Source organism: Eschrichtius robustus, chromosome X (assembly GCF_028021215.1).
Source record: "Eschrichtius robustus isolate mEscRob2 chromosome X, mEscRob2.pri, whole genome shotgun sequence".
NCBI classification, from domain to species: Eukaryota; Metazoa; Chordata; class Mammalia; order Artiodactyla; family Eschrichtiidae; genus Eschrichtius; species Eschrichtius robustus.
Genome location: NC_090845.1, coordinates 37,500,710 through 37,644,888, shown reverse-complemented (window position 1 = coordinate 37,644,888; position 144,179 = coordinate 37,500,710).

Sequence of the window (144,179 nt, the reverse complement as noted above, 5' to 3'; positions counted from 1 at the left end):
ATGACTACATAAACAACTTTCCAGGGGGCCTATTTAAAATGCTCAGGGGAATAAATTGTTTTAAAGCATTTAAAAAACACCATTTACATACAATTAATATGTTGATTGCACAGCGTTCTTATTAGTTCATTATAGCAAGGATATCCACATAGCAAAACAGCTTTTCAGTACTTAGCTTAGTGATATAGCATGAGCTAGGAAATTACATACGTAATCGCTATATATAACCACTATATATAATCACACACACACACACACACACATATAAATGTCTAAATATGTAAAATTTAGAGTCTCTACTAATTCGAATCTCATTTCTCAGCTGCCATACCCTACCTGACACAAACATGCCCTCTGCCACACAGGGTGGGATGCAGGAGATTTTCTTTTACATCCTTACAAGCCTGGAGCCCCGGTTTGTTAACACAGTAAAGGGCCACGAGCGAGTGAAGCACTTGATAATCAAGATTCACTGTGCAAGAAATGTAGATGCTACGGTTTAATAGAAACGCCACTTTTACTGAGCAGGAGAGATGACTATAGCAGAGGGAGAAGGGTGGCAGTTAGTGGGGAGCTAGAGTAGATCAGTGGATGCTAATGACAGATGCTTGGGAACCTTTCATTAGGGATCACCAGGAAATGTGGTCTTGACCTTGAAGCCACTAGAGAATAATAGAATGTTTTGGCTTTTCATTGCAGCATAACTCACGACCCCAGAAGTTGTTTGCTGGGAACAAAAAGAATTTGATTATTTTTCACGATTCTCTGGGTTGACTAGGGCTCAGCTGGGTGGATCTTCTGCTGGTCTTGCTTGTGGTTAAAGTCAGTTGGTGGGTGGGGCTGGCATGTCTGTGATGGCTTCATCCCCATGTCTGGCTCTTTGAGGGGGGGATGGCCAGGAGGTTGAAGCCTCTCTGTCTCCATGTGACTTGGAGAGAGAAGAACTTGGGCTTCTTTCTGTGGTGGCTGGATTCCCAAGAGTGAGTGTTCCAAGAGAACGTGCTCATCCAGCCTCTGCCTGCATCACTCTTGCTAAGGTCCCATTGGCCAAAGCAAGTCACATGGCCAGGCGCAGGGTCAGAGTGCGAGGGGACTAGATGAGGGGGTGAACACTCAGAAGTACAGTTTACAGGGAGCCACCACGTGCCTGTCTATCACAAGGGGGCTGCTGTTTCTGTCCCCTTAGAGGCTGCTATTTTGTATTCCCTATTCTTTCCTCCCTTCTTCCCTCCAGCGCCCTGCTCTTCCCGTCAGAGGCAGATGTGGGGTGGGCGGAAGACAGCAGGGTGGTCAGTGGTGATGGCGGTGGTGTGACCATCCCCCTCACCTCCCCGATCCGCATCTCAGCGTCTTGGGCAAGATGTCCTTACTTTTGAACTTATTCCCTGCCCGCCCCGCCCCCGCCCCCCGAATATGAAGGGTTATACAATATACAGACTGAGCAGGCAGGATGTTGTTTTTTTCGTTTGTTTTTTTTTAAGATTCCAAGTCAGATGTTCTAATATTTCACTGAGCCACTGCAGAAAGCCCTTCATTATGGGATGGAAATGCTTGGAAAATGGCCTTCTAATTAATGTGAAACGAGAGAGTGCCCCTCAGAGCAAGGGAGACTTGGCAGCTGTGAGGGTGATGTCAGCAGGCCAGCACTTCCTGGGCGGGGTGATTGGATGGGGCCCCATCCCAGGATATATTTGCCTCATGGAGGCCATTCAGCATAAATCCTGCCACGGGGCCAGGCTGGAGACAGCAAATTGAGAACCTTCCACAGCTCGCTGAGTTACCGCTTCCCAGAAATTGCTGAAGCCATTGATCTCGATCTTTTTAAATCATTAAATGATTTTGGCGTTCAGGCACGCAGCGGGTCTGTGTTTGGTGACCTGCAGGAAGTGGGAGCAGGTTCAACAGCGGATCCTGGGGCACAGCTTTGGCCTGGCACAGGCTCAGTCACGTGATGGCATGACAGTGACCTTTACACCAGCGTGCAAGACTGCTTCTAAATAAGACACAAAATGGCTCACTCGGCCAGCCCTCCTTCTGTCCTCTGAGAGTCTCGGTAGAGCAGTGCGTTTATGAGAAACCTTAAAAGCAGCTTGCATCCTGCCCTGGGAGCCCCCCACAACCCACACCACCGGCAGACAGTTACTGGGATACGTACATCTCTCTTCTTGGGTGTCTCCCTCACTGGCCGAAGCATATTGGCAGAGCCATCATGGAGTAAAGGGAATTAAGAACCTTGCTTCAAGCTTGGACCATTGGGTGGAAGTAATAACAACAAGAATATTATCTCATACCTATTGAGCACTTACTGTGTGCCAGCCCTATGCTGCCCGTCTTTTTTTGCTTTTGAACCTGACAACAACCCTATGAAATAGGTACTACTACGACTCCCCTTTTATAGACTAAGGATGATAAGGAATATGGCCTAGAGCTCCCTATTGTAAAAAGATTTGCTGCCCCCCCTGGCTGCATGGCTTACTTCTGTGCATCTTATGATATTCGATTTAATCAATATTGATTGAGTGCCGAAATAATGTCAGCGCTGGAGGAAGACAGGCCCTAAAGCACAGAGAAAGACTGTAAAGCTCGAGGGCTTTACAACCCAGGTGGGGCAGGAGAGCCAAGCCGTTTTCAGAGCGGTTCTGAATAGTTGGCCACACTGAAGGCAGCTTTTTCCGCACGTGACTATTGGAGGCGGTAGAGTCTAATGGAAGATTGCAGGTGCTGCTGTCCCCTCAGCCCCGGGGTTCAAATCTCAACTCTGCTGAGTGGCTTGGGACAACTTAACCCTCTGAGATTCAGTTTTCCTCTTCTGTAAAATGGGCATGGCAACACCTACTTAGAAGTACCAGAAAGAGTCAAGAGTCTGGCATAAAGTAGGCTCCCAGTAATTTTCTTAGCAAGTGTGGTCATTAGGGGAAGATCATGAGAGGTGGTGGGTATAGACTCAGGTGGGTATAGAGAGTGGTGGCAGGCTCAGACCCTTTATTGGAACTGGTTGCCCACAAGAAAGAAAGATTCTGTTTCTAGAAGATGAGGGTCCTGGGCAGACCAAAGCCACAGTTACCCATTGAGCTTTCTTAACTATTGGCGGAAACAGTGTTATTAAGGCAGCTCCAGGAGCTTCTTCCGAAAGCAAACTTGCCTTTCAGATTGCCCCGTGGAGGTGCCTGGGGTGGCCGCCAAGAGGGCCTGACCTCCCCCATCCCCATAGCTGCCCCAACTGTGTCCAGCTGCATCCATTTAGCCAGGCTATTTGGACCAGGAACAAGGGCTCTCCTTTCACTGTCTGTGGCATTCAGGACAGCCTCGTGCTCAGCCAAAGGGCTGCTCCTTGTCCAGATGTCCAGAGGGGCTGGTTTCATGTGTCTGACAAGGCCGCCTTTCTGAACAGGAGGATCTGAAGCAGGGAGATGTCTGCAGCCTGGGCACGGGGTGATAAATGCCCCCTCTGGAATGCCGGGATGAATTCTTAAAAAGGAAAAAAAAAATGGCTTTCATCGTTGTTGCAAAGACCCCCATACAAGGGGGTTTTCTCATCCCAAACTGCAGGATGGGGGGCAGAGGAGGGGTGCTGGGGAAACAGGGAGTCGGGGGGAGGCTGACACATACACTTGACTGTGAAACCTCCGGGGATGGGCCCACCAGCAATAACTTCTTTTCCTCTGGAGCAGCGCCTGGGGGCCACGGGTTCCAGCCTGAGCCCTGCCTCCTGCCTACGTGTAGTTGAAGTCTGTTAACCAGCCTGGGAGAATGGGGTTGTGTTTGCCTTGCCTGCTGCCCAACCGCCCCCCACCCCCACCCCCTGGAGCTGCCCCAGCACAAATGGCTTTGTACAACCAGGGACAAAACGGCCGTTCATTCCCCATCCGTGCCTGGGGACAAAAAACTGAGTGTGGCCCGGTTTGCTCTGGTTTGGGAAAGATGGAGCTGGTGGGGACGGAGGGAGAAGGCTGGCAGCCCAGGGGCAAGGCAGGGATGCAAATTGGCTGTGACCACGTGAAGGGACTGTGTGACCCAGATCCACTCAGGAAGGAGGGCCATCCCTTTAGTGCCCCTTGACCTGATGGCACAAGAACAGGTCACCCATGGTTTTCCTTTACTCAGAGAGTATTTATGGCGTCAGAGCACTGTGGTAGTTAGGCATGGGCTTAAAGATCAGACAGACCTGGTTTCAAAATCCGTGTCACAGTCCTAGCTGAGTGACCTTTGGCTTGTCACTTGCCTTCTCTAAGCCTCAGTTTCCCCATCTGTAAAATGGAAATAACTATAGCATCTATAGGATTGTTGGGAGGATCGAATGACATAATCCATGTAGAGTGCTGAGCGTAGAGCCTAGTACATAGGACGTGCTCAATAAGCACAGATAATTAATAAATAATATCAGTAGCTATGTACACAGTGTTAGACATTGGAGGGGGCCGAGGAATGAGAACTCGGGAAGTCCCACTTTATCAATAAATTGGGTCCCAAAGTTAACTTGTAAGTCTGTAATTTGGACCTCAAAACATGGTTCCCATAGAAACACTGCTAAGAAGAGTCGTGAGGCCCCCGGTTAACCCACAAAAGCCGATTCAACTGTCAACGTACCAGAAATAGCTGAGTGGTGGCTTTAAAACATGGCAGAAAATTCTTTCATACTCTTCCCATTGAGAGATGGGGTCTCTGTCCCCTCCCCTTGAGTCCCTTGGGCTTGTGGCTGCTTTAATCAAGAGTGTGACAGAAGTAACGTAATGTGGCTCAGAGGCTGCGTCACAGACCATGCAGCTTCTCCCTTGTTTGCTAGAACACTCGTCCTTACAGCTGCCACGTAAGGTGCCTGGCTACCCTGAGGCCACCATGTTGGGGAGAGAGAGAGAGAGACGAGAGATGCCTGATGAGCCCACAGTCATTTGAGTCATTCTTAACCATTCGAGTCTTGCCAGCTGAGACCCCAGTCATCATGGAGAAGAGACAAGCCACCCCAGGGTGCCCTGTTTGAATTCCTGATGGATGACATCTGTGAGCTTAATACAATGGCTTTTGGGGTTTTTTTTTTGCCACTATATTTTGGGGTAATTTGTTACACAGAAATAGCTGTTCAAAGCACTGTGCAATGAAGACTACGGGCCGGTACTAACTGGCTCACAGTTGTTTAGGGCTTGCTGTATGCCAGGCACTGTGGATTAACTCATTTGTTCCTCTACTAGAAACTAGTAGAAAGTCATCTTAGTCATTAAATACAAATACGACAAACAGTAACTTGAAACGGAGAAAGTTTCTTATAGCTCAATACCGGGACTTGAAGCAAAACAGGCATGAATTAGCTGGGTCTGAGGAGGCACACGGAGACATCGCAGTGATGATGGATGGCACTTCTAGACAATGTCAAGGGTTGTTAGAGATTGATGACATTGACTCTTTATTTTGTCTAATTTCACTTCAAAACGAATAACCCTTCTTTTCCTCCATTCAGTTGTATCTTGCAGAAGTTGGCATGGCCATCGCATGGCTTTTTAGCTCAGGTATGGAATGAAGAAAAAGAAAAAGAGATTTTTTTTTTTTTCCCCCTGTGATTACCAGACAAGATTTGGAAGAGGGGAGTGGAAGAATAGGAGTAAAAGGGAGACAGAAGTAGCCTGTGACTCGTTGACTGAGCAAAGTTGATGAAAGAGAGGTTACAGGAGACATGAACTCTCCTGGGGGTGGTGACCGAAATGGTGGGGGAGATATGACCAGATGGAGGGAGTCGTCCCCTTGTGGTGGATTGAATCACTGGCCCCAATTCTTCCCCCTCCCTGCAGCCACGTCCTTGCCACGGCTTCGTCATGGGTGGGGTGTACACTCCCGCCCTTGACTTTGGGCTTGGCCACGTGATTTGCTTGGCCGAGGGGGTGGCATGGAAGGGACAGCGTTCTGGCCTGAGCCTAAGCTCCAGGAGGCCTCACGAGTCTCTGCTTGTCCTCTTGGGCTTCTGCCATCGCCACTAGAAGAACGCACCCCAGCTTGTACCCATCCTGGGAGGAGGGGGAGAGACTTGTGGAGATGAGCCCCCAGCTGACCCAAGAACTTGTGAGTAAGAAGTAAATGCTCATTGTTGGATGCTGCTATGATTTGGAGATTGTTACACAGCAGTAGTTGGGTGATACACCAATAACCCACCCAGCTTATAAACGATCTGGTGCAAAAGTGAGTGAGTGGAGGGCATTGAGTACACCAGGAAGTAATTTTCCAGTTGACGGCTTTGGGTCCACCTAACGAGACTGAATAATGTGTTCCAGAATTCACTTTCCTCTATGTTTCTGGGTTAAGGTTGGTCACAGGAGAAATGTGCGTGTGATTTGGAAGGTGGGAGTGAAGGGGCAGCCATTTCTGTGGCTCTTGTGAGCGTTGGTCTCTGCAGCGCACGCCAGACCTCCTCCCCCAGCTCCCCTGAGCGCTGGGGCGGGTGGGCGTGCGTGTGGCTTCCGGCTAGAGGCCGCCCGCCTGGCCTGCAGGTCATCCTGTGTCTTTGAGGTTGGATGTGGTGAGAGATAGATGCGAGTCCCCACTTGTCCTGGCAGGTTCAGCCTGCCCTTGGCCTCCCCCACTTCACATCCATCTTTCCTCCCTGACTGCTGGCTTCCGAGCCATTACCAGGCACAGAAGCGGTAGCCGGGGTAGAGACTGCTTAACCGGCTCCCTCCACCGCAGCATCCGGGCTGATCTCTATCATAACTCCCCCTTCTCTAGTCGCTCAGAGTGGTTCTGCTTCCCCGATCGACTCCAGCTGATACAACCAGTTAGACAACTGTACACAGAAAACATTTGCAAGCCTGGGGTCCCTAACCACAAAGGTGCCACATACCTGCATTTAAGGAACTTCCAGTCTTCCTGAGGGGGAAAGACTCAGCTTGGTCAGTGGGTCAGAGACTGGTGGGAGGGTTTAGGCACTGCAGGGCTAGGTTGAAAGGTCCCCAGGTGGGCCACCCACGCCCTACACCCTATGGGCCATTCAGAGGAGGACAAGGCAGGTGATGAAAATGACTGCTTGGAGCGGGGAGAAATTGGAGGTGGATTTTGCCTGTAGCCGCCTTAGGAGAATTGATCTTTCTAGACTTCCAGGCAAGGCTGTGTGTTCCAAAGACAGGGGAGGGCTGGGGATGGGAAAGCAGGAAGGAGAGAGAATGGCTGTCACTGCCCTCTCCTCACCTGTAACCTAGATGTAAAAGCAGTTTTTCTTTTTTACCCTCTAGTGGCCCGGGGACCTGTACCCCACAGCCTATGCCAAGGCCGGGCTGTGAAGCAGGCAGTCAGCGAACACCACTGATCTTGGCCTCCCCTCTTAGAGGGTTTTGCTTCTATTTTTTGTGCTGTCAGTGTTCATGCTGCCTGCCTTTCAAATAGATGCACGTTCAGCTACAGCTAATTTGGAACTTGTTTCTCCAAAGCATTTAGAATTGTTTTTGCCTAATGCATCAGATTTAAATCCTGGGGCTAATTAATACCGAGGCAGGAGAAAGAAATGAGCAAAGTCGGGTAAAATGCCTGGTGGAAATGAACTGGCGTAACCTTCTCTTCGGCGTGGCACTCAGAGCAGCCTAGATGTGCTGACAAGATGGGAGCTGGTGCCATGCCTATCCCAGATGTCGCCTCCTGGCCAGGTGGACAAGGGACTGGAAGAAATGAGGTGGTGTGTGTGTGTGTGCACACCTGTGGTATGTGTGTGTGTGTTGTTGTTGTTATGTGGGTTGTATGTCTCCTGTTTGTGCGCATTAAGTAGGTCATGTGTGTCGTCTATATCCTATGTGAGTATTATGTTTATGTGCTGTGTGTTGTATACATTCCACCTTTGCATCGTCTGTTGTGGTGTGTGTATGTGTGTGTGTGTGTGTGTGTGTGTGTGTCTGTGTGTGTGAATGAGAGATTTTTTTTTAGCATCAATTCCCCAAAGCTCGAGGGGCTTGAAATGGGCTTTCGAATATAAGATTCTTTGTATTTGACTTGGAAGTTGGAATCTTCAGCTTAAAGTCAATGGAGTGTTCTCACCCACTTCAGTCTGAATCAAGATGAGGAGGAATCAGAACTGGGGTGGGGCGAAGCTTGAACATTTTAAGGTTCTCCAAAGAAAGTCTCTTCCAGCTGGAATTGTCTAAACTGGGAGGTGAGAGTTTGGGACCCCAAAGAGAGGAGGTGAGAAGTGGTTTAGAAGTGACAGCAGAGGGCCGGGCGGTAAAGGAAGAGAACAGGGCCCTAGTCCTGGCACCCGAGTCACAGGCTTGGGCTCACCACTCACTAAGGGCGAGGAGATCTTTCCTTGGTTCACTCAGGGAGAGGTTTACACTTCAGGCCCTGGAGCCCTTTGTTCCTGTAAAAGTCCTACGTGCTGGGTGGTAGGATGAGCTGCAGGCAGGCGTAGCCAGGAAACACACACGTAGACCCCGCTTTGACATTGAGCAGCAGTGTGACCTTGGCCATGTTCCTTGTCCTCTCTGGGCCTCAGTCTCTGCCTTAGCTTGGGTTCCCCCAGAATAGACTTAGAAACAAAGATTCAAGTGCAAATAGTTTATTTGGAACTAATCACTGGCAGGGAAGTGGGGAAGTAAGGCCTGGAGGAGAAGGAAATCAATAAAGTGGGATCTTCAGACTAGTCACTCCTGTGGGCAGCTCAGTCCTCCTGGGACCTCTGGGAGATGGTATAGAACACGCCTCAGTGATGGCCAGACTGAGGGGGGAGGGAGCTGGGGTATTTATCCACCAAGTCCTGTCAGTCATTGCTTGAGGGCTGCTCGTGGGGGGCGGTAGGCATTCCTTCCTGGCATTCCTGGTCTGCTGAAAGTATGGGCAGAGATGAGGCCCAGGCAGTGGCAACACAGGCTGGCCTCCACCAGAACAGGAAAGCCAAAGAGCATGAGCGGGGGTGGCATTGACAACCGCTGTGCTTTCCTTGCTGCAAAATATGGAACTCGCACCATGGCATCTTTAAAGTTCCTTTCCCTTGTGATACTCAGTGACCTATGAATGAGCAATTCTTTATTCCTTCCTCCTTTATTTTTATTTATTTATTTTAAAAATTTTATTTATTTATTTATTTGGCTGTGTTGGATCTTCATTGCTGTTCACGGGCTTTCTCTAGTTGCAGCGAGTGGGAGCTACTCTTCGTTGCGGTGCGTGGGCTTCTCACTTCAGTGGCTTCTCTTGTTGCAGAGCACGGGCTCTAGGCACACGGGCTTCAGTAGTAGTGGCGTATAGGCTCAGTAGCTGTGGCTCGTGGGCTCTAGAGCGCAGGCTCAGTAGTTGTGGCGCACGGGCTTAGTTGCTCCGCGGCATGTGGGCTCTTCCCGGACCAGGGCTCGAACCTGTGGCCCCTACGTTGGCAGGTGGATTCTTAACCACTGCGCCACCAGGGAAGCCCCCTTCCTCCTTTATTGATTGAGTAAATATGTAAGCATCTACTGTGTGCCAGATGCTGGTCTTCGTGCTCAGGATATGTAGGAGGGCAGGCAGACAGGTAGGGGAACAAACTCAGTACCAGCGGATGTTAGAAGCCAGGGGAAGGCCATGGCGTGTGGGACTCTGGCTGGAGGCATCAGGGGAGGGCCAGGGACCCTTGTAGAAAGAGCACAGGTTTGTCAGGGAGACAAGGGGGAGAAAGGCACTTTAGGCAGTAGGAACAGTGTTGCAGCTCAGGGACATGGCAGCACTGGGGAACTAAAAATAATTCGGGGTGGCTGGAATATCTAAAGCAAGCCAGGAAGTATCAGGGACAAGGCTGGACTCCTCCACAGAGTGTGTGGGGCCTTGGGGCCAATGTCAAGGGCTACCTGTTAGGTCCTGGAGGCACTGGGGAGCTGTCAAAAATGTTTGCACTGGGGGAGTGACAGGGCCAGATTTGCCTTCCAGAAAGGTCACTTGAATCACAAAGGGAAGGAATGAGATGGGAGGTAGAGGGTTGAGTAGGTAAGCATCTTAGTAGGCTGGGGCTGCTATAACAAAATACCACTGACTGGGAGGCTTAAACAGCAGACATTTATTTTCTCACAGTTCTGGAGGCTGGAATTCTGAGATCAAGGTGCTGGCAGAGTTGATTTCTCCTGAGGCCTCTCTTCCTGGTTTATAGATGGCCACCTTCTCACTGTGTCCTCACATGGCCTTTCCTCTGTGCTTGCAGGACAGAGAGAGCAAGGGCCTGCACAAGCTCCAGTGCGCAGCTCCAGTGATACGCTCTAGTATTGCTTATTCTTATAAGGACACCGGTCCTGTGGGATTAGGGCCCCACCCTTATGACCTCATTTAACCTTAATTCCCTCCTTAAAGGCCTCATCTCCAGATACATTCACCTTGGGGGTTGGCCTTCAACACAGGAATTTGGGGGAGGCACAATTCAGTCAGACAGTAAGTTATTATTTCTAGGAGAGAAATGATGTGGGCCTGAGCTTCAGTAGTGGCGGAGAATGGGAAAAAAAGAGCAGTTATTGCAGGTGACCAGGAATTAGACGTGAGTGATGGGGTGAGAGGACAGAGAGAGGGGCTGGCGGGAGCTCAAGGGTTTTCTATGGATGCTGTAAATGTGGCGCCCCACACCCCTCCACCTATCTCTGAGTTCACCTGCAGTGGCGGTGGGCAGCTTCCGCCTCGGGTACCCACACTTCCCTGGTGCTCTGTCCGAGGCCTTTCTCTGGCACCATGGGAGCTGCTCAGCCCAGGCACTGGGTAGCCCAGAAGTTCCAGGAATTTAATCACCCAGAGCAATTCTCAACCAATGAGGACCACTGGAAAAAACGTCAGCTTCCCCATGCTTTGGTTGGAAAATTTTGAAACGTGTTCTACACACTTCCTCAGAGGGCCCCCAGCAGGAGGGAGCGCCAGCGTCTACACCCTTTACTGGCTCTTTCTTCCCTGTCTCACGTCCCCACCTCGTCACTTGGGATCACCCACGTCCTTGTCTCAAGGTCTGCTTTGGGAGGAACAAAACTAATACAGACTGTCACAGGGCAATAAGAGCGCTGGAGTGCTGGAGGACCGTAGAAGGATGGGGTTTGGGAGGGAAGGCGGTGAGTTCAGGCGGGGCCGCGTTCAGACTGATGGTGGGTCCGTGGAACCCTCCAGTCGGCAGTTGGCATGTGTGGCCAGAGCCTGGAGCCAGATCTGGGCTGTCCTCTTCCCTGCTCTGTGAGGACCAAGAACACGAACCTGGTTTCCTAAAAACCACTCTCCTAAGGCGACTGTGAACACAGCTGGCTTTACTGAGGTTCCAGGCTATGCTGGGGGCTGGGAGGGGGCGTGGAGAGTCACATCAACAACTCAACTTATAAGAACCAAGTTCTCTCTTCACGTCATTGTGAAGATTCGCATCCAGCCAGCAATCCAGCCACCTTCTTCCTCTCCCTGCCAACCTTCGCCTTTGCTCTCTTCTCCTCCCGACTTCCTGTTTCTTCGTTATGCACAGGGTTTTATCTACCTGATTTAGTGGTCTCCCTCTAAAGAGTACTCTTAGTGTCTCCTCTGCCCCATCAAGGTCTTTACCTAAAGCAAGACTCCTTCCTCGCCGAAAAGAGCTCCGTTGCCAGGCGCTAAAATAATGATGTCACCCTGACACACCGACACTGAACGGGGAGGGCTGAGGAAAAACAGCACAGGACGGTCACATGGGGCTGCTTGGCAGTTGCAAAGTGCCGTCACAGACACCACCTCGCTTGAGGCTGGGGAGAGAGGAAAAGGGATAACGGATCATTTGAGGCCGGGTAACCCAGGAGGAGAACCTGAAACGAGGAGTGGGGTGCAAGTGATTTATTAAGGACAGGCTCCCAGGGGAGACCAAGGAGGCCTGGAGGGAGGCAGGACGGGGAGGCTACCTTATTGGGCAAGGTAGCATCTCAGGCCAAGTCTTAGCTCAGGCTGATCCCGCAGGGGAGCTCTGGAGTGTGAGTTATCCTCTGAGTTTATTCCAACTCGAGGCAAGGGAGCTGGGGTTTATGCTCCCATGCCAGTCGGTCTTAGACTAAGTGTATCTCTGGGGCAACAGAAACTCCCGGGCACTTCTAGCTCTGCATAAGCTGCGTAATGCAACTCCAGAAGCTCCAGACCAGCCAGCAAAGGAGAATTACAGGTGTGATCTGTTGGAACTGAGAGCACGGGAAGATGGAGAGGGCCCACAGACACGTTCAAAGGCATCTGAGGGATCTGAGCCAAGCATGTCCGTGTCCCCTACCCTGGTGGACCCATCATCCCCCCGTGGATTAGTTTTCTATTACCGCGTAACACATTGCCACAAACGCAGAAACTCAAAACAACTCCAATGTACCATCTCATCGTTCTGTAGGTCTGAAGTCCTGTCATTGATGTGACCGAATTTTTTGCACTGGGCTAACATCAAGGTGTCAGCCGGGGCTGTGATTCTCCTCTGAGGCTTGGGGTCCTCTTCCAGGCTCACTGGAAGTTGACAGAATTTAGTTCTTTGGGGTTGTAGGGCTGGGGCTCCATCTTCTTATAAGCTGCTGGCTGGGGACCATTCTCAGCTTCCAGAGGCCTGCAGTAGTTCCTGGCTATGTGGCTCTTATAGGCAGTTCACATGGATGTTTGCTTTCTCCTAGGCCATTTAGAGTGTGTCATTCTGCCTTCCTTTCTCTCGACCAGCCAGAGAAAACTCTCTGTTTCTTAAGGGCTCACCTGATTAAGTCAGGCCCATCCAGGATGATCTCACTTTTGCCATACAAGGTAACATAATTACGGGAGTGATATTTCATCACATTCACAGGTTCTGCCCGCACTCAAAGGGGAGGGGATCATACAAGGGCAAGAGTCACTGGCGAGGGTGTCATCTTAGAATTCTGCCTACTAAACCCCACATCCTTGTAGCTATTCCTGAAGCGAATCCAGTAAGCTCAGTAGCATGACTGTATAGCTGTTTCAAGGCCAGGTGTCGGTAGATTCATGGGCACTGGAAGATTCCTGGGCCTTGTCCTGTCCTGCCAGCAACAGTGATTCTATAGTTGGATAGTCAGCTGACAATGGGCAGATGATCCTTGTATCTCCCTTGTTTCCTGAGAAAACCACCTGTGTGAGATTGGCAGAGGGCTCCCAGGAGACATAGTCATTCCGCATCACCCATGTCTCTTACTATCCCTGATGATTCTTTTTCTTTTTCTTTTTTTTAATTGAAGTATAGTTGCTGTGTAATATTATGGAAGTTACAGGTGTACAATATAGTGATTCACAATTTTTAAAGGTTATACTCCATCTATAGTTATTATAGAATATTGGTTCTACTCCCTGTGTTGTACAATATATCCTTGTAAGTTATTTTATATATAGTAGTTTGTACCTCTCAACCCCCTCCCCCTATCTTGCCCCTCCCCACTTCCAGGTGATTCTTGAGGGCTACCGGTTTGAGCAGCATGACCCACCGTTACTTGAGGCCTCTAGACCTGGACCCTTTACTCCCACGGCTGCCACCGCTAACTAGCTGTGTTAGCCCCCCTCTGTACTCCCTTTTCAGTGTCAGGAATCCAGTGACATTTAGCACCCTTCTCCCCCTGCGACCCGCCCCCCCCCACCCCCACTGTGATCGGGTTTGGTAGGGAGTTGGACTTCCCATCTGTAGTAGTGTAACACTAGCTGTTGTAACAAATCAACCCTCCAGTCTCAGTGGCTAACACAACCGAAGTTTATTTCTATTTCATAGACTAGTCTGACGCATATGTTTCTGGTTGGTGGGTGGTTCTCCTCCATGTGAGGATTCGGGAACCCAGGGCTCTTCTATCTTGTGGCTCTGCCATCTTTTAGGGACAATGGTTCTCAAACTTTAGTGAGCAACAGAATCTTCCGGAGGGCTCCAGATTGCTGGGCTCCGCCCCCAGAGTGTTTGATTTAGTACGTCTGGGGTGGGCACTGAGACTGTGCATTCTAATGAGTTCCCAATGGATGCAGATGCTGCTGGCCCAGGGGCCACACTGAGAACCACGGCTCTAGGACTCAGGTATCCTCAGGTTCCAGTCTAAAGGAAGGGGAAAGAGAGAACACAGAGGAGGCAGGCATGCATACTTCTTAAATGCCTTAGTCTGGAAATGGTAAACATTTCCTCTTTCATTCAACAGATAAGAGAACCAGTCACATGGCCACGCCAGGATACAAGGCTAGTTGAGAAACGTAGTCTCTGGCTGCACAACTGTTTATCAATGGCAACTCTATACCCTGCAAGGGGGGATGGGGACACACATTTTGGCTGTCTCTGTAGTACCTCCCAAGTTAGGACTGTTTTGAATTGATTGGCCCAAAAGACTCAAGTGGACGCTGTCAGGGCTTAAGAACGGAACAATCTATTTTGTGCCAGGGATCTCCAGCCACAGCTATTTCCATGGGATGTATTCTGACTATAAGTTGCCACACCCAGCCCAATCTTATGAGATCCCTTACTTCCACTCTCAGTGTTGAAGGGCATATTTTTCTTCACATCAGAGGAAGGTCCACTTGATTTCAGGACACAACCACCAAACCAATGGCCAGACCAATGGACCAGTCAGACCTAAAAGCTGCATCAGTGTTGGTGTCCGCCCTACCCACCCAGATCACTGGAGCTGCTGGGCCTCCTGCTTTCCTGCTGCCATGTTTGGTGATGGTGATGGTGGTGCTGTTCCCACAGTCTAGGACACATGCTTTCACTCACCCTCTGCCTCCCATTCTTCTCAAGACCCTCCCAGCTCTGTCTAGAGCCACCACATTCCCAACGCACTGTTGGTAAGACACAACATTTGAATTTTCTCATGGAGGTAATGGACCTCCACTGAGTCTCCCCCTCCCCTTCCTGCCCCAGCCTGGCATCCACCACTCAGCTGGGTGGTCACTGCACAGAGCACCGCCTGGAGATGACCACTTCACGGAAAGGTTGCCAGCTTCCTGTGCCTGAGAGAGATTAACTACTCAGGAATGAAAGAAAGGCATATTTTCAGTTTCTGTGTGGGGAAAATATTAAAAACATATAAAAATAGCAATGGCAGGAGAACAATAAGGGCCACTTCTAACATGAATCCGGAATGTGAAAGGGTTCAATTCAGGCTTAAAATTCGTGGCACATAATGTCAGATAATGGCAAGACATTCCTTCATTATTTCATTGAACACACAGTTATTCAACATCTACTATGAACGCTGAGTCATAAGGCTCCCTGGAAAGCTACAACTGATAGGTTTATAGGGCCACAGAAATAGAGTAGAAGGGAAATTATTAAGAATGACAATTTGGCTTGCTTCCAGATTACCAACTGATTATTCCAGAAGGTTAGTTGCAACTTTGTAGTTTGGTCAGTGAGAATGACTCCGGTTAGAGCCTTGCTCCTGGCATCGGAAAGCTGGGCTTTTGATCTCAGCTCTGTCAATCACTGGTTGCATGAGCTTGGGTAGGTCATCTTTCCTTGTTGGCCCTTAGGCCTCATCTTGAGGATTTCTATGGTCTGTTCCAGCTCTGACATCCTCTGGATCGGGTATACTCCAACTAGACACTTACAAATGACCTCACTTTTCCTACTTATATCATCCCAGCTGAGAACATGCAGATAAAGCCATGATTAATTTTATGTCTGAAAGAAGGCACATTTATTGGGTATAGAGGTTTAGTAAAGGCAATTAAAGTTAAGGTGACTGCTCCCTAAATGGCCAGAAGCGTATAAAAAGGGAAATTTTGTTAATGTTAAGAAAAGGAAATAGTTGGTGACTAGTGAGATAAAGGAACTCATAATTGAAAGAACACCCTTTTAGCCACTGTGGATGATGCCAAGGGGCATACTTATGTAGTTAAAAGAAAAGACCTCGAAGGTAGATTAAATAATAATTTAAGGACGAATTTTGTGCTGGATGCTTTATAAACATTATTTTTAATTTTAACTTCATCCCTGCAAAGGAGGTAATCATCATCCCCATTTTACAGATGGCAGAACTTGAGACCCAAATAGAACTATTCTTCCCAAGGAGACCCAGCTGGAAAATAACAAAGCTTATGTATATTTTTTCTCATACTCGGTCCTGCCTCTCTTGTTAATGACTTAATAGTATTACTAAAACATAAAAGCAAGAGTATTTTTATGTAAAGATCAACGGAAGAGGTACCAAGACACAATCCCCATTATCAAGGAGCAATTCCAGCCAGCAGGGCAAATATTCCAGGGCTTTTAACTCACTATATAGTGAAACTTAGGGCAGTGGTGAGCCTGTATGATTTCAATATTAGAATGTGCAAAAGATGTAAACCAGTATATTTATCTGTCAGAGATACTTAAGGAAAGAATTATCAATATCATAGCCAGAAATCTCAGCAAATGGTGGATTTCATATTTGCTTATATAAATAAATTTCAACTTCTAGTTCTGGCAATACTAGGATAAAGACAACCTGAAAACCCATATTCCACAGTTATCTAGAAAGAAACAAATATTTTATTTGAATGAATAGATGTGCACATGGGAAATTGACAGGGGCTGTGAATGAAAAGGGTACTGAAAACTAGGGCAGCAAGCTTGTGAATGATGATGTGACTGCCTTAGGGTAGAAGTGAAGGGGGAGAGACATTGTCTCAGTACCCTAGGGCCTTGGACAATTTAATGCCAACTTGGGGGGAGGGGGCAGGAACTGATGCCTTGGGTCCTGTGAGGCAAGAGTTGGACCTGAGATACAGGAAATTATTGAACCAGAGAGTAATGACAGATAATTACCCAGGACGCAGCACAGAATAAATAAAAATACGAAAGGGCAGTAAAAAGATATGGAGAATAGGATGAAGAAAAGTCCCATATGCAACTAATAGTTTTAGAAGGAAAAACAGAGAGAATGTGGGAGAAGCAATATTCAATGACATAATAGCTAGGAACTTTCCAGAACTGATAAAAGATGGATTCAGAATGCACAATAAATCCTCAGCAAAATAAATAAAAGTAAAACCGAGCCACATTATCATAAAATTCTAAAGAGAAAGAGCATCTTAATAGCAATCAGAGAGGAGAGACAGATTACCTACTAAGGAAGAATATTAAGACTGGCAGCAGATTTCTCACCAGCAACAATAAAAACCAGAAGACAATGGAATAATATCTTCAAGATGCTGAGTCAAAACAGTATCTAGAATTCTATACTTTGTTAAATTATTACTATTATTTTTTTGGCCACCCCACATGGCTTGCAGGATCTTAGTTCCCCAACCAGGGATTGAACCTGTGCCCTTGGCAGTGAAAGTGCAGAGTCCTAACCCCTGGACTGCCAGGGAGTTCCCAACCACCTCTGTTAAATTATTAATCAGGAATGAGGGTGAAACAAAGACATTTTCAAATAAACAAAAACTGTCTACCACTGACATATTGTCACTGAGAAGACTCCTAAAGGATGTACTCCAGAAAAAAGGAAAATGATCCTAGAAGGTAAGTGTGTGATGCAAGAAGCAATGTTAAGTAAATAAGCTGTCTTCAGAAAGCCTTCCTGGGTTTGGCAACTTCCTCAAAGTGTCAACATCAAAATTCATCCTTGTTGTCAAATATTTTTCCATCTAGGGCAAAATTTTAGATCTAAAATTATCCCCCCCTTTTCTTTCTTTTTTTTCAAAAAGTGCTCTATTGAGGTATGCTTGACACACAGAAAGCTGTAAATATTTAATGTATACAACGTGATGTGTTTGGAGGTAAGTATACACTCATGAGAATATCACCACCATCAATTCCATAAACATATCCATCACCTCCAAAAGTTTCCTTCCAGCCACTTTTTTTTCCTTTTGTGGTAAGAGCACTTAACATAAGATCTACGTTCTTAGCATATCTTTTTTTTTTTTAACCAGTTGAACAACTTATTTTTATTACCATAAGGAAGATTAAAACAACACAAGGTTACTTTCTCTGCTCTCTACTATGTAGACAACTGCAAAACAGTTTCACTCGCGACACATGTATTTCATTGGCGAATTTACATTTTTGATTTAAAAATATCCAGAGATTTCAAGAGACTATCTTTAAATTTGACTTAATTTTTGTCTTTATTGCTTATTAGAACACTTTAATCTTGCCCAGACTATATAAACTCCTTGTTTTGGAACTGTTGTTACATGAATCCACTGGAGATACTGCAATTGTAAACAAAAGTCAAAGACAGAGTCCAAAAGCCCACGGCTATTGGTTAGGAAGATAAAGCAAAAGTGGGAAGCAAAGTCAAGTCACTAAAAGCAAATACAAAGACTCTATGTAGAAATCAGGCTCTAATTCACAATGAGCAGAGGAGAAATTTTTATTTGCAAGAGGAAAGTTCCAAGACTGTAGAGCCTGAAAGAATTCACGGAATAGCTTAACTCTGATTAGTTGTGTTAGTTAAGGAGCTCCTTGCCTATAGTCACTTCCCATTCCCATTGCTGGCATCTTACATGTATTTTGTGCCCCCGGAACACAGATCTTAGCATATCTTTAAGTATACAACGCAGTAGAGCTAATCATAGACCCTATGTTTCTCTGCTTTTCTTTCTTTTTTAAAAAATTTTATTGGTGTAGAGTTGATTTACAATGTTGTGTTAGTTTCAGGTGTACAGCACACTGATTCAGTTATATATATATATATTCTTTTTCAGATTCTTTTCCCTTACAGGTTATTACAAAATATTGAGTAGAGTTCTCTGTGCTATACAGTAGGTCCTTGTTGATTATCTATTTTATATATAATAGTATGTGTATGCTAATCCCAAGCTCCTGATTTATCCCTCCCCCCCCCCCGACATTTCCCCTTTGGTAACCATAAGTTTGTTTTCAATATCTGTGAGTCTGTTTCTGTTTTGTAAATAAGTTCATTTGTATCATTTTTTAAAAATTAGATTCCACATATAAGTGATATCATATGATGCTTGTCTTTATCTGTCTGACTTACTTCATCTCAGCTTTTCTTTAATTACAATGATTCTCTCCATCCCTACTCCCCAGACCTACCTGGGACAGATATTTCCAGAGCCAGGTCTGAGCAGTTATTTTTCATTCACTCAATTTAATTAAAAAAAAATTCACAAATATATGCTTGTTTTAAAAACTTCAAAAGACCTCCCCCCCCAATCAGTAAAAAAAAAAAAAAAAAAATCTAAACTAAAGCCAAGGCGGACAAACAGAACTTCTGAAATCTACAGGATGATCTCTGTACTTATTCCTGGATAGCGGCGTTTCAGACATAATTCTCAACTCTCACCCACATATTTAAAAAATAAATGAGTCTTTTGATTGGCATTTGGAGTATTGGAACCTGAACCCCGGCTTTATTTTTAAAGCCTGTTCCCATTTGTATTCACAGGCAAGCTTTGCTCTCTGGCTCCGTCCGTGCCTTTTGACATTTAGGTGTTACCCGAGGTAATAAGTGGCCCAGATTTTAGTCTCTGAAGTGGAGATGGGATACCTCCATCCTGCTCCCATCTTGTCCTGGGTTACCACTCAAGGGTTTTCACACGTACAGCTCTGTATTTAACGGTATGTAGTAGTTAATTTGGTTTCACGTTTGAAAACGCCTGTAAAAATGGTCGGTTGCTACAGAAGCTTCTTGCGAGTGTTCTTGTAAGAATGTACTTCAGTCAATGCATCCATTCCCACGGCTGCTGTCTACTTCTTGTGACCAGGGCATCTGCATTTGTGGCCCCCATCCTCCGTCCCAGACCTTCCTGGTGGACGTGGGCAAAAATTTCAGGGCCATTTCTGCGTAATTCTCTCCCCTTCTAATTCTTATTTTGAAAAATGTCAAACCTTCAGAAAACTAGAAGGAATAGTACAATGAGCACCTGTATACTCTACTACCCTCCATCTTGATTCACTAATTATTATTTTGCCATATTTGTTTTTCTATTATCTATCTATCTATCTTTTCCCCCAATCATTTGAAAGTAATTCATAGGCATAGTGACACTTCACCTCTAAATGTTTCAGCCCCTCTTTCCTAAGAACAAGGGCATTCTCCTACATAACCACAAGACAACTTTTAACACCCAAGGAATTTATGCTGATACAAACATTATCCAATATAGAGTCCATATTCAAATTTTGTCAACAGTCCCTCTACTGTACTCTGTATCACATTCTTTTCCTGATCCAGAATCCAATCTAGGATCAATATTGCATTTAGTCGTCATGTCTCTTTAGCTTCCTTTCATCTATTTCTCCAAGGAGGCTGGTTGCTTTTGATGGGAAAAATGGTATTTAGAAACCAAGGGCTATGTGGGCTCATTCTGAAAAATTCCTTTTAAGCCTGGATATGAATTGGCTGCGGAGGAGACAATGGCAACTTACACTTAATCAGAACAGGCTCATGGCTTTCTGACCCATCATCTGCCAACTCAGGAGGGCATCCTGGGAGTCCCTGTTGAAGAGTGTTGTAGCTGAGTTGGGAGTCATACAGACATGGATCTGAACCCCCCACCTCCATCTGAAATGTGATCTCCAGAAATTTATGTGAAGTCATTGAGCCTGTTTTCTCATCATTAGAATGAAAAATCATAGTACTAATTTCACTGTGTTGGGGTAAAGATTAGACAAGGCAATATGGCAAAGTTCTCTTCATGTTCTTATTCAGCATGGATTTCCGAAGTATGCCTTCCACTGTGCTACACGCTGGAGATAAAATGGTGAACACAAGTAGTGCACCATCCTAGTTCTCACCAAGTTTACCGTTTAGTGGGGGAGAGCCACACAAGGGCATCCAGTTCAGGTTGCAGTCCTCCAGATGGAGAGGCAGACCCTCTGTCTTATTCATTTTGGTATCCTCAAGGCCTAGCACAGTGCCTGGGTACACAGTAGGAGCTTAACATATGCTGGTTGGACTCTTCCAGAACTGACTTTAGGACCAGCCAACTCTAGGGATTTCTTGGAAACTCTTACTTTATTTGGACCCTTAATAGCATTCTGAAGCTGAGTCCTTGGCAGGTGAAATCTGTAATGGATCTCTTTTGACGAGTGGCAGGGCTTATGGGGATTGAAAAGATATCCACCAGAGATTTTTCAAAGAAACCACAAGTATAGTCCCAGGTTCTGTTAATCAGTCAACTGGCAAATATTATCCCAGGGCCCACTATGTTCAAGACACTGTCAAATTAGAAATGTACAGAAGCGTAAGGGTCAGTTCCAAGCCACAGCAATCAGAGAAGAAAAAGAAACAAAAGGAATCCAAATCGGAAAAGAGGAAGTAAAGCTGTCACAGTTTGCAAATGACATGATACTATACACAGAGAATCCCAAAGATGCTACCAGAAAACTACTAGAGCTAATCAATGAATTTGGTAAAGTAGCAGGATACAAAATTAATGCACAGAAATCTCTTGCATTCCTATACACTAATGATGAAAAATCTGGAAGAGAAATTAAGGAAACACTCCCATTTACCATCGCAACAAAAAGAATAAAATACCTAGGAATAAACCTACCTAAGGAGACAAAAGACCTGTATGCAGAAAACTATAAGACACTGATGAAAGAAATTAAAGATGATACAAACAGATGGAGAGATATACCATGTTCTTGGATTGGAAGAATCAACACTGTGAAAATGACTCTACTACCCAAAGCAATCTACAGATTCAATGAAATCCCTATCAAACTACCAATGGCATTTTTCACAGAACTGGAACAAAAAATTTCAAAATTTGTATGGAAACACAAAAGACCTCGAATAGCCAAAGCAATCTTGAGAAAGAAAAACGGAGCTGGAGGAATCAGGCTCCTGGACTTCAGACTATACTACAAAACTACAGTAATGAAGACAGTATGGTACTGGCACAAAAACAGAAATATAGATCAATGGAACAGGATAGAAAGCCCAGAGATAAACCCACGCACATATGGTCACCTTATTTTTGATAAAGGAGGCAAGAATATGCAATGGAGAAAAGACAGCCTCTTCAATAAGTGGTGCTGGGAAAACTGGACAGCTACATGTAAAAGAATGAAATAAGAACACTGCCTAACACCATACGCAAAAATAAACTCAAAATGGATTAAAGACCTAAATGTAAGGCCAGACACTATAAAACTCTTAGATGAAAACATAGGCAGAACACTCTATGACATAAATCACAGCAAGATCCTTTTTGACCCACCTTCTAGAGAAATGGTAATAAAAACAAAAATAAACAAATGGGACCTAATGAAACTTAAAAGCTTTTGCACAGCAAAGGAAACCATAAACAAGATGAAAAGACAACCCTCAGAATGGGAGAAAATATTTGCAAATGAAGCAACTGACAAAGGATTAATCTCCAAAATTTACAAGCAGCTCATGCAGCTCAATATCAAAAAAACAAACAACCCAATCCAAAAATGGGCAGAAGACCTAAATAGCCATTTCTCCAAAGAAGATATACAGATTGCCAACAAACACATGAAAGGATGCTCAACATCACTAATCATTAGAGAAATGCAAAAAGAGTTCCAGTTCTCAAACACTTAGTCTAATGGGGGACAAGATGAGTAAACACATACAGGGCCCAGTGGCTGTCCAAAACAGAGAGCTTCCGTAGGAGAGGTCAGTGTGTGGTCAAGATGACGATCAACTTGCCAATAGATTAAAGGAAGCCTTGCGGTATTGCTAGGCCTTAGATAAGTGGGCATGAGAAGAATGGGGAGTGTAGGTCATGGGGACCACCTGAGCACAGGTGTGGAGCTGGAACTATAATTAGGTCAGTTGGATTGGAATAAAGAATAACTGGGTTGTGCTTCTTGCCATGTTCAGAAAAGGGTACCCGGTCACTAGGATGAAGCCTGGGCAGCAAACTCTAGAACACGAAGTCCTTGACTATCACAAAGTTATCTAGTTAGAGGAAGGATGGAGAGAAATGCTCTTGATGACAGTTTACAAAGGGATGGGTCGTCAAAGACAAAGAAGGCACGTGTAAGCTGAAGCAGCTCCGAGGAAGCCACACAGCACGGTGGTAAAGACTGAAGACTCGTCCTTTTACCTGTGCAACCTTAGGCAAGTTACTTAACTTCTCTGAGGCTCAGCTTCCTCTCTTGTTAAGCGTGGATAATGACGAGATCTACCTGAGAGGCTGTTGGGTGGCTTAAGTGACATGGGACAGCACCTGACTTACAGAATACTGAATACATGTTGGGCGGAATTATCCCCCCCCCCCCGCCCCGGAAACTTTCCAAAGGCCCCAGTCCATCTAATTAGAGAAGCTAGTGCTGAGGGACCTTCCCCAGCATCTCGTCCACACCCCTCATTTCCCTAGGAGGCTGCGAGCTCAGCCAACACAAGAGACCCTGGGCTTCATCCCGCGGCTCCTCTGTGCCTGAGAGCAGACGGTAAGGAGAGCAGACAAAGCCAGGCAGGAGAAGCAGCAACTTGCTCTTGAACGGGCTGGCAGCCCCCCTCTCCCCTCCCAGCCTCACCCTGGGCTGGGAGCGCGTGCTGGGAAGAGGATTAAATCAATGCCAATTCACATCTCTCCAGAAGCTGGCTCCCTGATCCGAACTAATAAGCAAATCATTAGAGAATTAGGGCTGGGGAGGGCTCGACGCAGCGCTCCTTAACTCCAGCTGTAAGACAAGCGTAAAAGCCCCAACCCCCTTCCTTAGCGACCTCAAAATGCTCACACCGAGATTTTCTGTGTTACAGCAGCAACAATCAAGCTCTCCTTCTGCCCCAACCTGGCCAAACCCCAGACTCCTAGGGGACCACCGAGGACAGCCAGCACCTTCGTTTTGCTCTGAATGCTGGTTACCAGCCCCTGTGCCACGAAGCCGCCCCTCTCCCACCAGGACGCAAACCCCGTGTTCTGCGCGGTATCTGGGTCTCAAGGCCTTGGGAGCCGGGCCTAACAAGATGTGTTCCCCTCCTCCCCCGCCCTGGGCACAAACTTGGCCCCCTTGCTTATTTCCCGGCGAAAGCCCATTATCTCTCATTTACATCTAAACTAGCTTTTCATACTATTTTAAAGGCTGCTCCTCCCCTTCTGTAATCTCCCTGCGAATGAATTAAAAGTTGATTCTTGAAACGCACAAATCTTGGGGGCAGTTTCTTTTTCCTTCTTATTTAAATCATATGCTGTTTTGGACTAACCCTTTTATTTCCTCCCAATTATGATTTCTGGTGTGTTTTCCAGAGCTTTACAACATGGCATCTGATTATACACAAAGCTTCAGAATAAAGCCCTGTTTTTCCCTTCATTAACGACACAAAGGATGGCTGTGTGATCCACACAGCACTTTGTGATTTAATGCAGCTTTACAGTCTAAATCGCACCCGGCTTGGGCAAAGCAGATTTGGGAGTGAATCAACGCATTTTCTTGCTGCCAGGAGCTCCCTTGCAGATTCCAGCAAATTCTTTCACCACATGGAATTAGCATTTGATTAAGCTCTGCAGACACGTTCAAACTTTTACCACTGAGCGCCGGCAGGGCTGCGGTAATCTCCTGAGAGGGGGAGGCACCGAGAGCTGCCGCTGCTACCTCCCGGCTCCCACCCCTGCCCCCGAAGGGTAGACTCTGCAAAAAATCGTGGGAGTGGTGGGTGATGGATGGCAGATGAGAGAGGGGGTGCCAGAAAATGTGAGGGCTCCAAGAGAGCAGGGTGGGGGGCTGATGGGAAGGAACATCAGATGCGCGCTTGGGTCAGAACTCCCTTTTCTACCCCAAACTGGCACTAGACAGGCTCTCGCAGCCAGTGGGCTCACCAGGAAGGCACTTTGCCTTTATGATTCTCTGATGCAGGGTATTGTGACCTTCAACCAGAACCCGGCCCGGCCCCAGGTCGGAGGGAGGGGGAGGGTCTTTTCCGGTACCCCTGCCCAGCAGTGTGGTCCTGTCCCCAGGGTTTGGTGCCTCCCCACCCGTAGCCACCATCACCCAGACAAGCTCATGATTCACTTCCAGGAGAGCTGCGAGTTATGCCTCCCAACAGCCCGGGTTTAAAATCCCGTCCGTTTCCATTATGCAAATGCAAGAAACGGAAGTTTATCAAACTGGGGCTTTGTACCTCGAAAGCGGGCGTGCCAGCATGGGGGGGCCATAAAGGCTTTATTGCCACAACTTTGGGGTGATGGCTTCCCTCGCAAATGCCAGGAGCACAATTGAATTATGCAGGTCTTCCCAAACAGGTGGCCATAAAAACTTTACAGCCTCCCACACCATCACATATTTTGTTTATGCCTCTTAGATGTCTTATTTTGTTAGACCCTTCTGTTACTATGGAAACGAGAGTAGGTGGAGGTGGTTCCAGGATACCTGTTAAGGCAGATACAAAGTAAGTCAGTTGTCATCGGGGTGCTCCCATTTAACCTCTGTTTGAAGAAATAACCACGGTTCTGTGAAGAGGGGAACCAATTAGCTCTGCAACATCACAGCCATTCCAGAATCCCACAGCATCTCTGTAGGGAAGGAAAGGAACATGTGGAAAGAAACCCATTTTACAGATGGTGAAACAGAGGTATAAAAGGCACCTTTCCAGCAGTCAGATAGCAAGTGTGCCACATAGGAAGAGAAGAAAAAGAGCCAAAGGAGTGTGTCTTCTGGGTGCCTGTCCATGGTCCTCCTAGAGCTTCAAAACCAAAATTAATGGCTTGTTTTTGGTAACCTGAGGTCAGGCTGCAGTGACACCTGCTGGCAAAAGTGTCACTGGCCAAAGCAGGTTTTTCTGTTGCTGGCAGCTGCCGGGCCAGGAGATAGTGGTCCTTCTACCTTTACTGTGGGCTTGTGGATGGCGTGGTTGGGAAAGAGGGTTGCACAGCCCCTTTTGAGTGTGATATGGAAGACAGGCCCAGCCAGCAGGGAGCGGGACTAAGGGCTCAGAAGGTCCAGATTCCAATGATTCTGGATGCCCTTTCAATTTCAGGAGGTACAATTTGCCAGTGGGTGAGAGGAAACATCTAAAGTGGATCTCGGGGTTCCTGTTGCCAACCAGAAGAGGTTCTCTGATTTGGGCATCCTGTTCTGCTCTCTCCTTTGGGAGGGGCTGGGTCTCTCATTCCTTATGGAAGAGGGGGTGAGGAAGGCAGGTAAGAGAGTTAGGAAGACTCTGAGAGACTCCCACTAAAACCATTAGCAACAGCAGAAAGGAGGGACCCCTGCAGAGGAGAAGATTTTCTTTGGGGTGCACCTGCGTAGACAATGGTGTTCCCTCATCAGAATGAGAAAGCTGGTCCAAGAGGTTATTGGAAATGAGGAGGAAGACCTGGCCTTCACAAACTCTTGTGAACTTGATAAGTCCCATACTGCCCTGAGCCTTGGTCTCCCCCCTTAAGGAAGAAAAAATGTAATACTTGTCCTGGCTCCTTCCCTCAGGAATGTGTCCTGAGTAAAAGTGTGACAAGCATCAACGTTTGTAGAAGTTTATACTCAACTAGGGGCAGTCATGTGTTCCTGTCCTGCCAAACCCTTTGCCCAGAGATCTCCTCCTCACGGACATCTCATCCCCTGGGAGGCTCTGGCCAATCATCCCAGAGTCCTTTGCGGCAGTGCTACTCAAAGAGTGGTCCGCAGACCACTGCCAACTGGGGAAAGGTTTGTTAACCTGTAAGTGACAGAAACTGAGAACAAGAATTTAGGAACTTAACACTATGACAAAGTAATTTTACATTGGTTGAATCCAAATACTAAAACTTGGGGCTTTTTTTTTTTCCAGAGTAATTCATTTTTGTTGTATTTTAGCAAAGATTTGTCTGTGACAGATTGGGAAAACAAACAAATAAAAACCAACTGGTCCCTCACTGCAGATAGTTTGAGAAGCACTGCTCTGTGGGGTCCCATGGCCACTCTCCTACAGCAACCTCCTGATGGGAGATCGTAGGAGGATGTGTGGAGCTGCTTTCTCAGGAAATTAAATTATGAATTAATGACAGAGAGCCCTGCTCTGCGCCAGCGGCTGTGCTGGCAATGGCTTGTGTAGGACGTCCATTGGACTGTTGATGTGGACGCTCAGACCTCCCTGCTCTCTCTGCCTTGCTGGCCACGCCTGCCTCCTGGGTGGACCCCCTGGGACCCCCTCTCCCCATCAATCTTCCCACACTTTGAAAGTGCGCAAAATGAGCCCTTTCTCAGCCCCCCTTTTCTTTTCGTCCTAAGTGAACCTGAGCGTATCACAGAAGCTATCGAACAGGCAAATGAGATTTCATGATCTAGTTCATTAGGCTGTGAATCCCTGGGCCCTACCATCCTCAGAGACGCTGCTGCCGCTTCTGCCTCCGTGGGGACATACCCTCTGCATTATACCCATTAGTGCGGTCCGTCTCCCCCAGTTGCCTCGCCCGGGGCTGCCTCATTTACACCCTTGGTGCAGCCCTCCCATTTCTCTGGGCTGAAAAAACAATCTGGGGATAATTTGGTGGGGGAAGGTGGGTCTTATGTTTTTTGGCAAATGATCTCAGCTTCACTCATCTCATCTGCACGATGCATGTAATAATAGCCACGTTATACAAGTGAAATTGTTAGGACTACTTCCTGGGACCATAGTAAGGGCTCCAAAAGTATTAGTTATTAATATCTGATCATTATCGTTTTCTAATTTTTGTGGTCTTGGGAAATTCAACCTAGAGCTTCTGTTTTCTGGTCTGTAATATGGGGATTACAAGGATCTCCTTCCTACGCTTGTTGTGAGGATTAAATGAAGTGATGCCGGGGGTCAGAACACCCACGTGAGTTCCCAGCATTCCCCCCGCCACTCCAGCCTCAAGAGGATGAGGCTTTTTCTGTCCTGTCTTTCCAGACCTACCCTTCTCTGGGAGGGCACGTTCCTCTCTGCTCCCCTGTTCCCATCCTAACCCAGTGACTCACTTTAGTGGGGCATTGTCAGGCATTTTATTTTTTTTATTTTTTTATAAATTTATTTTTTGGCTACATTGGGTCTTCATTGCTGCGTGCAGGCTTTTTCTAGTTGCAGCGAGTGGGGGCTACTCTTCATTGTAGTGTTCAGGCTTCTCATTGCGGTGGCTTCTCTTGTTGCGGAGCACTGGCTCTAGGCATGTGGGCTTCAGTAGTTGTGGCACGCGGGCTCAGTAGTTGTGGCTCGCGGGCTTTAGAGCACAGGCTCAGTAGTTGTGGTGCATGGGCTTAGTTGCTCCGTGGCACGTGGGACCTTCCCGGACCAGGGCTCGAACCCGTGTCCCCTGCATTGGCAGGCGGATTCTTAACCACTGCACCACCAGGGAAGCCCTGTCAGGCATTTTAGCAAACAGAGGCCAGGTCCGGAGATACCAGCTACGAGTTCCTAAGAGCACACCATCTGACCACCTACGTGATTCAGCTTTTGGTTTCTTCTATGTTTTTTTTTTTTAAATTTACCTCACCGCCAAGATTGCCTAGAGCCAGTTTATTTTTAAAGTACATGGACAGTCGCTTTTACTTGATGTTACTAATTTTATAAATCGTGTGGTTTCCTCTCTCTCTCTCTTTTTTTTTTCCTGGCAGAACATTCCTCACAATCTTTCACCTTAGCCAGCCTGCCTGGGTGATTCAAACATTTTAAAATAATGAAATAAATACTATCCTGAAGAAGAGTAGCAATAAATCACGTCACTATATTAATTATTGTCATGATTGGAGTTCTCTAGAGCTGAAAGGCCGTATAGATGACACACATTTTAACACCTATTTAATGTCAAACTTAGTGCTCTTAAATCTGCTCTGCATTTTATTTGACTCTTTCCTCTACAAAGTTGCCCATGCCACTGATAATTCTAGAAAACCCAATTGAGAACTATCTACCAGCTGCTAAATGCTAAGCTCACAGCGGGATACCAGCTGGTATGTGCTCCGTGGTGTGTGAGAGGCCGGTGGCAAGTGGCTACTGCTTAGGCCCCACCCCCAGGCCCCAGCATGCATTGCAACTGCTGCCTTCCTTCTGTAAAGCTTGGACGCTTTTGGCCACATTCTAGGTATTCCAGGTACCAGGGCTGCAAAACAAATTACCCTCAAACATAGTGGCCTAAAACAACCATTTATTATGCTCACAGATTCTGTGGGTGAGGAATTCTGACAGAGCATAGCAGAAATGACTTGTCTCTACTTCATAATGTCTGGAGCCTTAGCTAGACGACTCAAAGACTGGGGGCTGGAATCATCTGGAAGCTTGTGCACTCATGTGTCTGGCGGTTGATGCTGGCTGTTGGCTGAGATCTTAGCTGGCCTCTCCGTGTAGTCTGCACTTCCTTACAGCACGGCGACTGGGTTCCAAGGACCAGTGTCCCAAGAGAGAGCCAGGTGGAAGCTGTATCCTTTTAGGACCTAACCTTAGAAGTCACATGTCACTTCTGCTGGACACAGTTGATGAGACCAATCATAGGACACAGGCTCCACCTCTGATGGGAAGCGCAAGGTACTGGAAGAATACACGGGACCATAATATGGGCATGTTTTGAAAATACAGTTGGCCACACTGGGACTGTCCTTGGTGAGGTCCTGTCCTCTCCTCTGGCTGAGAGCTGTTGGTCATGGTCTTCTGGCTGGAAGGAGCAGAGACTTGAGTGATTGCTTCGGTAACATTCAACAGTGGTAGACATATGGATCCCAACCACCTAGCCGGACACACTACCAGAATGATCATTTACAAACTCGATTTGGATTAGGGCACTTCTCTGCTGGCTTAGGCAGTTCAGGTAGCTGTAACAAAGTATCATAGACTGGGCGGTTTATAGACAACAGAAATTTCTCTCTCACAGTTCTGGAGGCTGGAAGTCCAAGATCAGGATGTCAGCATGGTTGGGTTCTGGCGAGGGCCATTTTCTGGGTTGCAGAATGCCAGCTTCTCTTTGTATCTTCACATGGTGAGACAGGGCAAGCTAGCTCTCTGGTCTCTTCCCGTAAGGGCACTAATCCCACTCATGAGGGCTCCACCCTCATGACCTAATTACCTCCCAAAGGCTCCACCTCCTAATACCATCACATTGGGGATTAGCTTTCAACCTATGATTTTGGGGTGGGGGGAGGGAGGGTGGACATAAACATTCAGCCCATAATGACTGCTTAAAACACTTTTGATGCTTCCCCACTGGCCTTAGGGAAAAATGCAAGCTTCTCAGTGGGACTTACAAGGCCTACCTCTTCGGTCTTCTCTCTTACTACTCATTCTCTTCCTACTCTGGACTCCACTTTGTATCTCAAGCTTACCGTGCCTTTTCTTGCCTACGGGCTTTGAATAAAACATCACCTCTACAAAATGGTGCCTCAACTTAGAACACTTCTCCACCAAGCCCTTCCCTTGCCTAGATATTCAGTTCTCAGACTCTAAAAGATCTAGCTCCTTGAAGACCCTAAAATCAGCCATTATTCCCCAAGACTATTCCCCATGTCAGAACCAGCCCATCTTCCATGACTTTCTAGAACAATGCAGTCCAATAGAAATATAAAGTAAGCCACAAATGTGAGCCATGTAAGTAATGTAAAATTTTCTAATCACCACATTAAAGAGAGTAAAAAGAAACTGGTGAAATTAATTTTATTAATATACTGAACCTGCTATATCCAAAAAATATACTCTGTTCTTTTGTCACACCAAGTCTTTGAGATCTGTTGTGTATTTTACATTTATAGCACATCTCCATTAGGACTAGCCTCATTTCAAATGCTCAGTAGCCACATGTGGCTATTGGCCATGGTATTGGGCAATGCAGGTATAGGACATTTCCATCATCATAGAAACTTCTACTGGACAGCCCTGGTCTAGAGTACATTTGTTATATCTGAAAGATGGAAGGAATATAATCCCAGATGTACTTGAGTTTCACGTACCAGAGTTGTCCCTGAAAAGTTGAGTTTAAATAGAATTTTGCAGAATTAAATGATGCTTAAACACACTGGAAAGGCTGACTACTTAGAAGGAGATTGAAGCCAACTTTTAAAAAAATTTTAATTGGAAAGAATTTCCAACTTAACAGAAATGTTACAAGAATGATTATAGTACAAAGAACAACCATACACCCTTTATCCATATTCACCTATTTTTAACATTTAAAAATTTACCACATCTGCCTTATCACTTGTGCACCCTCTCTCTCTCTGTATCAATCACTCTATCTATGCACATACACATATGTAGTTTTTTCTATACTCTTTTTGGATAGGTTGCATACATCCCAGCCCTTCACTCTGAAATACATCAGTATTTCTTAAGAGTAAGAATATTTTCTTACATAACCACAGTACAGTTACCAACAGTAGAGTTACCAACTTCAGTAAATTTATCAATACAATCTTTTAATCTAATCTACCATTCATATTCTCATTTTGTCCATTGCCCCAATCATGTTTCTAATAGCATTTCCCCCTCCGGGATAGGCTCTAGTCTAGGATCAGATATTGCATTGAATTACCATGTCTCTCTCTTCTCCTATGTGGAACATTTCCAGGCTAATTATTTTCAAGTGAAGAATTCTTTATGAAGTGAGGCTCCTTTTCCTCCCACCTCTAACTTATTTATTTTGTAAAGTTTGATTTTTAATAGATTGGGTTTTTTTTTTTAAAAGACAGAACTCTGTTGTTTTACAAAGGTGGATGTGAGACAAGAGTCCTCACCAAAGCCCTAAGCTGTCTCCTCCAGTCTGGGGATAAGGCCTCAAACTCCAGTTCTGAGAAGGGACCTCATCATTCCAGCCCTTCCTAATCTGGGAGACTGTTCTCGGAGTGGAGCACCTGCTGGAGGGATGGGGCCACAGTCCCGTGTGTTTCACCAGCTACCGAGGCCATGAGGCCGGTCGATCCATCCTCCCCTCTTTCCTTGCCTTATTGGGGACTTTCCTGTACACGCCAGAGAGCCCACCAGGAAGGCAGGCAGTGGCTGGCTCGAACACCGACCTTCCCACTCTGTGATTTAAGACCCGGCTCCTCCACAAGTTCGCATAACCTCTCTTGACTATCTAGATTGCAAAACCAGGCCAGATTTCCCTAAAATCCCAGGAGACCTGCACAAGTCCTCTCATTTGCTCAGTTACAGCAATAGACAGATCACAATGGAAGGAAACACTAAATTAACTATGACAGTCATTAAGATGACCTGCTCGGTGGCAGCGACAGTGTTGGGGGATCACAGATCCGATGTTTATAACATATTGGTGATGGGGCCGCCCCCATTGGCTCCTCGGCGGGCCTTGAACTTGCTGGAAAAGACCAGGCCTGCACACAGGGCCCCGTAGCCATGGCAACGGGCTTTCGCTCAGCAAAACACATAAAGATGATTCATTTTGTTTTCCTTTCCTTTCTTTCCACCCAAATTTTCGTGCGGGTTGGAATCTATTTTTAATTTTTTTCCTTGGAGGAGAGGCTATTTTTAATTTTGTTACCTCCCTCCTGGGGGCCTACCAGGCCGGGAGGTGAATGACCGAGGGAGGTGGGCCACACCAGGCCTAAAATCCTGGAACTTTTCTGGGTGTTTTTGGAGTGGCACGGGGTTAGGAAGGTGCGGTCTGGGATGGAAATGGTGCAGGAGTGGCCTAGGTGTTAAAGCTGGGACCTCACGTCTTGGAATCATACTTAAACTCTTCCCCTCACTGGTCTGTCCAGCTCTCTGCTGGAGCGAGAAGCACCCCCGTCATATTGTTTCTGGTTCTCGTAATGAGTTTGCCTCAGAAAATCAAACTCTTTTCTGGTTTGATAGAGTGCTTTCATATGCATTTTCATATGTGATCTTTGAGGTAGCTAGCTGTCACAGAGACCCCCATGTGCCCACCCATCTCGGGGGGGCGGGGTCCTCCTTCCTGGCACAGTGCCAGACACCACTTCTCAGCCCCCTGGCAACCAGGTGGGTGTGGTAGTAATTCTGGCCAATGGAGCGAGGGCAGAGTGACATGCGCACTGCCACTTCCAGGCCTGGTCCCTAAAATGTCCCTCGTCAGCCTCCCCTCATTCTGTCTTTGCTCAGCGTCTACCCGCAGGGAAGGAGGTCTTTGACAGGACTGGAGGCCCTCGGGGGACCGTGGAGCCACTGCACCAGAGGTTCCAAACCTGTCAGGCTGTGAACTTGGATGGGGAAAAAAAAAAAATGACATCTTTATTTCCACTAACTTTCTAATGAGATTTAGCATTTCCTTCAATTATGAACGTAGGCAACAAACCGTGGTGGTATTAGCGGTCCCTGAGACCTTGTCTCCAATAGAAATCATAGACACTTCATATCATATTACCATTGTTACCCATATCGCAAAATATCATTTTCACTTATCACTTCTTTGAAATTGCAACAGTTATCAGACCCGCCACTCTACCTTATTAATTACTGCGTTAATAAAGAGGTATATATATCACATATCACGACTGTGGGTTTTTTTTATTTTGATAACTACATTTCAATGTAATTGGTTTTCTTTGTAATTTTATTTTATTTTATGCGTTTAAAAAACTTCTTCTGAGAAGCACCCTGTAGACTTCACCAGACTGCCAAAGGAGCCCACGGCACCAACGGACAGAAATCCTGGCACAGTGACCCTAATGTGAATGGGTGACAGACCTTTTATCGGGCTGTGCCAGAGACATTTAGAAGTGTTTGTTAAGGCATCCAGATTCCCTACTGTGACCCACCAGGCAGGATGGCATACTACCCCGCTGTATGGATGGAGAACTGAACCTCACATGTGGCAGGTGGCTTGTCCAGTGTCACACATTTGTAAAAATGACACTGAGATTCAAATCTTGTTTTCTTGACCTCAGTCCAGGGTTCTTTCAGACACCCCACATGGTCCTATCTTTTCCAAAACTCAGCCTCAGAATACTTCTGTGCAGAGGTGGTGTGGTAAGAAAGCTTCCTCAGCCTGTGTGTTTGTCAGCTTTTCCTGTTCGTGAGAAAAGCTTGCTGAACAGAGCTCTAGAACTTTCCGTGGTGATAGGCATAGTCTATGTCTGCACTGTCCAATATGGCAGCCACTAGCCACGGGTAGCTACTGAGCACTTGAAATTGTCTTAGTGGGACTGAGGAGCTGAATTTTTAGTTTTATTTTGTTTCCATTAAATCATTTAATTAATTTAAATAATTACATATTCATGACTAGTGTACTGGAGAGTGTAGCTCTAGGGCAAAGTTCTTGAACCTTTAGCGGGCATCAGAATCACATGGAGGGCTGGTTAAAGCACAGAGTGCTGGGTACCCCCAGAGTTTCTGGTTCCAGAGGTCCGGGGTGGGCCCAGCTGTTGCTGCTGGTGTTGGTCCTTTCTCAACCTCGACACTGCTGCCGTCAGGGGCCAGATACACTTTTTGTTGCAGGAACTGTCCTGTGCATCATTCTGGCCTCTACCTACTCGATGCCAGTAGCACCCAATACCGCCCCACCATCAGTTGTGACAACCACAAGTGTCTCCAGACAAGGTCAGTGTCCCCTGGGGAGCAAAATCCACCCCCTAGTCAAAAACCGCTGGTCTAGACATAAACAAAGACCTTTTTTTTGACGTCAGAGTTTTGAACATATCACATTAAAAGAAGACAACTATCTTGAATTTAAATCTGAACTGAATTTCTTCTTACATCTGCTCTAAAAGTGCCAAAAAACTTACTATGTTTCAACAACATACCAGCCTAGGTTGGAATTTTTTTTTTTCCATCAAAAATAATCAGTGTGTTTATGGCTGGGTATTCACCGGGCGCTAAATGGTCAGGCTGCCCCCCACTTTTCTCTTCTTCTTCCCCTCCCTCCTCCATTTTCTCCCTCCTAGTCTTTCTCCTTTCCTTCCCTTGTTGCCCTTTTTGTCTTCCAAACTCTTCCCTACCTCCTTGCTGGGCTTCTGTTCCCCAGCTTTCTCTCTTCTGTCCGTTTCTCTCCACACCCTAAGCCTCTCCGCCTCCCTCCCCGCGTCCCCTCCTCCGCTGTATCCCTCCTCTCCCCACAGCACAGATCCTCACTTTCCAAGTCCCCTGCGCTGTTTCTTCTCTATTGTTGTCTCTGCCGGTTCTGGCTCTGTTTCCTGCTTTCCCTCTTTTATCTCCAGTCTGTGTTTGTCTTGGGCTGGCCAAGTTTGGCCTCTGGCCCCAGACAGTCTCAGCTCCGACTCGGCACCCGTTCCCTGCCCCGACCAGCCACATCAGCCAGCAGCGGCTCCCCAGGAGCACTAAAGGGTGACAAGGAATTGGAAGATAAGAGACGTACAGATAAGAAAAGCGAATGGGATAGGTTTCCTCAGCCCGATGCCAGAATTCCCGTTCAGGAGAGGGCCAGGGATTGTTAGTGCTTCTTTTAAATTAAGCATTTCGAAATTGTCAGCGTCGTGGTTATGGAGAGTAGGAGCAATCTATGTCAGTGGGACAACTGCACGTGGCTTGGCATTTGTCCTGTGGAGAAGTCAAACATGTCAGAGGCTGACATTCTCATATGGAGGTGACATTAAACAAACAAGGTGGCGGGGAACTCTTTAAATCACCTGCAATATTGCGAGCAGTCAATCAATAGCTCTGACAAGCCGGGGCCACACACTTGCCAGTGACCATTGGGTTTTGCTTCTCACAGAAACATGCTTGACAGGAACTGTGCGGCTAATTTGGGGCACTAAGTCTCTCTCTCTCCCCTGACTTTTCCCCGCTGTTAGTGCATTTTGAAAAAAATGACCTTTGAAAAGACCCAGGCTGAAGATGATTTCTACCGACCACTAAGTAGGTGGGATTACTTGGAAATATCAGATTGTTGACTAATCCTTTCTGTTTTCAGCTGCCTGCTTGGGCTGGTGTCAGAGGCAGTATCTCACCCATGGAGAGTCCCACTCTATTTAAATCCTTATTTATGAATGTAAAGACAGGGTCTGGAGGAGCCCAGGTGAGGCTGGCTCCCAAAGGAAAACCACGAGGCTGTTGTAAATTCCTTGAACAAGATGCAAGGTTGACCACGCTTCATTCCATAGCAAGAGAGAGCACTTCAAATCCAAGTGCTCCCGGGAGAGGGGGTAGGACCTGGGCTTCAATTCATGCTATGTTGTAAATCACTAATATTAGAAAGTCATTCTCAGCCACGTTTGATTGAGGAAGGATGGCCTGTGTGAGGGTTCTGGCCAACCAAGGATGGGGAGTCATGTGGGGGGAGAGAGCATCACTCCTTAGGCAGTGGGAGAGAGGCTGGCACAAAGCTGGGGTCCTCTCTAGTGTGAATACAGGCCCAGGAAAACCATAGGCGCACTCCCTGATGTGCATCCAGGTGTGGTGAGGAGCATTCTGCTTTCATCATTGAAATTGAGAACATAAACCTCAGATGTGGCAGTGGGGAGGGGTGCTGCTGAGGAAGTGAAACAGCCTAAGAGGGGGCTGGGGAGGGGGCTGGGGAGCAGACAGGAAGCCATGGACCAGCAGGGAGAAAGATGGCAGCATGAACACTTGGAGTGAGGACAGCAATGAGACAAAGGTTTTGTGGGCCAGGTGGTGGCCTCAAAGTATTGCAAGATTGGAAGGATCCTCAGCGGTCTCTCTACTGTCAAGTGTCCTCCACAATAAACCTGCCAAGGGAGTCTACTGCCTCTACTTGGATATTTTAGTAAAGAGGAACTCGTGACTTCTGAAAACTGGTTCCAATCCCAGACAGCTCTGATGGAGGGATCTACCTTTGTACTTTCTCTCAACCGGTCTTAGGTCTTTAAGTGTTATGAAGAATAAATCCACCCCCTCTTTCATATGACAGCTTTTCATATATTTGGTGGCCAAGTTCACGTTCTCCATATGGATCCTCTTTTCCAGCATAAATGATATCAATGTCATCAATTGTTCCTTATATCCTGGGGCCTTCTGACCCTTCATGGTTCCCACTGCCCTCCTATGGATGCATTCTAGTTTTCAATGTCCCTCACCAAGTATGACTCTCAGAACTGCACGCAGTTCTTGTTTCAGTTAGCTAGTGCTGCGTAACAACCAAGCACAAAAATCCCATCAGCGTACAACAATAAGCATTTATTTCACTCATGAGTCTCTGGATCGGCTGGAGCCTAGCTCATTTAGGCTGGGCTCGGCTGGGCAATCTTGCTGATCTTGACTGCACTCACATTTCTGGTGTTAACTGATTTAAGTCAGGTTTAGCTGGGGCTATTCAGTTTGTGTCATGTGTCTCTCATCCCCTCCTAGGACCAGAATGTTCTTCTCATGGAGATGGCAGATGCATAAGAGTAAGCCCAGCTGTACAAGTGTGCCGTACTCCTGATTTACTGCTTTGCTCTGGCCATCTGGTCTCCAGGGTCCTGCTGAGTGTGTCATTACCCCAAATTACAAGATGCTACATTCTGCCTGGAGTATAAGGATACTATCTGCATGAGCATTCTTCTTGAAGCAACAGCCAAACATGCCCAAAATGTTAGTAATAAGAATGATTTTTATTTCAATTATTTATAATCTCAATTATAGTTTGTAAATACCTGTTTATCCCCCAGGAATTAGCAAATGGACCCTCGCCCAAGTCTAACAGTGGATAGGGGATTAGGGAATGAAGGGATGTTAGTACAAGTTTAACAATCACTGAGTTAGGTATATAACATCTTTTATTTCTATGAAATTAAACTGAAATTGGCCTGGCACTCGATCCTACCAAATTGCAGAAAACTTGACCTATGCTTCCACGTAAACAGAGTCACTTAGAGATTGTAAAAAGCTCAGCCAGTTCAGGCTCTTGCCCCCAACTTCCAGTGCTTCTAAGTTCTGGTGGGCTGACCATTGTCCTGGCATGGGACTGAGGTCTCTTGTACGAGGCTGATTTCTGTCCTGCCTTGGTTGTTGGCCAAGATGTGGGCTCCATGCAGATTTGGTCATTAGCACCCACCATACTGCCAGCGTATGGAAAACACCTGTATCCTTTCTGCATCCACCTTTCCGGGTACTTGCTATTACCTGGCAGCTTCCTTGTCTGGCTGTGGAAACTCTCCATGCCTTTCTGGCCGCATCTCAGCCACTCTGGGCCAAGCTGAGTTGTGAGCACCTCTCTGAGATCCTTCTCATTTCAAGCCTCCAGACACGCTACCAACACACGCACTCTGCCCCTTGGGCATCATCTTGGTTTGACCTAGAGCGAAAGGCTCCTCTGCTCAGGGATTTACCCAGACTCATCTGCCCTTTCCTCTGGCGTTCCTCTTGTCCTGGTCCCAGGGACCATCCAGGCTTAGTTGGGGATGAGCTAGGGGGTTCCTTCGGATGGTGGACTCACCAGCACCTGAGCATCTAAGCTTGACTCTCCTCTCTCCAGTTCTCTCCTCTGGCCAGCTGGCCTAACCTTGATCTACCTTGAGGCTCTTTCTCGCTCTGTTATTTGCAGCTCCAGTGTCTGTTCCAGGCCCCTAGCTTCTTATTCTCTTGGCACTCAGAAACCTTTGCTCTCTCTCAAGAGCTCCGCGCTTATCATTGAAAGCCCTGTCTTTCAAACTTTGGCCTCTGCTTTGAGTTTCTAAAAATCTGTGCTGAAACTCGAATGGCTTCTTTGTTTTCAGCTGTATTCTCACCCTTTCCTCCCTCCCCATCCCCATGAATGCCACTGACATCATGCACCAGAGGCTTGTAGAGGCAAGAGGAAAAATGTAGGAAAGAAAATTCTGCTATTATTTCAAGACATTGTACCATGGCAATGGGGTTCTTTTCTAATTATCAACCAGATGACCAAATCTCAAAAGAAAGTGGCTTGTGGGTGCTGTTTCTAGGTGGTCTCTGTTTACTGTACTCCTTTTTCTGTGGCCATAAGGAAGAACCTGCTAGAAGACTCTGGTGCTTTGCTGCCTTTCCTGTTTCTAATGTGTACATCATCCATGGTTGCTAGCACAAGCGAGAGCACAGCTCACTCTGGTACTGCACTGGACTAGCTCTGTAAAACAGTCTGCATTCTTATTCCTACTTCTCATATGATATTTGAAGAATTCAAAACCTTTAGGGTGACAGTGAGATTTTGGTTAATTCGAATTTCTTTTTTTTTAAATTGTAGTTGATTTACAATGTTGTGTTACTTTCAGGTGTACACCAAAGTGATTCAGTTATATATATATGTGTGTGTGTGTGTGTGTGTGTGTGTGTGTGTGTGTGTATTCTTTTTCAGATTCTTTTCCATTATAGGTTATTACAAGATATTGTATATAGTTCCCTGTGCTATACAGTAGGTCCTTATTGTTTATCTGTTTTATATATAGTAGTGTTGAATTTCTTTTTAAATGAGGTCCTGTTTCCCCCCTTCTGCTGCCATATATATAGTAGATTGCAAAAATGGCCACAAATTCTTCCCTTCCCATCAAGAGGTACAGACACTTTCTTCACCTCTTGACTCTGACCTTGACTGTGTGATTTGCTTTAGCCAATGGGATGGACACAGTTCTTGTGCACTGGGGGTCACCTTCTCATGCTCTTGAGGGCCCTGCCCCCACCACCATGTGAATAGCCCTGGGCTAGTCTGCTGGATGATGGCAGACCTGTGGCCTGACTAGGCCCCTGTGACCTCAGCTGACCTCGCAGCTGACCACAGATGCATGAATAAGACTGCCTAAGACCAGCAGAACTGCTCAGTCAAGCCCAGCCCAAATTGCTAGTCCACTTACTCTTTTTTTTTAATTAATTAATTTATTTTTATTTTTGGCTGCGTTGGGTCTTCGTTGCTGTGCGCGGGCTTTCTCTAATTGTGTCGAGCAGGGGCTACTCTTTGTTGCGGTGCGCAGGCTTCTCATTGTGGTGGCTTCTCCCATTGCGGAGCACAGGCACATGGGCTCGGTAGCTGTGGCTTGCGGGCTCCAGAGCGCAGGCTCAGTCGTTGTGGTGCACAGGCCTAGTTGCTCCGCGGCATGTGGGATCTTCCCGGACCAGGGCTCGAATCCATGCCTCCCGCATTGGCAGGCGGATTCTTAACCACTACGTCACCAGGGAAGCCCGTAGTCCACTTACTCTTGAGCTAAATAAATGGTTATTGTTTTAAGCTACTGAGTTATGGGGTAATTTGTTACGCAGAAAAAGCTAACTGCTACATGATACTAAACATAATGGAATGTTTGGTGAATTGGCATTTTATAATTCTTGGGGTCATAGACTGAACATTGATTCTTTAGAACTATAGATTTTAAAGACAGAGGCTGGATTTACACCTAGTCCAACATATACCTTATTTGCTTTTCTAAAAAAAGCTCATCTACATATTAGCATGTTTAAAATGCAAATGCTAGAATAGTATGCTAAGTATGATTCCATTAGATTAAATTTGTGCTGTATGTATATACATGGAAAATTCTAAAAGAACACTGAAGAAACTGTTAATCAAAAATATCTCTGGGCCTGGGATAGGGGTAGGAAGAGCTTTTACTTGTTGTTTATATTTTGAAATTTTTTTTTACCATGATTACCTGCTAATTTTATAATTAAAAAGATAACTAAAATTAAAAAAATAAAAATCCATCACCAAGTGGTTCAAGAGTACCAACGTAGCTCAAGGAACTGTGCTGTGTGTTTCATTTGTCCTTTTTTTTTCTTAAAAGCTCAGTGTCCAAAATACATCCCATTTTTTTAGGATTTTCATCAGTGTAGGCACCAGTGAATTGAGTTTTTAATCTGGTAAGCATTTGCTGCATGTCAAAAATACTGGCTTTAAAGAAAGAAAATGCTTATTTATTTAGTTTTGTATTAATTTCTCACCTACTTCCAAGAAATATTTGAAACTCCTAAGGTAATGCGTTAATTAAACGCTGCTAAGGCAGAATTTCTGGCTAAATAAAAGACCTTGTATTACCATAGCACTACATTTGCAAGTTGGAAAGATAAAGCACCACAAAAATCTGACTTCATCGAGGGCTCCCAGCTCAGACCCACTGAACAGAGTTTGAATTAAAACTAGGATCGAATAAACAACAAGGTCCTATTGTATAGCACAGGGAACTATATTCAATATCCTGTGATAAACCATAATGGTAAAGAATACCTAAAAGAGTATATATGTATAACTGAATCACTTTGCTGTACAGCAGAAATTAACACATTGTAAATCAACTCTACTTCAATAAAATCAAAAAATAATAGTAATAAAGAGTAAAAAAAAAACAACAACTAGGATCCGGGTGTCTGAACTGGGAAATGAAGATCTTTAACCAGAATGAAAAAGACCCAGGCCTTGGATAGTTGGCATTTAGCTGCTATTCAGACATGAGGCTGGTTACCAGGGCCTGGTTACCCATAGGCTGCTGAGTGTCACCTTTGGTTTTGAGTCCCAGAATCCATCAAACCAGTGTAGTAAAGAGCCTGCGGGAAAGTCCCTAGGGCCCTCTCCGGTTCTCTTGGGGTCTGGCTAACCACATGACCATAAGGCATCTAAAGATCATGTCATCAGCGTGCCTGTAACACACTTGCTGCAAAGAGGCAGTGGGAAACTGACCCTCAGTTCAGGCCGTGGAAAAATTCCAGGATCAGGGTTCATAATGGATTTCTCACATACAATACATAATGTGATGAGTATCTTGGCTTAAGGTGCTTGGGTATTATGATTTATAAGAAATATATATTTCATCATTCAGATGACCCAAATACATTTCCCATTTGTATTTGGTTTCATCCACAGTTCCTGGCTCACAGATCCCAAAACTCTTAGAATTTCCTGAGTGATAAGAACAGTAGGAGCATCTTTTGCTATAAAATTTGGTCTCTTGTCCTCAGTTCCCGAAACTTTATTGCTTCAGAGCCATAAAGGTGAAATGGGTGCCTTGTTATTCATAACAAACCCCTTTCCATCACAGCTAGGATTATGTTAATGAGGTGAGTTTTGGAAAACACCTAAAGATGGGGGCTGCCAGGGGAACCAACCATGTGATTGGAGGACTGGAAATTTCAGTCCCACACCTTGACCTCAGGAAAGGGGAGAGGGGCTGGAAGTTGAACCAATCACCAACGGCCAATGATTTAATCAATCGTGTCTATATAAAGAAGCCCCTGTGAACACCAGAAATGACGGGGTTCGGAGAGCTTCTGAGTTGGCAAACACGTGGCGATGTGGGGAGAGTGGTGAGCCCAGAGAGGGCATGGAAGCTCTTTGCCCTTTCCCCACACCTTGCCCTATGCATCAATTCCATCTGCCTGTTCCTGAGTTATATCCTTTTATCATAAACCAGTGATCCAGTAAGTAAAATGTTTCTCTGAGTCCTGTGAGCTGCTCTAGCAAATTAATCAAACCCAAGGAGGGGGTTGTTGGAACCTTGGATCTATAGCCGGTTGGTCAGAAGCACAGGTGACAACCTGGACTTTCAACTGGCATCTGGAGTAAGGGGTGGGGCAGTCTTGTGGGACTGAGCCCTTGGCATGTGGGATCTGAAGCTACCTCTGAGTAGATAATGTCAGAATTGAGTTAAATTGTAGGATGCGCTGCTGGTGACCGAAGAATTGCCTGGTGGTGTGGGGGGAAAATCCCTCTCCCTATCAGAATTGGGACCGAACCCCTCTTAGGCATTGTCAGAGTGAGCTGAAGGATTGAGGCAACACCTCTCATAAAGACAAAGAAGAATTAGGTTGCAGTGAGATGTGCTGATCTGAGTCGAAGGGAAATGACAGGAATGAGGGTGAGGGAGAAATGCCTTGTAGAGTTAGTTGGAGCAAGTGATTGAGAAGGGTGACGGGAACAGTCCTATTGCTTTAGAAATCCATGCACCTGTGTACAGCGTATGAGCACAAACAAAACAAATTTGAGATGTTGACAGAAGACTTCATAAGTGGCCTTAGTCAAAGTGTTTTGATTAAGCCTACTTACATTGGCTCAATTAAAAAGATGCGGGGGCATCTTATGAGACAAGGAACAATGGTTTGGGGGCTGGCATTGCGAACAAGCCGTTAGGGTCCAAGGATGCTGACCTCTTCTCCTTTTTGGGGCCACACGTTCTCTTATTTCTTCTTTCCCTCACTTATCTTCCCTATTCTCCTCCGTGCCTTTACAGATGGATTTTTCTGTTAACTCAGGAACATGCATGTAGCTGAAAAAGGCTGCTCCATCCCAGTTCTGTGGGATCCATCTTAATCCAAGCAGTCACATGAAAAAACTGCAGTTTCTGTATCTCTTGGTTCAAGTTTTTGGTGACTCTAGATAGCTGTGTGTTTCCTTTAGTCAGGGGACTTATGCCTGGTTGGAGCAGACGCTGGCAGTGCCTGCCCAGAGCTTTTACCATCTCAGTGCATGCTGGCTGCATTTCCAACTGACAGCCCTTACATCTCTTTATCTGGGAGCTTCTGTGGCCTGGACACTGCTGTGATTCGGCAGGCATGGCTGGCTAGAAGTGCTGGGTATAAATGCCCAGTGACTGATGAGAGTTAGTTTGTAAACACCCTGATTCCTTTACCCCTTTGGTGGGATAACATCAAGGCTTTTCCTCTAGACTAGTCTCCAATGAGACTGAGCTCCAGTTACCCACAGTGGTAACTTGCTTGACAAGGCAGCCTCTATTGGCTGCTTTCCTGTCTCATTTCTCCACTCCACTACCGGTGCATCTCGAAATCACCTCCTACATAAACTATAGACGCACCTCATTTTATTTCACCTCGCTTTATTGCACTTCACAAATGTTGCATTTTTCACAGGTTCAAGGTTTATGGCAACCCAATGTTGAGCAAGTCTATTGGCATCATTTTTCTAACAGCATTTGCTCACTTTGTGTCTCTGTGGCATATTTTGGTAATTCTTGAACTATTTCCGAGTTTTTCATTATTATTATATTGTTACAGCGATCTGTGATTAGTGATCTTTGATGTTACTATTGCAAAAAGTTTACGACTCGTCGAAGGCTTAGATGATGGTTAGCATTTTTTAGCAAGAAAGTATTTTTTAATTAAGGTATGTCCATTGGTTTTTAGACATAGTGCCATTGCACACTTAATACACTATAGTGTAGTGTAAACGTAACTTTTATATGCACTGGCAAAGCAAAAGGTTCGCATGACTGCTTTATTGTGATATTTGCTTTATTGCAGTGGTTTGGAACCAAACCCTCAATATATCCGACGTCTGCCTGTATTGCCCGTGAATCCTTGCCTGGGAGTCCAGCGCTGGGGGAGCCCACGCTAAAATGCTGGTGTGGCCAAATTTACTTGAGCAGGAGGATCAGCCTCAGAAGCAGGAAATGGAACTGTGGGTGGGGCAGATATAGGAAGGTTGATCTTATTAAAAAGAAACTTTTAGAAGGGGAGGTAGAGCATCAGCACATGATAAAAGGATTTACACCCACATGGAAATCCACAGTCCTGGGGGTGGAGCTGTGTTGGAAACCATGTGGGTGGAGATCAAAGGCAAGGGGAGCAGAAGTCATATTGTTGTGGGAGCGTATTACAGGCTGCCAGACCAGATGGGGGAAACTGATGATGGGCTCCTGACTGAGACCACACAACTGGCCTGGAGTCCAGATACCTTCCGATGGGGGGCGGTGGGGAGTCGCAGCACCAGCTGGACAGCTGCTCAGAGTCGCCGTCAGGTCAGCTGAAAGCACAGCCTCTGAACAAACGCTTGGCTTGCCTTACTGGCAATTTCACCCCCTGTTAAGATTGAGCATTGACAAGGAGAATGGCTCTTCTTGAGTTCATTCAAACCAAGAAGGAGGAACCGTTTGGTGAGGGAGCAGGATGAGACCTTGGGAGGTCTGTCCTCTCGGAATAAGTGCCATGGGGAATATGGGCTGTTCAGACTGCAAAAGGCTTGGAGCCGCAGTCCTCAGGCTGCAGGGCCATACACAGCATCAAGGGCAGATGCAACCCCACCTCCACCCTGCCAGGCTCTGCCTCCAAGATTCTGACTGGGTCTGCTGGGAGCGGGGCCAGGAATCTCTGTTCTCGTTGCGAGGGAGCCCCAGAGGGCACTTTGGGGAAAACAGAGGTAGGAACTCATGGCTTGAGATGTTATAGAGGCTATCTGGAAGGTTGGAAGGACGCAAACATGAAATTCCAAATCAACCACCACAAAGGAGTACAAGGAAGAAGAAATGATGGACTTGACCAAGAGCTGCTGCTCTGCAGCGAGCCCCGGGGACCTCAGTTTTGTCGATCAGGCCGAAGAGCCGGCGGATAGCCAACGAGCAGCATAAAAAGAGTTGCAGGGAACAGTATGAGTGGTGTCAGGAAGGTTAAAGGGTGAACTGAGCCTTAAACCCTGCCGGGGCATCCGCAAGGGCTTTTGCGACTTCTGGGTAGGAGGGTGAAGAGAAAGGCGTCTGCTCACTGCTTGGGGGTCTCCTGAGCTGCCCTTCACACATGACACAGGAAGTGGCTCGCACCCCTGTTTGGCTTTGACGAGTGACAATGACCATTTATTAGACCCCTCTCTGTGCAGATATTGCCTCATTTAATCCTCACAACAACCTTGCGAGGCAGGCATTCTTCGCACCAGTTGGCTTTCTTCTATTTATCAGTGGTTTTTATTATAACAGGCATCCTAATGGGTGTGAAGTGGAGGCATGTTTGGAGGCAGAAGACTGAGGTCCGTTGTCCCTCTGCGATGGCTGCTGGGGTGGCGGGGCCAGGCTTGGCCCTGATGGAGCCTGATGGTGTTCAGGTCGCGGGCCCGGGGCCCCATTTCTGTCTTCTTTACAGCCATCGACGCTGCGGGAGCGAGGGGCTTCATTGTCTCCATTGTTGAGATTTTCCTTGCGCTTTCTCTAAATCCCTTTGCTCCTGGGTGCAGACGGAACCCCACTGGGTTGGGGAGGAGGAGGATTTTCATGTTTCATGACAGATTGCTCCGTCCTCAGATGCGGCTCTGCGCGCTGGCACGGGGCCAGCCTGCTGCTTAGTCAGTTCTCTCTTTCCCGAGGCTGATTCTCTCCAGGGAGCACCCCGACACCTGGGGGTGAGTTCTCCAACTTCCCAGGCTGCTCTGGCAGGGGGAACACTGGGGTGGACCCAGCAAAGCTCAGTGAGATTTCCTTGCACCTGCTGTTTTGGGTCTTACCCTGGGCTCCCCTCAAAGCAGACTCGAGATAAGGATTTGGGAGGTGAGTCCAAGAAGCTCAGAAATGAGACGAGGAAGGAGGGAAAGCCGGTGATGGGCGTTTCATTGAGCGGGTTTCCACTTTAGGCACAGGGGCGCAGTCCCGTTGGGGACCTTCTCAGAGACTGTCCTACTGAGAGGCGAGGGGGCCAGGCATTTCTTCAACCGCCCCCCCCCCCACCCCCGGCCCACATTGTTGGAGGGCTATCCTGTATGATGCGAAGTCCCCGGCGCTTCCAGCCTGCCCGGACCTGGGCTCAGCACGTGCTGCAGCCAGAGATGGCTCTCATGCAGAGGGATGGGAAAAGCAGCTAGTTTGTGACCCCCAGGGTAAGCTGAGGGGATCCAGGCAAGGTGCTGACAGCATCTGTGACATTTGCCTTGACTTGAAAAGGTGTTGGGGAAGCTGTAGATGTTGACCGTAAGGTCGGGATGGAGGGTGCAGTCCTAGGCTGGGACCCAGCAAGCAGTTTCAGACCCTTAGTTAGTTATGAGTAATATTTAGTTATGAGTCTCCGCTTCACGCCAGGCACTGAGTTAGGAGTTCTCTGCAATATCACATTCTGGCTCTCCTGACAACCTTGTCAAAGAAGGTATTATTAGGTACGATTTTGCAGATGAGGAGAAGGTTCAGAGCGGTTAAGACGCTCCCAGAGGGTCACACAGGCCCAGTGCTGCGTGTCTTAGTGAGTCTAGGGCTCTTCCACAACCCCAACACATCCATCCTTTACCTGCGCTGAGGGTGGTTCAGAACTGGAAAGGGCTGGCAAGTCCCACTGGCTGATAGGCCCAGGACCCCCAAATCCAGATATGCCCCTGTAGATGGGCAGTGCTGGGTGTGGTCAAAAGGCACTGCCCTCGGGGCAGTAATTTGGCACAGGCAGTAAACAGTATGGAGTTTCCTTAAAAACTTAAGACTAGAACTACCCTATGATCCAGCAATCCCACTTCTGGGTATTTATCCAAAGGAAATGAAAACGGGATCTCGAAGCGATACTCATCTGCACCCCATTATTAGTTATTAATTAGTTATTATTAGTTATTAATGCTAATAACTGTAGCATTATTCATAATAACCAAGATATGGAAGCAACCTAAGTGCCCATCAACCGATAAATGGATAAAGAAGATGTGGTATATACATACAATGGAACATTATCCAGCCGTAAAAAGAAGGAAATCTTGCCATTTGCGACAACATGGATGGACCTTGAGGGCATTGTGCTAAGTGAAATAAGCCAGACAGAGAAAGACAAATACTGCACTTATATATGGAATCTGAACGAAAAAAAAAGTCTACCTCATAGAAACAGAGAGTAGAAAAGTAGTTGCCAGGGGCTGGGGGGAGGGGAGATAGGGAAAGGTCGGTAAAAGGGTACAAACTTTCAGTTATAAGATGAATAAGGTCTGAGGATCTGATGTAAAGCATGGTGACCATTGTTGATAACACTGTGTTATACGGTTGAGGTTTGCTGGGAGGATGGAACTCAGATGTTGTCACCAAAAAAAAAAAAAAAAAAAAAAAAAAGAGAAAGAAAGAAAGAGATAGATATGTGAGGTGGTGGGTATGTTAATTCAAATTTTGTTTGTCAATATCCTCAATAAAGCTGAAATTAAAAAATAAAAAGGACACTGCTTTGGGGGGGTGGTGGTCCTTGCCCTGACCCATTCACTCTCTGAACACCCCTGGGCAAGTTATTCAGCCTCTCTGATCTCCAAATCTCTCACCCTCCAAATGAGGAGCCGGGACCAGGCCACGTCATGTCTAAGACCATTCCAGCTCTACAAGTCTATGATTTTATGTTATGCTCAGAGTGATACTGAGCAGTAGCCAGTGGGGCTCCTGGGCACAAAAACCTTTCCGTGTCCCCCATTTCTTGATGATAGGAAATAGGCTTCATTCAGCCTCCATGACATTCCCTGAGTTCCAATGGGTCAGGTTCAAACAGATGTTAATTAGGGAAGGGGGGGATGCAGAGACAAGGGAGGAACAGTCAGGAGAACCAATAGTGCAGCCTTGGGGCAGGGTCCTGGTTCCCCCTCAAGGGACACACAAACAATATCCTTGAGTTGTTTTGCGGACACTGAAACCTCCACCAGGTGGGAGAAGTTAACTGTCTGCTGCCCACAAGCACGGAGACCCCAGACGGGTTGGAACCAGAAGGTTGATGATGCCGACGCCCACTTACCTCACCACCAACCAATCAGAAGAATGTCCACCAGCTGATCACGCCCTCTTTGAACCATTACTATAAAACTTCTCACTACCCCCTCGAGGTCGGGACACACAGTTTTGAGGGCATTAGTCCACCGTGGCCCCCTTTGTCTGGCAAAGCAATAAAGCTATTCTTTTCTATTTCACCCAAAACTCTGTCTCTGAGATTTAATCCGGTGTTGGGCTACAGAGGCCGGATTCGGCTTCAAGAGTGCATATAATTCAAATGGCATATGAGACTCAGCGGTGCAGAATCGTGACACCGGGCAGGGCTGGCTGGGCCTCCGACAGCTCCCCTCAGAGGGACATTTACCTTGGTGGCCTATCCACAGCCTGGTGTGGCTCTCAGATTTGTAGGCTCAGAAATACAGTCTCACCACGGTCCGTGTGAGTCAGCTCTGGAACCAAGTTAACGCAAGGTGGCTAGAAGGAGCCGGAAGGTTAAAGCTGTCATTTACAATCAGAAACTGTTTGGCTGGATGCTGCTATTAGCTGGCCCTGGCCCTGCAGTTTGGTCATGGAACTGCCTCATTGTCTGAGGCTGGCAGAGTGGCCCGAACTCCAGGCAAGTGTAAGGATTGCCAGGATGTGCGAGTTTCCTGGGAGCAGGCTGGGATAGCCCCTCCATAAGGCTGCACCTGTCCGAGGTGAGGCCATTTGAGCCGGCCTTGTGGAGGGCAGTATTTTCCCTGAACAGTGTTTGAGTGGGCACCCCAACTCCTGTTTCTGCCTCGGTTCCCCTCAGAGTTCAAACAGCAAATGGTGGGCAACGCACACATTGGGATAATTTCAAACGTGCTATTTACAGAGGAATGGCTTGAAGCATCCCTAAGCCCAAAGCAACGGAGTGGTTAGCAAAACCTAGTTGGAGAAGGACCCTTACGAAGAGCACTGGGGGATACTTGGTGGCAGGGGGGAGCCAGGAGGAGAAGTAAGTTGACCGCAATCCCCTCCCCCCCGACCACCTTCTGTGGATTCCCATTAGCCAAACTCCATCAAAGCACAATGGAAGCCATATAGGTCAGCCTGCCGGAGCCAGCGCAGGTTGGGGAGGGAGGAGAATGATTCCGGAGGGAAAAAGCAAGGTGTCCACCCGACCCTGCCTGCCCCCAGCCTGCCACGTGATGGACACATATTAATTTCCTAACCACTTAAATCAGGCTGCTGCCTGCCAAGTCTCGCTGGCCCGGGCATTCCACTCCTTCAAGGTGACTTCACTCTGACACGTTCAGTGTTGATGGTTTACATTACTTCCTACGGGCAAACTTATTTCCCTTATTTTCAATTCTGGTGCGAGGAGTCACCTTCCAGCCCAAGTAACAGGATGGAGAGATAAGGCTTAACAAGGGGGCATTTGAAAAGGTCTGGAGAGCATCAGGGGCTGTTGGGGCAGTGAGTTAGTGGTGGAACCAAGCGTAGCTGTGAGCAAGTAAAAACCCTTCCTTCCACCGCTGTGGTGGCTCTGACTATCCCTCCTCCAATGCAGGAGTGCACGCCGTGCCACCGGCTTTTTACTTTTTGATTGTTTTAGGTTGGGGAGAAAATTGTGTGATTCCCCTCCCCTCCCCGCTCTCTTCCCTCCCCTTTCCTACCCCCTTTCTCCATCCCACCTTCCTTCCTTCTCTCCCTCCTACCCACCTTTTAATTTCAAACATAGGGACTTCCCTGGTGGTCCAATGGGTAACACTCTGCGCTCCCAATGCAGGGGGCCCGGGTTCGATCCCTGGTCAGGGAACTAGATCCCACATGCATGCCGCAACTAAGAGTGCGCATGCCACAGCTAAGAAGTCCGCATGCCGCAACTAAGAGTTCGAATGCTGCAACTAAGAGCCTGCATGCCGAAACCAGGACCCGGAGCAGCCTAAATAAGTAAATAAATATTTTTAAAAATATAAAAAAAAAAGAATTTCAAACACATACCAAATTAGACAGACTAGGATCACTAACTTCCATGGACCCATTATCCAGCTGCAACAATGATGAACTCATGCCAGTTTGGTTTCATTTCTATCCACTGGACTGTTCTGAAGCAAATCCCAAACATCCTATCACTTATATGTAAATATCTCAGTATATATCTCTAAAAGATAAAGACTCTTTCCCTAATGTAACCATGTTATTTAACAATTACCTGTTAATATTATCAAATCTCGTCAGTGTTCAAATTTTAATTGCTTCATACATCTCAAAGTTTTTTTTAAAGTGTCTTTGGATTGGGATTCAAATAGGTTCTACACATTGGGATTATTGATTTGTCCTTTAAAGTCTCTTAATCTGTAGATTTCTCCTCTCTCTCTCTCTTACTGGTTGAGGGAACCTCGTCATTTGTCCTGTGGAGTATCACATAGTGTGGGCTTTGGTGATCGCATCTCTGTGGTATAGTTTCACTTGCTTCTCTGTTCTGTGTACTACTTACTGTGATTTGGTAAATGGATCCAGGGGCTGAAGGGATTGAGGCTCAATATTTGTTAATTCCTTTAGCAGGCACATGACGTCTGGTCATCCCTCTTTTTGTGATCTTAGCAGCCATTGATATCTGATGTCTAGATTCATTACTTCATTTGGGGTTACATGCCATGTCCTTGTTATTTCCTACAAGTCCAGTGGAACTCTGACTCAGAGCCCCCATTTCACTGGACTGGAGGAAAACTGAACCACAGGCCTTCCAGGGGACCTCTCCCTCCCCAGGGTCACGCCGCAGTTTCAGGATCTTACGCAGTAACAGGGCAGGAGGTAGGGGTGGGATGCGAATGACCCCAGCCATCAGTTCCCGTCTTCCTGCTGGACCAGACCTTGGTCCTTCTCCCTGCTCCCGTGGTCCTGTTAGTTTGGGGTCTCTCTGCTGCCTTGTGCGGTGCTCAGAGCTTGGGAGTCTTTGCTGTGGCTGTCAGTAGCCTTGTTCTCACCTTAGACCCTCTGAGGGGCCATTCCTCCATCTCAAATAACAAACAAAGCAAAACAAGACAAGTCAAAACAACAACAGCTTCCCTTGACTCTACATCACACGCTAGCTATGATCCTGGGTCTCTCCTGCCCCTCGGAGTCAAGAGTCTTGAAAGTGTGGTCCACACCGGCTGACTCTACTTCCTTCTCTTTTATTTACTTCTCATCTCACTGACACCTGGCCCCAGCCACTGCCACATCTCTGAAATTGCTTGGTCCAAGGTCAACGCTGACCCCCTTTGCCAAAGCCAAGCTTCACTTTTCTGTCCTTCTCCCATGCATTTTGACCTCTGTGTTGGGTCAGTTCAGAGTCTGGTCCTCGTTCAAGGATGGGAGAAAATGATGACTGGGACCTGGTTCACGGTTGCTTTTAGTCTGGTTTCCTTCTAAAGTAACAACCAAACCATAAAAAGGATCAAAACAAGATGTTGATACCAGTGGGTGGGTGGTTCCCTGTCACCTCCGTGGGGGCTCCCGAGCCATGCCCGCACTTCAATGGGTAGGGAGAATGAGACGGAGAAGAGAGCAGAGCCAGTAAAGCGGGTCACTGCAGTGGGCAACCAGAGCTCAATCCCCTCTGTGGGTCCTCGAAGAACCTTGTGGGATCCAGCTTGGAACTGGGAAGGTTGGGGGATTTACCCGATGGCTCCTGCTTCCCCCAACCCCCTCCAGACTCGGGGGTTAACTCCCTACCTTCCAAGCTGTGCCTGCACTTGGCTGAACAATCCCCCATGGGGCCAGAGAAAGTCCCATGACACGGGGAGACATGAGCACGCAAGGCAGAAGCTGGCAGCGTGCCCAGCAAGGCATGGCCCCCGGCTGCACGTGCGATCAGAGGAGGGCTAAAGGGATAAGGGGAGGGGCGTCGACAGTGTGGGCGGTGCCTGTCTGTCTCCCCCACTTCAAAGTCTCTCTTCCCACAGCCTCTGTGAACCACTCTCTCCTGGTTTCCCATCTCTCTGGCTGTTTCTTCCCAGCACATTTTCAGACTCCTCTCTTCCTCCCAGCTTCACGCCTAAATGTGAAACTGGTACCCAGCTGGAGCCTGGCTGGGCCTCTCACTCTGCACTTCCTCCCTGAGGGAACTCGCCTACAACCAGGGCTGCGATCCCCACTTTGCTGCTGACTCCCAAATCCATGTCTGAAGCACAGTACTCTCAGTTGCAATCCAAACCCTCACATCGAATTTCTCCACTTAACATCTCTGTTTTGGGATACTTCACAGGCTTTTCAACTTAACGTGTCCAAAACTGAACTCATTAACTGCCACCCTTGCACCCAGCAAACCTGTTCCTCCTCTGTATTTCTTGTCTCTGTGGATGGCATCACCATCCATTAGTTGCCTGACCCAATCCCCATTCCTGATAATGAACCCCACTGTGGGACCAGGGGCCACAGTTCTGGCTGATGAGCTGTAAGCAGGCGTCTGCTGTGGGTTCCTGGGAAGGCTTTTGTCTTCCTGATACAAGTGTTGCCCCTTCCCATTCTTCCTGCTGGAATGCAGACATGAAGGCAAGAGCAGTAGCAACCACTTTGTAACCATGAGGGAAGGGCCAAGAGAATCACAGAGTCTAAGGGGCTGACGTTCTTGGACTGATATTTGCCTACCTCCTCTTTTCTTGTGGTGCAAGCACAATACATCTTATTTGTTGAAGCCTCTGTAGTCAGGTTTTTTTGATACATGTAGTACATCGGAGATGCACCACTTGGATTCTCCCTTTAACACGGAGGCACTCCTTTCCGCAGCTGCTGGGAGTGTTGAGTGCCGGATGTCATCCAGTCCAAATATTTCATAATTTCTTCCAAGATTCCACAGCCTGATTTAGCCTTCTTTCTTTCTGTGGTTTACTTATCTGATTTTCTCATGGGCTGTAAGTTTCTGAAGGACAAGACCATGTCTTCTATGACTTTGTCCCTTTGGTACCTCACACAGGGGCCGGCACATAGCCCACTTCTGTGTTTCGTGATCTTTCACGCTCCAGATTACTCTCTTTGGAATGTATCCAGTTTGCCAATGACTTTTTCAAAGTGTGACTTTCAGAACTGAGCTGAATGCTCTAGGAGTGGTCTTAACAAGAGTGGGGCAGTGTGGGACCATCCCTTCCTTTTTTAGAAACATTTCCATCTGTAACTATACCCTAAGGGCGGCGTTCTTTTTAATTTTTCCAGCCACCGTATGCCACTCTTTACTCAGACTGAGCTTACCATTCATTACAGTTTCTTTTTTATCTGAGACACTGCTAAACCACATTGCTCACATCCTATACCTGGGCTTTTCTCTTTCTAGATGGAGGACAGAACTTTATATTTTTTCCTACTAAATGTCACCATTCACACCAGTCCTGACCTCCAATGCTAATTTATACCAGAACTGAACTTGAGTTTTACATTTTTATTTTAATATTTTAATTTAATTTACTACGATTTCTGCAAATCATCTCAAAACCTTTATGAAAGAGGATGAGGAGGCATATAAATAAGTGAATACCGTTTTTTTTTTAACGTTTTTATTTATTTATTTATTTATTTATTTTTGGCTGTGTTTGTTGGGTCTTTGTTTCTGTGCGAGGACTTTCTCTAGTTGCGGCAAGCGGGGGCCACTCTTCATCGCAGTGCGCGGGCCTCTCAGTATCGTGGCCTCTCTTGTTGCGGAGCACAAGCTCCAGACGCACAGGCTCAGTAATTGTGGCTCGCGGGCCTAGTTGCTCCGCGGCATGTGGGATCTTCCCAGACCGGGGCTCGAACCCGTGTCCCCTGCATTAGCCGGCAGATTCTCAACCACTGCGCCACCAGGGAAGCCCCGTGAATACCGTTTTGATAGACTCGCTTTATTGTAACAGTCTGTTGAAACGTGATTGGAGTCCAAGTGTTAACGCAAGCTCGTGTGCCTGATGCACAGTGAGGCCAGACAAACTGAAACGTCGGAGTTTGGAGCAGAGAAAGGTTTATTGCAGGGCCATGAAAAGAGACGAGGTGGCTCATGCCCTAAAAAGCCTCGAGCCCCCTGAAGGGTTTCGGCAAAGCATTTTTAAAGGTCAGGTGAGGGGGGGGGGTGGGGCGTGTCGCAGGGTATGTGATCAGCTTGTGCACTATTCTCTGATTGGCTGATGGTGCGGTAACAGGGTGGTGTCACAGGGGTTAACGTTACCAGTCCTCAGGCTCCAGGAGGCCTGGGGCTATGTGCTCATGGTCATCAAGTAGTTAACCTCTTCCATTTGGTGGTGGGGTTTTCACATCTGCAAAACAACTCAGGAAATGTGCATCAAATACTATTATCTGGGTGCTTCAGAGAGGAGCTAAAGCAGAGGATATGGGGGAAGGCCTGTCCCAGGAAGGCCCCATAGGGTCCTACTTGGTTACACAAATCGATTATCTTCTTGGTAGATTAGCTACTCTACCAACTTGGGGCAATCAGGAATTTGATAGGTGTGTGTCTTCCTGAGGCCCACTGGCTCCATGCATAAAATTGTTGAACAGGGCTGACGAAAGAGGCCTGGAGGGGAGTCTGAAAGTGTATCAGCTACTTTGGATTTTATGAGATTTAACTGAAGCCTCCCCCCACCCCCACCCGGCCACTTTTCCCTACTGCCACATGGTTCCAGCAGGGCTGATAGTACGTGAGGGCAAGAGATGGTCAGATGGGGACCCAGAAAGGCTTGTGTGTATCGGTTCCTGTCCTTACACCAAATCCAAATCATTTCTTTTTGGATTACCTCCTCTTGAACACGCTCAGTACCTCTTCTCCCCTCCACTAGTGCAGAAAATGGAGCCAGGCTGGTTCTCGGGCCCAGACATGAGTTACCGCTAGGCCCGGGAGGATGGGGTGACTCTCGCCACAGTCGGCTCCACCGGCGCTCCCTGCCAGGCGTGTCCTCTTGGTTACGATGCAGCGATGCCGGGCATACTTTTTACGACCGTGTGTTTTCTCTTTCTTCCAGCATTAAAATTTTATTCACCACATGTCAGCCTGCTTATTAAGAAGTTCCCAGGTGCTCTTACCTCAGCTGCGCGCCTGCCGTCAGCTCTGGCCGCTACTGTTTTCTCATCTATTACGCCTTGTACGTGCCGAAAAGCCTCAGTTGGGTCTCAGAAAACGCGCAGCAGTCAGAGGAAAAGGTCCCAGGCTGCAACATACCCAGCTTTCCTGGGAGTGTGGGCGGCACCCACTTACCCCATCTCCTTTCTTTGCACCCCTCCCCCCAGACGAATTGGGCTGTCCCCCAACTCATGTTCACTCCCAGCTTCCGCCACTTTCCCAGTAACTCACTCCATATGTTAATTTCTCTGTCTTCCACTCCAGCGGGCAAACCTCAGGGTTAAACCCCTACTCCTCCGCAAATCGGGGACGGAACTTTCCCCCCTCCCTTCCCTTTCCTTGTCTGAGAGAAGGAGCTCTTAACCTTTTCTGTGCCACGGACCCCCCCAGTGTCTTGCTCAACCGGAATAGAGAATTACTGCAGGCTCTCATTAAAATGCAGATTCTGATTCAGTAGGTCTGGGTGGGGCCGAGATCTGCATTTCTAACAAGCTCCCGGGTGGTGCTGCTGGTCTATGGACCACATTTTGAGTAGCCAGGTCTCAGAGGCTTTCACACTTGTGGAGGGGGGATGGAAAGGGGCTGCACTGGATAAACAGAATCCAGCAGAGGCAGGGCATCGCAGGTGCGCATCCGGCCCGGCCCCGGCCCCGCCGCAATTCATCAGCTCCCAACAAATGCTTCTTTATAATCGGGAAATAGAAACCCGCTCTGGCGCAAGCCGGGAACGCTGAGGGCGCTCCTCCCACCTTTCCGGGCCGCTGCGCAAGGGGCGGACTCCAGGCGAGGCGGCTTCATAAACCAGACAAAAAAAAAGAGACGAAACAATTAAACCTAGCGAGCCAGGATTGCTCCAAGGAACAGGCTTTCAAAGGCAGCGGAGTCTGGAATTTTTCCAGGCTCTGGGATCAGCCAAAGGGCGCGGGCCTCCTTCCCTCAGCGTGACAGGTGCGCCGGAGGCAGGCTCTGGAATCCGGGCTTGCCTATTGCCCGGCGCCCCGCGCGAGTGAAAATGGACCCGCGGTTGGTAGGGTAACCCCCCCCCCCCCCGCCCCGTGCCATCCCCATGTGATAGGAAAACACGGAGAAAAGCCATATTCCTTTTAGTCCAGCCGTGGAGCTGTGAGCTCCCTGTTTCTTCAGAGCAAAGGTGTAGAATCACACCTTCCAGAGATGTTCTGGAAGCTGCCATTTCCAACCATCTTCCTTCCTTCCATCCGTCACTCCTCCCTCCCTTCCTTCCCCTCTCTCACTTCGAGGCCCTTACCTTTCACCTAAATAGTTATTCTGCTCCTTCAATCCAGAGCTGGATACTGGACAGATATTTCTAAAATCAAACAAATAGATGCCACGAGGTCCCAATTTCCAACCTAATACAGACACTAATCACAGATTTAATTGGTAAAAAAAATTTTTTTAAAGAAAGACGAAAATTGTCGTAAAGCAGTGTTCTCAAAGTGTGGTCCCAGGACCAGGAGCATCAGCGTGGCCTGGGAATTTGTTAGAAACGCAGGTTCTCTGACCCTCACCCGAGACGTGCCGAATCAGCCGCTCTGGGAGTGCGGCCTGGCCATCTCTGTTTTAATAAGTCCTCCAGGTTGAAGTTTGAGAAGCACTCCTCTAAAGAAAGAAATACAGAGCCCAGACTCAAGGCCTATGTAATGGACAGGGCAGAGAGCTGGAGAGCAGAGGGGAATTAACATGCTGTCTCCTGGGATGCGGGGAAGGGGGGCACAGGTCTAGAAGTTGCCGCATGCAGACTAGCCCTGGTAGCTGCTAATGGGCAGAAGCTGCAGTAAGGCCACTGCTTCATGGGAGCGGTTCCTAGTGTTCCATTTTGTCACCCACCCTCCCACACTAACTGCCAGGAAACACGATTGTCTACTTTGTGCTAATAAGCTGCCTTGGTTCTTCTAACACACCGAACATGATAAGAGATTGGAGGGATGAAATATCTGGAGTAGTTAAGTAATCAAGGCAGGAGTAATTAGGTAGACTAAACCCCAACAGAAATAATCCATCTTTTGGAAAGAAACGACATTTTGAAAAATTTAGAAATCTTCATCAAGCTATTATGCTGCTGAAATATATAAGCCCTTTGCATTATGTTTTCTTTCTCGGCAACAAGCAACACATGTGAGAGTAATTAAGGGATTTCACTCCGTCCTGAGTACTTCATCTCAGTGATGGTGGCACTGGGCACTGGAGACTAATATAAATAACTCATCAGTTATCTTTCCTAAATAAATTGTCCATTGGTTTAAAGAGAGTATGATTTTGTATCCAGGTATTGCAAAGAGTTTCGCTAAATGTTACAGGCTTTTAGGAAGTTTGTATTGTATGAGCAGGGGAAGCAAAACGGGTCCCATTCCAGAAGTTTCCACGAACTGCGAGGGCTCCTTTTCTTCTCTTGTCGTTCTTCTCGCTTCATCACTTGATGTTTGTGATTAACCTGCTTGGTGAAATATGGGAATTCTTGCCCTGGAATGCAGGAGAAGATTTTAGCAGATTATATCCTCTCGTGAAAAATGGCCTTTGTCATCAGTGACTGGGAGAGGACTCCATGGTGTGTGCAGATGTATGGATTAGCAAGGGGCACCGTGGTGCCATAAAAGAGAGAGAGTGCTGGGCTTGGCACTGGGAGTCTATCCATGTGCCCTTGAACTAAGCGCATAAGAAACGGGAGCCTCGGTTTCCTCACCTGTACAGTAAGCGGGGGAGGGAGGGTCAACTCAAAGTCCTTTGGGTGCCTTTCACTCTTGACTCTACCAGGATAAATTTGAGGCATTCAAAATCTCTCCAAAATGGCCCCAAAGGAAAAAAATCACAAGAAGGCAGTCTCTCGCTTCTAACGGGAGGCCGGGTGTAGGTATGTCGGGAGCACGCTTTTCTGTGTCTGCCACGGCACACCCTCCCACCCCTTTTAGAAGTTTCTCCGTGCGTTTTCTTGGCTCAGCTCTCGCTGTTCTTGCCACAAGTTTGAAATCGTTGCACAAAGATCCACCTGGCTTTAGGAAGCTGCCGTGCCTCGGAGCACATCTATTCCCAGGCATTGCTTGGAGCAGCTGAAGCATGACTTCCCCTAACGTGCTATAGGAATTTGGGAGTGGAACAAGCAAGGGGGCTGTGGACCTGGATTCGCCACTTTGGGATGCCACCTCCGATCCCAACCCCCACCCCTCCTCGCAGCTCTGGGAGTCACCCGAGGTCAGAGATTCTCCTCCCGAGGTGCCTCCTCGTGGCTGGGCTCTCCCCGGTGACAGGGGCAGAGGTATCTTGCTGCATCCCACACCAGCCGTCCACAGGTCTGGTAATTTTCACAAGAGACCTAGTGGTCTCAACCCAGTTTTCAGCAAGATTTAATAGCACAAGATTGTTGTGAGGCCTCAAGCTACCGGGAAGAGAGGTGCTTGCAAATCTGTGGTTTGGAGAAAGCTGCGCACAAAACAACAATTCAGATCTTAATTTACAGCCTGCGGATTTGCAGGGAAGAGGATTTCTGGTAAGATGGCAATTAATGGGGATTTATCCCAAAGCCTAGTTCATTTCCTGCCTTTTAACTCCTTTGCTGCTGTCTCTTCGAGCCACTGCCTTGGCTGGCAAAATCATTTCCCCCATGAATAAGGTCTTTCCTTCCTTCCTTCCTTCCTTCCTTCATTCGTTCAGCAAACATCTATGAAACAGAGACCGTATACAGGCATTGTGCTAGGTTCTGGGAATGATGGATGAATAAGACCGTCCTTGAGGAATGGGGAGCCTAGTGGGGAGAGATGAGCATTATAAGCACAGGTTCATGCTACAAGCATGACAGGTGCTACAAAAGAGGTAGAGAAAGGAATCTTGGTGGCAAATTTGTAGTTTCAAGGACCAGATCCCAGCCCCAAGATTGGCTTTCCTTGGACTGCAGAGCGTTAAAAAAATGTAGCCAACATTTAGATACTGAATGATTCCACAAAATAATTCATGACTTTTGGCTTTCCTTGAATCATTTGAAGATCAGGCAATTGGGGGCCTGTGTTTGGAGGCGACAAGAGCACAAGTGACGCTGAGCAGTGGCTGCCCCCTTTTAATGGGGCTTGCACTTGTCCAGCTGGTCACCGTGACCAGGACGCCCACAACGGGCATATGGTGCCCTTTCTCAGCCCATCTCCCCCTGGCAGCTGGCAGCATTTGAGTGGAGGGGCAGAGGTGGATGCATTGCTTCACTGGGTAGGGCGGTATCTATGTGCCACTGTCCAGGTGCGTGACAGACACGCCCACGAGCTCCTCGGTGACCTGGCCTCTTTTAGCTGGCTGTGTTTCTAGCAGCCACTTCCAGGCACCCGAATCGTCTGTCTCCTATGACCGCTGGCACTTCTGGGAATGGGCCCTGCTGTTTTGTATCCTGGGAGATGTGCTGTCCACTTCGCTAGCCTCCAGTCACGTGTGCATATTTAAATTTAAGTTACAGTAAACCAAAATGAAATAAGATTAAAAATTCCCTTCCTCAGCGGCACTAGCCGCATTTCACGTGCTCATTAGCGAGTGGCTACCGTTTTGGATGGAGCAGATACAGAACACGTTCGTCATTGAAGAAAGTTCTAACGGACAGCGTGGCTCTGGGGTTTTGCTTCAACTGACACGCTCTCTCCTTTTGAAGAAATCTAACACCTTGTCTGCAAGTGGCCACCCTTCTTTGAAGAGACCATCTAAACGTCCTCTCTTCTTGGAAGTCTCCCCAGGCATCTCCTTCTAGGTGGACTTGTCCAAAGCCACCTCTCTGTCTCCGATATTCCCCCCTTCCACACCCATCACCGCACAAAGAACACCTAATTCTGACATCTCCGAGCTTCTTGTGGGTGGATGCTGCTATTCGTGGCTTGTTTGAACTGGAACTTAGCCCAGAGGTAGCTCCACGGGCACATGGCAGATGCTCTATAAATGTCTGGGGAGTGACTGAGTGGGCGTCTGGCGTTCCAGGCAGTAGGAAGGGCGTGGTACTGTGGCTGGGACCTACGGCAGAAGCAAGAGCCCGGGGACAGATGGAGTGGTGGCACAAGGTCATTGCCGATCAGTCCAGTGGTCAAGAGCTTGGGGACAGGGTTTCTGGGGCTCAGACTCAGCCAGCCTCCAAGGAGCACCTGATGTCCCAGACCTGTCAGCGAGGCAGGGATGCACGAGAACTCTTTCTACAGGCTCAGCCTCAGGTGGAACGCACATTCACAGCAACTTCCAAGTCGAGCAAGCTGTTACTGCAAACCTCTAAGAAGTCAGTGTCTCGCAACATTGAGCAATGACCGGTCAGCCTTGTGGGGATGGACTCAGAGTCCTTATTTATCAACTCGTCTTTTTTTTTTTTTTTTTCCCTGCCCTTCTCTGTTTCCTAGTCTGTCTCAGGGGCCCCTTCCTGCCAACCCGTTGACCCTCGCTCCCCACCAAACCCAGGCAATTTATACCACCACTGTTTACACCTCAGGGTAGCAGAGCTTTTCAGGCCAAAGAATTATGACAAATAGCACGGAACAGAAACAGCTATTAAAAATAGGAATTCACAGTTAAAAATGATGAGGAATGGTAGGATGGGCCACTGTGACTCTGTTTCATGTGGGCAGCGATCAAGTTACTTTCTTCATGGGAAGGGATTCCAGTGTTGGGTCCTAGACCTCGTGTCAGTGAAGGTGATGGTGATGGTAGCTGTGGTGTCAATGCCTAAAGCTCGAAAGATGTATGTGTATGTGTGTGTGTCTGTGTGCTTGGGCATCCTTTGGGGCTTTTCGTCTTGAAACTGCAATTTTCTCAAATTTGACCAGAGATACAAAGTAATAGGCATTCCTATTAAAATGCAACGTATGTTGTCTTCAGTTGGGTTCCCTGGAAATGGAGTTTGAGCTATGAGATACGTGGGCAGAAGGTTTTTTTAAAAATCAAAACGGCTTTATTGAACCATGATTTACATACTGCAAAATTCACCTGTTTGAAGCAGACCTTTCAAAGATTTTTTAGTAAATTTACCCAGTTGTGCAACCATCACCACAATCCAACTTTAAAACATTTCCATCACCCCAAGAAGACCCCTCATGTCCGCTAGTGGTCACTGCCTATTTCCACCCCCAGCCCCAGGCAATCATTAATCTACTTTCTGTCTCTATAAATTTGCCTTTTCTGGATATTTCATGTGAATAGAATTACACAGTATGTGGTTTTCATGTCTGGCTTCTTTTATTAGGCATAATGTTTTCAAGCTTCGTTCACGTTTTAACAGGTATCCATGCTTTGTTCCTTTTTATAGCCGAATAATATTCCATTGTATGGGTAGACCACATTTTATTTATCTGTTCATCTGTTGATGGACATTTGTGTTGTTTCCACTTTTTGGCTATTATAAATAATGCTGCTATGAACACTTGTGCACAAGTCTTTGTGTGGACAGACATCTAAGTTTTCATTTTTTCTTGGGTATTTACCTAGGAGTGGAATTGCTGGATCGTATGGTATATTTATGGTTAACTTTTTAAGAAACTGCCAAATTGTTTTTGAAGTGGCTGCTCCATTTGCATCTCCACCAGCAGAGTATGAGAGTCCCAGTTGCTCCACATCCTCACTGACACTTGCTACTGTCTTTTTGATTCTAGCCATCCTAGTGGTGTGAAGTGATATCTCATCGTGGGTTTGATTTGCATTTCCCTAATGACTAATGATGTTGAGCATCTTTTCACATGCTTATTAGCCATTTGTACAATATATCGTCTTTGATGAAACAGCTATTCAAATGTCTTTACTCATTAAAAAAAATTGGGTTCTTTTTTTTCTCATTATTGAGTTTTAAGAGTTAAAAAAAAAATTTTTTTTTTGGATGCAAGACCTTTATCAGATATATGACTAGCAAATATTTTTTCCCAGTCTGTGGCATGTCTTTTCATTTTCTTAATGGTGTCTTTTGAAGTGCAAAAGTTATAAAATTTGATGTAGTCCAATTTATAATTTTTAAAATTTTATGGATTTTGCTTTTGGTGTCATATTTAAGATGAAGACTAAGTCCAAGTCCACAAAGATTTTGTCGTATGTTTTCTTCTAAAAGTTTTATAGTTTTAGCTCTAACATTTAGATGTATCATCCATTTTGAGTTAATTTTTGTATATGATGAGAGATAAGGATTTAAATTCATCTTTTTCCATAAGTGTATCCAGTAGTCCTAGCATCATTTATTGAAAGGATTATCCTTTCCCATTGAATAGTCTTGGCACCTGTGTTGAAAATTAATTGACCATAAATGTAAGGGTTTCTTTCTGGACTGTCAATTCTGCTCCATTGGTCTATATGTCCATCCTTACACCAGTAACACACTATCTTGATTACTATAGCTCTGTAGTATATTTTAAATCAGGAAGTATAAGTCCTCCAATTTTATTCTTCTTTTCAAAATTGTTTTGGCTCTTCTGGTTCCTTTACAGCTTCATATACATACTAGGATCAGCTCAGTTGCTGCGTGCAGGTTTATTGGGAGAGTGACTCTAGAGAGGCACCTGCAAGGGAGTGAGGGATGCAGGATGGGGCAGCTGACGCATAAAGCAGTTGCAACTGAGGCCTCAGCAGCTACGGGGGCATTGGAGCTGAGATGGCCCTTCAGAATTGTCCCAAATTGAGGTGAGGGGGCCAGGCCTTTGTACCCCTGTATCAGCCAGGGATGGCCTGAGGGCTGTCTCCTGGGAGGGGAGCATAAACTTGGGCGGGGCAGTTTCCTGTGACTGAGGGCAATGCCCAGTGAAGGACCCAGCTGTGAGTGGTCAACAGCTGATATTCTCAGCCACTGGGGGGATAGGTGTGTTGGCCCTGACATGGACTGTCTCATGTCCTCAATGTCCCCTAAGTCTACCCCTGTGCTGTTCTGATTTACTTGCTTCTTAGGTAAGTTTGCCCCGTTTGGGAAGACCTTCTCCAGGATTCTGAATGGTCTTATTTCCCGGGAAACTTACAAAAGAAGAGTTAATTGATCTTGTGGCCATAACTGATGTTCACCACCCCCCACCTCTATCATCCATTCAAGGATCCCCTCACACTTGGGTAGCACCTCTGCTAATTCTAGGCAGCTTTCCTGGTGGGGTGAGTTAGACTGTCATTGCTTATGGGTCTGGGCCTCTGGTTACCATGCTTTTCTCAGACTATGGTTGCCTATATTTGCCTATTTACCATTAAAATTGGATGTGGGCGCACCAAGATGAGATTGTAGCCAATAGGACTTAAGTGCTACATAGATCAACCCTAAGATTCTAGGACATGATAATGCTGGTCCTTCTGCACACCTTGGGCCCTCCACAGTCAGCACTGCCCCAGCTGGCACGCCAGACTTTGCTGATCTCTTCCACCAACTTCTGTTCTCACTGGTGAGAGAGATTTGAGACAGGAGTTTCCAAGGCACGGGGAGCTGCAGCCAGCCATCTCCAATAGAAACTCATAAGGAGCCCACACAGAATCCAGAACAATCTCCAACAGACCCAGAAAGTCAGCCCTTCTGTGGTCACTCAAGATGAAATCAAATCAAGCAACAACCGTAACCCAAACCGTACTTTTTTTTTTTTTTCATTTTCAAATCGATCACCTGGGCTTTATTTAATGGGTTGTATAATACACGTAAAGTTCTGTCCTAGGCCTTAGGTGGAAAAGAAAGAACCCCAAGACATACTCTCTACTCTTGAGGGTTGTAGCTTAGGAGAGGGGTTGGCAAACTGTGGCCCACAAGGCAAACCTGGCCAACAGTAGCGACGGAGGTCAATGTGGCCCAAGAAGCTGAAAATATTTACAATCTGGTCCTCTACAGAGAAAGTTTACCAACTTCTGGTTTAGGAGGCTAGGTGTGCAACTAGTCTGACGCCGGCTACTGTAACAAACAAATCCAAGATCTCAGTGGCTTAACACTTCCAGCCATAAAGGGTTACTTCCTGTTCATGCCACAGTCGAATGCAGGTGGGGGCATTGAGGGAACCCATCGTAGTAGAGGCTACTAGGTCTTTTCTCAGTTCCCCTTCATCAGGCTGGTACCCCCGTCCAGCAGCTGTTGGAAAAGTTGGATGCTGATTGCTCCCCGTCACACCAGAGCTCCCTGGGGGATCAGAGGCTAAACTTCATCTCAAACTACCTGTTTGCTGAGATTCTTCCCTTGACTTATCCTGCTTCTCTCTTTGTAGGTTTCACGTGGGAGCGTTCTATCATTCAGTCCCTTGCATAGGAATCCCCATCACAAGCTCTACCTTTAGGGAGCCTGACCTAGCTTCTAACATGCTGTAGTATTGCCATCTTCAAAATGTGCCTTCAAGGTCACTCCGGCATCATCCAGCAAGCAGACAGGAGCAAGGGAGAGAGAAGGCACCCTCGTTCTTCAGTACCTCATCCCTTTTGCTCACATTGGATTGGTGAAAGCTAGTCTCTCATCAAGATTAAAAGAGGCTTCGAAATTAGTTTAACTGTGTGCCCAGGAAGAGGAAACAGTTTTATTGAGCATCTGGCCCATCTCTGCCCCAAGGCATGTGTCTGAAGCCATTCCAGAGTGAAATCTCAGATCCAGATGATACCGCGAGAGGAGGTCACAAGGCAAGACATGATTACTTTCTCCATGAGTGGAACAGCCCTTGGGGCTCCTACATATTTGTGGTAATCCTTTCCCTGTCGGCCTTCCCAGCTCTTCTTCCAGGGCGGCAACCACGACGGAATCATCTCCCCAGCACCTAGCCCAATGCGAGGCACATAGAAGGAAGTTGATAAGTGTTTGGTGAATAAAAGCACTGTTAATCGGGGCAGTCCAGCAGAGGGGATGGAATGCGCGCTTGGCCTTGGAATGGTGCAGCAGACTTGCAGAGGGGTGGAGGGCGGGCCGGGACCATCCTCCCGGGCAGAGAGAATAATGGCGAGCTGATTTCCAAACGTTGGCTCTCCGAGTAAGCAGAGGCTTCCGGGAACAAATCTACTGGTCCACGCGTTCTTTCCCTGGTGGGCCTCAGCCATGTCTCCAAGAACCTCCAAATAAACAGCTCCCTCTCCTCTTGCCAACACAGCTGTCCCGGCTGTTAGCAACTGCAAAGATTCGACTAGAATCAAAGTTTCTCTCTCTGCTCTGTCCCACTCCTAAGGTTGTCTCGGTGACCTCTCTCGCCAGTGCTGTGCTACACATTCTGAGTCTGTTTTGGTCTCTCTGCCAGCTCATTAGTTTCTGAGTCTGGATGTTTCCTGGCTTGATAATCAGCGGCCCCCTTGGCTGGGGGCCTGCCTGGGTCTCATTAGCAGCTGTAGTCCTTGTGGAGATCATAGGGAACCCCCATAGAAGTCATATTTGTAAATATCTGCTGGAATGATAACAAGGCCATGCAGACGGGAACGGGAGCACAGTAATTAAAAACATCGCCTGGTCACCAATGTGGCTTGTCCTTAATGAATCATATTAAGACAAATCCAAAGGACACGTAGGTTTGCGTTGAGAGCTAGCAAGGGGGTTGAGTACGTTCTTACTGCAAACCGGGTGCTTTGGGGTTAAATCTGGCTTTATCTTCTTCAGGATCTTGTACTTAATTTTACTAAAACCTCTGTGAATGTTGTCTTATTTGTCAGAGACAACTTGCCGTACAGCTCCTGAAGTCAGGTACCATGATTTGCATCTTGGAAACGGGCTCACATATGCCTAACCGTTGGCCAAATGTTTTGAATGCCATTTTTGAAATTCCTGATGGAAGAGTTCCTACTGCCCTGGAGATGTCTCTTCTGCGTATTCTTAGAAACAGAACAATAAACAAGGACACTTGGAAAAAAAGGGCGGCTTTCCCTGATTGCCAAGTGAAATACAACTTTGTTATTGAGGTCTCTTGCTCCGCCTTTGGAAAAGCTGGGATTACATGTTCTTTTCTCCAGTGTTTTTTTAAAAAAGTAAGACGTTGGCTTCAAATGAATCCACAGAACTTTGAACTAAAATGAGGTTCCTTTCTAGAATACCACACTAGAGAATAACACAGCAGGCTGCCAGAAGCTGGAGCGGGGGAGACCAGAAGGGGCAGAGTTACTGCACGGAGGAGCTTTGGATGGTCGTGCCTTCCTATTTCTCAAAACTGGGTTCCCCGGGTGGCCTCCATCCAGCCCACTAGAGGTGACTCACTCTCCAGGATGCATTGTGGGACCACGTCGGGTGCCTGCCTCACGGTCAATGTACTCCTTGGAGCTCCCGAGGAAGAGTCAGACTTGATGTTCCCACTTGGCCTCATCCACGTGCTGACTTCTGAGGTAGGGGGCTTTCGATAAAGACTAAGCTGGGCCACGCTTGCCTATTTTGAACAAACACATCTGCCTGAAGGGGGTTTGGAGGGGAAGAAGAAGGAGAAGGAAGGTTCTGTAAAGTTGCATGGTCGTGGGTTATAATGTAGTAAACTCAGAGCTTGCTCGAGTGCTATTTGATCCATGATTATCTTAGTACGTGGCTTACACGTACCTGCTTGGTCTAAAGAAAGCCCGGGAGAAATCACCATCCGTGGATCCCCCCATAAAAGAAAAAACTGGGTCAGCGAAACTCTATCTTTTGTTCGTTGAAGCAGTGGGCTGTGGGACTCCAGGACCCGGATGGGAAGTGCCAGTTGGAATCCCCGTCTGGCCTTGTTTAGCTCTCTGTGAATGTCCTGCCAGCCTTTTTGTCCTCAGGGATGCCTGCGCCCATCACCCCCCAACAATAGAGTGGCTGTGTAAGGGGCCAGGGGCCAGTGAGGCTTCAGGAAGGCTGGGAGTAGGAGAGTGCAGACCAGCACGTAGGGAAGGAAGCTGCATATCACCCGCTCTCAGTTCCAGCCTCTCTCTCCTCCTACCCAGTGGCAGGGTGGCAAGGTTCTTAATGATAATTTTTAAAAGTGTCAGGCCTCTGCTCATTTGCAAATCACTGTGTCTCATCTGCATACCAGATCCAGGAGGCCCCGACTCCGCATATGGAAAATGGAACACAGTATAAATAAGATAAATGGATTAGGTCAGCTGACTGCAACTGTAGCCACGGCCGACCCACGGGCACAGTGTGCATGAACTACAGTGGAGGTTTGTCAATCAGGCAATTTATTCCCATCCTGGAAGTAGAGAAGCAGGATGTGCACGCACGCACGCTCGCAGACTCGCCAATAATTCCCGCTGGGAAATAGGTCATCAGACAGTTCCTGCACGTTGCTGGCGTGGCCTGCCAGCCCTCAGTGGAGGCGAGGGGAAGCTTGGGGAGACCACCTGCCCTCCAGGAGCACCGTCAGAAAGAAGGTTTGTGTCCGCAGACCGTGGGCGGTCCATTGAAAGCCAGTGTCCTTGAACTTGCTCACTTAGCGAGAGAAGAGTTGCTGGAAGGAGGGGGCTGGGGACCTTTCAGGTCTTCTCACCTGTGCTTGTCCTCAGAGGCCTGGCCATCCTGGGGCAGTGGTCTAGGTCTGGCAAGGCCTGGGGACACAGGAAGTCTTGGCTCCTTCTCAGCTGGAGAAAAAAAAAAATCACCCTGGCACCCGGCCACCTGCTCCTGCCCAGCTACCTCTCCCCCCCTCCTCAGCCTGACACATGAGTCCCCGAGGCTGACCCACACCCTTTCCGGACACGGACCATCCATCATGGCAACGCCATCCAGGACGGTAGCAGGCGGCTTGTCCTTTTGATCAGCACAACTCCGGAAGCGAGGCGCGGGCGATGGGTTGCAGCAGGGGGATTAATATGATGGGATGTGCGCACCTTTTGCAATTAGTTAATGGCTTGGCTGTGTGGGGTAGGCTTCTTTGGCCTTCTGTCTTGGGATTAATGACCTCAGATGACAGATGGAAACTTAAAATCGCTCAGGAAAAGAAAACAAGCTGGGGGGTGTGGGGGAGGAGTGGGTAAAGTGGTCCAGCTCCTCGGGAGGGGGAGAGGGGCGAGGGCAGCAGCGGGGAGGGGAAAGATGGCCTGGGGTCAGTGAGGAGGGAAGGAGTTTGATCACAGAAGTGTCCCGGAGATTGCTCTGTGAGCTGGGATTTCACAATAGTTGTAGACAGGTGTGTGTGTGTGGGAGCACATGCACATTTGGGTGTGTACGTCTATGCATAGGCGATTGTAAGTGTGTGTGTTTATATATGTGTGTGTCGGTGCATGTGTATGCACGTGCGGGAGTGCGTCTTTGTGTGTTCGTGTCTGCACAGGAGCGAGTGTGGGGCGTGTAGCGTGTGGGGTGTATGTGTACGCACGGTGTGTCTGCGGTGTGTGTCTCCGTGTGGTGTGTGTATGGTGTGTGTGGATGGAGCCGGGTCTTGACATGCCGAGGCCAGGCAGGCTTCAGCCCAGTGCTGAATCCACCCCATCTCCTCGGGCCCCTCTCTGCCAGCCGCGCTCTTGATCCAGGGCCCCTTGCTGTCTGCGCGGGGCCGTCCATGGGCTGCCTCCTTCTCTTGGGCACCTGGGGCTCAGCCCGCTGCCCTCTCCCCATGGTGGGGCACCCTCCTTCCCCGACCCAGGCTGGGCTGCAGGATGAGTCACAATCTCTCCTCTTCTTTCTTCTCTCTCCTAGAAGGAACACCCGCAGAACCTTCCGGTGTCAGGGTTTCAAAGCTGATCACCATGGGGGGGCGGGGTGGGTAACTACCCTGTGGCCAAAGAGAGGCGTATTCATGATCGAGAAAAAGATTGGGGGTGGTGGCCCAGAAATAACACAAGTGGGCGCTTCAGAAAGGGTCAGGGTTTCTCAAGAGCCTAAGAGCAACTGGGTGCCTTTGAGGCCGGATTGCCCAGGATGCCCTTGACGGAGGGCTTTAATCTGTGGCCTCTCCTGTGTTGGGGCTGAGGCTGCCGGTAGCCTGGAGCACATCATCGTTGTGCTGGGGCGAAGGTGCTGGAAGGACCTCTCTTGGCTACGTAGAATCGGAGATCAGTGATAACGGGGTCTCCTGTGACTCCCTGGCTCTGGTCCTCCCGAGAGGGCTGGTGGGCACTGCTGCTCTGTGCCAGCAGCACAGGCAGGATGGCTGCACTTGGAGGCCTTCTGGCTGGAAAGGGGCTCTGGGGGAGGATATAGAATTCTCCTGCTACCTTTCTAGGTTCTTGGCTAAGACCCCCCTGTAATAGAAGACAGATGAACAGGAGAAAAACAAACGGAAGTTTAATAACATGTATACTGTCTGTATACATGGGAGAGCCCCAGGAAAAATGAGTAGCTCCCCGAAATGGCTCAAAGCACCACCTTAAATCCCATCTCCAGCTAAAGACAAAGGAAGATGCTGGGGGTACGTGGTGTGGCCATTTATGGGAGGTTATCAGGAAAAGCACGGTAAACAAAGGTAAGGTTTTTATGCAGATTTGAGTCCGTGCCTGCTTCATTCATAGGAGTTTCTAGAGATTTCGAGTCATCTTCCTCTTCCTGGTACAGAGAGGGAGACACCTGGTGAATGGAAATTTCCCTTATACACGGAAATGCCTCTTACAAAACTTCTACTCTGTTTTCAGAGCTTCTCCAGTGACTGCTGTTTCTTAAGAGTAATCAGCCTAAAATCATCCTTATGCCTAAGAGGCATATTTTGGGGTGGCAAATTTGACTTCCTTTCAGGGCCAATTGTAAGCATTTGCATCTGAGATTCACAATAACAGAAACCAGAGCGGTCCAACCTCGGCTTCATGATGGTGATGATGGTGGTGGGGATTCTCCAAGCTGATCACCCAATCCCTGGGCCCCCAGGGCTGGGACCCCCGCCATTGGGCTGAAGGTGTGGGTCTGACACTGGAGAGCCACACCCTAGATGCCCTGCATCCTGCTTAGCAGGGCTCATCAGCCTTCATTTCCTTGCACCCCGGAACTATGAGATGACTGACCTTCTTTTGGACTAAGTTTCCCCTTTTGTGGTGACAATTTTAGGAATCCCCAAGCAGAAGATAATTTCTCCTAAGTTCCATTTCAGTCAGGGATCTTAAAGTTCATGAGGGTGTTGGGGAGGAAAACATTTTCCTCTACCCTTGTGGGTTCTTTGGCTGGTCTAATAATCAAATAAACACAAGACAGATTAACAGGAGAAAAACAAATTTAATTTTGTACCTAAGGGATTCCAAAAAAATTATAAGACCCAAGGGCAAGTAGGGCAGTTGAAGCTTATATGACATCCTGAGCCAAGAAATGGGATAGGGGCCTAGGGTTTCCAAGGACAGGAGAGTCAGTCACAGGATGATAAGAAGAGCAGATATTTGGTAATTAGATGTTTGCCCTGCCATGCAGATGCGTCATTCAGATAAAACTTATCTTTGGTAATAGCTCTGTCTCTGAGCCAGGCTCCCCTGTCTAAATTCTCTTAGGTAGTTAAAAGGGGGAAGTAAAAAGCTCTTCCTCGGTATTTTAAGTTTTGACTATCTTCAGCTCAAAATAGTCCACATGCCAAAGTGGCGCATTTTGGGGAGGCCCATCCTAAGCTGGTTCAAGGGAAAAACCCAATTCAGATTAGCAAATGCAAACCGGGCAATTCTTGTTTTATATAATTGCAATAATTTGGAGTTCAGGCATGGCTGGATCCAGGAGTGCACCCCATATTGTCACTCTCGCTCTTTCTCTCTTCCATTGTTCTTGACTCTGCACTATCCTCATTCTTTGCTGCTGCATAACAGCTCTCTCCACGCAGCACAAGAAGTTGCTGCCTTCAGAGCCTTCCAGTTTTGCCACCTCATGAAAACAGAGTTTCTCTTTACCATGCAGTTGTATGTTGGTAAATGTTTAACCATTGACTCTCCAAATAAAAAAGCTCTGTTGTGTAGCATTTGCTGATTTCTCCAGAGTACACATATTCCCACCATGGTCCGTTTCAAGGTACTCAAGAGCTGCACATCTTTGGCTCTCAAACGCTGGTGGAAGGAGGGCTCCAGCACACTGCTGCTTTGGTGTCTGCACACCCATTCCAGGAAATCAGTCTGATCGCCTGTGCTTCCACTCAGGCCCAGCCCCAGACTGAGCCCCGTGTCCAGGGGAATGGGCTGTGCTGATTGGTCAGGACGAAGTCTCTTGTGGTCTGGTGGCTGGGGTTGGGGAGGGGGCGTAAGATGATGGGACCAAGAGCCAGACTAAAACCACATGGAATGGGAGTGGGAACCCCCAGAAGGGGCCTAAACAACATGTGTTCCCAGGAGGCCTTTTCCGTGGCTGACACTCCCTGGGGCCTCTCAGATATTACTCTAGCAGCTGCTTAGTGAAGATGGAAGAGAGGACATGCTGTTAGAGTGACATCCTCAAAGCAGAAATCCGAGGAAAGGGATAAGTCAGACGAGGAGCCAGATGAGAACAAGAAGGGGAAGAGGAAGCAGCTCTTGGATGGGTCTCAGCCCATCAGGGGATGGAGGAAGGATCATGGTTGACCCAGTTTGGCAGGGACCTAGCAGTATTCTATATTCATTTCCCCTAAAACAAAGATGTCAGGCGAAGCCGCAGACTGGCAGGGCTGCCTGCAGAGAGGCAATGTTGCGTGACCAGGAGTTGTGACCTCCTGGCCTGAGCACAGGACGTCGCAGGGCCCCAAGGAGTGGTTGACTCATCTTCCCCTAGGAAACAGACCAGACATCCAGGTGTAGCTAATCGGAGTGTGATTGTCCATGCGCGTGTGTGTGTGTGTGTGTGTGTGTGTGTGTGTGTGTGTGTGTGTGTGAACCATGGCAACTGGGCAGGAAGAACAGGGAGCCTTAACAAGGATTACATAGAAGGTGAGTCCTGGGCGGGGCAAGAACAGGGTGAGCTAAGGCCAGGCCAGGCCAGCCCATCTGGCAGGGTCTGTGGCCCTGGGGCTGTCAGGTGAGGGGAGCTGTGGAGGGCTGCCCTGCATGACTCTGAGCTGCCCATGGTTCTGCTGGCTGTGGAGCTGTCCTGGGGTGTAGGGGACACAGTTAAATGCTAAGCGCAGAAGAAGGGGAGCTGCTCTCAAGACATCTCTTGTTATAAAGCAGTGGATCTCAAAGGGTGGTCCTCGGACTGGCTGCATTGATACCACCTGGGAACTTGTTAGAAATGCAAAGGGAAATGCACATCAGACCTCAGAATCAGACACTTTGGGGGGTTGGGCCCAGTAATCTGTGTTTAACAAGCCCTCCAGGGGATTTGTAGGCCTGCTGCAGCGTGAGAACCGCCGTGGTATAGGAAGAGCAGATGCCCAGAAGTGTGTCAAAAGCAAACATCATGGTGTAGGTGTGCGCTGTGTGTCCTCTGTTTGCCTTCCAAGACCCAGTTCAACTATTTCCCACCATGTTCTGTGTCCTGGAGACCCAACTGTGTGGATTGATTCTTTGGGCTCCTTGCCAGCTGGCTTTTAGTTGGGTTTGGCCAGTTGCGAGCAACAGATTGGAAGTGGGAGGAGAGAGAGGTCGGGGTATTTCTCCTTTGCCTCCCCTCTGCTCACCTCTCTGCTACAAGGAAGGCCATGTCCCTCCATCACTGCAGCTCCGGCTGGAGGCCCCCCTTCAAGGTTCTACCTCTCCCTGGGCTCCCATATGACATTATTCCCTCCCCTTGTCCTAGGAGTGCTAATGGCTTCCAGCTGATCTTAGTTTCTAGGTGCCTCAACATCCCCGCCTAGTTGCTGTCACCCGTCAGCCCCTCTGCACGTGTCCCCTACAGCCAAGTCTGTTTATCTGCTTCTGTGTTGGTGAGGGTTGCCTCCTGGCAACACCTGACTGATAGCAGGTGAGGCATAAACAGGTACCCCATGCTGATGCTGTCCCCAGCTGACCTTCTGGAAACGACAATTTATTTCCCTGGTGCCCATACGAGAAGAGAAAGAACTGTAATAGGTTCAGCCACCCACTACATGCAGGGGACGTTCTTGGTGCTAGTCTGTGTATAATCTAATTCAATCCTTTCCTTAGCCCACCACTGTCGGTACTCTATTTTCCAGTTTGACAGCAGTGAAACAAAGGCTCAAAGTCTGACAACTGGTAGATGCAGAAACAGGATTTGAATTCCTGTCTGTCTGGTTCCTAAGTCTGTGTGTTTCCCACAGCATAGATTGCCTTCCCATAAATTACAACAAATGCCTGGAATCTTCTCATGGCAAGATGATACTCTCAAGATAGATACAGACCCCAAAAAGACCAGGGATCTTCTGAAATGCTACAAGGAAGATGCTTCTTCTGAATGCTGGCCACGTGGTTTTTGTTGGCATCAGCAGGCTCAGGGAAGACTTGGTGGGGAGGTGGCGGGGGCACAACCATTGAGGTCTCTGGGACCCAGTCGCTTCATCTAGATTGTCTAGAGTAATTATCAAGGGAATCCAGCGAGGTGGAGATTATTACCTATTTCACAGATGAGGATTTGAGGCTCAGAAAGGTTAGGTCATTTGATAGCAACCCTCTCCACTAGAATGGAGCTCCAGGATCAGGATTTTTGTCTATTTTTTTCCTACAGCTGTATCCCCAGGGCTAGAAGAATGCCTGGCTCATAGTAGGTGCTCAATAAATAGTTACTGGATGGGCCAAAGAAGGTATGTTATAGAGACAGTAAATTGTAAATCTGGGATCAGAATCCAGGACTTAGAAGTCAAGTTTTCCACGTTATTACCATCCTGCTTTCCCCCAAGTTAATACCTAGAAATGGACATTTATTGAGCACCAACTGTATGTTTGACTCTGTCGTTGGTGCATTTGCAAGCACACCCATGATAAGTGTTCTTTATGTTCTTTTGTAACTTAAATTTTTTTTCTGAAATATTTCAGGGTTTGATTTCTTTTTCCTAATTGATTTTAGTGTGGTTATGCCCACTGTCGGGTGGTGTTTTTACTTCTGTGCTCCCCATAAAGGGCCTGGGTCAAGTCACCTGGATGAATGACCTTCCTTCATTACTTGTAACCTCTTCTCTCCTAAAGAAGTCACCATTTCTCTTCAAAGTGATGCCACGTCAGTGGCACAACTATACCTAGTAAAGTGGGTAAAGGCACAAAAGTGGTGACAAATGGCCCTCCAAACCCCACCCTGTGACCACAGGTGTCAGATCTCATGGGGCTCCCGGCTACACCTTGTGCCATAGTGGTGGCCACAGCCCTGACCTACTGCTTCAGGTACAGCTCAGTGATACCCAGCTCATCCTCCTTAAACGTCCACAAGGGCAGAGGCCATGTCTGTATAGCAGTGTTTGACATAGAGTGGGTGCTCAATAAACGCACGTTGAAAAATGACTTAATGATATAGTTGAATGATCACAGCAACATGCTGCATTATGATCGCCCCCACTTTACAGATGAGGCAACTGAGGCTCAGTGCAGTGAACCCAAGGATTTCTGACTTCCTGGTCACCCTCTTCGACCACCAGCATAGAATCTCTTCACGTTTTGAACATTTCAGTTTAGGATTTGAACCAAGGATCCCAGCAACTGTCTTCTCCCACGATCTGGTGTTGGAACTTCAAATGTAGTTAGCCAGGAACTTTTGCTATAAGAGGCTCTAAGCTGGTGGAAAAAAACATAATTTGGCAACTTATGTCTAGAAATATGTTCTCCTACCCCTCCTACTCCAGCCGAACTCAGGGGGCAGACCTGGCCGTGGGAAGTTGCCACCTTCACTTTGATGACGTCTCTGGGACATGCCACAGGATGGGCCAACTCCTGCATGGCAGCTCTAGCCATGAAAGGTGCAGCCTGCTTCTTGGGTTCAGATGTGGAAGGCTGGGTCTCAGCTCCTTCTCAGCCCGCCTGGACAGAAGCCTAGCGAGCTGGAAAGTCTGGGGCTGAGAGCTGAGTAGAGAGCTAAATTCTTGTCTCTGTCACAAATGTGTCTCCATCATATCTCGGGTCATTTGAGGAGGAAAGAAACTTAAAACCACCAAACCGTTCTACTGAGGGTGTTAAGAAGGCTCAATAAATTAAAGTCAGAATCTACAAGTAGAGTGGATTAGGGTAGAGTTCCTCACATTCTATTATAGAAGGCCTAACCTCAGGGTCCCTTTAAATGACAAAGTTCTGCCTCACTGGAATGAAAAATATAATTTCTCATTCATTCATTCAACATTTATTGAACTCATATGACAGACACTGGGCTAGGTACCTGGGATTAAGAAATGGGATAAAATGTAATTTATGCAACTCAAAAAACATCTGATGGTTAATTGCAGGTGTTAACTTGAATGGGCTGTGGGAGGCCCAGACATGTGGTCAAACATTATTCTGTGTGTTTCTTTGAGGGTGTTTCTGGATGACATTACCATTAAAATCAGTAAACTTTGGCTAAAGCAGATTGTCCTCCCTAATGTGGGTGGGCCTCACCCAAACCGTTGAAGGCCTGACTAGAACAAAAAAATTGGCTTCCTTGAGCAGGAGGGAATTCTATAGCAGATGACCTTGGACTTCATCTGCAACATTGGCTCTTCCTGCCTGATGGCCTTCAAACTGGAACATCGGCTTTCGCTGGGTCTCCAGACTGCTGGCCCACCTTGCATATTTGACTTGCCCTGGAGAACTTTGACTAATAGAATACCCCACTATTATGTTTCTGCTTGTCCTTCTGTCTATCCCTTATTGGAAATTATTTCAAGTGGCTACTGTTAACATACACGCTATACCAAGACGTAATAAAATGGATCAGGAACAAGAGTGAGGTGGGCACCTGGGGGAATTGCTCTCCTAGCACCCTCTTATGAGAACTACAGTCTCCCCAGTTCAAGGCAATACCTACTGCCATTTTGTACAAGATGACCCAATCCCTGCCATAGCTGATTGGCCTGAGGTTAGGCACCTGCTCTGATAGGGCCAATCAGAGCTGTTTCTTGGGAAACAGCTCTGATTGGTTAAAAGAGCTGTTTCTTTTAACCTGGAGTAGGAGCAAGCATCAGGGCAGCCAGTGAGGTTTCAAGAGGTAAAGTTCAGGAGCCGCCTGTGACCATGTTTCCACCCTGTGGAGAAAGCTGGGCTGTAGTGAGAGAGGACAAGGAAGAGGAAGTGAGAGAGAAACCAAGATGGCAGGTGGGGGAATGGAGTGGCCCCTCACTGCAGCTGTAACTGGGCCCAACCACATTCTTCTTTCATGGGACACTCCAGTATTCTTATCATAAATCTCCCTTTTTTTGTTAACATAGTTCAAGTTGGTTTCTGTCACTTTCAACCAAATCACTTTTTCGACTGAAGGGAAAACAGAAATGAAAGTAAAAAATGAAGCTAGGGTTAAGGTTAGTGGATGAACTTGAGGCTCTGTGGTCCCACAGATGTGATAGAACTGGGCCACACGGTTAGCCCTAAGCTTTCTAGAGGCTGGCCCAAAGAGGGAGATGTGATTTATAAGATTCAGTGTCTACACGAATCAAAAGAAATCAATCGGTCAGAAGCAACACCCAACATGGTGTAATACTGAGACCAGACAGAACTTTCTTTGGGGGGGGTCTTTTGAGAGAGGGCACGAGACAACTTGACAGCGATTCTCAAAGGTCATCTGGACCAGCAACAGCATGATCACCTGGGAACTTGTTAGAAATACACATTCTTGTCTTTGTACTCTGGGGGTGAGGCCCAGCAGTCTGTTTAAACAAGCCTCCAAGTGATTCTGAAGCGCACTAATGTTTGAGAACCACTACAGTATGACAAGCAATGTTCCCACAACGTCTCTTCCCAACAGCCAGCGTAGCAATGAACTTTATAGGACTCTTGCCCAAAACAGTAATTGCAGTGGATATCTGCTGGTTTTGTCTGCCCCGCACCACGCTTTCAGTTGCAGCCCCTCCTCCACCAGCTTCTGTGGTTTGGGGAAGATGGTCAGTCCCGAAGCCCCACCTGTGCTTGGGCCACAGGATGGTCACATGACCCAGGCCTGGCCAATCATAGGACAGTCTTTTCTGGTCCAAAGTGATTGAACCAGGGGGATCATATGTCCCAATCAGGGCCAATCAGGAGCCCGTCATGAGATTTGAAAAATGGTTACTGGTGGAGTGTGAGAGAGGGTTTTTCTTCTTTTCTAATAGCAAGTTAAAAGGTGGGGGAGAGAGTGAGAGAGAGAGATTGAGAGAGAGAGAGAAGAGATTGATTTGATAATCCTTATGATCCCAACCCTAGGATCCATGCCCTTAACTACTGTACCCTACTGTCTCTCACTGCAGAAAACCCCTAAGACTTTCCCAACTGGACTCAGGCCAGAGATGAATCATTCTGAATCTGCAGCTTCCTGGGGAAACTGGCATTACCGTGGCTGGTGCCCTCTGGCTGGCTGTGGGAGCGGAGCCATATGAGTATGGGCTTCTGGGTACATCTTTGGAGTAGCTGGGATGGGCCTAGAATAGAGGGGCAGTGGCTTCTTCAAGGAGGACCCTCTCATGACTTGGAATCTAGCCAGGGGTATATTTTGCTACAAGTTGCTCTCATAAGGGATGCCAGGAAGTTCCGTGGTTCCAAGTTAAACAGCCTGTGAGTTCTTTACTGAAATTTGCAGGGCCGAAATGGACATCTGCTTTAGACATTGTCCAGCCTGAAATTCTTATGGCCTGACCCCTTAACAGATAGGATAAGTGGGAGGGTCCTTCCCTTTCTTCAATTCTCAAACGCTCTGCAACACAAAAAAGGTTAAGATACACCACTCCGTGGTAGGCAACTCTAGGATTGCCTTTTCTCCTCTCCACTAAAAATGATCAAAACAACTTTCTGAGTAAAACCTTGGCTTTGCCTACGACACTGCCTTAGAACCCCTCCCCAGCACCCTCCACCCCCTTCCCATGACAGGGAGAGAGAGCTTTGTATCAGGCTGTGTTCTCACCAGGCTCTTCAGCTTCTCCAAATGTCAAAACCCAGCACTGCTAATTGTTAAAGCATGTGGCTCCACATGCAAATGGTAACACTTAATTCCCAAACTCTGGGTGTTTGAGTAGGAGTCTAATCTTGAATGCACTGTGGCTTCGTGCTTGCCAAAGGCTGGAAGAAAAAAAAAGATTTATGGAGGATTTCCTGAAGGAGATGCAATCCATATATCCCATACGCTTAAATTTATCTTTGGATTAAGCCAGAGCTAAGAAGTGAAATGGTAAAGAGGAGTGTGTAAGAGCAGATGTCCCGAGGTCAAGTTCTGGATACACCAATTCCTAGCTGGGCTGCCTTGGGCAAGTGCCTTCAACTTTTTGTGCTCAGCTTTTCCTATCTGTGAAATGGGCTTAATGATAGTATCTACTTCTTTGTGGTGGGTTACTTTATTGGTCCTTATTCTTCAGCCCTGTGCCATTTGCCTTGTAATTTTTCAGTGTCCTCCTGCTGTGGCAGATGGTCTGCCCACCCCTTGATTCTGGGCCATGTGACATGTTTTGGCTGATGGGATGTTAGCAGACTTGACACAAGCAGATGCTTGGAGCTTGTGCATTGAGTCTTGCTCTCTTGTGTCTCTGCCACAGCCCTAAGGACGTGCAGGCTGGACAGTGAGACATGGGGAAGGGAATTGAGTTGCTCCAGCTGAGGACAGCCTAGCTCAGCTCACCCTTGCTGTCCTCCAGATGCATGAGCAAGTACAGGCAAGATCAGCAAAGCTGCCCAGCCCAGCCCAGCCCAGCCCAGCCCAGCCCAGCCCAGCCCAGCCTAGATCAGCTGAATCCTGTAGATGCTATAGAAGAATAAATGTTGACTGTTGTATGTTATGAAAGTTTTGTGATTATCTGTTACGCAGCACAAGCTGACTGTTACAGTCATGGTTTTGCTGTGAAGAGTAAATGAGTTTGTACATGTAAAATGCTCAGAACAGTGGCTGGGACATATGCTTAGGAAGTCCCGGGCACGGAACATATGTAGGCCTTATGGATCTGGGATTTATTTCCCAGGAGCTGGAGACCTGTGCCATTCTGCCTACCATGTTTGTGCCAGCCCCCACGCCTGGAGGGAGTGCTGCGGGTTGTGAGTAGCTGAGATGGGACAGACTTCATACCACTGTGCTCAGGATTCGAATGCTGTTCACGCTGTCCTGTGGGACAGCTCCTGGCTCCTGCCTTCTCTGGCTTCGATCTCTTCGGATCAGACATCAGAGTGGGAGCCCCACGAGAGCACAGACTTTGTCTGTCTTGCTCACTGATGTATCTCCAGTGTCCGAGGCAGCTGCCGACACATTGTAGGTCTGGACGTGTCTGACTGGTTGACTGATTACAGACTTATTTGGTCTGTTTAACCTTGGTTTCATCGCTTTTCTCAATTCCAATGAACTTCTGCTAGCTCTTTCTACCTCTTCCTAAGCATGCTCGGAGCCAGTGGGATGGTGAAGTCCAGAACCCCACTGGTGACTAATTAAGACCTGGGAAGTGGAGCAACCCACATTGGCTACCCCCTCTCCCCAGGAGCCGCAAACAGGGCAGCTGTACTTGTAAGTGGAGTTGAAAGTTGAACAATGGTGCAATATGAGGAATATGAGAGAGAGACTCTTTCTAAAATAGCCACCCATCAATGACTCCTAACATTTTACCCAGAGCTTCTATTCATGTTAAGCCATGCCCTTTTCCCGCCATTAGCTTAAAAATTCAAACACTCTTATGAGGCAGGCAATTTTGATGACTTAACTCTTTAGTATGAATGCATTTCTAGAAGTATTCTTTCTCATAAGATTATATAATTGTACTTAGGTAATTCATTCAGGAAGCATTTTTGAGCGCCTGCCGCCTTGCTGGGTACAAAAGGTACGCTGCCCTCAAGGAGCTCTGGGCTAGTGAGGGAGGAGTTTCATGTCTCTAGCTTTACACGGGGGGGTGGGGCGGGGGTGGAGTGACAAGCACTTTAAAAGAAACAGTGATGATAATAACGGCTGTGCGCAAAAGTGGCCACAGATTCTTCCTCCCCTTAGATGTATGTCCTTGAAATGTGTATTCACGTATCAGGAGGGGAAGCTGTTCTCCACCCCTTGAATCTGAGCTGTCCTTGTGTCTCACTCTGGCCACTGGGGAACATTAGCAAATATGCCACAAGCAGACAGTTGAATAACGTTTGCACATCAAGGCTTGTCCTCTTCTACAGCCGGACTCCACCATGTCCCAAGCTCAGGAGGGTCTGCTGGAGGCTGAGAGATACCTGGCCCTGTCACTGCCATTGCCAACAGCCAGCCAACCTCCAGACATGTAAGTAAGACCTCTCCAGACCAGCCAGCCCACAGCTGACCCTCCTACCGCAAACGCTTGTGTGATCCTAGCCAAGATCAGCGGAGCCCAGCCCAGCCCAGAACTGACCAGCAGAATCATTATTGTTTTAAGCCACTACATTTTGGAGTGTAAGTTAGTTACACAGCGATAGATAACTGATATAATAATAACAACAACAACAACAATAATAATAACTTCCATTTACTGGTTGCTTATGAAGTCCTGAACATGCACACATTCATTTAATATGCGTTCATTTAATAATTACAACAGCTCTGTGAGGAAGGAAAGATTTCTATCACTAGTCCAGAAATAAGGAAACAGAGGCACAGAGCAGTTAAGTCACTTACCCGAGGCCACGCAGCTAGTTAGTGGAGGAACCCATATCAGACCCACATTTCTGCGACTCCACGCTGGTGTTCATAACACAGCATGCGGCCACTTACTGCAGGGTTACAGATGAAAGCCCTTTCCTCTTGAGGGCCAGGGTCACAGAGAGCAGAAAAGGTGGGGTGCCCCCTCTGCCTGCCTCATGATTTTGCCCAGGGCAGGCCCTTGCTGCCAAGAGCAGCCCCGTCCAGAGGAAAGGCAAGGCCCCCCGTCCTGTCTCCCTTCTCCCCGTGACAAATGTCCTCAGCTCCCTCCTTGCTGTGCATAATCAGCTCCTTTCTAGAATTTCACCTGAGCATTCCGCAGTCCCTGGCTATTTCCCAGGGCCCGGTTTGGCTCACCATCTCTCAGCTGCCAATCCTCTGTGACAAGCTCCCCAACCCAACCCCCAACGGCTGTTAGGGTGATTTGTCAATAATAAATTCTGAAGCAAATTGAAATATTTTGCGACAGCATAAAACAAATGGGAGAAAACGGTTCTCATCCCGAAATGCTGATTGAATCAAATATTGCAATATCGATTGTATGATACATTTTCATATTTAATTCAATGAAAACCGTGGGATTCGAATGCTTTCCATTACCCTACAGAATTTTTCAGTTTGCTGGAGAATTTATGATTGGTGTGCCACCCAAATCGGATTACTATTGAATCAAAACCCTGCCATGTTATTCAATCAAAGACCGTGACTTGAACCCCAAGAGTCGATCATTACCACTTTTCCCGAAATGTATTTCCTTTTCCCTGCTTTACACGAGAATGCCCGGCCCTCTTGCCTGTCTTTCCAATGCTCTCCCTGTCACCTCCCTGCAATTAAAATCTACCCCTGACAAAAATCTAGCAAAAGAACAACTGGGTTTTCAATATCAATCTAGGCTTTTCTGGGAATTTATGCTCTCATCTCCCTGTTTTCACCTCCCCTCCAGGCCCTGGTGTGAGCATGTGTCAACACACCAAAGAGGCAACTAGTCACCTCTGGGTAGACATGGGACTTGAGGGCTCACAGCAAATACTGTCGGCGCTCCCCATGCCCCCTCGAAATCCATCTTCCATTTTCTAGCACATCCTTTTATAGTTGCTTTCCTTCTCAACAGCCAGCACCCATTTTATCTGTGTCCTAGGAGGGCTGGGAGTACCTGGGAATTGAGGTCCCCTCTGCAGGCCTCCTCTAATTGATACTCCGGCTCCCTTGTTCCCCGATCAGGCACCTCTGAGGGTGACCTCCCTCCCTTGCCCAAGAATGCTTTGCGAGGTTGAGCCCAGGTTCCCCTCTCAGGGACTTTGCTTGATATTGCACCCTCGCTCAGCCGCCTTCCTTTCCTTGTATCACTTCCTCACTTCCTGCTAGGGGTGGAATTGTATCCCTCCAAAATCCATGTGTTGAAGTCCTCACCCCCAGGACCTCAGAATGTGACCTTATTTGGGGGTAGGGTCTTTACAGAGGTGATCAAGTTAAAACGAGGTTTAACTCGTTACGACTGGTGTCCTTATAAAAAGAGGAAATTTGGACACAGACACCCGTGCAGGGAGAACGTCAAGTGAAGATGAAGGCAGACATGGAGGTGATGCTTCTACAAGCCAGTAGATACCAAAGACTGCCAGCGAAGCACCAGAAGCTAGGGGAGAGGCCTGGAACAGATTCTCCCTCACACCCTCGGAAGGAACCAGTCCTGCCGACACCTTGATCTTGGACTTCTAGCCTCCATTACGGTGAGACAATACATTTCTGTTGTTTAAGCCACTCAGCATGTGGTATTTTGTTACGGCAGCCCTGGCAAACGAATACACTCCCATACCTCTTTTCCTGGCAGAATTTCTTAATAAAATCACTCCGACACGAATCCTCATCTCAGGGTCTGCCATGAGAAACCCAGGAAAGCAGGGCTCCATCAGTGCCCTGAATTCTGGATGCGTGTTTACATGCCTGCTTGAGATGGAATCTCCCAAATGCAATTAGAAAACCTCCACTTAAATAATACCCTCACACAGGCCAGCATTTCTGATGGCGGACAGCACTTAGCCAGGATGCCCTGCAGCCCTGGACTCGCGGGCCTCTTCCTCCCCTCACACACATCCTTCTTCCGTGCCCCTCACAGCTGTGGCCCTGGCTGCTTCACCAAAGTTGAATTGAGCGTCCCTGAAAAATATAGCATAGCATCCTTTCCCTGCCGCAAGACACTAAACCAATAAATTATAAATCAGCCAGCAGCTCCGTGACATGCGAATGTAATGAGAAATGCAAAATAAGGAAAGACACGGAGAGGAGGACATGCAACTCTCTCTCCCTCCAGAGCACCGGGTCTGCCCCCTTTGGGGCTCAGAGAAAGCCATTGTTTTCTTTTCTCCGTGTGTCTCTGTTGTTACATAGGCACACCACACACACGCACACGAACACACACACACACACACACACACACACAGAGTTGCTACTAACGATCGACCAGAGGCTATTATCGGGAACCTGGGAACAAACCCCAAGATAATAGAATTATTCTGTTCCTGGGGCTTATGAAACTCCTGGGCCAGATCGCTCCCTGAGGCCAGTTTTCTTTGGCGAGGAGTCATCCCAGTTCTACCCCAGGGCTGGCAGTCAGGGGATGCTCACCTTGACCAGTACCTCCTGCCAGGGCATCACCAGTAGTTCATCATGGCACCTTCTGGACTACCCAGTGGAAAGGGGTGTCTGGCTCATCTACATCTCTTAGAGTGCAGAACCCAGCCGCCCTCCTCTCTCCTCTCTGTTTGTTTATTTATTCATGGCCTTGCATCCATTTATTCAGCTATTCAGTGGCTGTTAGAGGGGCTCTGGGAATGAATATTTTCTAGGCCTCCGGGGAGCAAAATGATGCTAGTCGAAATGCAGGAACAGTCTGTGCTCCTTTCCCACCACCCTCTGCCTGGTGGCCAGTTTCCCGCTGGCCTTCCTTCTCCCTCTACCCCAGAAGGGTGCTTGTCGAGCCCCAAACAGAAGAGGCCTCTGCCCAACACCACCTGCCCTTCCCACTTCCTGCCTCCTTCCTCTCACTTGCAGTCTGAATGCTGGTAACCTACTAATATAATATAGCCAGTACCCCGCAGTACTAAAATCCCCAAATCCCAGAACACGAAGGTTTGGCAAAAACTCTGATGGCAAAACCTGGCCTGAACTGCTGTGAGGCCACTTAAGGCCTTGTATAATTCCAGTGAACGTGAATATTCATACACTTTGCTGCAGAAATGTTAATGTCTTTGTGAAGTATGGGATTTCGTGTAATGTATGCACCATAAGACCTTCCTAAAAACGAAAAATTCTAAGCTCTGAAACTTATCTGTTCCTGTGATTGCATAAGGGATTGTGGGCCCACGCTAGCTCCCATGTACTGAGTGAAGGCCAAGTGCCAGGGGCCGGGCTGACCTCTTTCTAAAGTGTACCACATTGGATATTCACAACCCTGTGTGTGTGTGTGTGTGTGTGTGTGTGTGTGTGTGTGTGCGCGCGCGCGCGCGCGTGCACGCATGCATGGGTATAATGCTATTATTCCCACTTTACAGATGGAGAAACTGAGGCCCAAAGATTTGACCAACTTGCCCTACATCCCCAGCTAGTAAACAGTGGAACCTACTGTATTTGACCTCAAAGCCTGGCCTTTAACCACTGGCTTGGTTATCGTGCCCCTCAGTGGCTGACTGACTCCCAGCCCATCCAAAGTGCCCCAGTAACTAGGAACTTCAAAACTCCTGGTGCTCACCCCAGGCCCCAGCACTCACTCGGACTCATGAGAGACTGCTCAAGTGGGGAGCTGGTGGGGAGGGGTGTTCTAATCTACGGGAGCCGGGGGCTGGCTGGTAGGAGAGTGGGGAGAAGGGTGGGAGAAACCTGATAGAGAAAGAGTAAGAGGCCTGCCCTCCACCCCAGGGTAGGGCCAGGGGAGGAGCACGTTCCCCTTAGAACTCTGTCCTGTCTTGCTCTCACTGGGCCGTCCACGTGTGAGGAGGGGTGAGCATATTTGTGCTTCTGCCCCTTTTCCAGACAACTCCCCCGACCCCCACCCCACCCCCCATGTACAGCCACTTGTACTGCCTTCCTCTATCTTATGAAAGAATTCTGTTTCTAGAAAACCTCGTTTAGGGTTACTTCTGATTGGCCTAAATCATAGTTACCAAAGGAGAAAAAAGTTGGGTGCATTCGAGAGCCCCTAAACTGAAACCACCTTAGGCTAAAACAAGACAAAAATCCCATGAAAATGGATACGATAATCTCAACAGTTATCATTAGTTATTGTAACACAACCTCATGAGGACTTTTCTCATCAGTAATTACTTTCCAATGTCGCTCATCAGTTGATCTGCTTCATAAGTAATATGCAGTGTACACTTAACACTGTTCCAAGAACAAAACATACATATAACACTCAATGCTTAGTCAATTCTAAATTTAGTGAAGAAAATAGCCAAGATGGAAGAAATCAACGAAAAGCGCACTTGATATGATACTCACAGAGCAAGTTACTATCGTAGGGGTCAGGAGAGTTGACCCTTGACGACCAGCAGGCTGTCATGTGATTTTTCAGTACTTATCACAAGACTAGGAGGCATGTACTCTCCATCTCTTTACGCTGGGCTCAGCACATGATGTGCTTTGTTCAAGGGAATGCCAACAAGAGTGACAGGGTACCAGTCCTGTGCTTCTCTGCTCAGACCCTTTGCACTTCTGCCATCGACATGTCCTGAGTAGTCAGTGGTCCAAGGAGAGGACAAGATATGTGGAGCCATCCCAAAGCCACTTAGGAGCCTGAAGCAGATCATCCCCAGATGACCCGTAGATGTGTGAGAAAGAAAAATAAAGGTTTGTTTGGTAAGCTACTGAGTTTGGGGATGGTCTGTTATGCAGCGTTATTACACCTAGTAAAGTAGCATTCTTGAACCAAGAAGGGCACACGTTGGGGCTGTCTGAAATCTCCCCGCAACAGAGGTGGGTTAGGACCACGGGGGTCCTTTGAGTTACTTAGCCAGCTAAAGTCTTAGTGAACCCTTGAGAGTCTGAGCAAATCCCTTCTTAAGTCGGTGGGTTGGCTTGAGCCCTGAGTGTATCCAGATTGATTTACTTTACTGCCCCACCTCTTGATGCCCTGAGTCATCAAAATGTCTGCATCTCAATATTCAAACAGCATGTTTCAGTTTTCAAATTCTTTCGATAGAAATTGTTTATACTATTAGCAAGACCAAGGCTCAGAATTCCTGCCACACCCATTGCATTCCCCAGAGAAATTCCTTCTGGAAAGTCTCCGGGCCAGTGCCACAGATGCTGCTGCCCTTACATGTGTTGACTGGACCAAGGGTGGATGGGCACTTGCCGAAGGACAACCAAGTCACAGGCTGGCCAGTGGCTTATGCGGTGGCCTACCACCAAAGCTCCACCAAACGAGGGGCATAAATGACAGCTTTCTCCCCCGTCGAGTGGGGAGGATGTAGCAGCCCTCGAGTCTGATATTTACTAGAACTAAGGCATGGCAGACGAATACAGGCCTGTCTACCATTTTCCCTCTCTGACCCTTATAGGAAAGCTGCATCAGCGTCATCAGGGAGTGTGATAAAAATGTAGACGCTCAGGCCCCACCCAGACATCCCAAATGAGAATCTGCATTTGGACACGATTCCCAGGTGAGTCACCTGCACAATAAAGAGAAATATTGCTTGGAGACGTAGGTCAAGTTCTCCTCTTCCATGAAGACTTTTCTCATGACCTCCTGTTATGATGCCAAATGACGTGTCCCCCCCAAAAGATATGTCGAAGCCCTAACCCCAGTACCTCAGACTGCAATCTTATTTGGAAATAGGGTTGTGGCTGACGCAATTAGTTAAGTTGAGGTCATACTGGAGCAGGATGGGCCCCTAATCCAATATGATTCGTGTCCTTATAAGAGGAGAAGAGACACAGAGACACACAGGGAGAAGATGCCCATGGGATGATGGAGGCAGAGGTTAAAGTGATGCGTCTACAAGCCAAGAAATTCTTGAGGCGACCAGAAGCTGGAAGAGGCAAGGAAGGATCCTCCCCTTCAGGCTTTGGAGGGAGCATGGCCCTGCCAACACCTTGATTTTAGACTTCTAGCCTCCAGAACTGTGAGACCATCCATATCTGCTGTTCTAAGCCACCCAGTTTGTGGTATTTTGTTGCAACAGCCCTAGGAAACCAATAAAACCCCCAAACTGTTAGGGAGCTTATTTCAATGTCAAGAAGACATTGAAATAAGGACAATGGGCACAGATTGTGGGAAGCACCAATGAGGATAGGGAGAATAGCCAATAAAGGATGCATTCGTGGGCAAGTTGCTGCTGTGGGCAGCTGGGTTCCATCCCATCAGGACCCTCTGAGCAGCACAAGGAGAACGGACCTCAGAATCGCGCCACTGGAGGGCAGGTTGGCATTTACCTGCCGACTCTTGTCCCTGGCAGTTGTGGTTTGCCCCCAGGGTTGTTAATTTCCTCCCACTTTAGGATTGCGCCTTGCAGTCACGATCTTGCAATTCTTAATGATTTTATCTTTGAAATGGGGTTTTGTAAGTGAAGTCTGATGGGACAACGGAGCAGACGCTCATGGTGCTCCTACCTCCTCTGCTTCCCCGCCTCCCCACCTCCCGCCTCTTTGGAATGGGTTCTTGGCTGCCTGCTCCATCTCCCGACCCGGGCACTGTGACTGATCTCTGCCTCGGCAGGAGCCTGGCGTGGGCAGGGGGAGGACTGGGCATTCACCAAGTTGTGGGGCAAGGCTTCTCTGAGGTCTGCCTTTGTCCTGAGAATAACACTTGCCAGAGGGAGGGCAACATTAAATAACAATTAAAAATCACCAGTAGTGGGATTGCTGGGTCATACGGTAGTTCTATTTTTAGTTTTTTAAGGAACCTCCATACTGTTCTCCATAGTGGCTGTATCAATTTATATTCCCACCAGCAGTGCAAGAGGGTTCCCTTTTCTCCACACCCTCTCCAGCATTTATTGTTTGTAGATTTTTTTGATGATGGCCATTCTGACCGGTGTGAGATGATATGTCATTGTAGTTTTGATTTGCATTTCTCTAATGATTAATGATGTTGAGCATTCTTTCATGTGTTTGTTGGCAATCTGTACATCTTCTTTGGAGAAATGTCTATTTAGGTCTTCTGCCCATTTTTGGATTAGGTTGTTTGTTTTTTTGATATTGAGCTGCATGAGCTGGTTGTAAATTTTGGAGATTATAAAGAAGATGTGGCACATATATACAATGGAATATTACTCAGCCATGAAAAGAAACGAAATTGAGTTATCTGTAGTGAGGTGGACCTAGAGTCTGTCATACAGACTGAAGTAAGTCAGAAAGAGAAAAACAAATACCGTATGCTAACACATATATATGGAATCTAAGAAAGAAAAAAAAAAAAGAAAAAAGGGTCATGAAGAACCTAGGGGCAAGACGGGAATAAAGACACAGACCTACTAGAGAATGGACTTGAGGATATGGGGAGGGGAAAGGTAAGCTGTGACAAAGTGAGAGAGTGGCATGGACATATATACACTACCAAACGTAAAACAGATAGCTAGTGGGAAGCAGCCGCATAGCACAGGGAGATCAGCTCGGTGCTTTGTGACCACCTAGAGGGGTGGGATAGGGAGGGTGGGAGGGAGGGAGACGCAAGAGGGAAGAGATATGGGAACATACGTATATGTATAACTGATTCACTTTGTTATAAAGCAGAAACTAACACACCATTGTAAAGCAATTATACTCCAATAAAGATGTTACAAAAAAAAAAACCAAACACCCACCAGGACGGGGAGAGAGAAAGAGAGAGAGAGAGAGAGAGAGAACCATCAGAAGAGAGGAAAGAGCTAGTGTCCTGCTTTTTGGCGAAGGGGTCACATGTTCTCTTGGCACTGTGTCCTACAAATTATGTAGCTGGCTTGCCCCTGATTCTGGAGGAAGCCCTGAGGCAGAGGAGCCGAGAGAGGCAGGCAGTCGAGGTGGGAAGCTGTTAGCGTGCAGACTCACCGTCACAGGTGCAGGTGAACTCGGGTGTCTGGAGGGGAAATGGGGTGGGGCGTCAGCAGGAACTGCTGCAGGGGTCTCTCCCTTCTTGAAGCAGTGCCTTACAAGCCTTTATGTTGCTCTCTTCTGATTTTATGGGTGTTGGTCTCTGCCAACCTGATTCTGCATTCCGCTAACACATCTGAATAGGACTTGCGATTCTCTGTGAGCTCCCAGGATACCTAGTCCTCACCCAGTGGAGCCTTGTCACCTGCTTCTGAAAGAATAAATGAGATCGCAACATCTACAAAAGCCTCGGGAGGCCCGTGCCTCTCCAAATGCGGAAGAGCCGATAGATATTATTTCTCCTTTCATCTGGGGGCAGAGGCAAAACTTTCCCCAGGCGCGGGCCAGTGTGTGTCTGCCTGCCACGCTGTCACAGCAGCGCTGGGCAGCGGGGCAGCGGGGCCAGCCAGCTGTCACTTAGGGGAAGGAAGCTGCACAGTGTCTAGGACCAGCGGGGCTGTCCTACCCAGCCTCTAGCTGGGACCCCAAAGTCAGCAGAGGACACCCAGATGCAGTGGGATGGGCGTGGCGGCTGGCTGGGAACGGGACCGGAGAGACTGGCCAGACAGAAACAACGATGGGGAAGGCGTGAAGGGAGACGGGAGCAAGTGGGGGAGGAGGGGCGGGCTTGGCCTCACGGGGCAGTGGGGAGGCTGCTAGCGCCTCCTCTTGGTAGAGCAGTTGATGAATAGCAGTTGCGCCCTGGAGCCAGACCTGCCAGGGCTCAAAGCCCAGCCGTGCCACTTCCTAAGTGCAAACGCATGCGATGAAGAGAATGCCAACAGCATCCACTTCACGGGGGTGTTGTGAGGGTGAAATGCGCTTCGCCCTGCGCCTGACGCCTAGCAGGCCTTCCCCAAAGTTCGAACTCACGCCAGGGCCCCTGGGCAGCAGTGGAGGCGTGAGGCCGCCCTCCTGGGAGCCTGGAGGCTCTTATCCTTGATCCCACTCCTCCCACACTGCCCCCACCTTTTCTCTTTGGCCTCTTCTCCATAAGGGCAGAAGGTGCCAGCCGGGTGGCCTAGGTTTTGGGGTAGATAAGGCACCAGGTGTGTGTGGCCAGCACGTGGCCTGTCAGAGGCCACTGTGGAAAGCACGGGTTTCACCCCCTCATCTCTGCTTGGCCAGAGTCCCTTCCACAAACCAGGCCTCAGTGCAGACACCAGCCACACAGGCGGGGAGACGGTGTACCTGGTCGTAGCAGGAACTTTGGAGTCAGACTGCCCAGACCCAAATCCCAGCTCCGCCGTTTAGTAGCTGTGTGCTTTGGGCAAGTTACTTAACCCCTCTGTGCTTCAGCTTCCTCACCTGCCAAGTGAAGGTAAGAATAATACCTACCTCATGGAAATGGTATAGGGCTCCAATTAGTTAACATATATAAAGCGTTTGGAGCGGTGCTTGGGATAGAGTAGATTCCATATTAAAGTGCGAGGCTTTATTACTGCAAGGCACAGGAGGGTGCTAATGATGGCTCGGGGCCAAGACCTTCCTGGGAGGCGGCCTGGGAAAGAATTCAGTTTACTGCTTTCTGCCCGGGGCCCTGGGATTTCAATGTCCCACACTGGCACTGTCCTTGGTAGTCCCAAAGTCCAGGGGTCGGAGGGCAGGGGCCGAGGACAGAAGGAGAAGGCCTAGGGAAGTCTTCTCAGCATGAAAAGACATTCGCTTGTCTGAAAAGTAGTAGGGGAGGCAGCTGCTGATAAATGAGGCCTAGAGAGGGACCACCGAGATGATTGCAAATTCTGAGTTAATGGCTGGAAGGAGGGAAGGTACATGAAGGCCAGATCACGACTATTCTTGTCTACCCCGTGAAAGGTTTGGACTTTATCCTCAAGGCGATGGGAGAGCATTGGGCTGATAGTGATGAAATGATACATACGAGTTTTGATCGTTCATTCATTCATTTATTCATGAAGTATTCACAGAGTGGCAACCGTGTGCCCTGCACGGTTCCAGACCCTGCAGATAAAGGGTGGTGAGCAAGAAGGGCGTGTCTTGGCCTTCAAGTTGCTGACGAGCCGTCTACTTGGGGAGCCAAGGGCTTGGCAAACCTTCAAGTGATAATAAGCCCCAGCCCTGCTGGACACAAGCCCTAATTCTGAAATCCCCTTCCCAGAGCGGACCCTGGGGACAGAGGGGTCTTCGCGTTTCTTCACCAGCTTGCCAGATGCAAACCCTGCACTAACCATTCTGGAAATTCCTTAAAGAGCTGCCCAACTTCACATTGGTTTCACCCCCAATCATCCGGAGCAGCTGACCTGGCACTGTCCCTTGGTCGCTAAGACCCCCCTAGTGCTCCTGATACTCAACAAAGCACCTAATATATTTGCATGAATTCGTCAAGCCGTGGTGGGGTGGGGGTGGGAGGGTGGGGTGGGTGGAGGGTGCTGGGGAGGGGCTCTAAGGCAGTGCCCTGGGCACAGCCAAGGTTTTACTCAGAGAATGGTTTTGGCCCTTTTTAGTGCAGAGGGGAAAAGGTAATCCCAGAGTTGCCGGTCGAGCTCTAAAAAGTCATCGGGTTGGGTTTTCCAAGAAGCAGCTGTCCAGACGGAGTGACAGTGAGAGTTGATTTAATCCTTCAGCGACTTCCGGGAGGGACTGTATATAATTGGGCACGAATAATAACACAGGGGCAGCACCCCTGAAAGGAGAAGGGAGGAAGCAGGATTAGGCAGGGGAACCGGCAGGCAGTCTGAAAAGCCTCTGCCCACCCAGCAGAACCTCCCAGCGAAGGGTGCCTATCAGAGCCTCAATTTGGGCAGAAATGGCCAGCCCCGAGTGCCACCAGCTTGCTCAGCCGTCGGCCGGGGCCACCCCGGAAAGGGCATGACTTCAGCTCGTAAACTGAGGCCGAACCTGCCCAAGTTAACAGCTGGAGGCTGTCAGCTCACCCCACCTGGGGCAGCTGGGCAGAGTCCTTTACTGAAGGCGCTCTGAGTGATGCTTCTTTGTCTTTCACAAGACCCGAGAGGAGAACTAGGAGAAGACCTGGGAAACACGCGCATAATTAAGGCAAGGTCTGTCTCTGCCTTCAAGGCTCTCACCATCCAGCAGAATTGGTCAGAATTCATAATATCCTTAGAAGGAAAATCCAGGCAAGAAAACCCCAGATGGAGCTCAGAAGAGGCTGAGCTGATAATGGGGGAAGCTGCCCAGTTTGCCTGTTCTTCTGGGGATTTCCCCACCCAGACCAATGAAAAGAATCCTTCTACTGGTGGTGGAGACAACATTTTCTATTTTCCTTTTTCCTAATTTGGTGGAGAAGATGCAAATAGATATGGATCCCATCAAAATGCTCTCACCAGTGATAGATATCCCCTATTTTGTTTCGCTCCCGTTTGGGTTGTTAGCGTGGCAGCAATTAAACTTGACAAAATAGTGATTAAAAAACAATGAGAAGCAAATGTACCAGCATAGCAGCGCGCATCTAGACCATTCTGAAAATGATCTCTTAAGTGTTGGAAATCTGCTTTATTTTCCTACCGCAGGAATGAGTTTTCAAAAAACAGCACTTAGGAAGGGCAATTTGCCACCAGCATTCCCTGGCCCCAACAAACAGTATTTCTTTCTAATGGACTCTCCCCCTCCAAATTTTAGCTGCAGTTTCCAAATCAGATTCATTACACAAAAGAGCGAAGGAAGGCCACAAAATGCCCAGAAATCGAGCCTTTTCCTGCCGCTTTTAATGATGAAAAAAAACAAAAACAAAAACAAACCAAACCAACAAACAAATGAAACTTATCAACAGTAACTTTGCTTCTGGGGTTTCCAGGGCACCAGCTGCTGGGCTGTCCTGGTCTAGAAGGTCACGGCCAGCACGGAGCTGGGAGGGCTAGCTGTGATCGACCCCAGAGTCAGCTGTTGCTGCCTTGTCAACAGGATCTTTATAACATCTGGCTGCTTTTATAGGACTGAACTGTGTGACTCACAGTGAACCTTTTGGAGAGAGGAATTAACAGCACAGGGCATTTTCAGCTGTGGGGTTTCTGTTTGTTTTGTGCAAGCCTGATGCAGATCTGGCTTCAGCGAAGCCACGGTCACGTCTTTCTCACTCTCTTTCTGATGTGCAAGCAGCTTTCTGGGTCTAATTATAGATGGAGTCTGCATCCTTGATCAATAGTTCTGAGTGTCCTCCTGCTTTAAGAGCTGTTTAGTTCTTGCTGATGGGCTGGCATTTCAACCTCCAGCTCTGCGCAGGAGTTTTCAGACTCTTCAAGCCCATCAGCAAAACCCCGGTGTCTCCCAGAGCGCCCTTTGAACTTTGCAGAGCTCGGATCAACCCTCCCCTCGGGAAGTCCCATCTGCGGGGAGGCCTAAGGAGGCTTCGGGCCAGCCTGATAATGGCGAGAAGACCCACCACGACAGGGGCCTAGGATTCAAAGCGTGGTGACAGCCAGAACCTGGAACCGCATCAAAGAAGGTCCCCTCTGTGGAGGCTCCTCAAAGGAGGGGCACAGGAGATATGCTGGCAGCGGGGATTCGACCTTGGGAGCAAGGCAGTAATCCATGGGCTCATTCTCAATGATCTCTGGTAGAGCCATCATCAGGCTGGCGTTGGAGACCCAGAGAGGCCCTCTGTTTGTCAGCTTCCTGTTTAATAAAGAGAGATGCACAGCACCGGCTTGGTGGGGAAACGAAGAGGCAGAGCACAGTTTGACCTGCAGGGCACAGAAAGCCGCAGAGCAGAGAGGTGCTTAATAAGAGGGTTTTCCTGGATGGGAATGAGTTTTCTGAGAGCGGCCCCGATGGAGTTCTCTGGGTCGCTCTCCGTCCTTTGCCAGGCTGGGAAAGCTAACCTAGGCATGCAGATGAGTACCCAGTGGAGGAAGGCAGGGGACTCGGATGTGGGGGTGGGGGGGTGACAAAGGCTCCAAGCAAGATTCACCTTGTTGCTCCAGAATTCAGGACATTAGGGGGAGCCCTGCAGCGCCCCTCTACCTGGGCGCTTCTCCAGACCTGTGGTCCTTCCCAGGGCAGACCTGGGCACGGGGTGGGGAGGAGAGGGGAGGTACATGGAGGGACCACTTGAAAAGCAGCCAGCGTGGGTAACGCTCCCACGGCTGCCAATCCTGGGCCTGCCCGTTCCTATGGAAACAGGCGCCAAGAGAGGCGCTTGCTGCTGGGAGCCGAGTCCCGGGCGGCTGTGAGGCGCAGCTGCCGGCTGCCCGCTGGGACCTGGAAGTGCCCTTTCCCAAAGCCATCCCTGCTGGCTCTGAGTCGGAGGGGTCTCCTGGCATCCGCTGAGCTCGGAGCCGGCATGGAGGAGGAGAGGGAGGAGAAGGAGGGGAGCGAATAAAAATATTTACACTTAACAAACACTTTGATGTTTGAAGACTGTGTGTACAAATGAGGGCTGGGAACATCTTTGGTGAGGGGTTGGCGTTTCCAAGCAAATCTCTTCTCACACACACACACACACACACACACACACACATCTCATGCTCTCTTTTTCTCTTGACGGGTTTGTGTTATTACTGGAGCAGAAATGCAGAGCTGGCTTGGGAAGGGTGTGCGCGGTGTTGGACAAGCACCCAGCAGGGTGGCCACACCTGCGCGCCTTGGTGGGTCTCCTCTGCAGCCCCAAGGAAGCCTGGGGTGGCTGGTCGGAGGGTGCAGGAGGCAGCTGGAGCCTCCTGGCCGGAGGAGGCCTGCCGGGAAGGCTGCTCGTTGCAGGCGTTGTGCGGTCGGGGGCAGCGGGGCTGGGGAGGCCTGTGTGCCAAGCCCCGTGACTGTGAAGAGAGAGCCCTCAGGCCTGGCACTCTGCTGCTCACGCGGGCACCAAGCCCTTGTCAGGAGAAGCGGTAAAGACTTGGGTTGGGGATGACTTTTATTCTCACAGATCCAGAGAACTGGAAAGGGGGTTTCCTGTAGACACCTGTGATGTGCTCCAGAAGAGGGAGGAGGGGTGAGGAACAAGCCAGCCAGCCGTGCTTTCTCTCCCTGATCTGCCATTTCCTGGCTGTGTGACCTTGGGATTGTCACTTAACCCTCCTGATCCTCAATTTCTTCATTTTAGATTTTTTAAAAAAATTATTTATTTTTGGCTGCGTTGGGTCTTCGTTGCTGCGCGCGGGCTTTTCTCTAGTAGCGGCGAGCGGGGGCTACTCTGTTGCGGTGTGCAGGCTTCTCACTGCGGCTGCTTCTCTTGTTGCGGAGCACGGGCTCTAGGTGCGCGTGGGCTTCAGTAGTTGTGGCACGCGGGCTCTAGAGAGCAGGCTCAGTAGTTGTGGCGCACGGGCTTAGTTGCTCCGCGGCATGTGGGATCTTCCCAGACCAGGGATCGAACCCGTGTCCCCTGCATTGGCAGGCAGATTCTTAACCACTGCGCCACCAGGGAAGTCCCTCAATTTCTTAAGTGGCAGGTAATAATAATAATAACTCCCTCTTGGTGTTATTGTGTGGATTAAATACTTTAGAACATACAGAATTCATAGTATTTGCTCAATACATGTCAGTGAGTATTATGTTCACTCAACAGATGATGATGGGGCAGGTACGATGTGCAGGGAACTGGGTTAAGTCTGTGCAGGATATGACAAGGGCTCTGAGGCTGGGTCCATCTAGAATTAATAATATTTATTTTAAGCTAACCCTGCTGTCTAGGACTTAATTCCTTTATCAGGCTTCATCCTGCCATACTTCCAAACATTTTTAAGAGAAGGAATCTGTCCTGAGTCTTCCAAGCCCAGGCAACATGCTCCAAGGGCTCAGAAGAGAAAGACGTCACTTCTAAGTTGGGGAAGAAGGGATGTTTCATGGTGATGGTAACATCTTGTTTTAGATTGGCTTTCCCTTGAAGAGATCCTGAGACTAGGATTTGTATGTATGCACTCTGTTTGGGAGGAGATCTCAGGCAACACCAGTAGAGAAGTGGGGAAATCAGACAGGGGAGAGGAGAAAGCCAATACAGAGTATATTAATGAACAACTGAGACTCAGTCCCACTGGGCACTGCTGGAAGATGGTGTGGAAACGCTCTTGGGGTTATTACACTGAGGGTGAGGAAACCAGAATATCCACTGACTCTACGCACTCCTTGGAGAGCTGCTTTGGGGAGTGTTAACTCCCTGGCACCCCCAAACTGCCCTGCACGGTTGCTGAGCACCTCCCACCCCCACCCCCCCCCACACACACATTAGAGAATGCCCTCCGGCTGAGAGAGGCTGGTAGTTGCTGTAAGAAGCCATGGGAGCATATGAGGACATATGGGCAGGACACTATCAATGTCAGTCATTGATATGAATTGATTTTCTCTTTTAGTTTTTTGTTATGGAAAAGATCAGACATGTATAAAGTTAACAGAATGGTATAATAACAGCCCCCCACCCCGTGTACCCATGCCTAGCTTCTGCAGTTATCAACGTTCTCTCCTTCTTGTTTCATGTCTACTTCTGAACTGGTTTTTCTACGCTGGAGGAAACATGGTAAGAAAAGGAGGGCAGAGACAGCTGACCAAAGGCACAGGGATGTGAAAGCAGGAAATACGCGTGCAGTGCTCTTTGACTTGTGTGTCACGGGCAAGATGGAGAGATGGAGTTTGAGTGGAAAGATGGACCGGGGTCAGCCTTGGCTAGCAGGCTAAGGAGGGCACGGAGAGACATTCTCTTGGAAGTTGTTGTGTAGGTAAGTAACCCCATTATCTAACTTGAGTGTCCTAGTTGCAGACCTTAAGAGAAGGATTCAAGGACAAGTCGTTATTTGGAAGGTGGTTTCAGGAAACACCAGCAGGGGAGTAGAGAAGTGAGACAGGGAAGGGAAGGCTGAAATAAAGGGTGTTATTAAGCAAGTCCCCACTGTGGGCCACTGGTGCTTAATCCCAGTGGGACATCTGGGAGATGGTTTGGGACACACAGCTCATACTTATCTCAACTGAGGGATGGGGAGCTGGGGCATTTATCTACTTGCTCCTCTTCCATCATTGCTTGAGGGCTGTTTTCTGGAGTACTAATTCTTTGGCCCTTCCAACTTGTGGTTCTGGAAAAAACGCTCAGGATCAGAGATACAGATACTGGCAATTGGAAGTCTGCCGGAACACACCAAACTGGAAAGTCTGGAAGAAAATGAAAGGGCACCGACAGCCTGTCCTCCACTGAAGTTAAAGGGAGCCAGGGAGTGAGATGGATTGGGGCAGGAGACTCAGAGGAAAGGGACACACAAGAAGGCTTTGGCTGTGGTCCAGGTAGGAAGTGATGGAGGTCTGAGCTGGGAGTGTGGGGAGGAAGAAGAGGTGACAGATGGGGGAGAGAGAGATTGGGGAAATATCGTCCGCAGAATTCGGCCACGTGCATGTACGCACGTGGGAAGCAAATTACCAGAGATCGATTCTAAACAACGCTCAACCGTAGTAGCTACATTTTTAAACTTCTGGTAAAGCAATCACATTCATCAACAGTCCTGCTGGGTCTCTCTCGACTCCAGCAGCTCAGCCAGACCCTTAAAGACTCAGAAGTAGAAGATGATGTGCCCGAGGGGCTGGCATCTTCTTAGCTGTGGCCACAGGCCTGGCTCATTCCAGATTGTTCCAAGCCATGCTGTGGCTAGGTGGGGTAGTGAGAGCAGCGCTGGGTGAGCACATCCAAAAGCAGGTCCTTTGCTCTGCCACTGTGTGACCTGGAGCAAGTCACTGAGCCTCAGTTTCTTCAGCTCTAAAATGGGGAAGAGCGTATGTGCCCTCCCCCAGCACAAAATAGTTCTTGTGAGGATCCAAGACGTTTATGTGTGAGTTTGGCTTTTTTGAATGTTCTGGCAACCAGTTTTCTCTTCAACACCTTCGAACCAAGGAGTTCTGAGGCCGCCACGGCCCCCCGCTCTACCTCTGCCCACCTAGTGGTTTTGCCTGTACATCTTTGCTATTCTATTACTGCTAACAAAACCTGAGTTTGTCAGTGTCAGCGCCCCGCTCATATTCCTCCAGCCTTTCAGTGGATCTGCATATCAGTACGTGAGAGCTTCCTCGTCCCCACCCCAGCCCCAGAAGGCAGCTCTGACTGTGGAGCCGGCTAGAAAGGCCCCGTGTGGTGGGCTGAATAATGGCTCCCAAAGTCTCCACATCCTAATCCCTGGAACCTGTGATTATGGTACCTTATGGTAAAAGGGACTTTGCAGATGTCATTAAAGTTAGGGATCTTGCCAGGGGGAGGACTATCCTGGATTATCCAGGTGGGTCCTTGTAAGAGGGAGGCAGGAGGGTCAGAGTCAGAGAATGTGATGTGATGACGGAAGCAGAGGATGAGAAGTGACAAGACTAGCATAGATCGGAGTAATGCGGGGTCACGAGCCAAGGAATGTGGCCAACCTCTAGAAGCTGGAAAGGGCAAGGCAACAGAGTCTCCTGTAGAGTTCCAAGAGAAGCACAGATCTGCTGACCCATTGTGGACTTCTGACTTCCAGCGGATAATAAATTTGTGTTGCTTGAAGCCACAAAGTTTGAGGTAATTTGTTACAACAGCAAAATTTGTTACAGTAGCGATAGGGATGCATTCAGGAATTCACGCTGCCCCAGGAGCAACCCTCAACCAATGCCTAACGGAAGTTGGCGGATAAATACCCCAACTCCCTCACCCTTTAGGTAAGTTTACTTGGAGGCACCTGTTATACACCACTTCTCAGTTTCCCTGTGGAATTAAGCTCTTGTCACTACTGCAATAGCTGCCTCATTAATGCACTCTTTATTGCCTTCTTTCTTTCCTTGTATCGCTTTAGTACTTCCCTACCCAAGATCCTGGGATCCCTTCCCAAATAAATCACTTGATCACTTTGTGTCACGAATCCAATCTAAGGCAGCTCACAGAGAGGGCCTCCTATGGACCGGGCTCCGTGTTAGCTACATTTAATCCTCCCAACCCTGGGAAGTGGAATGCGTTCCCATTTTTCAGATTAGGAAGCTATGCTCAGAATCTGGGCTGAGTCCCACAGCTGGGACTTGGCTCAGTCCAGATTTGAAAGCAAGGGTGCCTGAATCAAAAGCTGGTCCCCATTAGTGGGAAAGCTGACAGGAGGGTCCACAAACTCCTAACCCTCAAGGGAGCCCACATCAGGGATTCTTGTCTTCTGCCATCGACCACCTTACCTTTTGGTGGTCGCCTTGGGCCAGCTCCCCCCTTAGTTTTATTGTCTCATCAAACTGTCACACTTGGTATTCGCACCTGTATTGGTTTGCCAGGGCTGCTATAACAAAGTGCCACAAACTGGCTACTTTAAAACAGCAGAAATGTATTTTCTCACAGGTCCGGAAGGTGGAAGTCTGAAATCCACCAGTTGGGAGGATTGGTTCCTTCTGGGGGCTCTGAGGGAGAATCCCTTCCAGGCCTCTCTTCAAGCTTCCGGTGACTGTTGGCGATCTTTGGTTTTCCTTGGCTTGTGGACGCATCCCTCCAATCTCTGCCTCCGTCTTTATGTCATCCTCTCCCCTGTGTGTTGTGTCTCCTTCTCTTTCCTTTCTTTTTCTTTTTATTGAAGTACAGTTGACTTACAATATTATATTAGTTTCAGACGTACAGCACTGTGATTCAGTCTTTTTACAGATTATACTCCATTAAAAGTTATTACAAGATTATGGCTATAATTTCCTGTGCTCTACAATATGTCCTTGTGCCCTTCTTTCCTAAGGACACATGTCATTGGATTTAGGGGCCACCCTAATCCAGGATGATCTCATCTTGCGACCCTTAACTTGATTAGGTCTGTAAAGACCTTTTTTCCAAATAAGATCACATTCACAGGTTCTGAATGGACTCATCTTTTGTGGAGGGTAGAGCACCATTCAATCCACTACAGTCTTTGATGTTGGCCCCTTTGAGCTTGGACTGAGGCTGATGGAGAGAATGCTTGCAGGTTGACGGGAGAGAAGCGGTTCTCCTGAAAGGTTTAATTCTACCAAAGGGGGCACCAGCAGGCTGCTCTGGCGCCCGCCAGGTCAGAGTTGGGCCTGGGGTGAGGAGGAGGGCGCGCTCCCTCCCACTTCACAGAGCCCGGTGTGGGATGGAGACATCAGAGCTGAGCTACCAAGTTAGGACATTAAACTGCACATTTCACCTTGAGCGCCAAAGACAACAGCTAAGAGATTCCAATGTGAGACCAAAATGCAGATATTTTCAAAGGAAATATCAAAGACCCAGTTAAAGGACTTCAAACCCGGAGGAGGATATAAAAGGGGGAAAAGAGGGGGCACTGGGTGTTCTGCTGGCAGATTTCTTTGGTCTCTTGCTGGGAACCCCAGTCCCCGCCAAAAAAAAAAAAGACAGTAAAGATGTACAGGTAGGGCTGGGGGGAGGGAGGGCGTTAAACAAGAGCCTAGAAAGAATGACGTAAGCGCTCCACTTGGAGAGCCTTGAGATCGCGATACTTGACCCCAGCCGTGATCTGGGAGCTGTGGACTGGGGTCCCACACATGTCAACCTTCCTACCCCGGTGGGGTGCACATCAGTGGTGGGTGAGTCACAGGCAGTGGGCGCCCAACCTGGCTAGGGATGCTGGCTTGGTCCAGATGCATCTCTAAGAGGGATTCAGTTAAGAGGGCTGCAGCAGTGTCCTTGGTCCTTCCAGATAACCCCTTAGCACTCATCCCTTATAAGCCTAGAGTGTTCTACCTGAAAGCACTCTCTCCACTTAGAAATATGCTTGGGTCCTGGCTGGGTGGTCCCAAAGTTCTAGGGAGCTAATGGCCCTTGGGAGCAGGGCTCAACTTGTACCAGGTGGGAGTTATGAGCCCCCCGCCCCCCGCTGCCCCCAGTTTCCTTCCCTTGGGTGGGACACCCTGATGTGTGTTCTACACCATCTCCAGTTGTCCGCAGCAGCGACCTGTTCAGAGCACAACCTGGACTTGCTGCCCTCCCCTTCCTGGGATATCTCTTGGGGTCCCCTCCCTAATAAATGACTTGCATCAGGGTCCTTGTTCCTGAGTTTGCTGCGGGAACCCAAACTAAGGTCACGGCTTCTGTCAGAGGGTGAGGGGACCACTAGCACATGTCTGTGTGGGACGGGTGCCACTGAGGGCAGCAGGAGTGTCCGCCCAAAGAGATGCACCGTGCCTGGTCACGGGAGATGCTGTTGGAGTCTTCAGAGGGCCAAGAAAGGCTCCCATGGAAGAGCCCTCCCTTCCCATGGAGGAACCAGTGGCTTTGAGCATTGGGCAGCCCCAGGAGCGCATCTTCCACGAGTGCTGTTAAGTAAGAACCTTCTCACTAGTAAGAACCTGCTGTATAAAAAAATAAATAAATAAAAATAAAATAAAATTCAAAAAAACCCAAAAACCCTGCACCCCTTTCTTCTCCTTCCTCCCCCACCCTGGAGAAGACCTGAATTTCCAAGACAGGGCTGCCTGACTTGGGCTCCTCTGACCTTGCTGCCGAATTTCAGACTTGCCCCTTTCTGCACCGGGTGGCGTTTCAAAAAAAAACATAAGTCCTCTCATCCCTCCTTCCCAATCCTGGGAGACACAGAATATCCCACCTTTCATCACTGCCTAAAACGCAAGATTTTTCTTTCCTGGATTAGAAAATGTTTCCCTCCCAGAAAGGCCTGATGCGCCTTCCAGGGAGCCCTTCCCTCTTCCTTTGACCTTCTGGGAGCCTTCCACCCACCACCGGCTCCTGATGAATTAAACGAAAGGAGACCAATTCGGGATTCTACAAGAAGAAAGTCAAATGGTCCAAATCGTGCAGGGAGGCGCCCGCCAGGCTGCTGGGAAGAAGCCAGGAGGAGATTTCGGGCTTGCGCCTTCCAGCCTCTTCCTGCAACTCAGGTGAGGGGGCTCAGAAGGCCAGTTTCCTGGAGTCCCCTGGAGCCCCTTTGGAGGATGTGGATGCAGGAGAAGGAACAGACAGGGCAAGGAGGGAAGGGAGAATCGGGCCTCACCTGGTGGTAATTGCATTTAGCCCAGGGCAAGCTAAATGGAAAAGCCTAGAACACACCCTCGCTGGCACTGACTTCAAGGTTGGCAGTAAAGCGTCCCTGCCCCAAACCTAGCGGCTCAGAGAGCTCCTTGCAGGTCAGGCTGAGGCGTGCTGTTGTCCTTCAGCGGCCCAGCCAAGCCTGTGAGGAGGACTCAGGGCCAGTCAGGCCGATGGATCGAGGGTTGGCCTCGGCTAGGTTTGGTTTTCTATATAAATCAGCCCAGAGACACATCACACCTTGCAGAGGGTATCGTTCTGGGAACCCGAGCAGAAAGAGCCCACCACAGTTTGCTTACCGGTTTGGCTTTTTCTGGGGTCTGCTGGGGGACCACGGATGATTTACTCTCCATCTTTTGTTTGTCTATCTTTCTGGTTTAACGTGAGTAATGGTATCATTCGAGCTAATGAGAGCTGGTATTCAAACTCAGCATTCCAGAACTGCCTCTTCCTGAGTGTGGTCTCTGAGAAGGACACCTTGGGAGACGTTTGCCTTACTGCCAGGAGGCTATCTTCTCTCAAAAATGCTTTGGGGACACATCTCGTGGGCGTGCCTTTGGGACCTGTGCCATGTGCTTTCACGTGGCTTCAGTGATGGCAGATCTTGGTTCCGAGGGCCACTCTTTGGTGATCAGGTGGGAGAGAGGGTGGCCCACATGTGGAATCCGGGTCTGCCGGGCTTGTGGCGCTCTTCCCAGGAGATATTAGTGGGATCGGGGAATGAGTGAACCGTTTCCAGGATTCACAATGAGGTGTGATGAATCACCACAGCTGGATGACCTTGACTTTCTTGCTTGGCCAGTCGACGGCCCTGGAAGGTGTTTTCAGAAAGCAGCTTAGTGATATGTCACCCCTCTGGCACGTCCCCAGAGTTCATAGTGCTGATACCCATTGCCAGAGGGAGTGCCACGTTTCAGAGGGAGCCGACTTTCCAGATTCCTCGACGGTTGGGACCATTATTCTGTGACTCTGGGCACCTCGCCAAGGCTTACTCTGCTCTGATTCTCTAGCTCCCAGCACAGTGTGCGTGGCACATGACATGGCAGAGATATGGGTGCAAGTCCTTTGCTGGGGAAGAGATCCCAGGGTGCACAGTGAGGGGGTGCGGAAGTGAGCCAGGGAAGGGAGGAAAGCGAGTGAAATGCACGCTGAGGGGTGGGTGGGCGACAGGCTCAGTGCTGCTGGGCACCTTTTGGAAAACTGCGAGGAACATGCCCCAGGCTGCCCTCCACAGAGGGGCCAGGAAGCTGCAGTCCTTCTGTACCAACTCTTGCCCCCATCCCATTGCTTGAGGGTTGTCCCTTGGGTGTTGCCTCCCATCAATTCCAGGCTGCCTGCCATGTGGACTGAGCACACTTCTGCCACCAGAGAAAGCCTGAAGGCAGAGAAATGAATGTCAAAGATAGGAAGCCCTTGGAGTGTCTGGAACTATCCACCCTGCAGGGGCTGATTCGGAGGCTTTTGTCATTTACTTTCCCAGAGGTTCTCCAGGGGGACTGAGCCCTAGTTGCCTACAGGGGTGTATTTGTCAGGGTTCTCCAGAGAAACAGAACCAGTAAGATAGCTCTCTCAATATAGACAGAGAGATAGATTTATTATAAGAAATTGACTCACGTGATTATATAGGCTGAGAAGTCCCAAGATCTTCAGTCAGCAAGCCAGACCCAGGAGAGTTCAGATTGTGAGTTCCAGTCTGAAAACTGGCAGGCTGGTGGTCCAGAAAGAGCCAGTATTTCAATTCAAGTTCAAAGGTAGGAAAAGACCAATGTCCCAGCTCAAACAGGCAGGAGGAGTTCCCACTTACTCAGACTTTTTGTTCTATCAGGCCTTCAACTGATTGGATGAGGCCCACCCACAGAGGGGAGGGCAATCTGCTTTACTCAGTCCACAGGTTCAAATGTCAACCTCACCCAGACACACCCTCAGAGATATACTCAGAATAATGTTTGACCAAATATCTGGGTACCTGATGGCTCAGTCAAGTTGGCACATATAATGAACCATCATAAGGGGTAATCTCCTCTTATTGGCCTCCCTCTTTTTGATCTCACTCTCCCTGCTCCCTCACTATAGTCCCTGGGATCATCTCTCAAATAAATGATCTGCATCCAAATCTCAGGCTCTGCTTTTGGGGGGAACCAAACTATGACTCAAGGCAAAGTATGACAAGAGGCCTTTAAATAGCCTGCTAAGGAATGATCAGAGAGGAGGAAAGAAGACTATGGGAAGATCTTGGAAATCTTTGAGGAGGTGTAATTTGATCCGGGTTTTGGAAGAATGTAGGAATTTGACAGGCAGCGAGGATGGGAAGGGCAGTCCAGGGAGAGTAGATAGTTTGGGCAAAGAGAGAGATGGGGGAAATACAAAATAGACTTAGGGAATGGCGAGAAGAAAAGTGGGGAGCAGGGCACATGGATAAAGCTGGGAAGGGGAGGAGAGGCTGTAGGAGATAAGAGTGGGAAAAAGGTCAAAGCCAAATTGTGCTGGGCGTCGCATGCCAAGGTAAGACGTTTTCACTTTATTCTGCAAACGTATTCACTTTGTCCTGCAAATATATCGAACACTGGGTCTAGGTGACTGCAGTGGGGGGGGGGGCACCGAGGCTGGAGCAGGATGAAACCTACTCTCTTACTGTTGGCTGGCGTTCCTGGAGAAGAGGGAGAGAGGGCAGCTCGTTTGTTTACACCTGACACACTGCTTCTGTTTGCACTACCCCTTTTTCTGAGGATTTCTAGCCATTTTCTCCCTTCAACAGGATGGGGTCCTGGGTAAAACTGTGATGAAAGCTAGGTTTTTCTGTGGGATACCTTTTCCTTTTCTATTCCTTCCTCGAAACTCTCTGCCTATCCTTTGCCATAACTTCCTCCCTCCATGCAGTGTCCTCATGTTCTCTTTCTCCCTCCTTTCCATGCAATGTACTTTTAGGGTAGTTTCTAATACATTCATTTATACTAAAGTGTAAACGACTGATAAGAAACCAATGTATTAATGTACATCAGGGAACAGCATAATTACAACATAAAAGGGGACAAGTCCCTTGTTTGGCTTGAGCCATAAGAATCAAGCTAAGTGTGGAATTTAAGTACAGAATGAGCTGAATAGTTTGTTGGGCTTCCCTAACCCCATGGAACTGCACACAGGCGGTGCCCTTCCTGCCTCCTGGCAGGAGCTGTGGGACCGGTCTCCCTGCCAGGCTGATGGTGACTTGCTGTCAGTGCTGGTTCCCACCCGCTGGGGTTGGAGACATCTTCACTGAACTTCCTGCCTGAGTCCTCACTGGAGAAAGGAATTGCTGGAGTGAGACAAAAAGCCAGACTCCTGTTCTGTTCTTCAGCTCTTTGGGTCTTTCCACATGTCCTGCAGGCTTCCTCCCCTTTTCTCTTATGTGAGCTTCTTAATAGGATGCTGTCCCCCTCTTCCAGGAGCCGAGCATGATATCCTGGGCCACCTGGAGCCCCAAGGAGCCCGGGCTCAGACCCGCCTCCCTGCGCTTAACCACGGCCCAGCATAATCCCGCTTCCCCGCCGAGGACTGATTGGCCATGACAACTGCCTGGGCTTAGGCAAGACTTTTTATAATGAAAAAGAGGAAAACAATTTTTAAAAAGGTGCAAACACTGCCTTGAGTCTGAAATTACCCGCAAAGTCACCTTTTTCAGTGCTCACAGACACACAATGCACTCTGCCTCTGCTCTCAGCAAACCATATGCTGCCGCTGCTGCTGGCCGCGTCCTGGGGGATGGCTTTTTTCCCCTTCAGCAAGCCTCCAGAAATGTCATAGAAATTTATATGCTTATTCACAGAGCCGATAAAGCAGAAAACCGGCATTTCAGCTATTTTTGTTTTGCTTTGCAGATGGAGAGTAAGAGGCATAAATCTCTCTCTCGTTGGACTCCGTGGCCTGCCACTCTCTGTTTTGCAGCAGACACTGCTTAGCCCGTAGGGGCGATTCTCTGGGGTTTGGGACCCACCCCTCCCATGCCACCACCCCTCCCATGCCACCACCCGTGTAGAAGAGCTGACTGAGGGAAGGAACAAAACCCAAGCAATGTTTACTATCCCTTGGCGTAGAGAACGCCAAAGGGCCCATCACCCTGGGTGTTCAATGGGGATTAACCTGGAGGAGAAGAGCCCACAGTGGCAGGATGCTGCCCTTGTGACGTCTACCCCTGTACACATGCGTTGGGGACATCCTGTGACCGGTCCTAGTCTACCTACAGATCCTTGGTGGCAAGGCTCCAAAATCAATGGTGTTTCAATTATTACTGTTGGGCAACCATTTATCCTGAAACTTTACAGCTCTTCTTTGCTCATGGTTCTCTAGGCTGGGAAATCAGGAAGGGCTTGGCTGAGCAGTTCTCACTTGGAGTCTCTCATGCTGTTACATTCAGATGCCAGTTGGGAGTCATGTGAAGGCTGGACCGGGCTGGACATCCAAAATGGCGCACCCACAGGGCTGGCATTGACTCGGGATGTCAGCCTGGAGCTCAGCTGACACTGTGGGAGTGGGCACCTCCGTGAGGACCCTCCGGCATAGCAGTCTCAGGGCAGTTGGACTTCTTGCATGGCAGTCGGCATCCCCCAGAGTGAGCGTTCTGAGAGCCAGGTGGAAGCCACATGGACTTTTCTGACCTGCCCTTGGATGTCATGCAATGTCACTTCTGCTCCATTCTCTGGGCTACGGCGAGTCACTGAGGTCAGTGCAGGTTCAAAAGGAGAGGACATAGACCCTACCTTCTGACCCAGGGGGTCACAGGAGGGCTCTGAACAGAGGAAGGACATGTTTGACTTAGATTTAAGGATCCCTTGGGACTTCCCTGGGGGTCCAGTGGTTAAGATTCCACGCTCCCAATGCAGGGGGCCCGGGTTCGATCCCTGGTCGGGAAACTAGATCCCGCATGCATGCCTCAACTAAGAGCCCACATGCCACAACTAAAGATCTCACATGCCACAGCTAAAGGATCCCGTATGCCGCAACGAAGATCCCGCGTGCCGCAACTAAGACCCGGCGCAGCCAAATAAAATTTTTTTTAAAAAAAGGATCCCTGGGCTTCCCTGGTGGCGCAGTGGTTGAGAGTCTGCCTGCCAACGCAGGGGACACGGGTTCGAGTCCTGGTCTGGGAAGATCCCACATGCCGCGGAGCGGCTAGGCCCGTGAGCCACAGTTGCTGAGCCTGCGCGTCTGGAGCCTGTGCTCCGCAACAAGAGAGGCCGCGATAGTGAGAGGCCCGCGCACCGCGATGAAGAGTGGCCCCCGCTCGCCGCAACTAGAGAAAGCCCTCGCACAGAAACGAAGACCGAACACAGCCATAAAAAAATAAATATATAAAATTAATTAATAAAAGCAATCTTTAAAAACAAAACAAAAAAAAAAGGATCCCTCGGTCTGCCTGTTTGCTCCCGAACCAGCTCTGAACCCCACAGGAACTTTGCTGTGAGTAAAAAAGGAGGGGGCACCAGGAGGAACTTCTGCACCGTCACTAACCGCTGAAATCCCCTTTGGTGAGGACAGACCTACCCCCTCATGGCTGATGCTCACATAGATAATTTCTGACAAGGTGGGCTTCCAGGGTCAGTAAATTCCTACCATGCCAGGCATCCTAAAAATGACTTGAGGACACAATATCCCCATTTAAGGAAGAGCAGGGGAAAGGGCAGAAGTGGGTAATTCCACCTCAAGCCGCATTCATGGAACAAGCATGATCGCCTATTGGCTCTACATCTCGCTCAAAACAGCCCAAATCTGACCACTTCTCCCTATCTCTGCTTCCACCTCCCTGGTCTGAGACACCCTCATCTGTCACTCGGATTGTTACTGGCCTCCCTGCTGCTCCCTGTGACCTCTACAGTCTGTTTGCCACACAGAGCCTTAAACCTGAGTCAGACATGTCCCTCCCCTGCTCAGAGCCCTCTTGTGACACTACCTCTCTCTCAGAGTAAGAACTAGAGGAGTCCTTACAATGCCCTGCAAGGCCCTCTGGGATGCGACCCCCTGTGACCGCCTTGGTCTCACCTCCTCTCTGTCACCCCCTCATCCTTTCTGTTCCAGCCACACTGGGATCCTTTTTTTTTGTTTTTAATTTTTATTGGAAATCGGGGGGAGGAGGCAGGAAAAAGCATAAATGAAATAACATTGGTTATATGATAAAAATGTGGTATTGGCTGATGGATAAGTGGGAGTTCGTTGTATGATTCTATTGTTGTGCTTATTTGGAATTTCTAAGTTACAAAATGAAAGTGAAGATTCTTTTGAAGAAAGCTTAATTTTTAAAAAGAAACACATCATTTGATGAAAATATTCAAGAATCTTAAAAAAGGATGCACTTCTTTTCTTTTAAATATTTGTGTTTAAAAGAAAGTCCTTCTTCCAAAGTCTCAGAACATAAATCTTGATTAAAGCTTGATTTTCTAGGTAATTTGCTAACTTTGGAAATAAGATTTTATAAAGAATGCAAAAGTATTCTTTATTATGTTGTGAAATTTAGTCATAATCTTTTTTTTTATTTTTAAATTTCTTTTATTTTTTAACATCTTTATTGGAGTATAATTGCTTTACAATGGTGTGTTAGTTTCTGCTTTATAACAAAGTGAATCAGTTATACATATACATATGCTCCCATATCTCCTCCCTCTTGCATCTCTCTCCGACCCTCCCTATCCCACCCCTCTAGGTGGTCACAAAGCACCGAGCTGATCTCCCTGTGCTATGCGGCTGCTTCCCACTAGCTATCTATTTTCCGTTTGGCAGTGTATATATGTCCATGCCACTCTCTCACTTCATCCCAGCTTCCCCTTCCCCCTCCCCGTGTCCTCAAGTCCATTCTCTAGTAGGTCTGTGTCTTTATTCCCGTCTTGCCCCTAGGTTCTTCATGACCTTTTTTTTTTCTTAGATTCCATATATATGTGTTAGCATACGGTATTTGTTTTTCTCTTTCTGACTTACTTCACTCTGTATGACAGACTCTAGGTCCATCCACCTCACTACAAATAACTCAATTTCGTTTCTTTTTATGGCTGAGTAATATTCCATTGTATATATGTGCCACATCTTCTTTATCCATTCATCTGTCGATGGACATTTAGGTTGCTTCCATGTCCTGGCTATTGTAGATAGTGCTGCTACGAATACTGGAGTGCATGTACACACTAGGATCCTTATGCGTCTCGAACAAACCAGCTGTGCTCCTGCCTCAGGTCCTTTGCACTGGATTGTTCCTTCTGCTTGGAATGCTTTTACCTCAGATATCTACATGGCTCACTCTCTTGCTTCCCTCAGGTCTCTGCTCCAATGCTACCTCATCAGAGAGCCCTCCTCAACCATTCGACTTAAAATCTCAGACCTGCCTTACCTCTTGCCCTCTTTCCCACGCCCTGCTTTAATTTTCTCCATAGCACTTATGGTCCCTTGACAGATATTTATTGGTTTGTTTGTTTACTGTCTAGCTCCTCCACTGGAATGTAGGCTCTGGGAGAGCAGGGGCTGCAACTGGTTTGTTCACTACTGCTGTCCCAGTGTCTACAATGGGGCCTTGCACTTAGTAGGTGCTCAATAAATATTGAATAATATGGGCAGATTCCAGTCCAGTCATAACTCTTGAGGCAAGAGATACAATAGCACCTGAATTCATTTAGACCAGGGAGCAGCCAACTTTTTCTACAAAGGACCAGATAGTAAATTTTAGGTTTTGCGGGCCATACAATCTCAATCGCAACTACTAAACTCTGCCATTGTAGCATAAAAGCAGCCATCATTAACATTGAAACTGATGGGCATGGTTGTGTTCCAATAAAATTTTATTTATAAAAACATGTGATAGGGCTTCCCTGGTGGCGCAGCTGTTGTGGGTCTGTCTGCCAATGCAGGTGACGCGGGTTCGAGCCCTGGTCCGGGAGGATCCCACATGTTGCGGAGCAACTAGGTCCATGCGCCACGGTTGCTGGGCCTGCGCTCTGGAGCCTGCAAGCCACAACTACTGAGCCCGCGTGCTACAACTACTGAAGCCTGCATGCCTGGAGCCTGTGCTCCGCGACAAGAGAGGCCACGGCGATGAGAGGCCCGTGCACCGCAACAGGGAGTGGCCCCCGCTCGCCGCAACTTGAGAAAGCCTGCGCAGCAACGAAGACCCAGCGCAGCCAAAAATAAATAAATAAAATAAATAAATGTATTAAAAAAAAAAAAAAACAGGTGACAGGCCAGATTTGGCCCACAAGCCATAGTTTGCCAACCCCTGGTTTAGTGACCAAAATGCCCTCTAAAGTCAAAATTGTGGCTTCTGCTTTCTGGTTCAAGCATTTGAAGCTCAGAGAAGTTGAGTGGCTGGTCTGAGGTCACGCAGCACGCTGGAGGCAAAGGGGGGAAGGGAACCCAGGTCTCCTGATTTTTACTCAGGGCTCAGTTTACTCCAGCTGCCTCCCTGTGGGCCACTTGGAGAAGGCCAGAGGGAATGCTAACTCAGCTCAGCTGAGAGGCTTCCATTAGCATCATAGGAAGCTCATATTAAGTGCTAATTGCATTAGGTGCTAAATGCACACAGTGTTAGGCGTGGGTGTCGCTGGCCCTAAATTGCTATGAAGAGTTGGGGTGGGGAAGGAGAGGCTGAAGGACTGGGACAGAGGCCAGGGGCCAAGAAATCAGGGTTGTTGCAGCTTGGGTCTAGGAAGCTTAGGAAGCAGACTCTGAGATGGAGTTTAAAGTATAGGACAATAAAACTAAGGAGGGCCGTTGAGATCGACCCCTGTGGAAGGGAAGTGAAGAAAGCAGGAGTGGGCAGAAGGAGAAGTTGATGTGCAATGCAGGCCCCCAAACAGCCTCAGCTGATGCCCCAGGGAGCTCTGGAGCTAAGGGATGGCCCTTCGGAGGGGTCCTCAGTTGGGCTGAGATGGCCAGGCCTCCCTATCCCCGCACTGATCAGTCATTGATGGAGGCTACATTGGGAAGAAGCATGACCTTAGGTGAAACACCCGCCCCCAGAAGGCTGACAGTCAAAGGCTACTTGCTGACACCACTTCCATCAGCTGGGGCACCAAGTCCTTCCTTCCTGAAAAGGGCTCTGGTCAGTATACCCTGGCACCCATCGCAGGGGCTAAGAGAGAGAAAACGCAGAAGTGCTGATGGGAAATTGGAAGGGACAGTAAAATAACCCACACAAGCCAAAGCCAGGGCCATGGTAATTCACAGCCTGTGCATCTGGAATAGAATTGCTCTACCCTCACTTTACCTGTTAGGATTAGGTTTGGCAATGAGTGATAGAAAATCCAAAATCACAGTGGCTTTAACACAGTAGAAGTAGATTTCTGTCAGTGAAGCTGGAGTTACACAGCCCAAGGCTGTTCAGTTAGTTTCACAAAGTTGTGAGAGACTCAGGATTCTTCCATCTTTTTGATCTACCCTCTTTAGCACATGGGTGCACTTCATGGTTCAAGATGGCTGCGAAAGTGCCAGCCATTACCTCTGTAGTCCAGCAACCAACAGGAAGGGGGGAGAGACGAAGAAGGCATGGCTTTTGCATTTAAGGACACCTCCTGGAAGCCACACAGGGCACCTTAATCCCATTGACCAACAAACTTAGTCACATGGCCAGGTCTAACTGCAAAGGGTTCTGGGAAATGTAGTTTTTATTCCAGATGACCTTTTTTTCCAAGCAAAACTCAGGAAAAAGTGGAGAACAGCTATTGGGAGGATGTACACAGTGTCTGCTTCAAGCTGACAAATTCTTCATCTCTAAAGATCATCTCTCAGGGAAACCTTCAAGACCCCTTACACCCAATGTCCTGCCCTGGGTACAGTTGATGCCCCATACTCTATAATTCCTCAGCACTTTCACTGGGCTTTATGTGTTTTTGTATCGGGATTGTGAACTCCCTGAGGGTGGGGACCTTGTACTATTCATCTCCTCCCCCCAGCATGCAGCACTGAGCCAGCTCGTGCATAGTAGGTGCTCCATAAATGCTTGTTGAGCAAATTCCCGGAAAAACCTCACATGAACCTTAGGAATATGTAGCATTTCACATCTCTATTCATTCCACAATAACTGTATTTTTAAAAGTGTTAACTAATAAGTTTCATCAAACTTGATACACTGCTAAGGAGTCCCAAGGAACCCTTGCAGTTTGAAAACACAAAATGACAGGTGAGTTTTCTCAAAACTCAGCTACACTGAATTATGGCTGGAGTGCTGTTGTGAACCACAAGTTTCATCTGCAGCCTTGTCACCTGTATCAAACAGGCCTTGGTGAAAGCCTCCAACAATGCCACTGGGTCCTGTGGGAGGTAAGGGATTGAACCAACCTACCCTCAAACCTGCCCCCAGAAGCCTCCCCCCCCCCCCCACAGGCCACGTTCTTCATGTAGCAGACACTGTCGTTGCCTCGTCCGGATCCCCTCTACCTGGCTGGTGCACCTGCCCATCGGCCGGGGTCAGTGTTGGCTGTCATCAGCTCACAGCTGCCTCCTTCTCGAAGAACTGCTCTCAGTCAATGGGATCCCCTTTCCCCAGCAGTACCTGGGAGGTTACCCCCTACCCAGGGGTCAGGGAGAGGCACAGCCAATGACCAGTACAAAAGCCTGGACTCTTTGCTTTAAGGGGAGGGGACAACTCTGTGGTGACTTTCCTGTACCTGAGCTCCCTGTGGGATCAGGGCGAAGTACGGTCCCCAGTCTGTCCCAGTTTTCTTGGGACTCTCAATTTTCGGTCTGGAAGTCCACATCCCGGGAAACCCTCCTTCCTGGCCAAACCGGGACAGTTAATTGCCCTCGCCCTCAACTAAGCCCATATCTCTGTTTCGCTGGTTGCCCTGCTTCCCTCACTCCTGTACAAGTTTCTCTGGAGAGCCCACCCTCAGTACATCATGTGCACGAGCATCACCCCACCCCATCCCCGCCCCTTTTCCCCACCCCCGCCCCTTTTCTGATGTTCCTGCCCCTCTGAGTGCGGGCCAGTTCTCACAAGGGCTTTTGGCTGCGGGCAGGGGCTCCGATCCTCACTGAAGGCGTTCACAGCTGAACTTAGCTTTCTGGTTTTCTGGTGACTCATCTTGCTGCTGTTCTTTTCAGACTTTCAATTTGTAGTTGCCCCCATGTTCCAGCGTCTGGGGCCCCCTTTACATTCTCCACCCTGGGTGGGTGCTGTGCGTTTGGCTGTCTCTCCCACTATTGCCCTTTGATCTAAAACCAAGGCCACTGCTGGTTTCTAGAAGATCAGGCCCTTTTCCTTCGGAGAGGTGGCACAGTGTGGAGTGAAGTGCAGGCTGGCTTCTAGCCCTGGCCCGGGGCAAATCTGTGAACCTCTCTGTGCCAAGTTTCCTGATCCCAGAAAGATGGCTCATTGGGTTCTTGGGGAGAGATCATGAAGTACTTGCATCGTGACTGGCCCAGACCCGGCACTCAACAGAGTCACCTCCTCGGGTCGCAGTTTCCTCACCGGTAAGACAAGGTGGCTGGCTTGGATGTTCTCTAAGGCCGCATCGCTTCCACACATCTACCTTCCATTCTGGGTGGGCTGCAAGAGGGGGCTGCTGCCTCGGCTTCTTTGCTTGCTCAGCCTTGCAGCTCACCCCTACCTGTTGGAGCTTCCAAGACGTTTCCTGTGGGCCAGATCGTCCTCTCCTTTCTCCTGGGCTGGGCTCTTGCAGAATCCCTAACACGTCCTCTATCCCCAGGCTTTTCTCCTGCATATCTTCTTAAAATATCACTCTGCTTATCGACTCCCCTCTTTAAGAACTTTCAGTGGTTCCCAATTAGTACAACTCGAAGCCCAAATGTATTGGTGAGATGCTAAAGGCTCTCCATCTGGTAGCAAGCTCCAGGTGTGGCCCCCTCGCACAGGTCGTGCCTATCACCTCTTTGAACCTTTCCTGGTGAGAGGTCGAATGGGACATTAAGAAGGATGATCAATTCTGTGAAGTTTGATCCTGCCCCCAGGGCAGAATACGTGGCGCCCAGCTGCTAGAGAGAAGCAGCCCTCTGCCCCCTTTCATCAGCAACTTGCTCACTTTTTTGATACTCAGCCCAGAGGGGGGTCCAAGACGTGGGATTCATGCTGTCTGCAAACGCCCAAAGGAGCTAGGTCTAGAATCGGGGAATGAAACGGAATGGAAACTTGCAAAGTCCTTGGAGGGTTTTTTTTTTTTAGGTCTGGTTCTGCGGCAGGGAGGCGGGGGTGAGGGAAGGGATGGGGTGTCCCCAAGGAGCCGCGGGAGGAATGGAGGGCTAAGTGGAGGCGGTCACCTCAGGGAACAGGCGACACTGCGATGAATAGAGACGGGCTGGCTCCGCGTGTCAGGAGCACAGACGGGTTAAACGCGGGGTTAACAGCGACTGAGTCACCATTTCACCTCCCCTAGGAGAGGAAGACTCAGTGTGCCACTTCAGCCATGAAGAAAAAGCCATTTTGATGGTTGGATGTGAGCCACACCGTACATCAGCAGCTGGCCCGGGAGCGACGCTGTGCCTGTGTGTGGCGGTCAGTCCTCCTGGGGTGGGGAAGTGATAATAGAGGGCTGTCTGCAGGCTCGTCAGCAACTCCCCCCTCTGCCCGCAGTCAAGCTTCAGAATCTGTTGAGGTTGCAGAAGGAGGGGAGGGGTGGCTTGCCTCCTCCCTGGAGCCGTCCTTCCCTGTCTGGGGAGCTGGACACATGGGGAACGACAGCTGAACAGAAGACATGGCTGCGCTTTATTCATCACTGGGCAGATTGATCCTGGCCTGAGATGGCTTTTCCCAGGTTGTGGGTCGTGGGCAGCCTTTACCATTGGACCTTGACTCAGTCACTTCTGGGCAGAGCTGCCATGGCACACAGCTTTAGGGAAAGCAGATCTCATAAAAATACGACGTGAACGATGTCCCCAAGTGCAACATGGCAGCCCTGCCCACTGGCAACCTGTTCCTTTGGGCGCGTTTTCTACGCAGGAAAGGCATCACTTTTACCTTTAAGGAGTCAGTTGGTCTTGGGGTCCTGCCCTGTTCTAGCTTGTACACAATTATGAAACAGGAGAAGTTTCCAGCTTCTTCCCCTCCTGGCTTGTCCCCACTATGGTGGAAGGGTACGACTGATTGATAGTGTAGGTTCCACCCATTGTCTACTATGCAGATATAACAAGAGTCCAAAGGGGTACTTTACATTAGGCCTGCAGAAAGAAGACAGTTTGCCCTCTGAAATACGAAGTATATATATTTCAGTTAACAGAGGAATAACTGCATACATCAAATTCAGAGTAAACAACAGTGCATTGTGCTGTGTAGTCCCAACTGCTCTTCTTAGTAATGATCTTCATTACTACGATCCCTACCCCCGTCCACACACACAACCCAGGGAAGTCTCTTTGCTAGATCTTCTTCTTCCAGGTTTCCCAGAGAGACATTGAGAAGGACTATGACACCTTGTCCCATCTCTGAGGGCCTTGATTGATTAGTGATGTCTGCCAGTGGCTTGGCAGGGAGATTGGGGGCACATGTGCTGCGTAAGTGCCATCGCTCCCTTGAAAGGCTGTGTAGGCCAGGCTTGCTCACTTGCTTCAGCCCATGTTCAAAGGCCGCTCTAGACCCAGGCATTTGTGGGTGATGTCTAAGGAAGTGTGTTCTCTTGAGGACTGGGTAGATCAGCTTTTTCCTTTAGCTGCCCAGCACCCCCTCCTCTAACCTGAGCACTTGGTTCCCAACTGTGATCAGTCCACTGCTCTAGAGCAGGGAGAGATAGTTTAATTTCCTTTGGGGATGAGATGAGTCCTTTTCTGATGGGGTCTGAACGAAAAATGGACATTCCATTGGAGGGATGCAAAGATACAATGATAATTCCTGTGAAATACCATTAACAGAGCCCCTGCACTACCCACCTCCTATTACTGCAGCAACTTAGGAGCTATTCCAGGTCGATAATTTCATGTCTGACATTGAGTGTGTTACAACAGTGGTGATCAATAGATGAATCTGAGCTGAGAAATTAATGGCCGAAAATGACCTTCATGTGATAGCTCAGGCATAGAGCATTATGTTGAATGTGCCTTAACTTTCACTATTGGAAACAAAATGAACGTAGATTTTATTCAAATGTAAGATAATGATGAAAAGTGCACAAATCATAAGTATACATTTGATGGATTGTCACAAACCAAACACACCCACATAACCACACCTGGATCAAGAAATAGACCCTAGAGAGTGATATCATCAAGATAGTAGAATGGGAGTTTTCTACCATTCCCCCCACTCAAAGAACACAGATTTTGACATTCTCTCACAGATGGCACTGCCTTTGTGGAAGTCTTGGAGTCAGCACACTGTTGGAGCAAAAGTTTCTGAGATTAGAGGCATTGAAGAGGGTAAAAGGAACAGTTTCATTTTACTTGAATCACCCCTCTGCCAAGGTGGCACATCTCAGTACCAAGAAAGACCCCCTCGGCCCATGCTTTCTTCTACAGAGGAAGCGAGAACATGTGAGTGAATGCCTGGCTTCCCTGGCAGTGTGGGATGCTGTCCCAGAAACTGACTTCATTTTTGCCTCATCCAGAACGTGAGGTGAGTTGCATTACTAAGGGGCAGGGAGGAGCTGGAGAAGAGCAGCCAGAGATCAGAAGGTATCACATTCAAGGGAACCCCCGTAAGGCTATTAGCCATATTTCTTAGGAGAAACCTTGCAGGCCAGGATAGAATGGGGTGATATATTCAAAGTGCTGAAAGAAAAAAAACTGCCAACCAAGAAAACTTTACCCAGCAAAGCTCTCCTTCAGAAATGAAGGAAAGATACAGATTTTCTTAGACAAACAAAAGCTGAGGAACTTCATCACCACTAGACCTGACTTACAAGAGATGCTGAAAGGAGCTATTCAAGCTGAAATGAAAGGATGCTAATTAGTAACATGAAAACACATGAAAATATAAAATACACTGGTAAAAATAAGCATATAGTAAAATTCAGAGTACTCTAATATTGTGATATGGTGGTGTGCTAATCATTGAACTATAAAAGTTAAAGGACAGAAGTATTAAAAGTAACTTTGGCTACAATAATTTGTTAATGGATACACCATATAAAAAGATGTAAAGTGTGACATCAAAACCAAAAAATGTGGGAGGAGAGTAAAAGGGCAGAGTTTTTGTATGCAATCAGAGTTAGGTTGTTATCAGCTTACAATAGACTTTTATAACTGTAAGATGTTTTATTTAATCCCCATGGTAACTGCAAAGCAGACCTACAGTAGATACACAAAAGGTAAAAAGAAGGGAATCAAAGCATACCACTACAGAAAGGTATCAAATTCATCAAATCTCACAAAGTAAGAGGGGAAGAAAGGAACAAAGGGACTGTAAAACAACCAGAAAACAATTAAGAAGATGGCATTAGGAGGTCCTTACCTACCAATAATTATTTCAAGTGGAAATGGATTAATTTCTCTAATCAAAAGACATAGAGTGGCTGAATAGATAAAAAAATAACACTCAACTATATGCTGCCTACAAGAGACCCATTCAACTTTAAGAACACACACATAGGCTAAAAGTGAAGGGATGGAAAAAGATATTCCATGCAAATAGAAACCAAAAGAGAGCAGGGGTAGCTATACTTATATGTGTGTGTGTGTGTGTGTGTGTCACACACACACACACACATGAATGTTATTCAGTCACGAGAAAGAAGGAAATCCTGCCATTTGCAACAACGTGGATGAACCTGGAGGACACTATGTTTACTGAGTGAAATAAGTCAGACAGAAAAAGACAAATACTGGATGATCTCGTTTATATGTGAAATAGTTAAGAAAAAAGTTGAATTCATAGAAACAGAGAATGGTGGTTACCGGGGGTGAGGGGGTGGGGAAAATGGGGAGATGCTGGTCAAAGGGTACAAGCCTTTAGTTATGAGATGAATAAGTTCTGGAGATTGAATGTACAGCATGCTGTCTCTACACTAATAATACTGTATTGTACACTTGAAATTTGTTAAGAGAGTAGATTTTAAGCGTTCTCACCACACACGCAAAATAGAAAACTGTGTGAGGTGATGGATGTGTTAATTAACCCGATTGGATAATCATTTCACAAAGTATATGTATATCGAATCACCACGTTGTACTCTTTAAATATATAAAATTTTATTTGTCAAGTATATCTTGATAAAGCTGGACAAAAAAAAAAAAAAAAAAGAAACAGACCATGACAATGCATTGGGCTTGTTTTCCAAGCAGGGATGGTAAGACTGTGCTGGGATAAATGTTCTTTGTGCATGTCTTGGTGAGTGTATGGACACATTGCACTGAGTATATACTTAAGAGTAGAATTGCTGAGTCATAGTGTATGTTGATATTCAGTTTTAGGTGAACTTTTAAAAATTATTAAAACATTGTTTAAAAATAAGAAACATTCCAAACACAGAAAATTATGGGAAGTAATATGAGACACCCCGAACCTGCCACAGAGGTTAGACAAATTTAATATTTTGCCACAATTCCTTCATTTCTCTCTTTCATATATTAAAAAAATACAAATTCCCAAATACAGTTGACCCTTGAACAACATGGATTTGAACTGCGTGGGCCCACTTATACGCGGGTTTTTTTTCAATAGTAAATACTATAGTACTACAACATCCTTGTTGGTTGAATCCGCAGATGTGGAGCCGTGGATATAGAGGGATCGCAGATACGGAGGGCAGACTATAAATTATACTCGGATTTTCAACTGCGAGAAGGGTCAGTGCCTGTACCCCTGTGTTGTTCAAGGGTCGTGTACAGCGAAAACCCCATCTCTCCTTCCCTCCCTGCTTCCTTCCCCTCAGGGGCTGGCGTGTCATCTTCTGCACGTTTTAGACGTGTACTATGTATGTATGTATCCCTAAACTACATACACCATTGTTTTGAATGTTTTTAAATTTTACAAAGGTGGTAGTGTCCTGTACGTATCCTGCTGAGACTTACTTTTATTCACGCAACATTGTTTGTTCGCCACAGCAAAGCAGTGGAAACCTAAACGTCCCGCAATAGAAGCTTTATTCCATTGATTGAAGTAAATTGACAAATACCAACATGTATAAATAGAGAACACAGAATGTGTGCCTTGATATGGGTTTTTTGGTACTTTGACAGGCTAGGTGTGAGAGGTGGGTGAGAGCGATTGTATGTGTGTGTGTGCGATTGTGTATGATTATATGTGTGAGTGTGTAAATACATATGTGTGAGTGTATATGATTGTGTGGGTGTTTGAGTGTACATGATTGTGTGTGTGTGTATGTGATTGTGTGTGTGTGTGTGAGTGTGTGTGTGTATGTGTGAGTGTGTGTGAGCCCTTGCATCTGAACTCGGCGTGTCCTGGGCTGCCTCGGGGAGAGGCACAGGGCAGCCCCAGGCCCAAAGCCCTGGTGGCAGGGGTTGTGGACCCCTACCCTGTGCTCTGCCACTGCCGTGGCCCGGCAGCAGCCACATCTGTCTGCTTTCTGGTTGGATACCTGTGACTCGGGCTCTTGGCTGTCTGCCTCAGGCAGGGCCCTAGGGTTGCCACCAGCAAAGCAGGCTCCTTTGTCAGGCCACCACCATCAGTGTCAAGGCACAGGGACCAAAGTGCAGCTGGGCTCCTCGGACCCGGGGCTGGAACCCATGCCACTGCAGTGACATGCGTGCTCTCAGAGGCTGCCCCAGCCTGCCCCGCGGGGACTTTGCCCCCTGGCTCCTGGCTGCCACATGCTCTCGGGTCTATTTCTCGGTTAAGCCGAAGCCAGGAGTCTAGAGGACCTGGCAGGATCTGCCACCTCCGAGCCCCAGTCCTTAGTGAGGACATCTGATGGGTCGTTCTCCAGTAACGAGTTGGCTAACTTGGGCCGACAGCCCATGCCTCATGCCCTCAGCCTTGGCCGGGTGGTCTGCGTCTTGGGGTGGGTGGGGCAGGCTATTGACAATTACGCCCAGGACGTCACGGTACCCTCCTAAAGCTCTTCACCCAGCCACATATATGGGGCAGGAGGAGGGTCTCCTGCCCAAGAATGCGAACGTCCTGGCTGTCCGGGTGCTCCTTGTTTAATGAAGTCACCAAGCGCGGCGCGCATTGCTGGTGCCCCACCCAGATTCGCTCCCATCCCTTTTGTCAGGCCTGAGGGACCAGCCCCCAGCTTCAGGGGGCTCTGCTGCCAACAGCCGGGGCTTTCAGAGGGTTGCCCTTAGACTCTGGGGCCTCCCCAGAGGTAGGGAGAGCTGGAAGCGCCTAGAAGTTTCCTGTCCCCGTTTCCCCCTCCACCCTGGGGCACCCATCAGCCAGTGACTGGTGTGGAATAACCACCACCACCCCAGCTCCATTCCCTGGAGGCAGGACAAACTCTGGGGTGTAAGTTGTCTCCCGGAGTCCTCCCATGGGATCAGGCTGAGGCTGGGGCTTGGGGTTGGCATGCTTCCCTGGCTTCCTCCACTTTCCCGTTCTGCTCTGCCGGCCCTTACTGCTTTCTCCTGGGAGCGCATCCCTAATAACTCACCTGCACTGCAAGCCTTGGCTCGACAGAGCTTCCAGCAGATCCTGAGGCACGATGCCAAATTCTGTCCCCCACCTCGCCCCCCGAGGGAAAACTAGTGCCCCGGAACCAGGCAGATCTGGTTTCCTCCTGTTTCCATGTGCGAGTTTTTCCTCATGTTTTACCTTCTCTAAGCCTCAGTTGTCCTCATCTGAAACATGGGGACACTAAAAGAATCACACCAGAGGACTTTGTGAGGATTTAATGGGGGTAACTCATTGAAAGCCCTTAGCAGGCGTATAGCAATCGCTTAAATGCTAGGTCCTGGGGTTGTAATGAGAATTAAGAATATAATGTATGTCGGATGTGCCTGGAACTTAGGAAATGGTCAGTGTATTTCCACGCCTTTCCCCTCCCTCTTCCAGGGCATCCGGTATAGGCACTTATGCTTAATTTTTTATGCGATGGACAATCAACACTGCAGGACTGATAGGGTAAAACCATCCACACGGAGAAGAATAAAAAGACAAACGCTGAAGAAATGCAGGTTGGTGATCACCTCCACGTAACTCACTTCTGGGGTTAATTTTTTTTCTTTTCTTTTTTTTTTTTTTTTGGTATGTTTTCCCAGTAAAAGTTTTTAATTAAAAAAATTCAGACCCTGGGGACTTACAATAAATTTGAGTGCAAAGCTCCTTGGAGAAAATGTCTTGGCTAAATACACGGAACAGATTATTATTATTTATTATTATTTCCATTCCAAGAAATGGCGAACTTTCTTCTGCACTTTTCTTGGTGATTTGTGGCCTCAGCAACTCTGGCCCATGCTAGAGGGAGAGAAGAGTGATGCCTTTTCGCCTTTAGAGATGCCCCAGGTTTGCGCTAGGGGAGGGGAAGCGGGCGTGCTGTGCACAGCTGTCTCTCCTCTGCATTTATTACTGCGGCGTTTACCTCCCTGGGGCCTCTTCCTTTTCCAAACCAAATAATTCAGACCCCGTTGTTTACCTCTGCAGAGGGATCAAGGTTACACCCACAGTAAAAATGGAGAAAAGCGACCCAGAAGCTTGGCCCTGAGTCCCGCCCTGACTTGGGGGTTGCTTGCCAAGTTATTCTCAGCCCTGGGAATTACCTTCCAGGCTTGGGAACGCCAGGCCTCTCAGCTGCGGAGTGATTTATGTGCCTGAGAGACCCCTCTCCTCCTTTCCCATGACTCCTTGCCTGGAGTCCTTTTCCGCCCGGCCAGACTGAGTCCCCAAGCCGTGGAAAAACAAATGGGGAAATTGAGGCAGGGAGAGACTTGAGAGGAGTGTGTGTCTGGTGCAGATGGGGGGGCAGTGAGGATGACAGAGCCTGGACCCGGATTTGAGTGCAGATACTTTATTTGCAAGGAGATCGCAGGAGAAACCAGCAGGGGAGCTGGGAAATGAGGCAGGAATGGAAAGGAACCGCCCGAGGAACCGAGCACTCCGAGGGTGGAGGAGCTGGGCTGTCAGTCATGGCTTGACAGCTGCTCTGGGGGAGGAGGGTCGCTAGATTTCTAGGAATTCCAGCCTGCTGCCTTCATGGGCACAGTGGGCTCCAGTAGCCAGAAAGCTCTCAGGCAGATATGCAGTGCTGGCAATCGGAAGTCAAGGCCATGGGCGCCGATATGTTAAGTGCCAAGTGGGGGCGGGCGGTACGTGATGGCTTTTGCTACACCATCCAACTCAGAACAGTCTTCTTTGCCTATGTGCTCACAGTCTGGATTCCTTGTTTTTAAACTTACTTTTCCCCCAAAGCGTTCTCTGAGGAACACTGATCTCTGGGAAATGATCCACGAGCAGAGTGCAGTCCTGGGATCAAAAGATTTGGGGACATACTGCAGCCGCACATGATTCTCTTACAGGCTTCAAGGTGGTATCTTTCAGTGACGGAAACTGGTTGGCTTGGCTTTACCTAGAATTTCTCAACGGAATAACGGATGAGCACTTACTTTGCTTGAGCACGTACTTACTTAAGCTCTGTGGAACTAGTGTTCCATGGAACACCCAGAAAGCACAGATTTAGCAAATTAATCAGTATTGTGTCTTGTGATGTCCCCTATACACCTTACACAAAAGCAGTGTTGTGGGAAGGAATTAGCACCTGAAGATGGATGGCGAGGAGTTGTCTGGCTCAGGGGAGATGCAACAGCCGCCTGTGAGCGTGCCAGGAGGGCAAAAGTCACAGGAAGCTGAATTTCAGCTTAAAGTCAGAAAGCGATTTTTTTTCTCACAATAAGAACTGAAAAGATCTGGTCTCCTGCATGGTTAGGCCCTAAGCTTCCTGTCTCCAGGTTTATTTCAGCAGAGGCTGGATCTGTTGGGAATAGACCGGGTTGGGGGCGGGGGCGCTTCTTGCCTTGGGTGGGAGTTGAGCCAGGAGGCCATAGACCCCTCCTGTCTCTCAGATTTTCATGCTAGGCTTAAAGACGTTGATTCCTAGGTAGACTGGGAGTTACTTGAGAGACGAGTTGTGTTTTACATTTCTTCATGTTTCCCACGGTGTCTGGACTGGTTCTGGGCATGTAAATTTTATAAATAAAAATTATTGAATGGATGAATGAATGAATGAATGGGGTTCTGGGGGCCCACCTGCAAAGCTGCTCTTTGGCGGGGTTGACGTGAGATATATATTTATTTATTTATTTTTATTTTATCTATTTTATTTTTGGCTGCGTTGGGTCTTCGTTGCTGTGCGCGGGCTTTCTCTAGTTGTGGCAAGCGGGGGCTACTCTTCGTTGCGGTGCGCGGGCTTCTCATTGCGGTGGCTTCTCTTGTTGCGGAGCACGGGCTCTAGGCGCGCGGGCTTCAGTAGTTGTGGCGCACGGGCTCAGTAGTTGTGGCGCACGGGCTTAGTTGCCCCACGGCATGTGGGATCTTCCCAGACCAGGGCTCGAACCCCTGTCCCTTGCATTGACAGGTGGATTCTTAACCACTGTAATATCAGGGAAGCCCCTGATGTGAGGCATTTAGAACAGGGTCGCCACAGAAGCAGAGGATGCCTGCGTAGACTTAATAGAAGGCTCAACCCGGACATCAGAAATCTAAGAGACATGTGACCAGAATACCTGTAAATTACAGAGTGTCATTACGTTCCAGCCACTGTGCATGCTTTCCTTGTTTAACCCTCCTTACAGCATTCCTCTGAGGTAGGTGTCATCATTATGAACATTTTCTTGATGAGAAGACTGAGGCTTGAGAGGTCACCAGGCTACACAGTGGCGAGGCTTGGATCTGGTTCTGGCCAGCCTGCCTCCAAGGCTGGGACCAGGACCACCCTGATCACACTCGTCTGGCTCCAGACCCTCATCGCCACCCCAGAAGCACTCTGCTGCCTCACACAGCCCCCAGGGCAAGGGGCGGGGTGAGGAGGATTCTATACCTGTCGTTACAGGTTGGGAAACTGAGGCCTGATGGAGAGAGTGGTCTGTTCGTTTAGGTAGATAAGAGGCAGTGAGAAAGACAGCATATCCGGGGCAGGAGGAGCTCAGCCAATGCCTTGACTCCATTTTCCAGCCCTTTATGGGTGGCATTGTCTCCTTGCTAGCTCAAGACACGGAAGGAGGAAGGGCAGGCACCGTGGCCTCAGGGAGCAGAGGTGCCGGTACAAGAGGCAGCGTGGCCATCTGGCTGGCGTTCAGGTGCACGGAGGCGTCTGGGCCGTCTGCGTCTGCCCACCCGCTTTCCCTGTGAGCCTCCCTCAAGTGATCAGGGCTGCAGCCCCTCACGCCATGCAGGCTGGGCACTGAGCAGGTGTCTGATTTAACAGAGATAACCGCTGCTCTGTTCGTGGTTTGGGAACACACCTGAGGAGGTGGCTTGTCCCCATGTCCTCTGCTGAGCCCAGAAGTTTCCCTGGAAACCTCGGGCCTGAATTCAAGATGCAATGGGACATCTTGTCCCAGAATTTGAAATACAGGTAACGCCAGTCTCCGTCCTTCCTCCTGCCTCTCTCCCCCATCTTCATAAAACATGCTGACGATCAGATCTCCCTGAATTTTCGAATGACCCCCGCAGTAGCTTGCATAACTGCTTCCAATTTCTCACCCCTCCCTCTATCCGTGCCACTGGCATGCCTCCCATAAGAGGTGGGGTCTATTTTCCACCCCACTGACGCTGGACTTGGCCGTGTAACTTGCTGTGGCCTTTGGCGTGTAGATGGAAGTGATGACATGGCCGGTTCCAAGCCTAAGCCTTAAGTGGTACCATGAGTTTGCATTTGTCCTCTTGCATTTCTGTCATCATTATGAGAGAATATGCCCCAGGGAGCCAGCTGGTGTCAGAAGAACCAGGAGCTCTGTGAGCCTGACCTGAACCCAGAACTTGGAGTTCAGTCCAGCCTAGCCCAGCCAATCTGCAGCTGCACACCTGAAGCAGAGCCATGCCAGTTCACCCTGAGACCTCTGAGTATGAGAATAAATGCTTATTGTTGTATGTTGCTGAGAGTTTGGGTGTTTTGCTGCCCAGCAATAGCTGACTGATACCACTGGTATCTTCTGTAATCCTCTTCCCACTTCCACCTCTCTGAGTTTGTGTCTGCGACACACATATTGTCTACACTGCAAGTCACTGGAAAAAAAAAAAATAGGGAAGGGAACTCCCTGGCAGTCTAGTGGTTAGGACTCGACGCTTTCACTGCCGGGGCCCGGGTTCGATTCCTGGTTGGGGAACTAAGATCCCGTGAGCCACGTGGTGTGGCCAGAAACAACAACAACAACAAAAGACATTCTTAAGTAAAACTGACCTTAAAAGAAGAATAAGGAAAAACAAGGGAAAAAGTTACAGCACAGAAATGCTCAGCCCAAAATGTGCTGTGTGAACTTGTTTCTGAAAAATGCAGCAGTCTGTCTAGGGATGTTAATTTAATTTGAGAAGGTGTGTTGATAACACCCTGATTGATGGGGCTGGTACATAGGACGGCGCCAGAGTCAGGGACCTGGAGCTGTCATCACGCCACATTGTTTCAGATGCTGGTTCTACCACTTACTATCTGGATACCTTTGGGAAAGTTACTTTTCCTCTCTAAGCCTCAGTTTCCTCATCTGTAAAATGGGCACCTTGCTCAGAGCATCGTTTGGAGGTTTAAATGAGAAAAAGTGTGTCAAGTGTTTAAGGAAGTGTCTGGCTGGTGGCAAGAATTCACTAAACCAGTTAGCTAGCGTTATTTTTATGTACTGTCACAGCAAAAGCACCGAGTGATACTTTAAAGAGTATCACTGACTCATCCTCTCTCTTAAATTTCCATCCAAATTTTGCTAGCTTTCACTCTTCTGCCTCTGCTGAAGAATCTCCCCGAATCATTTTTGTGTGTGTGTGCAGAAAAAAATAGTGCAGTGAACCATGACCCCTGAATTGTGGCCCTGGGTCTTCTATTAGCTTGCTGAGTGACCTTGAACAAGCCAGCTTCAGTCTCTGGGCCTTGGTCCTCTCCTCAGAGAAAGGTTGGGATTGATCTCATTTCTAAGGGCCCTTGATGCCCATTATTTTGCACGTTCCCTTTGGAAAAGATCTGGAGGAGCTGAAAGAGCTTTTATGAAGATATGATTATAGTTTTGGTATAATAAAGGAAGAATTTATTTTTTCACATAGGGGGTCAGGCATGGAATTGAAGAATCACAGACCATTTGACCCAGAAGGGCCTTAGGAAACTCGCAGTCCAATGATCTTACTTTACAGAAGAGAACTTGACATCCCAGGGCGACTCAGTGGATCACTCAAGGGCATACTCGCCCTCAGGGAATATTCGTTGAGCACCTGGTGTACAGGCCCTGGGCTGGGCACTGGGGCTCCAAGTGCACGGGACGCCCTCCACGGGCCTCCGAGGCCTGTTGCAGAGAAAGACAATAAACACACGTTGGTAATGCAGACGGGTCCATGCTACACAGACAGCTGTACCAATGCTAAGGGGGACTTGGGGGCAGCCCTGAATCGAGTCTCAGGGGTGGTCAGGAAATAACCATAACGGCTAATTCATCTTCATTCTGGGCCACTTTATACGTATTAACTCCAACTCCAAGGACTCCGTGAGGTAGGTACTAGTTTCATCACCATCCCCGTTTACTGTGGGGGGAAACTGAGGCTCAGAAAGGTTAAGTAACTTGTCCTAGGGCACACAGCTAGCAAGCAGCATAGCCAGAATTTGAATTCAGGGAGTCTGGCTCCAGAGTCTGTACTTTTTACCGCCATGTGGTACTGACTCTTTGGGGAGGATGATCTCAGAGCTGTGACCTGAGGAAGGAGTAGGAGCTGTCCAGGAGAAGGGTAGAGGTTGGGTAGAAGGAGGGGCACGTGCAAAATGGTAAATTCCTACAGATGAGCATGAGTGTGGTGTGTCTATGGAACTGTGGGCTGAAAGTGTGTGTGTCTCTGTGCACGTATCTCTGTGCGTCTCTATGTGTGTATTTGTGTATCTATGTGTTGTGCATGTGTCTGTCTATGTCTGTTTGTGTGAGTCTGTGTGTATGTATATCTGTGTGTGTCTGTGTGTATGTGTACATGTGTCCTCCTGGTGTGCCTGTATATGTCTATAGATACGTCTGTGTGTGTTTGTATGGGTGTCCATGTATATGTACATGCGTGCATGTTTGTATATGTAAGTCTGCATGTGTCTGTGTCTCTGTGTATGTCTGTGGATACGTTTGTGTGTTCCACGATCATATATTTGTGTATCTGTGTGTGTCTGTGTAGTTACGTGTGTGCATTAGGTGTGTGTGTGTGTGTGTGTGTGTGTGTGTGTGTATGGTGGGAGTAGACCGGGTCGGGAGGTGACTAGAGCTATGCAGAGACCAGATCATGATGGGCTCTGGAAAAGTTTACCCTTAAGACATAGGGGAGTCGTCCAGTGAACCGAAGCCTCAGATTGATGTTTTAGAAAAGCCACGTGCTCACCTATACACTTTTATTGAGCATCTAGTATGTGTCAGATCCTATTCCAGATTCTGGGGATGAAATGGTGAATAAGAACAAAATCCCTGTTTTGGGGGAGCTTACATTCAAATGAGGAGAGATACACCATAAACACATAAAAGATGTAATATAATGTCAGGATAAGTGCTTAAAGGGAAAAAAAAGCATGTTAAGGGGAGAGATGATGGAGGAGGCCATTTGAGCTGCAGTCTGAATAAGTGAGCGTCAGCCCAGGACTGTCGCATGGGGGTGGGGCTGGGGGTGGGGAGAGCATTTCAGGCAGAGGGAACAGCAAGTGCAAAGGCCCTGAGGCAAGTGTGGGTTTGACCTGTCCGAAGAACAGCAAAGAAGTCAGGGGGCCTGAAGTGAAATGAGGTTGGGCACAGAGCTGGGGCTGCTTACCACAGGGCTTTGCGGCCGTGGCGAGGGCTTTGGATTGTGTCCCTCAAATCATGAGAAGCCACTGGAGAATCCCAACCCTGTGGGTGCTGTGGGACCCACGTGGAAGGAGAGGCCAAGCTGTCACACTCCTAAGTCAGTGCCCCCTCCACACTGCCACCTGGAGAGCCAAAACCTAGGTGGACTTTTTGTTTTGGCTGCGCCAAGCAGAGTGCGGGATCCTAGTTCCCCGACCAGGGATCGAACCCGTGCCCCCTGCCGTGGAAGCGCAGAGTCCTAACCACTGGACCGCCAGGGAAGTCCCTCGAGGTGGACTTTCTGATGTCACGTGCAATTCATATCACACAGAAAACAAATCTGTTTTCAAGATATGTTCCTGTATCCATTGACTATTCACTAGGTTCAAGTCCCTTTAACAGAGTTAATGTTGATTGCAAGCAAATAATTTGTGTAGTTTCTTGGAGCCCAGCTAGGCTTATGGCGGCAGAAATTTATCACCGGCTTCCAGACCAAAGTAACTAACACTGCTGGCACGGGGCGTGGCATCGTTTCCGGAACACAGTGAGCACTCAGCAAGCACGTGCTCTTACCTCATTGAATTCATTCACGAACCCTTTGAGGTGGGTGCCAGCCATATTTTACACATAAGGAGCATGAGGTTTTGAGAGTTTACATAATTAGCCCAAAGTCACACAGCGAGTTAGTGGCATCCCAGCCCCCAAGCAAAAAGCAATTTCAAAAGGAGTTAGTGGTTTTGCTTCCTAGAGCAGATTGCGAAGCTTTTAGCTCCTGGCATTAGTTGCTGCAAGAGCCTAGGAGAGCAGCTTTGCAGGGGCGGCCCCTTACGGAGCCAGGTGTGCGTGGGGAGGGGGTAATGGGTGAGTTAGGCTGCTCAACATCAGTGTCACTGCCAGGGTCACCATTAAAGCACTATCTGTCCATGGGGCTGGGCTGGACCCTGGGCTGAGCATCCCTGCTTTGAGAGTCTTTCCAGCGTGAGTGGGCCACGCAGATGGGAACAGCCAAAAGGGAGATGAAAAACACCTGAGGGAGCCCTAGAGGGGCCCAACTTACACAACTGAAAAACTAACAAATTCCGCAGGCACTTGCTCCCCCGATCACGCAGCTTTGCTTCCGTAGACGTGGACTCGTCCAGTCGCCTATGGGGCGTGAGGGACCCGGCGGGAGAAGGCAGGTGGCCTCCCTGGAAGGTGTTGTCATGAGGTTATTGTCAGAACTAATCAAGAGACAAGGCAGGACTGTAAGTCACCCGGTTGGTCCCATTATCAGCCGACAAACTGCTGTCCCCAGCTCTTAGGAAGGACATCCCTGTAGAAACACCAGGCATGCTCCCTTCGGACCTGTGAGTCAGGGGATGGTGTTAGGGGAGGTGTGCAAGAAGACACCCTCCGTCGTCCCCCCGGGCCCGGACCAGTGTCAAGACAAACCCAAATAAAAGCCAAGCCAGCCCTGGGAATTGGGGAAGCTTAGTTGTTTGTTTATTTTTTTAAATTTTACTTTAAAATTGAATTTAGCTTAATTGTTAATAAAACTTGTATACATTTAAGGTGTACAACATGAAGATCTGATACACACATACGTAGGGAAATAGTCACTATGGTCACGCGAATTCACGTACCCATCTCTGCACATAGTTACCGTGTGTGTGTGTGTGTGTGTGTGTGTGTGTGTGTGTGATGAGAGCACCTGAAATCTACTCTTTTGGCACATTGCCAGTATATGACAGACTATTTTTAACTATGGTCATCATGCTGCACATCGGATCTCTGGAACTTATTCCTCCTACAGAACTGTAGCTTTGTGCCCTTTGACCAACATCTCCCCATGTTCCCCACCTCCCCGCCCCTGGTAACCAGCATTCATCTCTCCGCTTCTATGTATTTGACTTTTTGAGATTCCACCTATAAGTGAGATCAGGCAGTATTTGTCTCTCTGTGACAATCATAGGAACGAAAACACCAAGCTTCCAAGATCCTGCCACATGGGTAAACCTGGAGGACATCATGCTAAGTGAAATAAGCCAGACACAGAGAGACAAATACACCCTCCCCCTCCACAACTTAGTGGATTAAAACAATCATCGTTTCTTACACTCGCAGATTCTGTGGATCAGCCGTTTGGACAGGGCAGGTGGGGATGGCTTGTCTCTGCTCCGCGGTGTCTGCGGAGCTCAGCTGGAAACCCTGAAGGCTGGCGGCTGGGGCCATCTGCAGGGTTGTGCACGCACATGTCTGGCGGCTAATGCTGGCTGGCGGCTGGGGGACCGCAGCCCTTCTCCCCCGCTCTGTGTGAACGCTCTCCAGGAACTGATTTGGGTTTCCTCACTCTGGGTACCCAGAGTGAGCTTCTGAGGAAGCAAGAAGCAGGTAGAAGCTGGATCTTTTTATGACCTGGCCTAGGCAGTCACGTGGCATCCTCTCTCCCATAATCTATTGGTCAGAATCTATTGGCCACCAGCCCCGCTCAACGGGAGGGAACGTAGCCCCCCACCTCCCAGTGGAAAGAGTGGCAGTCACAGTGTTAGCGAGCATGGGGGATGGGATACATATATTTTTGCGGCTACCTTTGAAAAATCGATCTGCCACACTATGAGTCTCACATGTCCCCCTGGAGGGCTGTGCCCGGGAGAGTAGATGCTAAGCGTGCCTCCCCTCCATCACTCAGCTGTGAGGGCAGTGATAGGAGGAGGGCCAGGAAGCTGGCAGTGGCCAGACTGTGTGACATTTCCCCAGTGACTTTTGCTAGGACAGTACCAAGTGGCAGGACAGCCCCCCTGCTGGGGAAAAACACACATCAAGGCCCGCGTGAATGATGTCCAGGTCACTTCAGACCCTCCACTTCACATGGGTACCAGCCAGAGCTGTATCTCTCCTCAATCCCACCTCCTCTGCCAAAGATCTGAGTGGAAGTAGATTACGTGGGAGGTGACCCCAGGAAGCAGTGGTAGGGCTGGGGACATGGGCCAGGGAAGAGAAGACAGGGTGTAGCACAAGCCAGCTACCATTGCGGGTGACTGAGGCTGAATCCCGCCAGGAAACCCTGGGAATGACTGCGGAGCCCGTGCCTCGTACTTGTTCCATCCTAGGGGGTGAGGGAGCTGGGGCATCTGTCCTCCAGTTCCCATCAGGCATTAGCTGAGGGCTGCCCCTGGGGTGGTGATAATTCCCTGGCATTTCTGGCCAGCTGAATGGGTGGGCAGAGCAGGCTTTGGTGGCTAGAGACACCCTCAGGCAGAGATGCAGGTGCTGGCAGCTGGGAGTTAGGACCACATGCCAACGTCATGGTAAGATTGAGGGGACAGAGGCGGGGTACCCATAGCATCTGCTACAAACCCCTTCAGCTTATTTCCACTACTCTGCTCATTTGCTATTCACTGACCTCTGCCTTACAGTGTTAATTATATTTTACCGTTTAACAACACTTGCAGAAGCTCCTCCCTGTGATATCCAAAGCCCTCTGCCCTGTAGCCCCAAACCCCCATTTGTGGCAGGGATCGTGTAACAGAGGGCTTGAGATGGCAGGTCCTGCAGTGTGAACTCTCTGGGTTTGGATCCGGGTTTAAAGTGGCTCTACCACTTACTAGCTGTGTGATTGTGGACAAGTCAGTTACTTAACCTCTCCAGGCTTCAGTTTCTTTACCTGAACATGAGGATACTGAGAACACAGTGTTGCGAGGATGAAATGAGTTAATTGATGAAATGCGTTTCCACTGGCGCCTGCTTCTCAATAGAGCCCACGTAGGCTGTTCTGCTCAGCTAAACACACTCCTGGCCAGCCAGGGGCTGCATCCATGTCTCCATGCATGCCGAGAGTGTCTTCCCTGCATTACACGGAACCTTCTATCCCTCCTTCAAGGCTTTGGCCACATGGACCGGACGTGCCACCCTCCTTCCTTCCTCTGAGCCCAGGTACATGCTATTCCCTCCATCTGCAAGGTTCTCTCCCACCCTCTTCACCAGACTAACTCCTTCTCAACCTTCAGCCATTTCCTCAGGCAAACCTTCCCTGACCCCCCATCCCCAGACGGTCACATTCCCTGTCGTATCCCCCGATACCTCCCCTTCTTGGAACTTCTCCGAATCCTCCTCTGATGACTAATTGGGTAACTGGATGTTTAATATCCACTTCCTCAGCTAGGATGTGAGCTCCCCGGAGGAGGGACTGTGTCTGTCTTGTCCACCATTTGTGGCAAATACAGAGGACTGGCTTGTGCGACATGCAGCTAGTTCTGGAGGTGTTTTTGGTTTTCATCAATTGGGGAGCTCAGCAAGTCTTGCGCTGACTCACGTGCACGTGACGACAGGCATCCGTTTTGTTGGGTGGGTCGTGGCAGAGGCGCTGCGGTCCAACAGCCAAGGCGGTGGCTTTCTGACCACGGTCCGCATCACGACAGAGCCTTGGTAGCCTGCTCCTGCAGTGTGGTTTGGGGAGCTCCTAAAAGCTCTGTCTTGAACTTGTTTCTACAGCCCTGCCAAACAGTCTGCAATGATTACTTTTCTGCTCAAACTTGCAAAAGTGGATTCCATTCTCTGCAGCTAATCCCAGACCCCTGGATCTCAGATGGTGCCTGGTATGTGGTTGGTGCTCAATATAACTAAATAAATGCTTGAAAGAATCCAGAACTCTTTACCCTGCAATCTGAGGACTGTCCTCTACATGTGCTTCAGAAAGTTCAAGTCCATCGGAAAGCCCTTGGACCCTTCAGCTCCTCTGCTCTCTTCTCACCATGACAGAGGGGGGTCGGCATTTACCTGAATGTCGTCTTGATTTATTTCCTCAAGTTGAATTAGTAGGAACCCCAGGCCTTTGCAGCTCTGAATCAGCTATGGAAGCATCTGTCCTTAACCTCGAGAGATGCTTAAGAACTCAGAAGTGGACACAGTGTAAGCTATTCCAGAGGGGGATGCCCCGGCTTAGCCAGTGACACTGAGGGTGTGATTCCCAGGCTTGCCGGGTATTACTGATGATGTTCCCCACGTCTCCCTCTTAACTGCCCCCCGTAGCTGACTTCATCAGGAAGACCATGCGGCCTGCTGGGTATCTAGTCTCCACCTGGGCCTTTGCATGGCCAAAGACCTTGCCCACCTCTGCCCTGGCCGGACTGCCCCTGCATCTCAGCCTCTGGAGCTACAGTGGGGCCATCCTGCTCCAAGAAGATGCCAGCCCCAGCGCCAGCATCCTCCTTCCAGAGTCTCTCTGTTGAGGAAGCCAGCTCTGGTCAGGCGAGAGTGAGAGTGGTGACTGTCTTTGAGGATGTGAGAAGGCGCTAAATTGAGAGGCTCTGCCCCTGACAGTGGGCTTGCCCTAGCTGTGACCCACGCGCGGAGGCCCAGATGCTGAGTTGGCCTTGAGCTGACCCACCCTCCCTGGGCACATTCTTCTCACCATCTGCTATGCCCGAATGGCCAGAACCACCAGAGAGATGTCCTTCGGGCACAAAGTGGAGGGAAGTACCTCAGTTGACATGAGCTAAAGGGTCCTCCCCTCCTAACACAGTAGAACATATTCTCCCGTAAACCCTCAGGGAGGTGGGGGGGGGGGCGGGCAGCAGGCAAGGCTGGACCAGGTGATGACAGGTGTGCTGTCTGGAATCACTCAGCTTGAGCAAGGCGCCCCGATGCGAGCAGGTGAATGAAGGGGATTGATGTTTGTTAACACTTTTAGTGTGCTGCCTGTGAATTAGATTGTGGTCCTAGGAAAATCTGGGCAAGCTGCGTGATGCTTGCCACTGTCTTTTGGGAATGTCAAGGTTCAAATTAGTAAATGGAATCCTGGGTCATAGATCCAAGGATTTAGTGGGGGCTGAGACCAGGATGGGGTGGGGAGGCTGGTAGGGTGGGCTGTGCTCGCTTCCTTTAGAAGGACTGCAATGGAGAAGACACCACCCTGTCTGTGTTAGTGGTCGGGGAAGGGTTTGTCCCTTGGTGGGGAACAGCTGTAGCACATGCCAGGCCGTGATTAACAGGACAGGGCACTGCACTTGGTATTTGCCGTCTACCCAGGCGGCATGTTCCAAACATTTAACAACCGGTAGGGCACAGTCCCCGACCAATCAGGACAGACCCTGGTCCCAGTGCTGTGGGCCTTAACGGTTTACATGCTGGTTTGTGCGGAGGTCCACAGTCGGGGCGGGGGGGGGGGGGCGGGCAGGGAGTGACAGAGATGGTGGTGCAGGAGCATAGGGTGAGCGTGTCTGGGGAAGGCTGGATTGGTGGGAAGAGCTTGGTGGTGGGATGGGGAACTCGAGGCTGTAGCTATCTGCCACCCAGTCTTAAAGTACGGCAAGAGTCAAATAGCTAGAATATCTGTACCTGTGAGTACTAAGTATGTCTGGACTGCTGCTGATGCGAGAACACCCCCGACGAGGGCTTGCCGGGGCACTGAGACTTGGGCGAGCTGTAGGGGAGGGGAGGGGTTAGCCCTGCTCGGGCCATGAGGAATGGGGGGCTCGACCTCCAGGCTCAGCCCCAGACCTCACCCTGGAGTCGGCAGGAGCCCAGACTGGCAAAATAATTACAGCCATCTCCCCAGCAGCTAGCAGGGTTTGTGGAAACTTCTGAGTTCCCACTGGATGTTAAAGAGCCCGGCGAGCATGGCCTCGCTGCCTCATCCCCACCCTGGCCTCAAGGAACCACTGGCTCTTCTGCCTGTGTCCTGGAGCTCCTGGCACGTCCCACTGTCCTGGGTCTCTGGGGCCTGGCCTGGGCTGGGCCCCTCTCCAGCTTCTGCCTGCCTTTTCCCAGAGGACTGACTGGCTCCAGTTCTGGCCCCGGGCTATCCTCCTCCTGCCCCTCTGATCTGGCTGCTTTTGAACACTGAAGCCTGTTTGGAATGGACCTGGCATTCTGCCCTCGCCTCTACTCTGTCTGCTGTGACTCACCAGAGCTTCCCAGGCTGGAGCTGCCGCTTTGGGCGAGACATTTCCCCAGCCTTGTCCCTCCTTCTCCAGGGAACCCCGTGGCCAGGCATTTGAACTTTCCACAAACCATTTGAACTGTCACGTTGATGGGTTTTGAAGCCCTGGCTTGGTTGGTTCAAGCAGCCGGCCCTGCATCCCAAATGACAGCCCCTGCTTGTGGGAAGGCTCTTGGGTGGCGAACACCTTGGGGGACCTATTGTTGGCCCACGTGGGGGCATGTCACATGACCTGGAGAGTTGAGCCAGGTCTTGTGACTCATTGAAAACAAAACGATTCTGGGGGCTCTTTCCAATATTCTGAGCTTTAAACCCCAAACTCGGGTTCAACGTCTTTGCAGTCTCAGTGCACAGTGCCCTGGACACACAGCAGCACAGTAGAGAACGGGCTTCCCTGCTCCTACGTAGGACACACGCTTCCGCTTCACATTTTACTATTTCCGAAATCAGGATGCCATCATTTCCATTTGACATATTCTTGCCTGCCTGCCTTGCCTCCTTCCCCCCCTTTCTTTTCTTAATATCTTATGACTGAGGAAATCCGGACGTACAGATTGATGGGTCAACAGATCGGGGACCCCCTTTACTGGGGGATGGCACCGTCACCGCCTGGCAGCCCATATTTCTTCCTGGGGGTGTTTGGCCCGGCTCCTAGCACACAATAGGTACTCAGTAGATGTGTGAGTGATGACTGAATGAATAATTAGTTGCTAATGCCCTCGCTCCAAATAGGGCAGCGGTGGAATTTAACAGACATCCTTCAGGGTTGCAAGGGGTACCTTCTTTTCAAACACTGGGAGGCAGGCAGCGACCAGTGGGAGGCGGGGGTGTTATCACCCAAAGGGCATTTGTAAGTTGGATCCGCTTCCCATGTACTCACGGGGTGGGGGGCAGGCTGAGGGGGCAGCAGCCCCTAGAGGAATTTCTTCTCGTAGGATGCAGAGACACAAGAGACCAAGGGGATCCTGGTCATGCTTGTCGGGGCCCTGTCCCCTCTGCCTCATTCAATGGGCCAAAGCACACTGTAGGGGCAAATCCAGAGTCAAAGGGTGGGGAATATATTGGGGAATGAAAGGGGAATACTTTGCCCCTTTAGTGAGAGGAGCTGCAAAGACTCACGGTGAAGGGCACAGCTAAAGGGAAAGGTGAGGAATGGGGGCCAATAATGCAATCTACCCACAAGGTAATCTTTTGGCCAACAGCTGCCTACCTCACAGTACCAGCGCCTTCCCCGAATGGCACGAGCACAGAGGGAAGCAGAACAGAACACGCGTCCGGAGCCTTGCACGGGGCCCGGTATGCTGCTATAAGCAGCAGCCTTGGACTTGGAACCCAGGTCGCCTGGCTCCCAGGCCTGGGACTCTTCTGACGCATCACGATGCCGCCTCTATACAAGTTCATCACACGCTGAGGCAGCTTGTCAAACCCAGACAAGTCCTGTGGCTATTTTTTCCGCTGACTTTTCACCAGGGGGACGCCAGCCAAACAGAGCGGGTGTCACGGGCCTGACGGGTGTCAAGCCTGGGGTGTGAAGAACGTCCGGGCGCGTTATCCATCCTGCCTCATCCCCCAAACACTTATCTCATTACGGAGGGGGTGAGGGGGAGTCGGGGAGGGAGGGAGGCAGCCTGGAAGTGTTTATTCTCTTACACGAGCGAGACTCCTAATTAGTAGGTGATTCTGCGAGATGAAGCCCAGGTGGGGAATCAAGATGGGGGTCTGGAGTGGTGCTTTAGGCTCCCCTGATTACCCAAATCCCCAGCTGGGGTGAGGACCCCTCAGGTGGGGCGGGAAAGCAGGGGGAATATTAGTTTCCGATACAACCAGAGACAAGAGAATAATTCGACGAGACCGTGTCGAACAAGCAGAGAGAGAAAAGCTCTTTGAGTGCAACAAGGAGCGGGGTTTTAAAATTTCATTTGCACAGCGGCAGGTCTTGCCAATTGGATTCTTTCCAGAAAGCAATCTGCTAAGTCTGACAGTCGGAAGAAATGCCGGGCTGCTGAGCGAGGAGAGGCTGGGTTTTTTTAAGGGTTTATTTTTCATCCAGGTCCTTTGTGAGCAATGGCTTTTTTTTTTTTTTTTTTAATGCCATTTTAAAAGAAAAAGACACGCAGCGATCCTCTTTGTGAGGCGGGAAAGGGCTTCCCTGACCATCTGGGCCTCAGAGGGACTCGGGGAGAGGTGGCCTTTGTATGGGGGCAGTTAATGCCCGCGCGGCCGCCGTTTATCTTTGCTGCCACTCACGCCAAGGCTGGCCTCGCTGCTGGCTGGCCCAGGGCACACACAGCAGCTCAGAGCTGTCCTCCAGGTCCTTATCTGTGTCACGGGCAGGAGGCCGGAGGCGGGGCAGTGGGGGGCTATCTGAGCCCACCCAGAGGTCCATTGTGTTGGCTGCACAGAGCGACAGATCCGCACCGCAGAAATTTCTTTGCTCAGCCCCATTCTTCAGGGCACAGCAAGCTCTCTCTCTTTCTCTCATTCTCTCTCTGCCTCTCTTCTCCTCCTTGCATTCATCCCCCTCCTGCCAGCGGGGCTGGGGGCTTTGGGGCGAGCACGGATTCTTGGCCGAGGCCAGCTGTTCCGAGAGCATTTTGTTGCACACACACACGCACACACCCTCCCAGCCCTGCCTGTCAGCCGGGCTCCGGAGCCCGAGCAATCTTTTTATAGAAACGCTGAGGTGACGCGGCTGTCTTGTGGCGGGTCCTTGCCTGAGCGCTGGGGCTGTTTTGTCCTCGAAGATTGCACTCCGGCAATGCCGGGCCAAGGAAGCTCGGGCAGACTCTGTTCCCCCAAGGGAACAGCTTTGGCAGAGAGAGCTTTTTAGCTGTGCAGGGGCTTGGGCTATTTGGGGGCTCCTTTGGGGTGTCTGTGTTTATAGCTTCCAGGGCTCACTTTCACACACAAGATCATTTGATCCTCACAATAACCCAATGATACAGGGTGTAGATCCGTCCCAATTCCTGGATGAGTAAACTGAGGCACAGAGAAGCCACACTGGTCTGGTTTTACCAGCAGGGAAATTGCATAAGAGCGAAGTGAAGTAAATTGCCCACACCTCATTTGTTTCCATCCCAACCCGCGAGATTCAAGGATACACCACCTATGTCCTTGCAGACAGCTATTAACCAGCTCGACATCTCTTGCTTTAAAACCAAGGTGACCTCACCTCACTGACATGTCACAAGGTCCGTGACAGCAAAGCTGCTTTATACAGTAAAAGGCAAGGTCTCGGGGACCCAACGTCACAAAGAACCATGGCCCCTAAGACCAACATAGGTGTTTGAGATTAAGCCAGGAGGAGACAGGGGCTGGGAGCGTGGGGTTGTAGAGACAGAAATAGGACTGGAGGAATCTAGCCCTTTCTTCCCGGTTAGGACCATGTTTGTGGCAATGAGAAGATGGGAAGGAGAAAAATTGGAGGGGGGTGGGGGGATGGGGAGTATTGGCAGGGCCATCCCCTTGGGTATCTGTTACGGGTGGTTGGAAGTGTCTAGAATTGCCCAAAATTTAAAATCCAGCCTTGGAGAAGCATGCTGGGAACTACCAGTTGTAAGTTTCTGCTTAACATGGGCACGGACCTTGGAAGAGCAAGCCATCTAATTCTGTGTCTTTAGGGCACAGCCCTGCATCTGGAAGCTTTTGGCTCAGGGAGGTGGCTCAGGGCTGTCCTCGGCACCAAAGGATGAGGTACTATGGCGCCGCCAAGCCTGGCTCAGGAAGGGGCTTCTGGACCCGGGCTCACACCATCAGCCCTATTAGCTGCCATAGAATTGAAATGCTTCTGCGTCCGTTGTTCTAAGTGTCCCCTCCCCACTGGCTGCCCTGACACAGCTCGGAGCACACAGGTCCCTGCCCCAGGGCTGAGGCTAGCACTCATTCAGAATGGCGGAGGCCCAGGCTGTTCCAGTTGTTGAATGTTTTGGATGTCACCCCCGTGGAGCCCTGCCGCTCGCTCCCACAACCGGCATGGGGTTTTGCTCCCACCCACCCAAGGCCTCTGAGCTCAGCAATGCCAAACACTCAGCGAATTCGGGTTAAGCTGGCCTTGCTGCGTTCTGTGAGCCGCGCCGCCCAGAGAATAATAGCAGCTCCCAGGATGTCAGGAAGACAGCCCCTGTTGATTTTCCAGCCCTTGAATAGCAGCTTCGTGGAAAATGTTTCTGATCTGTGCGGAGGCTCTCCCCTAGCCCCGGCCCCCGAGAGGCCGGTGTAATGCTTCTTTTCATGTGGCAGGATCGGATACGACCAGCGTGGGTTCTTTCTGTCAGATATTACGAGTGGTTATTACCGAGGCAGCCCAGCTGCCATGCAGGGCTCGGCCCTTGCTCGGGGTCTGGCGAGGCGCCGCTGTCGTATCTGAATTTCTTCATCTACAAGATCTGAATCCAATCTAGTGGCTGCGAGCCTGTTTGTGTAGCAGAAGGGAGGGGGGAGGTGAGGGGGATGGGGTGGGGGAGGCCCACGTGAGGTCGCCCATCCTTCCGGGAGGCTTTGCCGGTTAATGAAATCTCTGATTTGTTGGCTGGGGGAGGCCCCCGTTGGCTGACGTTGAACAGCTGATGGGGACATCGGCGTGTCAGGATGCCAAATGGTGACAGTTTGGACCTGCACCAACAGAACAGGGTATTTTCCACCCTGACTGCCTCCAGTTCAAATGAGAGTGGGCTTATTTGAATCAGGTAGATCTGGGAAACAATCAGAGAGAAAAGCAGAGGCAGCCGTCAGCGCTGTGTGCGCACGTGTGTATGTGGTGGCCGGCCATCATTTATAACGCCACATTTATAGAATTCGCAGGGCTGCATGTGTTTTTAAGCTTTATTTGAATCCTGATGCTCTCTAGACAGGCCAATTATTTCTCCCCCGAGGAATGCAGGCCCCAGAAGGATGGGGCCCTCAGCCCCACCCGGGCTCTGCTGCGCAGCTCCTGCGCGGGAGGAATATTCCTCCAGCTGGGAGCCCAACTTCCTGTGGGCTCTCCCCAGTCCCGTGCACGCTGAGCCTAGGCTAGGAGTCCTTGGTTCTTTGATCCCCTTCCGGAAGTCACTGGGGAGAACATTACCAAAAAGAAGGTTCCCCAAACACACGCTGCTGTCTGAAAGGCGCTTGCAAAGGGCAGGCACGTTTGGCTGCCTCAGCTGTGGTTTTAAGAGAGAGGATTAGGAAGGATCTGGCCCTGCTTCATCTCCTCACCTATGGAGAGCCTCCCCGAGGACGGGCACGGGAGGGAAGCGTGCTGCGGTGGGGGGGAAGGGAAGGCACCTTCAGCAAGGTGAGCCTTTCTGCTTGGATTTATTTCAAGTGAAAATCCATGGCTTTTCTCCTGGGTTCACACCAGCCCCAAACGCTCATCAAACCGTGCGTTGATAAGTTGATCAGTTGAAATAACGCATTGCTCCTTCAGCCCAAGGCAGCCACGCCCCGAGCACTCCACTGGCTGGCCCTGCAGGCAGGCCCTGTGCAAGAAGGGCGAGGGGTGGGGAGGGAGGTCTGGGTGGGTTGCGGGCAGCCGTGCTCCAGCCTTTTCCCAGGTGCTGGGGAAGTCAGATACTTTGCCCGGGGGGTCACTAACCGTGCACGGGGTGGGGAGGGGGGTCTGGGAGGACGGGTGCCGGTGGGTCTGTTTTCTTTCTGCATGCTGGGGATCTTATAGCTCCAGGAAAGCTCTATGGGGGCCGAACTCCCCGAGACACAGTAAGGGTGCTTTCCCTGGTGGCATAGCCAGAATTAACCACTTCTCTCCCAGTCTAGTTTTTCATTCATTCATTCTGTTTTTGATCACTCCTTGTGTAACCAGCACTGAGCAGATGTCCTTGAGGAGCTCAAGATGGGGTACTGGATGGTGACGATGGTGAGTACAACTCACAAGGCTGGGGATCAAGTGCCAGATCCCATCTGGGGGATGGGGAGGTGTGTTTGGGTGGGGGAAGTGCACTCCTCAGTGAAGAAGGGAGAGTCACTCTAATGATAACCGACACACTGATTTAAACATTTATTCACTCCAATCACACAGATACACACACGCACGCACGCATGCTCTCAGCACAAACAGCAGGGAGGCGGCGTCCTGGGGGCTCTACCTTTAGCTACAGCTGGAGTCTTTCTATTGAAGACTCTGCTTATTCTGACCGAGTCTTGCATCTGATGCCACACAGTGTACTGCTGCATTGCACAAACCAGAGACCTGTGGGGACAGTTCTCAGGGCTTCCAAGGTCTCTGATGTAGGTAAATGTGCCCTCTGTCTGGTCTCGTAAGAACCCGGTGACTGTTCCTTCCGAGGTGCTGTCCAGGCCGAGTTCCCCGGGAAGCAGGCTCTGGTTGGAGATTTGCATGTGCGGAGCTGACGGAGGAGTGCCCTCGGGAACAGCATCCGTAAGGGAGTACAGGCGGTAGGATGGGGCAGAGGAGAAATTGAATTGCGTGCGACGGGATGGCACCAGAGGCTCAGCTGATCCCACGGGCAGCTCTGGAACCGGGAGAGCCCTGCAGAGTTGTTCTGAAATTGAAGTGAGAAGGCAGGGACTTTGTACCCCAGCATGGACTGGTCATTTGTAGCTGGCTACACATGGGGAGGGGTAAGTGACCTTGGGTGAAACCAACTCCATTGGCCGGGGGGACTTCCAAGAGGGGGCTTAGCTGAGGGTCTTCAGCAGCTGACACCCCGACAGCTGGGAGAATGCGAGCCTCAGCTGGGAAGGGGGGATCTGGGGGGTGCTTCATAGAGTCCATCACAGATGTCTCCACAGAGTTTGCTGCTTTAGGTCAAGACCTCCAGGTGGGGGAGGGAGGACCCACACTGGCCTTATAGGCTACAGCAGGCTGGGAGATGCTCGCTCATGTCCCAGCCCCAGGCCCCTGAGTCACCTTTAGTAACTCCCGGTCACACACACGGACGTGTACCTGGAGTATTCATCACATACCTGGCTTTGATTAAGCTTTTTTTTTTTTCTATGAATAGATTTTATTTTTTTAGAACAGTTTCAAGTTTATAGCACAATTGAGAGGAAGGCACAGAGATTTCCCATATACCCCCCTGCAGCCCCCAGCACACAGCCTCCCCCATGACTGACATCATCATCACCCAAAGTCCATAGTTTACATTAAGGTTCACTCTCGGCGTTGTACATTCTGTGAGTTTGGACATCTGATTTGTATCCACCATTGTATGATTTGACTTGGCTTCTTATGTTCCAGCTATCCTGTGGGGAGAATTTATCCTGCATAGCCATTTGTCTCAGGATGAGACAAGCACAGCAGACCTGAATCCAATTTATAATCTGAAGTTGAGTCCAACTGAGTCCAGCTGAAATCAGCTAAATTGTAGCTGACCTGCAGATCTACGAGTGAGAAAAGCAGATGTTTACTGTTATAGGTGACTCGGCTTTGGGGGTTTGTTTGTTATGCAGGAGTATCATGATGATAGCTGGCTAATACATTAACCCTGCTTGTTCTTTAGAATGATTGGGGAGTTTTAAAATATCCCTATCCTCTGGCATCACTCCCAGAGATTCTGGTTGAATTGGTCTGGGGTGGGGCCCAGGTATTGGTAATTTTTCAAAGCTCCCCGGGGGATTCCAAGGTGCAGCCAGGGTTGAAAACCATGAATCTAGGCCAACAAAGTCATAGCAGCCCATACCTATATGTATTCATCAGTGTGGCCTATGCAAAATTATAGAGTCTTTAACACACCACCTCTTGCTCTAGTGCCCCTTCTGCCTTTTTACCATTACTATTTACTATTGTCCCCCTCCCCCATCAGCGTAACATCTTTTTTCCTTTAGACCCTCTTCTTTTCACTGTCCTTTACACCTTAGTGTGAATTCAGATAAAGGAGTTGCCTCCCCTGGGATTATTTGCAATTCAAGCTTCATCTCTGTGTTGTAGAATAAAAGAATCATCTCCTGTGAAAAGATTTGTGGGTAAAACTGGGCAGAAGAACAGCAGAATTTTGGGGGGACAGGTAAGTTATCCCAAATCCCTCCCGCACCAGGAATTTGGACCTTCTCCTGGAGCAGAGAGGGGTGGGCTGCAATCAGGGGTCAGGCACCGAGACAGAGGTGCAGCAGGCCCCCGACTCCCAGAGCACTGAAGATTAGGGAGCGTGTTGAACTCTTGTCCAATGCACAGAAATGGGTAGGATCCAGGTGGGTTGATGGCCTGCCTGCCTGGGTCTCCCGAATGTTGGGGGAACACAGCCGCTGTTCTGGGCAGTCAGTAACACGATGTCTGCTTCCCACGTCCGCCGGCATCCCAGTCTCCTGGACCACAAACCGACCCTGAGACAAGCTAGGGCAGCCTCCTCCACTAGGTTTGGGGCCCCGAAGTCCCCTCCCTGGCCATTCCCTTGCCCCCCTTATTGCTCCTAGGGCCAGACACCCCTTCTTTACTGCCTCTGACCCCAGTGAGCTGATCCTGCCCTCTTTTTCAGGCAATTGAGCTTGATTATCTACAACTGGGTCCAGACCTTTAAATCACAAAAATCCCTTTATACGCGGGCTTCAGGGAGGCCCACATGGGCCTGGTGGCTCCCCACTTTTTATCCTTAAACACAAAAGGCCAATTATTATCCAGCCTGGTGGGACGTCATGCCTCAGTGCTGACTCACACTCCCAAAGGGAGCCCGAGAGATTCCCTTGTCCTGCTCTAAACACAGTAAAGGTGAAAATTCAAGTTTAATCTCCAACAGGACATTCTGTTACAACCTCTTTTCCTAAAGGTTAAGGTGTCACCGATGGAGACATCGGTGGCATGTAAGATGCAGTAGCAAGCACTGTTTTCATTACATATCTAATATCTTCCATGAGGACTGGTGCAAATGACAGCATTTGGGGCGGGCCCTGTGATGCACGTCTCGGGGCCCCTTTAGTGAAGGGCTGATTGACCCAGATGCTGAGAGTGGTACTGAGTCTTCTGCATCTTCGGGGGCTGCCTCAGAGGGAAGGACCCTCGGTCACACCTCTTCCTGGGGCAGCTCATGTCCAATGACTAATCAATATGATACTGTAAAAGCCTGGCCATTTCGGCCCAATGAGGGACAACTCGGAAGGTCATTCTAGTTTCAGAGCTCCCCGTGGAGCCAAGGTCTTAGCTCTCTTTCGCTAACAGGGCCCTGGGCCCCTCACTCTTTGATGAGTTTGTGATAAACTCACTTCCTCTTTGCTTCCATTTCTCCTCATCTCCTAGCCTGCTCCAAAGGGCTATTGGTCCAGTGTCCCCTGAAGAAAGATGCCCCGTCCTTGACTTCCTGGGATTGCCCGCTGGGTACCAATGCGCTGCAGTCCCTACTTAGCATTTGCGACAACTGTTCACAGAACTTGTGGCCACCAGTTTCCTGTGGTCAGCGGGCAATTCCCCCCACTTCTTAGCAAGCATCCTTTCATATGGATTCATTCTGCTCTTTTCCATCTTTAGAAAGAGGGCATGTGTCATGCTGGAAATAATTAATTCTCGATAACTAGTGGTCTCAGAAATGAGTAGATGACACACTCATAATCACCAGATGATGCCGATCATAATAATAATTATTATAACAAAACATTGTGCACTATTTATTTGACATAGTTGTTTACCTTCCACTTTATGGAACTTGGAATCAGTTTATTAGCAAATAAGAAAATTTACTGACTTGAGCTTTGCCTCTTGTATCTTCCCCTGTAAGAAGACTCTTTCCGAGCACCGAAATGGTCGAAAACATGCAGCAGGAGGGAGCACCTAGAGGGGCAGCCAAGGGGAGATCCGGGTAACCATCCCCCAGACACCCGGAAGGTGGTTTCGCTGAGCTTCACTACTTACTTTGTAACTCTAGTGGATGTTTGTGTTTTTGTCTCCCCTATATCTCGTAATAGCATCATTTGAGAAATTAACTGTGAAGGTTAATTGTAGGCGTCAATTTGGCTGGGTCACGGTGTGCCCAGATATGTGGTCAAACATTATTCTGGACGTTTCTGTAAGGGTGTTTTGGAATAAGATTGACATTTAAATCGGTGGACTTTGAATAAAGCAGATCACTCTCCCTCATGTAGGTGGGCCTCATCCTAACGGTTAAGGCCTGAGTGGAACAAAAGACTGGCTTCTCCTGAGCAAGAGGGAATTGTCCCAGCAGATGGCCTTTGGACTTGAACTGCACCATTAGCTCTTTGTGGGTCTCCAGCCTGCTGGCCCACCCTGCAGATTTTGGA